The sequence below is a fragment of the Eucyclogobius newberryi genome, unplaced genomic scaffold (genome assembly GCF_026437365.1).
Source record: "Eucyclogobius newberryi isolate DKJ021-1_F unplaced genomic scaffold, fEucNew1.0.hap1 SCAF_18, whole genome shotgun sequence".
Taxonomy (NCBI): domain Eukaryota; kingdom Metazoa; phylum Chordata; class Actinopteri; order Gobiiformes; family Gobiidae; genus Eucyclogobius; species Eucyclogobius newberryi.
The window spans coordinates 24,857,480-25,001,658 of NW_027315812.1; the positions used below are offsets into that span (position 1 = coordinate 24,857,480).

At 40.8% G+C, this 144,179-nt stretch overlaps 2 protein-coding genes and 1 long non-coding RNA gene across 4 annotated transcripts; all 3 read right to left on the reverse strand.

Annotated features, from left to right (window-relative positions):
* Positions 1–23,197: 23,197 nt before the first annotated feature.
* On the reverse strand, positions 23,198–115,506 carry LOC140364797 (protein disulfide-isomerase TMX3-like). 2 transcript variants are annotated; one of them, XM_072451160.1, is made up of 16 exons: positions 115,410–115,506; positions 115,065–115,122; positions 113,244–113,283; positions 110,316–110,439; positions 99,550–99,595; positions 94,863–94,943; positions 88,329–88,428; positions 88,042–88,119; positions 86,524–86,590; positions 72,598–72,696; positions 66,910–66,967; positions 66,646–66,699; positions 59,242–59,298; positions 42,791–42,920; positions 32,929–32,997; positions 23,198–23,700 (listed from the first exon to the last, which is right to left on the reverse strand). In XM_072451160.1, exons 1-16 carry the CDS (start codon positions 115,501–115,503, stop codon positions 23,383–23,385), a joined length of 1,473 nt encoding a protein of 490 aa, XP_072307261.1. In that variant the 5' UTR covers positions 115,504–115,506; the 3' UTR covers positions 23,198–23,382. The 2 variants fall into 2 exon arrangements, with proteins under 2 accessions (XP_072307261.1, XP_072307260.1); XM_072451159.1 differs by having other exon boundaries at positions 115,065–115,131; positions 115,410–115,499.
* Positions 115,507–119,352: 3,846 nt separating this feature from the next.
* Positions 119,353–134,448, reverse strand: pxdc1b (PX domain containing 1b). Its single transcript, XM_072451156.1, has 5 exons — positions 134,140–134,448; positions 123,895–123,986; positions 123,651–123,768; positions 121,768–121,876; positions 119,353–120,007 (listed from the first exon to the last, which is right to left on the reverse strand). Exons 1-5 carry the CDS (start codon positions 134,393–134,395, stop codon positions 119,884–119,886), a joined length of 699 nt encoding a protein of 232 aa, XP_072307257.1. The 5' UTR covers positions 134,396–134,448; the 3' UTR covers positions 119,353–119,883.
* Positions 122,432–122,951, reverse strand: LOC140364256 (uncharacterized). Its single transcript, XR_011927678.1, has 2 exons — positions 122,916–122,951; positions 122,432–122,577 (listed from the first exon to the last, which is right to left on the reverse strand). It is a non-coding gene; the product is annotated as an uncharacterized lncRNA (long non-coding RNA).
* Positions 134,449–144,179: the final 9,731 nt, after the last annotated feature.

The window sequence follows — 144,179 nt, forward strand, 5'->3', positions numbered from 1 at the left end:
ACAGCCTCAGTTTTCGATCTCGTCCTTGTTAAAATGAATTAATAAATAACATAAGAAGTAGGAATTTTAACTGTAGAACTGGCCCATTAACTCAAACGCATGTTCAAACACAGCTTCTTCCTGTGGACATTACTTTGGACACTCCATACATTTTTCATATCTTCTGGAAAACTTTTGAATGGACTAAAAAGTTATGGATCCTGCCTTTCTATAGTAATCATGTTTTATGAATGAGATTCTTCAGAAGAGCAACTCGCAATGGGCCCCGAGTACCATGCGTCACCTTGTCATTTGAAGTAACACTATTCTTTACCAGCCCCACTGTACATACTTCTAACCTGAATAATTGATCTGACATTCATTTATTCGGAGTGCACCAATGACAAGACAGGATAATAAATGTGCAGCTACGTAGAAGCATGGTCGGCGCTGTATAAATGATACAACTGCTTTAAAGGATTTCAAACTAGTATGAAATATTCAGAGGTTTGGTCACGTACAGCTCCGAAACACTGGAGTAAGTGCAGATTTGTGTGAGCAAGAAGGGAAGTTAAAAACACAGAATGAAAGGGAAAGAATCACAGATAGATTAGTGATTTGTCAGTGTCAAATTTGTTTTAAAGATGATGTTTATTTAAGAAAACGGGATAGGCAAAGGTCAAATGTATGCACGTGAATACATGCGTTTGCACATCCGGGAACTTGTGCAGTGGCAACCGAACCCGCCATTTTGAAAGGGGCACAACAGCACGTCTACTACATACGAAATCAAGGAAATATGAGGCCAAAAAATGTCCTGTTGGGACATTGGTCTGTTGACTGACCAAAAAATGATAGCTTTGTTGTAGTGCCTTAGTTTGCCGTTATCGTCTAACGCATAGGAGTTAAAGCCAATAATATATATATATTTTTTTTAATCGATTCATAGAACCGTAGTTACATCTGTAACCATTTTGATCGCTAAAACTACGCGTCCCACAATGCCGCCGGTGGCCGCCCCTCCCCCACAGGGCTCTGCTGCACTGCTGTGTGAGCTGCCGAGGGAGAAGTGCACTTCAAGCACTTTTGAGCAGAAGTTTAGTGGTGTGTCAGTTCAGGTGTACAGAGAACTACACAGACGTGGAAATGTTAGTTAGTACATTTATACGTTTTTTTTAGATCTTGAGAAGTTTATTATGTTATAAAGTCAAATGTTTATCTCTGTGTAGAACTGTAGATCAACTCTGAAATTACACTTGTTTTTCTAAATACATTTCAGTTTTGTAATTTTTTTGTATTGATCCAGTAATTGCTTCAAAACAGCGTAGGCTATGTACGCTATTTATTTCTTATATTTTTTATAGTTTTATGTTTTACATTATGTTCGGCCCACGACCCAGCCTGAGCATCGAAATTCGGCCCACGGCCCAAATGAGTTTGACGCCCCTGGTCTAAAGAATCAAAGTATTCGTAGCTCATTATGCCGTAGAAAAGGACGCAGTCGTGTTGTTTTTTATATATCATTTGCCCCTTTTAAAATGGCCGCTATGGGGAAGTCCCGGCTGTATGACGTCAAGGCGAACGCATGTATATGAATAGTGAACATTTAAGTTAGAAGCCTGCACATATCATCCAAACTGCATATTTAGGACAAACATTTAGATTCCGGGTGTATCTTTTTCAGTTCATGTACAAGTGCAAAGGTCATATCGTTAGCCTCAGCATCATTTTTGAAGGTTTTCGGTTGTTTATTGGCTGTAAAAACCTTTCCGATTGACCGAGGACAGAGCCAGTGACACCTCCAGATGCAGCAGTGTCTTTTGAATGTTGGACTACGCTCTGAAGCCAATGATGTTGTGTCAGTTAGAGAGCAATCAAATCAAACGCTGTAATTACCTCCGAAGTTAATAGAATGTCCTCTGCAGAGAGCTAACGATCCTGTGACACACTTAATTATGGCGAGTTTGCACGTAATGCCAGTTGGGGCGGCGTGCGTGCGGTTTTACTGACCAGGGAGCACTGCGGGAGGGGCGTGGCTGCTGAAAGAATCTGCAAGGAGGCGACTGGACTCTGAGGCTGCGGTGTAGGGCGGTTTTATGTAGTCAGCGGTGAGCGATATGGCAACAAAATAATAACACAATTTTAATTTCATCGCAATGCATGACCTTCTGTTTTTCTGTTGCCTTTAAGAGGTTAAGTCATCTGTTTACGCATCACTGTGATCTACAAATAACCCGCTCAAAATACAAGCAAGTGTTCTGAAATGTGATTTTATTCTGAAACATTGTCGCCGTAGTTTCCCGTCTTCTATAGTCATAAGTCATGAGGAGTCTGTTCCAACAAACCGGAAACCTCAAAATGTTGCTAAGCTGTAGAAAGATGTCAAAATACTCAATTTACTGCAATTTATGACTAAAGATGTCACGGTGTTAAATTTTAGTGTTATGATTATTGTGAGAAACGACATTAGGATTTAACGATTGCTCAGGATTATTGAGACTGTGACTAAACAGCAGCGAAATCTTGAATTTTCTTTCATTCCCGAGGTCTGTCATGTGACTGATCCTCAAGTTTGTGACAGGCTTTATGAAATTGAAAGAGAAAATAAAGATAAATGTGACAAAAACAGCCAGATAAAATGTGTTTTTTACATTTAGGTCTATTTTTTGTGCTATGTATTGAAGCAAACTACTTAATTTTGCTTCTAAAATGGTCACGATTATTATTTGTTTCTTACAATTACTATTGTGTCCTGAAGAATCATTATTATCGATTAACCTAATCCACTTGACTTATATAGCACATTATATAAACTGTTGAAGTTTCCACAATGCTGCACACAAAACATTGAATACACTTGCTCTACCAGTGCTAATAACTATAATGATTAAAAAATAATAATAATGAAAAATAAATAAAACACAATACAATAAAATAAAATGATACATAGATACAAAAAAAATTAAAAGTAAATAAATAATCTAAGTCAAATAGTGGCTGAAACAACAAGTAGAATACAACTTAATGATAAATAATAATAAATAATAAATACAACAATAAAAATATATATTCATCACTTATAGACCCTGCCTATTAGGTTTCTTTTAACACCCAACAATTACCACTAAATACCACTATAATTGTTCACCTTTCTTAATAAGAGTCATTTGTGAGACGCCAACCTTCTGTAAATAATCCGGTCAGAGAAGTCCGTAGGCGTTCGCTGTAACTTCCTGTTGACTCCTCCAGAACCCCCTTTGGCCTAACTGTCCGTGATCCGCCCGAGGGGACAGCTAAACGGAAGCTAGCACCCCGCGCAGCATCATTAGCCAAAGTGCAGACGTATGCTAACGGCGGCTAACGTGCTCCGGTGATGTGCAGGAGCAGCAGTCCGCGGGGGGAAACGCTTACAGGGCACTTCGCGGTGACAGGACGAGTACGGGCCGTGCACTTGTTATTCCGCTCATCATTTGGAAGGCTATAAATAACAGTTTGTCACCAGCCGACGCGCGCACCGGAGGAGCCCTAATCGCCTCCAATTTTTATAACTGACAATAAAAAACAGATGTCAGGCTATTGTGTCACTCTGCTGGGCATGTAAGACAGGAAGCAAAAGTGTCTGCTAAAAATGGCAAAGCTAATAATACCGTATCTATGTCAGAGGGTAGTTTTGATCGTTATCATACAGTTAAATGGAAGAAAAGGTTTAAATGTTGTCATCTCTACACTGTTTTGAGAAATCCCTGTTAATTTCTAAAACAGTTGGAAACCTTGTCTACCATGGACTACTTCTGGACAAATGAGGGATTACAATAGACATACTTTTCCATATAGTGTAATTGTGTTGCCCAGTGGTAAACTTGAGTACAACATGGTAATAAAACATTACTCTTTCTTTACACACACAAACTAGACACATGATTACAAAATGTAATTGTTTATTTACTTTGAATAAATAATAGATTTCTAAATTGTTTTTAAATACAAATAAAAGATTGTTTATAAAAAATCATAAATATAAAAACAAACGTTTAGAGTTTACATGATTTGACTGGCGGTTTGTGCAGTTAGCCTCGCTCGCCTTTATTGTGTCTACAACATACATTTTTGGTTGTCATTTGCGTATTCACTCTTATAGTCGATTGTGATTGGCTGCTGGTACTTAAGGGGTGAAACTCCTGCTAAACTATTTATTTTTGATGGAGCGCGGGAGGCTCGCATTTTCTCAGAGCAAACAACATTAAAAAGAGTCACGGACTCAATAAAACTGAGCGGGGGAGAAATTTTTGGGCCATTTATTTTTTTATATTTCTGCCTAATAGTGTTTTATATTTGTTTCGGGGAAACTTTTATATTTATTGGCCAAATGATTATCATTACTGATTAAACAAGGCCTTAATACATTTTTTGGCTAAACTTAATACTTCTCTGGGTCTCATTATTTCTGAATATGTCATATATGTGTTAGAACTCATTATATTAGGAACTTATTAAGTGCACCTTCATGTATCACCTGTAACTACACCCAAGCACCCAACATTCCCCCTGAAGGAACAGAGTTGTTGTACGGGTGCTACATTTGTAAAAAAAAAGAGACTATAAATCAATAAATTATATTGCCTAACAATTTATTCATTTAGTTTTTTCAACATTTTTAAAATATTTTCAAAATGATAAAACACAAAACATAGAACCCGACCAGAGAGCAAAGGACAAGATAAAAAGAACTTAAAGGCGCAATGGATGATTTTTCGGCGACTTGAGATCTCAGGCGGAAGTGCGCATGCCACTCCCCGTGCGGACTGATACAACACACACGTGCGTTTGTTTATTAGCGCGACGGATCGCATCGCATCTCTCATCTTCCGTAGATTTCCGTCTTCTGCGTCAGCTCGAACTGTCTTTCTCCGTCTTCATTTTGTCCCATACACTGAGGGAACTATATTATGATAGATCAATGCGCTTGGACACATGGAAATGTGCTGCTCATGGGGACGAGCCTCGCGCGGCTGCAGGTGAACGGTAGGTGCATTTTATGATTGATACGTGGCAGGACTAATCGGCAGTCCACGCCACGAGGAAATAAGACTCAGATTTGGGCCAAAAAAATTGTCCATTCAACCTTTAAGTAGCACAAACAGTTCCAAATTGTGTCCAAATGTGATTTTCTTTTCCATTTTTCGTATGTTTATTATAATGTCCGTCTAGTCCTTGTGTATATGGGCAGTTTGTGTCATCCATTTTTGTGTGACGGCCTTTTCCCTGCTTCCAAAAGTACGCTCTAAAGATATCCATTTATTGTGTCCAGACAATGGAGCTCAACAGTGACCGTCCACTTCAAGGTCCTGGAAGTAAATTTACCATTCATATTCCTATTGACACAAACAAAGAAACAAACATTTCTCTTAATATGTCCCCATTTCACTTTACACTGCCCTGTCCAATAAAACCTTTACCCAAATAAATGCTATAATCAGCTATCTGGTAACCAATGTTCACAAGAGCAAAACATTTATTTAAAAATTGTTTATATACAAAAGTTATTAAAACATTTCACCAAATTGTACATTTTAAATATGTTTTTGGATTGAAAACAAATGCATTAGGGACATTAATTACCACATGGTTGATTAGCATCCGTTGTGCGTCTCTTATAGCCTGAACCTGGAGGATTACTTCTTGTTTTTGTGGTTGAGGTTCAGGTGGATTGGCAAAACTTACGTAAACACAGGGAAATAACGCCAAATATCAGTTCACTAGCAGGTACCACGCCCCAACAATGGAGTATGAAAGAATGTTTATTGATAAATAACGATGATGGGGCGACAATGGGGCGACGATGTAGCGACGATGGAGCGACGATGGAGCAACGATGGAGCTACGATGGAGCGACGATGGAGCGACGATGGAGCGACGATGGAGCGACGATGTAGCGACGATGGAGCGACGATGGAGCGACGATGGAGCGACAATCGAGCTCTGATCGAGCTACGATCGAGCACCAAGAGTTGGCTGGGTAGAGACTCAGGATGGGGGCTCTGTCTCTGCTCCGTCTCTGCTCTCTGTCCCGAGAGAGCAGAGACGACAAGATATGCTGTGAATAGGCCTTATAAATAAGGCTTCTGGGTAATTAGAGGTGTGGTTAGAGAGTGGGGCGTGTTTACTGGTGGAGTAGAGGTTGAGGCGTGGTCCCGCTCCTGAACCCACGTTGGCGATTAACATCTCCAACTCCACTTATCGGCCCCAAAAACAAAACAGATATATATCGATATAGTCTTTTAAGTGTCTATAATAAGCACCATCTCATAGGAAAATGTACACGGCAGTGTAATTCTGCTTCATTATGCATAGTTACTGTACCTTTGCGTTTGATCAGACTTGTTTTTGATGTAAAAATGCATAGATGTCGTGTACATAAACGACGCGTGCCGTTCTTGTACAGTTCTGTAATATTTGATCTGCCATTACGCTCCTCTGCACCAGCATGTCCGTTTGATGCTCCGGAGCCAAAGCAACTTCTAAGAGCTTTGAAAGGCGGCACATGTCTGTCTATCCACTCATTTTACACAGCCCGGCATATCTGATCTTACTTCTGCATGAAAGTTTTAAGAGTTAGCGAGAGAGAAAAAAATACACCAGAAGCAAATGTCATCTTCAAATGACGAGATGACAAGCGGCGATTAAACTCACTTGAACCGCCCGACGTGCCGACAAACAAAGCAGATGATGAGAGGAACAATGCAAGAGACAAGGACAGACGGAGGGAGCCAGGAGCTTAAAAGCCGGGGTAGTTTGTGCAATTTAAAAAAGAAAGAAAAGAAAACAGCAATTTGTGCAAACCAATAGCTAAGATAGTTTTGTTATCTTTTAAAGACACATTTGAGCAGCGTTTGCCGGAGCCTTGTTGACAAAATTGTGACAAAATGTGATAGAACAGACTTGCACACTTTACTGTATCCTTGACATTTTCCGTGGCTCGACAACATTTTGGCCTTTCTCCAAATGCAATCAGTCCTAGAGTCTTAAAGCTTTTCTACCTGCAATAGAAATGGATTTATCGGATCTTTCTTGATTTATTTGAAAATCAAACCTCAAAGGAACTTTACCAGATGGACCCTCTGAATATAGAGTTCAATGTGAGACATATGGAGAGCCAGGCAACTACTGTGTCCTGTGTATAGTGTATATCATTCATGTTTTGCTGTCTGACTCTTCGTAATTCTAAGACATTTTGAAATATGCCTCTAAATAGTAGAAAGGGTTTCAAAGGTAGTCACCTGGGACCAGTATTTCAAACATAATCCGCCACGTGGATTAGATTTACCCCAAATTTCATCAGAAAAGGGGCATTTCAAACAGGATTTGATCCACAAGATTCCAATTCAGATTTGTAAATCAAATCCTGTCTTTGTTCGTTATTTTTGGCTCATTTTGGACAGAGGATTGGAGGTGTTTTTGGAGCAGGGATATGGATGTCGAGTTTATTCTAGAAGAATGTTGGTCCAACTCAAAAGACCCAGGAAAAAGACTCAACTTGAACTCAGTCTCAACTCAGCTTCAAACTTTTATTCCAGTTGCAGCAGCAGCAGCATCAGCAGCAGCAGCTGCAGCAGCAGCAGCAGCAGCAGCAGCTGCAGCAGCAGCAGCAGCAACAGCAGCAGCAGCAGCAGCAGCAGCAGCAGCAGCAGCAGCAGCAGCAGCAGCAGCAGCAGCAGCAGCAGCAACAGCAGCAGCAGCAGCAGCAGCAGCAGCAGCAGCAGCAGCAGCAGCAGCAGCAACAGCAGCAGCAGCAGCAGCAGCAGCAGCAGCAGCAGCAGCTGCAGCAGCAGCAACAGCAGCAGCAGCAGCAGCAGCAGCAGCAGCAGCAGCAGCATCAGCAGCAGCAACAACAGCAGCAGCAGCAGCAGCAGGTCACAAACCTTTAAACAAATGCAAAAACAAGGCACTTTATTTCTGTTACCGTTTTAAAATTGTATACAGAAATATAGTATTTGAAATATGTTTTAATAATATTTAATGTTTTTAATTTCCAAAATAGGAATGTACTAACTAATATTGCTGACTTTTAACATTTTATTTAGTTTTTAATTAAATAAATACATTATTTTAAGTAGTTTTATAATTTGGTCTAAATGATCTAAATGGCTTTTAGGTTAAATAACTCTTCCTTTAGGGAGTGTCTACAGAGCCGCGGCGCGCGGCCGAAACTGCCATCTTATTTTGTGCCGCGGCTCCTGAAACTGCTGCGCTATTTGACCGCGCCGTTTTAGACCGCGCCGGGTTAAGGTTAGGGTCAGGGTTAGAGTTAGGGTCAGGGTTAAGGTTAAGGTCAGGGTCAGGGTTAGAGTTAGGGTCAGGGTTAAGGTTAAGGTCAGGGTTAAGGTTAAGGTCAGGGTCAGGGTTAGAGTTAGGGTCAGGGTTAAGGTTAAGATTAAGGTCAGGGTCAGGGTTAGAGTTAGGGTCAGGGTTAAGGTTAGGGTCAGGGTTAAGGTTAAGGTCAGGGTTAGAGTTAGGGTCAGGGTTAAGGTTAGGGTCATAGGGTCAATAATGATTCGGTTTAACAAGTTTACTAAAACCTAAGATGAGGCCAAAATGACTTCAGTGTCCTGCAGCTAGAAACTGTAACTGCCTCAAACCAAATGAAATGCACTGTCTAGGGCTCTAATGTTGTTTTGAGCAGGTTTAAATGAAAAGAAAACTACTCTCCGGTTCATCTTTGTGTTTTCCTGTGTATTTATGGGTGTGGTCTGTGCTCTGCACACCTGTTTACCTGAGCCACATTAGTCCTGCAGCTTCATCTGCAGAGAGCGCCATCTGCTGGCTAGAATGGAGATAGCTGGACTAGGAATTAACTAAAGCTAAATAGGAGAGTGGGAGAGAAGAGTGAGAAGAAAGACATGAGAAGTAGGGCTGGACAAAACTAATCTATGGTAAACCCATGTTATGCAAAGAATAATTAATCTATTAATTAATGAATTAATGAATTAGTCATAATAAGATTGAAACTTACTTTTTGGTGCTTCACTGGTGGTGACTACACCCCCTCTGTCCTCTCTCCTCCTCTAACGCTACAACTGTCCTATTAAATAAACCCTTTGACGAAAACAGAAAATTACTTTTGGAAAAACTTATTGTTACCTACTACCTACTACCTAAACCTTTTGGAGCGCTGGACAAATGAGGATCCCGCTGAAGCTTGTGATGTACTCATGGGTTTCAGTCATGTACCTTTGTCACCATGTTGAAGACGTGCTCACATGCTGTTATACAGCACATAACATTGAAAAGGAAATGATTGCCACTTGAAAAAGACGTTATGAGCTTTGATCCTTATCTACAGCGACGAGTCACATAAAACCCAGCCACAAAAAACGTTTGCAACATTTTCATCTGCTCTTCCTCGTCCACGAGCCTCTGCACCAGACGAGCCCTCAAAGCTCTCAGGAGCACAGACTTTGGGTCTGATCCTAAAATATAACACCTTGGAAATTAGGCTGGTTAAAACTGTCAGTAAGTAGGCTAATGTTTATTAGCATAGCCACGCAATAATCTGTAAACTAGCATTAGCCAGCTGCTAACTACCTGAAATAGCTCAGTCTGGAGTGAAGTCCACTGGTCCCTCCTGACCACAGTCACACATTTCTGACCACAAACAGTGTCTTTGAGGATGTGACTGGAGAGAAATCTGTTGTTTTGAGACACATATTATTCCTCATATGTAAATGTTTGTTATGGATATTAAAGATGCTCTTGAGTGCGTGTTTAGAGCGTAAAATAATGTATGTACTGAAAGCACACAAGTATATGTGACCGGCCGTATGAAACCCAGTTACATGTCTACCCGGAGACATTTTGAGTTATTCACAGATTCTGAAAGTGTGAATTCAAAGCTTTCCAATGATGTCTCACTCATGTAGATCTGATAATATTTGAGTAAGTTGTGGTCATTTGAATGTATATAACTCTCAAAACCTTTCACTGAGAAAACGGCTTCAAAAGTTTCTCACCGGAGTGAGCCCAGAGTCACAGGGGGCGGGGCTCATTTGCATCTCATTGAGATAAGCCCTCCCCCCTGTCACACTGACACCACCTTCCCCCTACAGCTGTCACTCAAGACTCAAGAGGAGTGTTGTTATTGATGGTAACTGGACTTGAATCAGAATTAGAAGTTACTATATTAAAATGGAAATACTTGGATTACAAATGGCCCTGAATAGAATCAAAGAATCAGAATGAGAATAGGGTTCATTGCATTTGTCGAGAAACATAATTCACAGGTGATTCACCAACAATGGTGCACTGAATGATTCAACACAAACAACAAAAATATAAGATAAAATAGCCTTTAATGTTACAACGCAGTAGATACAGGGGGAAAGGACAGTAACTTATAGGAAGTTTAAAAAAACACTCTTAATAGAAGAACTCTTATAAACCGATGCCAGGGCCAGGTATACGAACTGCAACGGGTCCATGGCTTTGAATATATGAGATATGAGATAATAGACATGATATGTACACCACCAGAGTCCAATTACATCAGAGATCACATCCTCATCCTCTTCTTCGTCTGTGCACTCTTCTGTGCTGTGACTCTCGGCTCTTGGCATCAAAGCTGTAAACAAATAACAGGACATTTAAGAAATGGCTAACTATTTCACATAAAACACTCATTAACTAGTTTGTTTTTTAACACAATGTGAGAGTTTCAATATAAATACCTGAAGTGCTGATAACTCTTGATCTTTGGAAGCCGTCTGAAGAAGGGACTCAGATGCTTCTGCCAGTTGAAGTTCTTGACAAACACTTTGCCATCCGCCGTTCCAACAAGCTGTGGGATACTGAGGTGAGACTCAGGAGAGCTGTTTTCCACTACCTGATGACAAGGGCGACTATGTAAAAAAATTAGAACAGAAGAAACATATCTTAAGCAGAGAGCAGCACTGAAGTTTTGCCAGGCTAATGTTTACACATTACAGTAGTCAAATAATATAAACTAACCTCAGCGATGTCTTCCAAAGCGTCAACCCTGGTCTTCATGTATGCTCGCTTGATAATCTGATGATCTGTGCGTGGCCTGCAGCTTCTGATGTGTGGGAGAAGCTGTTTCCACAGTGATCTGAAGCTTGATGTACAAACTGCAGGCTCACCTGAAAAACAGATGTTGCTTATGGTTAATTATACTCTAATCATTAAAACACGAAAATCACCAAAATAATGTTTTACACTTACCACGCTCCTTAGCAGACTTCACGTAGAGACAGGTCATGTCAGTCAGGGTGTCTTTGCCAATTCTGAAAAGGGGAAAAAAAGGATTAGGGTTAACAGTAATATGGGAATAACACGCTTCACAGATAACAGTTCACATTGTGACGTTAACGGTGTGTTTAAGATGAAAAACGCAGAGATATTGAGACATCTGCCCTCGGCTAGCGATGCTAGCTAGCTCACTTGAGATAACACGGCTCGTAAAAGCAAAACACTTGCAGAACAGCACACCAAAACATAAACATACACTCGAGTTTAAAACCGGCGCACATTAAAGTGATTAAAAACGGGTGTTTTAGTCGCAAAGCTTACCTGGTTCAGCCGTCCTGTTGTCTCTCCCAACACCGTGCACAGAGAGACACACAGGAAGCTGATAATGGCCAGGCAAGCGCGTGATTGGTTCGAGTGACGCAGTGCGTGCGTGACGTGCGACGTACGTAAGCCACGTGACCAGAAGTGGTATCGGGAGTTGTAGTTTTTTTCTCTTCCCTCGCCGAAAAATAACCCGATAACATAGCAAAGTTTAGTTTACAACTTAGCTCCGAATAGCTGCGTTTAGCTCCGGGCTGTGGGGCTAACAGCCGGTTTAGCACCATAAAACACACACAAAGCACGACCCACACAACCCACGGGCCAACCCACGCCGAAAAATAACCCGATAACATAGCAAAGTTTAGCTTACAACTTAGCTCCGAATAGCTGCGTTTAGCTCCGGGCTGTGGGGCTAACAGCCGGTTTAGTCACGAAAACTAACAAAGCAGCATAAAACACACACAAAGCACGACCCACACAACCCACGGGCCAACCCACGCCGAAAAATAACCCAATAACATAGTGATAACAGCAAGTAATCACATTAAGCCCGTATTGCAGAGTGCACTGAAGCAACATGTTAGCTTAGCATTAGCTCCACCGGAGCAGACAAGTAAGATTCTAAAGTGCTCACGAGACTGCCTTAAAACACAGCGTTAAAGCAATAATTTAGTAGTAAAGTAAAAGTGTACCTGAGTAAACAGTTCCGTTGCAATGTAGTCCAGGAAATGTAAGCTCTGAAGACTGTGCTCTGCAGACGGTCTGGAGGAATGAGAGGAAAACACGGAGCACGCAGCTGGCCATGCGGATCACAGCTGATTGGTGGAAAATGTAAACAATACGTTGGCTAGAAAAAGGTGACGCCCCCCAGGAGAGCAGGAAAAAGACCTGAAAACTCCACATTTTTAACAGCTTAATGTATACGTTTAAGACAACCAATAGTGTTATCTGAAGCACACAGGGGCTTATTCATAACTTCAACTAGCACATTCTGCAAAAAAATGAAAATCACAAATTTGGGGAAAAAAAAGTAAAATGCTGTTTTTCTCAGTTTCACCGAGGCCGACATGGTCCGACAATTCTCGTGGCGAGTCACATATGTCTGGAATTATGTTAACATTCCATCTACTGGCATCAAAGGGAATTACAACAGGGAGATAATAACCTAGCTTCTGTGAGCAGGGACATTTGTGACAAAGTGATTTCTGAGGCTAAGAGGAGAGGACTTTGTAACAAGATTCATCAAACAAGTGGAAATGAAGCTAAATACAACTCCAGGTATGTTTTCCATGAAGAAACAATGATATGGTTGAATCATCTTATTTTGCGAGCCAAATGTCACCTTCAGGAGTTTGTGGAAAGTTTTGACAGCTCAAGGCAACAGCTCTGAGCTTTACCCAGAGGCACCGCACCTGCCGTTCCTCCTGGATGTGCCGTGTCAGTCATTTGTAATAAAACCACATTAACTAAGACGAGCTGTCGTCCCAGCCTCATGACAAGACATTTGTATCAAACTTGTTTCTAGGGCTGGCCAATATGACAACAAAATGGCTTGAAATTGCTTCTTTTTTTTAAACTGTGCAGCTAACTCACTCCATGCTTTCCTCTCTCTGCTGTGCTCCATACAAATCCATATAATCCTAATAAAATAACTACTCTAATAAAAATTTAAAAAGACTCCATTAACCGATTAATCGACTTCAATTCAATATAACGAAATTCCAACTTAGTTTATTTTTTGTTTTTTGACAAGCTGATGACCCACACATTAGTTAGTTAAGAAGTTTATTTCTTTGAAACAGGGACAGTGCACAATATAACACACATTAACCTTATCACGAGAGACTTTTTGTATAGTCAAGACACTGTCAAATGTCTTTGTATGAAGTGTAAAATGTTTCAACTTTTTGCGCAATGAAAACGTTAAATAGTCACATTTAACGCCACACTATGAAACAAAGCAGTAACACCTTCATGGAGACAAGCGGGTGGCATAATCTCCACCCAAAAAGTTATAATATGCACTATAATCACCACATTTGCTCATATTTCCCAAGGATGGGCAGTCGCCCTCTATATGTGCAGATGACAGGAGTGAGCTGGTTTCCATGGTGAACCGACAAATCATCCCTTTTTCCATTTTTTCCCCCCGAGTGACGCACTGTGAACTCTCTTGAAATCCCGGCGGCGTTTCCGTTCCCTCCACCTTGACGCTGATGCAGCCCGGAGTCGTTCTCAGCATCCGGCGGGACATGAGGCAAACACATGAGTGAAACTGGTGGTGTAATTAGCCCCGCGTGACGGAAAGGGTTAAACAAAGAGCGATGGACGGAGAGACGCGACAGAGAGAGACACGTTTGCTTTATTTACCACATGATCAGACTCATTGGGCGAGTGAGCGAGGAGGTAATTGAGCGATGAATGACTTTTTGGATCGCTACCACTCATAGATGTAATCATGTTATCTTCTCCCTTTGTGCAGCTTTGGACCTAAAATGGCACCCAGAGGGAAAAAAACAGGCAACAACAACGTCCTCGTGCCTCGTCAAACGGCTGCGGTTGATGACAGGAAGTGCTTTTCGACAAAAGGGCGATGCATCGGTTCAAATATCGTTATATGGACAATTTAGCCGATGTTTGGTACTGATATTTTTCTGAATTGGTTTCATTCCCTGTTTGTCCTCAGTGCATTTGATTTGTCTCTTTGAACGAGCTAAAAATGGAAATAGATAAGATAAGATAAGCCTTTATTTGTCCACACAATGGGGACATTTTGGTGTTGCACGCAAGTAGATACAGAAGAAGCTTTAAAAAAACACTCTTAATAGAAAAAGAGTGTTATAAACAAAAGAACTCTTATAAACAAAAGAACTCTTAAAGACAGAACCTCTCATGTTTTTAATACGGAATAGAAAGAAAAAATAAAAATAAAATAACCTATAGCAAAAATAATATAGTGGCAAAAGTAAACACTCTCATTTACAACAGTTATATGCGCATGAATATGACATTATTGCGTATGACAGTATTGCACATTGCACATGGTTAAGTCAGTATTGCACATTGCACATGGTTAAGTCAGTATTGCACATGGTTAAGTCAGTATTGCACATGTTAAGTCAGTATTGCACATGTTAAGTCAGTATTGCACATTGCACATGGTTAAGTCAGTATTGCACATGGTTAAGTCAGTATTGCACATTGCACATGGTTAAGTCAGTATTGCACATGGTTAAGTCAGTATTGCACATTGCACATGGTTAAGTCAGTATTGCACATGGTTAAGTATTGCACATGGTTAAGTCAGTATTGCACATGTTAAGTATTGCACATGGTTAAGTCAGTATTGCACATGTTAAGTATTGCACATGGTTAAGTCAGTATTGCACATGTTAAGTATTGCACATGGTTAAGTCAGTATTGCACATGTTAAGTATTGCACATGGTTAAGTCAGTATTGCACATGTTAAGTATTGCACATGGTTAAGTCAGTATTGCACATTAGTGTTGATGATCAGCCCACTTTATTTGCCACCACAGCAAAATATCAGATTTAGTAGTATTTGTCCGCATTTGCTCTGTGTGTATTTTTTCAACATTTTAAAGTCCCAGTATGTCACATTTTGACCAGAAATAGCCAAATATAAATGCAGGCGTTTTTACATACACGTCCTGGAGGAGCCTGAATCTCGATGGAAGTATTTGGAAGTATTTGGAAGTATTTGGAAGTATGCAGGTGCAGGTGACTTTCCACCACCATAAAGTCACTCGCTGTATTAGTGTTTTACAACTAAATGGTGTTTTGGAATGACCTTGTTTGAGGCTCAGAGCGTAAAACTGCACAAGGAGCAGTTCCATTACATCTGTCAAGGCTCCACTCACCGACATCCAGAGAAACACTCTGACCCCACAGCTATTAGCAACTCCAACCAAGCTTAAACCAAAATACAATCTAAGTAATTCAAACATTCAATTAAATCTGATTTCTTGTTGAAAATTTGATACATTTTAAGTATGGATATTTTAGCATTGGAATATATCAATATTTGGGATCGATGGGCCTATCATTACCATCTTGTCTGCTTTGTTAGGAGTTACATTCGACCTTCACCTCGCTCTCTCACTCATATAAAAAATTAAAGTTAAATAATCTATGACTTTATGTTCATACCAAACGCAGCATCAATACAATTCCAGCTCCAGTTTGAATCAGAATGAGTCTGGTTAACATAAGACTTTAAATAGGTCTTGTATATTTCAAAAAGCACATACTTTTTCTCCCTCTTGAGAGCTCCAAAATAACAGCGCTAATCCAGCAGTGCTCCTCTGTGTTTCTAAAGTTTTATTTTTGTATTTTCAATCCGCTGTCACTTCTGAATCGCTCGGCTCCAAAGCACCAAAAGGGAAATAAATGAGTTTTACTTCAACTAATACAATCACGCTCTGATGTGGAGATGTGATTATGCAGCTATAATTGAGTAGACACCTTTACCTCGCATTACTCTGATGGAACAGGGATTTATGCGCGATAATTGGATACAGACTTTGCAGCAGATGTTTCGATGTACGCCAGGTGCATTGTTCTGCCGCGCTACGGATCAACAGAAGTCATACAAAGAGGGGGGGAAAAGTAGATCTTTATTATCAATCTTTCCAACCTGACAATCTTGATTCAGAGCTGAAAGGAGAACGTTTTTAGGCAGAGAATGATATGCGAGTGCAGAACTGCGAAAAGGTGAGGAGAGAGCCTGAAATTGGAAGAAACTACATATGGTAACAGCAAAGTCCAATGAATACATCAAAAACAGCCTTTGTTGAAGCAGAACTTTAAAACTTTTGCATACTTTACATTGACTATTTCTGAGTCCATGTAGTGAATACATATATCCTCTGTAAGTGTGTATAAGTAACAAATCTGACGTTGTACAATGACGTTGTTGCTGCAAAAGATTAATCCAATCGAAAGTTTGAAAACTTTCATTTCATGTGCATATAACTGATGTAAATAAGAGTGTTTACTTACCATCAGTATTAGTATTAGTATTATTTAGTCTTATGCTAGCTATTTTAATTTACTTTATTTTATTTTTATCTTTATTTTTTTATTTTTTTCCCCCCATTCCCTATTAAGATATGAGAGGAGTTTTGTTTATACGAGTTTTTTGTTTTGTTTATAAGAGTTATTCTATTAAAAGAGTGCTTTTTTTAAACTTCCTATAAGTTATCTGTCCTTTTCTCTGTATCTACTGCGTTGTAACAAAAACAAATTCCCCATGTGTGGACAATGAAGGATTATCTTATCTTATAATTTCCTCCACAAACAACAAAATGTCCTGTAAAATTCTGCATTAAAAAAAAAGCCACCTTTCATTTAAATCTGTACAAACACGCTCTGAAACACATACAAGTCTTTCAAAGGTTTGTCAGTTCATAGGCCCATTTCAGTCTTTTCGCCAATTTGCGTTTGAATCTTTGCACATATCAACTGTAATCGCAGACAAATTCTGGTCAGAAAAAACTGCAATCTGTTATTTTTCCCAGATCGTGCAACACTAACTGACGTCTCACAGAAAGCTGCGAGCCAAACTGAGATTAAACAAGATAAAGATTGGATTTTATTGTCACAACTTCTCCACGAGACCACATTGTCCTAACAGTACACTGACTGAATCAAATACATTAATAGATGAATAAGTAGTTTTAGGAATATTCACATTAGCCAAAACACACACCCTTTAAAAAAAAAAAATGTTTAGACCTGAATTAAAAAAATTTCAACATATTCTGTCCGGTTTATTGTTATCATTATAATCTCATGCACGATACAACAAAAGCTGTGACATTAGTCAATCAAAATGGCAAAATAGAATAAACCATCAATGATTTTATCAATAATACACTTTATTTGTAAGTATACACTAACTCTTTAAGCCTTCAGTCATGTAATTTCAACATTTATGTGGTTGATGTGTACAAAATATATAATAATTTGACTAAAATAATCGTTATTTGTGGCTTTAATTTCAGGCTACATTACATTCAGGAAAAAATATTGTACTTAAAAAAATAAATAAATCCCCAATTGCCACAACTACTCAAATCAAAACTAATATTAAAGTTTTATTGCAACACAAACAACCTCAATAAATGTAGGAATTACCACAATAAAGTAGATCTAGTTGGTAGTAATTCTAGTGAGTTTGTGTACTGAGGTCTCCTGAGGTGACTTGTAGTTCTCCAAAGTATTCAAGGTTATTTTGATTTGGATTCTTTTATCTCATCTTTTCAAAGTGACATTGCCTCGAGACTAAGCCATTTCTACGCTTTCTTTCCTCTTCTCAAACTTCCTTTTGTACGCCTTTGTTACCTCAAACACAAAGGAGAACTATTAAAAGAAATGCCCAGTATTCAATCATCTGACGGCCTTTGCCTTTTAAATATTTTACTGACCACATCATTAGACACGAAAGTACAAGGTCAAAGGTGCTTTGAGTATCTTAAATCGAAGGCATTATGAGGAGTTGAAATATCGTACGAATGTGTTCTTACTGCTGAGCGAGGCGTAAGAAGAGCGGCCGAAGGTGAATCAAGTGACTTTGAACATAGTTGTTGGTGCCAGATGAGCCTGAATTGGTCTGATAATTTTAGAAAGTGCTGATGTTCACATATTTCCGGTCGGCACACTCTACAGCTCAGAGGAGGCCCTAAAAAGAGGACAGTTCCGCAGTGGTGAGCAACAAAAAGTGATTGGTATTTGAGGGGAAAAAGAAGATTCAGTTCGAACTGTTTGATTGGTTTCTGTCTCAATAGGCCCTTTTCACAAAGCAGACCGGCTAGTTCTGGTTGATTTAAAAATGCGGAGCTCCACTTCCTGCTACATTCATTCCTCATGGGGAACTAGCACTAGCAGAGTTTTGTTAAAATAAATACATAATGAATGAGCACAAAACGGCCCTGCGACGAGTTGGCCACTGTCCAGGATGTTCCCCGCCTAAGGCCCGAAGTCACTGGGATAGGCTCCAGTCACCCGCGACCCCGAAAGAGAACAAGCGGTAGAAAATGGATGGATGGATGGATGGGCACAAAACGGAGAGCGAGTTACAGATGGATAATCACAGGCAGCATGTGAAGACCTTTACGTACCATCACTACCTCGTAAATACTTCATCTGGGGACAATCTATATGTTTTAAGTGATTTTGTCTCTAAGCTAATGCTGACATACAATAAATGTAATCAATAATGTTCATGACTGCGTGACTTTCATGGATGGGCAAGCAGACGTCATCGACAAATTCATTATACGTAGCACTCTATGTTGTTAAATGTATTTCTAACTAACGTCTAATCATTAGAAACGTGAACACAGCCTTGGCTACTTGATGCTAAAAAAAAAAAAAATCGTTTTTAAGACTGTTTGTCAAAACTTGGCGCTGCTGTTAGTTAGGTGCAACCTGCAAACACCCCAGATTACCACCAGGCCCGGGTCTAGACCAAACTTACCGAGGGTGCATCTGCGTTTCAAAGGGTGCAAAGACGATACTCTCGCACTGATTCCAACACAGGTTTATTCAGCGTGGTTTGAGCACAGATCCATGAGGCTGTGTGGTCCTCACCGCGCATTGATAATGTTCAAATAACACCACAAACTGAGCTAACAAAAACACTCCATTTTGCATTCTATGTACTTTGTTTTATATTTAGTTATTAGTTTAGTTCTTGTATGTTAGCCTTTAGCTTTGAGGCAAAAACACTTTGATTAATAAACACGCATATTTACACTGGTGAAATATTTACATTATGTAAGTCTTAACTGCCAGTGTTATCATGTGTAACTCACTCTCTGCTGTCAGATCATGTTTATTTTATTTGAGCAAGAATGGAATGAGAAGTGAAGATCTGCACTTTTATGGCAACCGGAACAAGCCGGAACTATTGTGAAAAGGGAGGAATGGGAAAAGGAGTCAAGAAAAAGTATTGATGCTTTAAAAAACAGGACTAAAATGGACATTTTTGGAACAGATTTCGATTGATCTTGAACTTCATAATCTCTATTATAAGACTTTATAGTGTATGGTCTTATACTGTTAAATTACATTCTATTGTATAAATATATATATATATATATATATATATATATATATATATATATATATATATATATAATCATGTGGAAATATATATATATACATCATGTGGAATGAAAATGTGTATCATACTGTATGTATTGAGTATTGAGCCTTTTCCATAGTATCAAAATAGAGTTTGAAATATGAATAGCTAAACCAAGCAGTTATTAATGCATTTTCATTAGTCTTTCAGTTGTAATTTCAAAACACATGTAAATACATCCTCAATGAAAGGGCCTTGAAAACTAAGAATTCAATCATTGTATGCTAAATAACATATTTTCTAGGTTTGGTTGTGATCATATATCCATCAATGGCGCAACATTTTCTAAGGGACTGAATGTCATTTCTAACACCTGCGATGAAGCCTGTGTGATTGAACTCGCTTTTATATCTATGAATGGTGGATTAAGTGTCACAGCAACAGCAGACGTTAGCATTGCTCGATCGTGGGATTGAACCGGCAAATGTTCTTACCACTGAACCACTGCCACTGTTCGTAAGCCACATTAGCATCATTAAACGCACATACATGTAGAGCACAACATACTTTAATGTAGTAAAATAAAACATATATAATGTGCAAGCAGCACTCACGGTGAGAACGAGGCCAATGTGGACTGTCTGCATCTGATTATAAAGTGTTTTATTCTCAGCGAACAGGAACTGCAACATTAGCATGCTACTTTTTGTTAGCTTTACCTGGGATGGAAAAACTCTCTGGGCACTGCAAGTTTTGAAAAGCATTTATAAACTCATCACGGTGAATAATTAGGATGCTTGGAAATGCATTAGGCAAGTGAGCGATATATGTGGACTGTAGTAAAGAGTTTAAGACCGTAAAAAGCGCCTGTGACAGATTGAACCACCAATTTTACTAACTCGCGTCTGTTCGAATGCGGAAGGGTCTGGAACCCGAGTCAAAGCCGATGAAGTCGTCGGTCATTCATTTACCTGTCCAATCCCAGGCGGAGGTTTTAACGAGTCACACTGAGATACGGAAGTAGAGCTCTTCACCCCCGTTCCAAAACATTCAAGATGGCGGACCCGGCTCGAGTGTTTACTTCTGCTCTCGCTTCGGTTTGAACAATCAGGAAAGTCCGCTCTACTCGCCGTGATGACCGTGCGTTAGATGCGGTTATATGAAGGGCGTCATCGCGATTCAGGAGACATTTTCTGCGTTTGGGGACGGATAACGCGGAACACGCCTTGTTGACATGCACTACGTAATATCCGGTTAAGCGTGTCGCCGTTTTTTGCGTCACTTCTGGGTTTATGTGATTGGTTCTGTCTCTAGACTCCGCCCTAGAAATTGAAACGCAGCGGTCGAGCCCCAGACCCACACACAGTTTTGATAAGTAGTTTGCCAAAACGTGTTGGGAATGGCTGGTCAGGCAAATGAAACGCAATTTATTTTGATCTTACACATTTTTAATCATAAAAATATATGAAAACACTTGAATTATTTTATTTTTCATAGTGTAAATTGTGCCAAACTTTTGGATTGAAGACTCTTGAGACTCCCGAGTGCGATGTCATCAATATGCTTCAAAACCTTCCTCTACTTTATCTTTATTGTTCCACGTTTATTCACAAACTGCTACTTGACTTGTTTCATTATATTGACAACAGGTATTATCCCACAACAAAGTCAAAAATCAAAAAAAACTTTCATACGCACTATAAAATGTTCACTATATTCTTTATTCTGTGTCCGTCCTCTACTGGTTTCCATGGAGATGTTATCGCTGCGCCTGAACAAGCGGGCGACGGCGCAAACAACCCGTTATCGACCAAAAGCAACAGGTAGAGCAATAACAACTCCACGAAGACGAGCAGAAAAGTTACATTCAACACAATGCAATCCGAGCTGCTGTATCTAATAATGTGGCCGGCGCACGTCCCGCTAACCGCTTATCACGTGCTACAAGACGGCACCGGTCAATCCCGACGGAAGCTGAACTTTATTCCGCTGAAAGATTGGATTATGTTAAGCAGTTTTACATGAGGTCTAAAAAAAAAAAAAAGAAGAAGAAACGGCTCCGCGTGCCCTGGGATGTCAAAAGCAAGTATTGAATTCAATATAGCGGCAGAGATGGGAGCAAAGATTGAAATATGGGCCCAGACGGAGCCGCTCTATCTCGGGCACGCAGCGTTTAATAGACGTGCGAGTTACTGGTGCATGTTATGGCTGTCTGCGGGACACGTCCGCTCGGGCTTCACTCGGGATTGTTAGCAGGTTGGAGCGGGAAAAAAGGGGAGAGATCATTGTGCGGTATCTGACAAGAGAAAAACGAATTACATTTATAGTTTGCGTTGGATACATGAGGAAAAGGTTGGAGGGGAAAGAAGAAAAAGAAAAAGCATTTTATGAGGTGTAGAGTAAGAAGAAGAAAAAGAACGCTTGCTTTTTAAGTTATGTCAGATTCTTCTTCATGGGCACATTCTTCACATGATATGACCTATGCTGGCTGAACAGTTCAATAAAAAGGCGTAAGCTTTGAGTATTGTAAACAAAAATATGAGTAAGATATGACAAAATATATAAGAGCGGTTAAAGGAGAAGTAAGCGAGTCGTTTTAACCCATACGTTTTAGTCAGTTGTGTCGTTTTTGATTACTTTTCATTTTAATCATGAGATGCTATAAGAGATCGACCGATATTTACACTTTGTTGGCACATTGACCATCGGCCTCGAATCTCCAGCACAGGTCGATATGTGGGTTGGGCTTAACTGCTTTGAAGACAATGCTCCATTATTGGTTGCTAGTAACAGTTTTGTGGATTTTGTGGTTTAAAAATCATTTCTATTAATGTAATTTTTCTTTATCATACTTTCTGTAGAGCAGTTCTTATAGACAGTTTGTAGTAATTTAAAAACACATTTTAGCTCATCGCCCATCGGCACTTCTGGGCTCAAAAATATCGGTATCGACCATGAACATATCGGTTGATCTCTAGTTTCCATGTGCAATCACCAAATTAAATGTGGACTGTAAAACATTTGCGGATAACTAGCACACATTTCATTTTGAAGTTTAGCTAGCCGCTTTCAGTCGCTAGTTAGCTTTAGCGAGACGTTTGCCGAGTGCTCGTCTCCATAGAGATGTTATTGCTTTGCCTGTAACGTTCCACAATATGGCGTTCATCTTTTATAATATCTCCATGGAGGTAACAAAAAAAAACTAGCTTTAATTTAACAAATGCAAGATGTACAATGCCATTCTGTGGAATATTTCCGCCAAAGCAATGACATCTCCATGGAGACGAGGACGTGGCGGCTCTACAAGAAAAGTTACAAACTACAAAAAGAACTGGTTGAATAAAACTAAACAGAAACTTTAACCAAACATGACTTACTTCCCCTTTAAAGCAAAAAACCATCAGTGGATCAAGGATTTACGGAGTGCTCAGACATTATAAAAAAGAAAAGCGTCGTTAGATGTTGGAATAAATAAACTAGTAGCTTTTGGTCTCTCTTCTGCTCTTGATGCTTTTTCTTACAGAAGGCCGTTTCGTATGATGTCTCCAGCGTTCGCCTGCCCTTTCACACCGACACTGCCAACTCGGAACACGACCCGGTGGGAAACGAGCGCTGGCTGGACAGTGCGTGACATGAAAACCAAAGAAAATCCACCACATCTTTCAGCCTTCATATCGGCGCGTTACATTAGACCTACGACATCCTCCCGCTGTTAATCAGTTTTCTTCTCCTGAGGGTTTTTATCGTCCATTTCCTCCTGTTCGGGGTCGTTGTCGTCTTGCCCTTCTTCCTCCTCCTCCTCCTCCAGGCCCTCGAGCTGGTGTGGATGCTCCGCCCCTTCCCCCTCCTCCTCTTCCTCCTCCTCTTCCTCCTCCTCGTCGGTGAACCCCTCTCTCTTCAGGGGGTCCATGTCCTCGGAGGCGGCGTCGTTGATTTCGGCCGTGCAGATGCCGTAGCACATGAGGCTGATGACTCCGAGGGGCAGGCCGAACAGGAAGCAGCCCAACAGGGGGGAGCTGCGGAACACCGACTGGGGACAAGAGCAGAAAGGCGGGACTTTAATTATGTGCAAAAATATATTCAAATACTAGAGCTGGGTTTAAATAATCGATTTTCGCATATTAATGACCGATTATCAATTTGCACGTCCAAAGATCGATTATTTTTTTTTTTAAATTAAAATTATTTTCTACATTTCCCTCAGTGAACTTCAATCGACCTTCAAGAAAGATAATTCAGGACTCCTGGATGATCTTTCTTGAAGGTAGATTGACCCTTAACCTTTTCATCAGTCTTCCATCAGTAACTACCAATACTTGTAAGATTTGCTGTTTAATATTGATATAATACTAGTTTTAATATGTTGCTTCTCTACACAGTCATGAAGTGAAGGAAACGGTTCAAATAATTTTTTTCATTTTTAATAACATTAACCCCTGGATCGAATCGAAATCGGAGCGAATCGGATGGAATCTGAGAAATCTGAAAAAAAAAAAAAAAAAAAAAAAAGATTTTGAAACGTAAAAATTGGAATGGAATCGATTCTTGAAATTTGAATCGAAACCCAGCTCTATCAAATACATCACGACTACTTATTTATTTGTTCCATTTTTCCTTTTATTACATGAAAAAACAAAAAAAAAAGCTGATTGTTTTTGTCATATTGGCCATAAAACAAGCTTGATACAAATTAATGTCTACAACAGCTCGTCTTAGTTAATGTGCTTTTATTACAAATGACTGACAGCGCACCAGGAGGAACGGCAGGTGCGGTGCCTCTGGGTAAAGCTCAGAGCTGTTGCATTGAGCTGTCAAAACTTTCCACAAACTCCTGAAGGTGACATTTGGCTCGCAAAATAAGATGATTCAGGCCTAGTCGTGTTGTAGAGCAAGAAAAAGTCCAGAGGTTTAGGTGTGAGAGAAATGCAGTGGAATTCTAAAGGTTCAATTTAGTATTTTAAGATGTTCAAATCTATGGCAAAAATAATCTCTAAAGATACTGGAGGAAGTGTAAATAATACCGAATAGTTTTAAAATGGAATTAATTAATCTTCCACAGAAGTTTTATGAGAGCATAAAGTAAATGTATTATGATTATTTAGTGTTGGAATTTGCATTACACATAAATTGACGAGGCAAGACAAGATTTTGATCATTTTTTTCATGTAATGTTTTTGCTGTCATAGTAGCACTGCTTTTTTGAACTACAGCTTCTCAACAGGAGTAACTCAGCAAAGGTCAAACCAAATTTAAACACAGAGGAAATAAAATAATTCTCCTTCTGTGTGCACAGTCTTGTAAAAGAAGACTATATCAATGTGCCTCATGAAAAAGTATATTTTTAACTGTGGCACTGAAAATTGGTCAGACACTGTATCTGGCTTTTCACTCAGTATCAAAATAGAATATTTGTGTGGTGACAACACAACTTCCAAAGCAGAATCCCAGTGACAGCACCAAGTACACAAGTACACACAAAGAGCAAGTTTATAGTCAGGGGAGGTTGAATCAAAATACAATATCTATAATAGTCACGCAAATCGTGACCACATTTTCTAAATTATAACCAGGCTTGATGGATAGAATCTAGAATATTTACATTTGTTTGTTTGTTAGATTTTTCCATTTTATTTTCTTGCCGTAACATCAAACAGAGAGATAAGTTGCGCCTCAAAAGTCATGTCAAAGTCGCTTGGATGAGAAACGAAACGTCCCCGTCGACTGTGTAACCTGTTATTTCATTACCAGCAATGACATCAGCTCTCAAACGAAGTACATTACTGTCAAAGCGGATTAGAGGTCATGCAGTATTTATATTTGAACCAAGTACATACAGTCTACAAAAGTATTCAACTGACAAAATGATCTGTGCAAAAAGTAGAAATCCTGTAGTGACTTCTGAGATGTGGGTGTGAATTGTGAGTTTAATTTGCATTTTTACTGTGTTTACCGGGTTCGACCCCACGACGGCACGTGTGCTGTCCACTGGACCACGAGCGGCACAGAAACGCTATTTTCAGTTATACAAAAAGATTAAATATTGGCATGTTCATTTTAAATTAATTAGTTCTTTTGCGGTTTATGAATTAGAAATGGTTCCAAACATCAGCACGCGCTTTTTGGTCTTTCGGCTGTTGATGTAATAAATTAATCCAACTAGTTCTTAATGTCTGACTAATAAAGTACAATTTATCTTTAAAAAAGGTGATTTACGTCAGTGTTTTTCAACCTTATTTGGGGGTCATGGACTCTACAAAATGGTTAAACATTCAATTAAAAAACATGGATATTACATTTTTTCAGAGCACACCTAGTATCTGCTCGTATCCTTGGAGATATGAATGCTTTGCCTACAATATTCCACAAGCTCAGATCTGTGGTGGGGCCGCTCCTAGTAAAAATATATTGAGTAAATGCAAGACAAACAGTATTAATGTAATTAACGTTCCAGGCAAAGCAACATCTCCGTGGAGACAAGCAGTTGGAAGAGTTCTAGTGCAGCTTTAAACAACATGCAGAACAAAGGTACATCAGCATATTCACTCAATCACATTTAAAATTGTGTTGAAGAGAAAAAGGTGCTTTCCCGTGGAGCGTATTCATCATACTTCATGTGGGCGATGTGCAAGTGAATGTGGAAGTGTGTTTTTCACTGTGCAGTAGGTTAATAGTGCTGTCGACTGTACAGCTCCCACAATATCCATGTAATTCATATCCGCGTACTGTGAGGTCATCTCCCTGTAGTATATGAATGTTATATATGCATCTTCACAATAATAATGTAATTACTTCATTGCTACGAGACAATAACAGCTAAGTTAAGTTGAATGGAATTTGCAGATGTAGAGATGTCAAAATGTTTAATAGAATATGATCAAGGGCAGCTAAAAATGTATGTAATACTAAATTCTGTTGGTTACCTCTGCCACTGAAAAACAATGGAAGTCTTACATTGAGGTTACAATAACAGAGCGCAGCAGTACATTCTCCAACTGTAAAGTCTGGTTTAATCTCCCGTGTCACAATGGTGAATGAATATGGAAGTGATATTGAGTGTAAATGGGATCATTATGACAAATTGCCATTTATTCAAATAGACTTCTCATGGTTATAGCCCTTTCTTTGGCCCATTCTGGCTAATTTGTTCTGAATACGTTGTAATAATGACCCTTCAGTTTCAACGTTTGCCATTTGATGAATTGAGATTGGTTCATCTATATGCATGCACAGTAGACTGACTTTGGCCTAGAATAAAAAGTTGCCGTTGGATTTATATGGTTAACAATTACAGGGATTACAGCAAATTAAGGTAGTAAATAACTATTATTCTGCCAGGACTTCTTCTTGGATAATTTCATAGTTGTTTGGATCGCGAAAGGGTCGAAAAGAGCAGAGAGTTTCACAAACTTTCACCATGATGAAGTAATCCCCATTGAGTACAAAAACATGAATTTAACATGCATCCACTGTTATTGGATCTTATCTTAGCCATAAAACCTCTTCTCTCAGCAATTTTTTTTATTTATTTCCTTGGATTTAATTAATTAACTTTAGACTTACTGTACTTTTCGGGCTATAAAGCTCCAGAATAAAAGCCGCTACAACAAAATTTACAAGAAAGAAACAAGAAAATGTCCCTATAAGGGCCGCACCTGTCAATAAGCCACAGGTGCCCACATTGTAACAAGAGATATTTACATGTGTTGCACCGGTTGTCTTTTGAACCGGGGGTCTCGCGGCGCAGCAGGTATAATTAAACAATAAAAAAAACATACTTCTGTATAATTGGCTCATGTGATGCAGGGGTCAGATCTCGCCAAGGGTCTCATTTCCATGAGGCAGGTTCTAAACTGCAGACCGCTGTATATCACATGTCCACGCTCCACGTTTGTCTCTGCGTTTCGCCACGTCTAGATTCACTTCCTCATTAGACTCATTTCTCTGTGAATATGAGTCTAATTGTAATATATCACACATTGTTTTAAAGCTTAAAATACAGTGTCCACTGTCCACTGACATCTTCTGCAGTGTGTCAAATGCTTGCGCTTCCTGCTAGAGTGCCCCCTTTAGGGGCCGTTAACCAGTCAAAATCTTCAAATTAATTGCACCATTTTATGGGCAACAGGGTTCAAAGCGTGGGAAAAAAGTAGCGGCTTAAAGTGCGAAAAGTCCGGTATTACCCACCCCTTGCTTCTACCATCACAATTAGATGCTTATTTTTGGATACAGAATTCTAAAATGCTTCTCTCTTGCAGCTTGGCACACATGTTCGCATACAAATTGATTTTCTGCTTTTGTTTGCAATGAGCTGCCGTGTAAAAAAAAACCTTGCTTCTCTTTTGTTGTGCTCCAACCAAAAGTATAGGTCTTTCTCTGTACTTTTGCTCTTTGATTCTCACCCCCACACAAGTTGTAACCACAACTGAAGTTACAGAAATACTATTTTATTCCTTGTTTATTTCCTGAGGCTCTATATGCTGCCAGTGTCCAACCTCTCCTCACATTTATCCGCTTGCTGATGACTCAAAAATGTCTCGCTGAATAGCCCTCTGAGGCCCAATAGAATCTGCACATAGTAAATGGGAGCCTCTCTGCAGTCGCCCCAGGAGGATTGTGGGAGATAGAGTGTACGCGGTCAACAAGTTCTTCTGGACGTGATCTTGGCAGCGCTGATTAAAAGTCGAAGGGAAATGCGAATTCAGGACAGGCGCGGCACAATTAACATTTCGGTGTGAGTGAAATGAGTCTCTAGCTGTGGTTTTTGGTTTTCTAAACAATGTGAGGAGCTCGGAAGAAAATATGTTTGAGTGTGTAGAGGAGGTTGGTTATATAGTCTCCACCGCAGCAGCTGAACTATACATTTTCCACATTCACCCTTTTAACATTATTCATCTCTATGGCTAACACCCTAACACCTCAGACATTTGTCTGCTGCTCCTCTGGTGGAAATGTCCTCATCCTAAAATGTATAACTCCAAAACACACTCAATAAAAGTTCTAGTCAATTTAGTAATTTCTCTGTTTCTCAACAGACCATAAGGTGCCAAGTAACCCATTCTAGGCTCTCTACAGGAAAGATATCATGTGAAGTGGGGAGAGTGCAGAGACATTCTGCAAATGGTTAAGCCTCAAAATGCCTCAAACCACAACACCTAGTGTGCAGCCTGTGTGCCTGCAGAGCCCTCTGCTATACAGGACTTTCAGCAGTCCCTTTATCAAGGGACTCATGGTCTGTTTTTATGCTTTTAAACTGGTCGTTTTACATGTCACTCAAATGCACCGACTGTGACTTTATGACTCGTATTAGACAAAAGGAACAGGAACTAAATGTTAAATGGAGAACAGTTCATTTTCATATTTCCACACCATATGTGTAGGCCTAATTAATAAACAACTAAATGAATAAGGTATGGTACAAAATAGTAATTTAATTGCGTTAATGGCAATTGACTTAGTTAGTGTTAGTTAGTGTGTGAGTTAGTGAGGGTCTGTTTTTTTTTTTTTTAAATTATGTAGGATTTTTTAAATTCCCGGCCCCAATTAAAACCTTTGTTTGTTTTGGTGCTTTAAACTGCCATTACGCACAATAAAAGGTGAACTTGTATTTTGTTGTATTAGTAAATGTGCAATACTACAGTCAGTATACAATACAAAAATGCACAGTAGGTCTCAAAGTTTTGAAATTTCTCCAGAACAAAAAAAGTGCTGTGAAGCACCCAAGAAATGGATCACTGCAAGTGTCAGCAGTAGAACACAGAATAGCACCGTCACACAGCCTGCAGTCATTGCCACTGGAAGAATGATGGTAATAGCGGGGGCCCAGTGAGAGTGGATGAGGTAGAGACTGTGTGCTATGCTAACACAGCTAACTATGAGTCATTGGTCCTGATGTGGCGCTCTCTCATTGCATCTGTCCTGTATCCAGACTGTGAGGAGGAGATACTCAAATATTGGACCAGAAATCTTGTACAGCATAAATCCTTACATCAGTGGTTCTCAAACATTTTACACAAATAAGAAAACATTTAGCCTTCTGAGGACCATCACATCTTGGTCTAGAACAGGTCTAAAGTAAGACTATGTGGATACAATGGACATTAGAACTGAAGGGGAGACCGCATCACCAGAAGGAGATCATGTACCATTCTGGTTTAAATAGATTGAGTTTAATATATTTAAATGGTATCTAATGTTTACGGTCTTAAAAAGGTGAAAAACCACAAAATTATTTTTAACAGTTTGCAGCGGTCCAAAGCGGTCACTTGCCTAATGCCTCCTGAGAATCCCAATAATCACAGTGATGAGTTTATGAGTAGGAGTTTGACAACTTTCAGAGGCTAGACAACAGCCTACTTTTGACTCTTGGAGAATAAAACTTTTGTAATAGATGCAGACAGCACACAGCGGCCTCATATTGACCATGAGAGCTGCTTTTACAATATATCTGTACTTGGACAAGACAGTCACTCACTTTCCTTCTACATGGATTTTGAACCTCCCCACCCCAGTATACAAACTGTTCACACCTCATAATTAGCATATTTTGATTATTATTTGATGCCAGCAAACAGGATTATTTTTTTTTTTTTTTTACAAAGTCTGTATTGTGTTCCAACTAACACTTTGACCAAGCCATTCTAGCAATCACTGCAAAACTGTTCACATCCATTCAAATAATAGCAACAAAGGGATGTGGGCGGGGATGGGGCTAAGTAAAAACGTGAATTTTCAGAGCACTCGAGCCTCAGTTGCAGGATGATAGAGGACTACTAAAATATCAAAATACAACTTTGAGTAAAGGAATGATGAGGAAACACCATTGTAACAAGGCTAAAAGTTAATTTTAATTGATTTTGCATAATAAGTGCCCTTTAACCTGTTACCATCCACCTATTTCGCCCTGTGCACAATGGTTGGACATACCCAAATGGCATTGCTTATTAAAAGAGGATCTTACAGCCCACATGCAAGTGTGATGCATCATTAGAAAGCTTAGGCCTTCTAGTTTCTGCAGATGTGCACATGAATACTGTCAGGGCTTCAGAACTTGCACTACAGAGGCCCAAACATAAACAAAACATCCTTTTTTTAGTCTCGCCTGAATATTGTCAATTTGTAATGGTCCTGAGCATGACATACTTCATTGTGTGCATATGCTGTTCACTGTACATGATGTTTATCCTGTTGACAACAACTGTGTAAAGTTTCAGATCTCTGGGAACAGGCATTTTGGTGCTGTTGACCTTTTTGTATCAAAAAGTATATTCGGAACAAGTGATCCAAATATGTGCCAACTGTGCCAAACTGTTTTATTACAATTTTAGCTCCTCTATGATCATAAAACATACATTTTGATGTTTGTCTAAAAACAATGAATGTGAAAATGTGTAAATGAGTTTACCCATGAATTTCCCATATAGAGGTTAAAAAAATATATATATATATATATATTTTTGTATTGATATAATACATATATCTAACAAAATGCGCGTCCAAAAGGCTAATAAAATCAGAAAACGTTTTGTGTAAAATCTAGTCGCAAAATGCAGAAATATCTAGGCTCTAACAGCCTTACGCACGAGAACAGGGAGAATTCTGTGTGAATAAGGCCTGCCTACCATTCGAAAGCTATTCTTATTGGCTAGAATAATATGTCAATCAAAGTCTCCTACGTGACTGTTAGCAGTAGCTAAGGGCTAAAAAACAAAGATGGATGCGCGCTTCGGAAGCGGCACACAGAGAACAAACCCGGTGACAAAAAAATTGGTGGATGGTCTCATTCTGTAGATAACAGTCTGAGGAAGAGATCGATGCCAAACAACATCTTATAAGTCAAACAGGTCATTTGTTATGGACGGAGAAATGCGCCGGACGAGCGCATTCTCTGACTATCGTCAACGAAGAAAACTTTGTTTACTTGACAATATTTCGAAATCGGAAAACTTCAGGAAAAATACAAGTGGATATTGTTTTTCAATGATTCCTTCCGGACAGACCGAGTACAAGGATGTACAGAATTAAAGCCGTTTCGTCCGTCATAAACAGCAAACAGGTAGGACATGCGTTTGTAAAAGTTGAGACTTTCTCACAAACTATTGGCAATTGCTTATTGGGGCATATTTTTCAATCTAAATCAATGACATGTTCGTTTTGTTGAGAAAATAAGCTTTAAAATGATGTATAACTTGCTGGTATTGACCACGGAAATAAAAGTGATGATGTAAGAGAACTTTTGTAATTTGGAAAATGCTCGCCGGCGGACAGGTTTTAATATTAAAAAAATCTTGCTGGACGTATTTCTTTTTAAAAACTAAACTAGTTTTAGTAACTAAAAGTCACACCTCCCACTCCGAACCAACTCTAAAATTGTCCTTACAACTTCCCCACACGCCTATAAAGGACAGTGTAAATACATTGTTGAAGATTACTGCACTTGGTGCCAACAGAGGAGCACTGCAACAGCTGTATTTACATTCTTATCACTCTCAGGAAAATAAATGTGACTTCTCCCACAAGACGCAACGACTACATAGGCTAAACATGGCAGGGGTGACAGTGAACGCTTGACTCGTCCCTCTTCCCAGCTACACTTTAACTGCCGGCACTGCAAATTCCGAGCCCGGTCTTGTCCTCTCAATGTTGTTTTAGTCCCAAAGGAGGAAAAGTGCAGGGTGCTGGTGTATTTGTTCTACAGAGCGGGAGAAGCAGGTTGGAAATACAGCTTACTTTGGGCTAAACAGAAAAATGGTGAAGGTCAGGTTTGAGCTGAATGTTCATGTGTATTTATCCACAGGTTCTTGACAAATTCAGGCTGTTTTTTGTTTAAATGAAAGCCCTTTAAACACTTTTCAATTTCAAGGAGACATAGCATGCTCTTTTTTTGGAATTTTGTATTAAACCAAGATGCCTGGATTGTCATTATACATTTTGTTCAATGTAAACTGTGCAATATTGATCTAAAATGGATTAGTAATAGAAAAGAGGCCTATAGACTGCCTTTGTGGTGTTTTTATTGTTGAAAAATGGCTATCGGGCCATTTTGAACCCTACATAATAACTTGGAGTCTACTTTTCTTTTCAAATAACCACACTAAACTACAGGGATTGAGCGAGGATAGGGGGTAGGTGAATACTTGAATTTTCTGAAGGCTTACTCAAACATTAGTAAGGTAATGATGAGGAAACGATTAAAAACATGGTTAATAACACGTAATGATGGTAAGTATGCAAGTTGTATAACGTTTTTCATAAGACTCACCATAATAGTGGATCGGGCGTCGAAGCCGATGCGTTTGATTCGCTGAATGAACCCATCGCCCCCATAAGCCTGTGAGGATAAGAAAAGGTAGTTTAATTCAAATGTCAGTGTTGAGGTTTTACATGCGTTGATAAAGGTGGAAGTTTTGTATCGAGCAACAGGTGGAAAATGTCAATCAATAAATCCCAACAACAAATAATGCCTTTTCGACATGACCATTTATTCATTCATTGGAAGGAAATGTGTGTAGCAAGCAGCTGCCCCAGGGTGACGAAAACATGGCTGTCTAACTGAGTCAACGACCTCTTTGACCACCATTGATAACAAATTCATGCTTACAGTCACACAGGCAAGATGGGCCCAATGGTTTGCCCGAGGTCATGGGACCAATTGCTTTTGAAGACCCCCACATCGAGGCTAAAGACCAAAGGCGACAGGGCATTTGCAGTTGTAGGGCTGAAACTCATCCTCTGAATATTACATCTGCCTCCTCTATTCAGAGTTTTAAATCACAACTAAAAACTCATCTCCTCAAACTTGGTCGAGCTGGGCATTTCTTACTTTTTACGTTTACTGTGTGTGTTTTTTATTGTGTGATCGCACCTTTGAAAATTCTGGGCAGCAGAAACGGTATCAAAAAAGTGCTACATAAATAAACACCCAATGAAATGGCCAGTGCTGGATTTTAATAGTCAACCTTCAGATTATAGGTCAGTCATTATTTTATCAAAACAGTCAAATATTACATTTTCCTACAGAAAGTTTCTACAAGATTTTATTAAGAAAAGTGTGCTGTTTTTAGACTTTAGGCTGAGTGCTGCGTCAAATCAGAGCAGTCTGTATGAAGTGCTGAAGAACCGTGATGAAGACCCAGCGCTGCCCAACCTCAAATCAGGCACTGTGTCTGGTAATGACATCCAGACAAAGGTTTTCAGCTCACACCGTCAACTATATATTTTGGTGTGGAGTTTATAATTTCATATTGTTTAATATAATGAATGCCTTAGGAAACTTTGAGTTAAGTTAAAGAGCATAATTGTTCCGTTAGTACCTAGTCTAGTTAAATGAAAACATTTAGGTTAAAATAAATCAAATAATCAACTTTTAAAAAAGAACTCTTAAATTGTTACATTATTAAACCTCTTTGTGCCCTTGTGATGGTTAAATATTTATCTTCGGGGCATTTGAAATGTCTGCTTCTGCCCCCTGCTGTCTCTGGGCAGAAAACGGGCCTTTCATCATTTGCAGACATCGACCTAAAGGCCACTCTTCTGGGAAACTCTGCTTCTTTTTTATATTCAGCAACATTAAAATGTTTTGTACGTTATCATACTGCCTTAAAAGAAACAAAAAAAAGAGGATAAACACTTTTGGGTCAGTTCTCTGACAGTGTACTTTCACAAGGGAGCTGTAGGGGGAGCTCTATCGATAGTTACTTAGTTCTGCTTTAAAAACATTACTTTTCTAAATTGTTTTAAGAATATAATATTTAATTAAAATCAATTGAAAGTAAATATAAATTAAAAATTTAAATTTAATAGCTAAAAAAGTATTGGAGTTTAAAGTGCCCTGTGTTAAAATGAAATGAAATTTGATTTGAATGAGTAATTGGTTATTAGTTAACTATAAAGAAAACGGCTATTTGCATCGTTAAAATGAATTGTAATATTTTTTTTTGTATTGAATATATATTTGTTTTTAACCTGCTCAACCGTCTTAAAAAGTTGAACTGAAACTGCGTTGTCTAAGAAGAAGCATCAAGGATAACATAACAATGAGTCGATGAAGTCTACGGCACACTTGGACAACAGTTCACGGCTTGATGTATCTTCTGTCATACGAAGTAAACAGATTCTTATTATATTGGTGTCTGCACTGCCACATAAACCACATTAACCAAAGCAATAGGCGACCGGTAATCCTTCGAATAAAGACGAATCGCCGCCTGTGGTTTAGTGCGAAACATTCTAAGCTTGTATATTGAGACATTTTAATTAACAACCTGCGCAGTAGTATTAGTGCTAATCCGCCTCTGCTCTATTTGATCAAAATGTGTATCACCCGATTTGAGTGAGATATTTAACATGCACAGCCGGCAGAGAAATGTGCATTTTTACAATCTTATTTTACACACCGAGAGTCGTTTCTTTACAAGTGCATCAAACTGAACCCGGCGAGCAAACAGCCCTAAGTTGATGCCAAAGTTGCGTGCACAGATTCTTGGGTAATTGGAAGTCATAAAAACGGGGTGCAGCGATCCAGCGCTTGCCCACAGCGTCAGACAAGGTTAATGAGTGTGATGTAACCGCTATTTACACAAGCTGCTTTAGTTTAGATAGTAGATATGCAAGGCTCCATGGCACAGGAAAACAACTCAATCCAAACACGATCAGACACAAGGAACACACGGCAACAATGCTCTGATGTATTATGATTGTCTTTTCATTTCAACATTTTTGTCATATTAGACTTTAATTGCTCTAAATTTAGCAGCGTGTTTTGTGTAAATGTAATTAGAAAGTCAAAAGCCTTTTAATATGGTAAAATGTAAGATTTGCATATGCATTATCTATCGTAATGAACACATTCTGCATTATTTGTATTGTTAATAGCACCTTCACATCTCTGGTTTTAGAAATGAAACACATCCACATCAGTCAGAAGATTCCCATAAGGGAGATAACAAATGCTGGCTTGCCCCCAACATTCTAATGCAGGCACGCAGTTGTAATGAACTCGATTTGACGGAAGATATCCTCAGAACAAGTCGGTCAATGATTGATGGAGTTAAAAAGAGTGCAGAAGATCTCAGAGTTCTGCTTAAAATGTCACAAATCTGGGAAATTTGAAGCGTTTTCTAAGGCTCAGAGGGAGAGGGGTTGACAGGGTTCACAGGGTTAACGGATCAAAAATGTCCTTTAACTTCATTAGGTATTTTTATTTAAGGGAGCACTATGTAACCTTTCTGAAGATGCTATGACTTTGCCTGAAATGTTCCAAAGTATGGCATAAAAGTTATCTCGCCACAAATCTGACTGTAATGTGGCCTGCTCGTCATCAATGACAAAGAAAAGATAAACGTTCCAGGTAGAACTGTTTTATTTCAGGTTTATCTTACTTGGGGTTAATGTGTCAAGTAACTTATTTTTAAAGATATGTTGCTAAAGAAAAAAATATGCTATTGTGACAGGCCTACTTGAAAAATTTAGTTTTGCAAAAGTTCATCCATACTTCATTAAGAATAAAAATGTAATACAATAATTGCATAACAATGATCAAAATAGCACTTTTTCACACACCTCCGTGTTCTTCTAAGCATGTCCTTTTGTTTATGTCTGTGTAATGGTTTTAGCGCGGGGCAGCGTAGCCTTGAAGCGCCTCGGGGCAGGTTTTCCAGCAGCACTTAAAAAGGGGAGGCTGACAGTGTCCAGGCTTTGGCGAGAGCAAAACTGCAGAAACAGATGTTCAGCTGATGTTTATTTGGCCGGGCAAAAATAGTTTGGACATTTCTTGGAAACAGAAGATCTCTGGAGCTTGTTTTGTACATCTGGTCCTCCAAGTACTGAGTCAGAGAGAGGACACTGCATAGAGCTGCTTGATAATAGTGATTGAAATAATAAAATAAAATCTGAATTACTTTGATTATAATGGAAATCACAATTACGTGCAAACAGAGGAAATACAAAATTACAAATAAGTAGATGTATCGAACACAAAGTAGGCTATTGTGAACATATTCTACAAGAGTAAAGAAAGTCCAACAGCGAGCTACTTTTTAACTTCCAGAAATATATGTATTTTACAATTGTATTTGCATTGAATGCACTTCACAGTAATAGTTAAAAAAAAACTTATTTAAGAATGACCCTATTTTGGTTATTTTTCATCTCATTAAATAAAGAGTAACCTAGCTTTATTTCCAATGCCAATCCTGTAAACCAGTTTAGGCTGATCCAGTGGAATTTATATAAAAGTATGCTTAATTTAGCCAGTTAAATAAAATGACCCGCGTAAAATAGGTCTACACATTACAAAGGAAAAGAGACTGGGGAGGGAAAGATCCAGGTTTACAGTGGCATTGTTTGAGCAGTGCGACTTTATGAAAACATGGAAGACTACCAAGAAGGAAGGGAAGAAACTAAACTGATTTAGGAAAAAAAGCCTAAGGAGAGTTCGAAAAGCAACTGGCAGCAACATGTAACCATTAAAACCATAAGTGGACTGAATGAAATCAGTGATGAGGTTAGAAAAAGGATTTGGACATGGCTGACATGTGTTACACGGAGAGTAAAAGCGTATTAGGATGGGCACCTGAGGGAAAACGAGCAAGAGGGAGACACAAAACAACATGGAGAACGGTCAGCACAATATATAATTTTTTTTTTTTATAATTATGGTATTGGAGCATGTCATTTCAAAGTTGCATGATAATTTGTCATTATTCTATGTATTAATCATGCGTTTGTTGCATGGGCTTGTTTTGACTTTTGACCAATCAGATGTGCCCTTAACATGCACCGCAGAAGCAGTCGCCACATTATACACAACACCAGAGGAAACACACTTGTGGAAGCAGCAGTCACATACACACAACACCAGAGGAAACACACTTGTGGAAGCAGCAGTCACATACACACAACACCAGAGGAAACACACTTGTGGAAGCAGCAGTCACATACACACAACACCAGAGGAAACACACTTGTGGAAGCAGCAGTCACATACACACAACACCAGAGGAAACACACTTGTGGAAGCAGCAGTCACACACACACAACACCAGAGGAAACACACTTGTGGAAGCAGCAGTCACACACACACAACACCAGAGGAAACACACTTGTGGAAGCAGCAGTCACACACACACAACACCAGAGGAAACACACTTGTGGAAGCAGCAGTCACACACACACAACACCAGAGGAAACACACTTGTGGAAGCAGCAGTCACACACACACAACACTAGAGGAAACACACTTGTGGAAGCAGCAGTCACACACACACAACACCAGAGGAAACACTTGTGGAAGCAGCAGTCACATACACACAACACCAGAGGAAACACACTTGTGGAAGCAGCAGTCACATACACACAACACCAGAGGAAACACACTTGTGGAAGCAGCAGTCACACACACACAACACCAGAGGAAACACACTTGTGGAAGCAGCAGTCACATACACACAACACCAGAGGAAACACACTTGTGGAAGCAGCAGTCACATACACACAACACCAGAGGAAACACTTGTGGAAGCAGCAGTCACATACACACAACACCAGAGGAAACACACTTGTGGAAGCAGCAGTCACATACACACAACACCAGAGGAAACACACTTGTGGAAGCAGCAGTCACACACACACAACACCAGAGGAAACACACTTGTGGAAGCAGCAGTCACACACACACAACACCAGAGGAAACACACTTGTGGAAGCAGCAGTCACACACACACAACACCAGAGGAAACACACTTGTGGAAGCAGCAGTCACACACACACAACACCAGAGGAAACACTTGTGGAAGCAGCAGTCACATACACACAACACCAGAGGAAACACACTTGTGGAAGCAGCAGTCACATACACACAACACCAGAGGAAACACACTTGTGGAAGCAGCAGTCACACACACACAACACCAGAGGAAACACACTTGTGGAAGCAGCAGTCACACACACACAACACCAGAGGAAACACACTTGTGGAAGCAGCAGTCACACACACACAACACCAGAGGAAACACACTTGTGGAAGCAGCAGTCACATACACACAACACCAGAGGAAACACACTTGTGGAAGCAGCAGTCACATACACACAACACCAGAGGAAACACACTTGTGGAAGCAGCAGTCACATACACACAACACCAGAGGAAACACACTTGTGGAAGCAGCAGTCACACACACACAACACCAGAGGAAACACACTTGTGGAAGCAGCAGTCACACACACACAACACCAGAGGAAACACACTTGTGGAAGCAGCAGTCACACACACACAACACCAGAGGAAACACACTTGTGGAAGCAGCAGTCACATACACACAACACCAGAGGAAACACACTTGTGGAAGCAGCAGTCACATACACACAACACCAGAGGAAACACACTTGTGGAAGCAGCAGTCACACACACACAACACCAGAGGAAACACACTTGTGGAAGCAGCAGTCACACACACACAACACCAGAGGAAACACACTTGTGGAAGCAGCAGTCACATACACACAACACCAGAGGAAACACACTTGTGGAAGCAGCAGTCACACACACACACAACACCAGAGGAAACACACTTGTGGAAGCAGCAGTCACACACACACAACACCAGAGGAAACACACTTGTGGAAGCAGCAGTCACACACACACAACACCAGAGGAAACACACTTGTGGAAGCAGCAGTCACACACACACAACACCAGAGGAAACACACTTGTGGAAGCAGCAGTCACATACACACAACACCAGAGGAAACACACTTGTGGAAGCAGCAGTCACACACACACAACACCAGAGGAAACACACTTGTGGAAGCAGCAGTCACACACACACAACACCAGAGGAAACACACTTGTGGAAGCAGCAGTCACACACACACAACACCAGAGGAAACACACTTGTGGAAGCAGCAGTCACATACACACAACACCAGAGGAAACACACTTGTGGAAGCAGCAGTCACACACACACAACACCAGAGGAAACACACTTGTGGAAGCAGCAGTCACATACACACAACACCAGAGGAAACACACTTGTGGAAGCAGCAGTCACATACACACAACACCAGAGGAAACACACTTGTGGAAGCAGCAGTCACACACACACAACACCAGAGGAAACACACTTGTGGAAGCAGCAGTCACATACACACAACACCAGAGGAAACACACTTGTGGAAGCAGCAGTCACACACACACAACACCAGAGGAAACACACTTGTGGAAGCAGCAGTCACATACACACAACACCAGAGGAAACACACTTGTGGAAGCAGCAGTCACATACACACAACACCAGAGGAAACACACTTGTGGAAGCAGCAGTCACATACACACAACACCAGAGGAAACACACTTGTGGAAGCAGCAGTCACATACACACAACACCAGAGGAAACACACTTGTGGAAGCAGCAGTCACATACACACAACACCAGAGGAAACAATTCTTGAAGTGCGAGGCAGAGACTTTCTAATATCAGCCCTACAGTAAACACAGGATGGCACAAGTGGGCGGCAAAAGCAGCAGTCGCCCACCCAAAAGACTGGAACACAAGTGTGATGGTCTTTAAGGTCAAGGTAAAATTGGTCTATTGTAATTATTATTTACAATAGTATAAAATGTTTTATACTCCTCAGTACACAGTACAGCAGATTGAGAGCTGAGACAGACATTAGGTGTTTTAGCCCCGTTTCTAATTACAATGTTTTTGTCACCATTTTACTCATGTCTAGCTGCAGAGTACAGGACTGGGACAAAAGCTGGCAAATAGCATGAAGAAACCTTTATTAATATGCAGAAGAAATAAAAGTATAGTGTTTTTTTTCAGGAGTATAGGGTCGCTCGTTGTAAAATTATATACAACGTCTGAGGCGGCAAAACATACTGTTTTGCTGTAGTGTCCTTGGGCAGGACCAGGGGTCGGCTACCCGCGGCTCCGGAGCTGCATGCGGCTCTTTAGCGCCCCCCTAGTGGCTCCCTGGAGCTTTATCAAAGATGTATAAAAATGGAACTAGATGGGGGGATATATTATTATAATATATTTGATATATTATAATAATATATGACGCAAACATGACGCAAACATTCTTAACGTTTTCCAATGCCGTAAAAAATTTTTTATAATAAAACATTAAACAAAGATTTGAGCCGGCGACACTCATTTCAGTGCGACGCACGTGGGCGGAGCAGTGCCGGGCAGGTGACTGTAAACAAACCGTAACGGAAGAAATTATGAGAACAGAGGATAGCCCGAAGAATGGACCGAATCATTTGCTTTCATTGCCAATGCGGAAGGATAGTCTGCATGTTTGCTTTGACATGAGAAGTTGTCAAAGTTGTCAAGTCATTTGGAAAGACATTTCCAGAATGACATGAAGGATTCTCCGCAAAGACAGTGAAGGAAAGGGAAAATGGAAGGCAACATCACCAATCAGCAAACCAAGGAGGTTAATTCGGTGTCTGTGATGAGTCGTGTGATGTGATCAATATCCAACAGGCATATTCAGGTATGTGAACTTTGATGTGCCGACTTTGAATAAATGATCAAATATATATATATGTGTTCAATTCCACTGTTGCCCAGATACAGGGGGGGAAGAGAGGAGGATTGTTATTGAGGTTTGAAGAGGACTGTGTTTATTTTTTTGGAATCCTCAAAATAAAAATCAGATTTCTTAATTATATTTCTACATTTTCATCAATGCAACATAATATGAAACATTAACATTGTATTGGAAGTTAACCTTAATGCACCAAATATTATATAGCAGAGTAGTCATGTGGTGTCACTCTCTAGGGGGCGCTGCAGGGAAACTAAACATTTCATCAGGAATGCTCATTATGTATTTGTAGCCTTGTCATTTTGATAGTCGGCTAATATAGATAGTATACACTTACAGCCTGTGTTCCCTTCATATAAGGCTTATAGAAGGCTTTTAAATTGTTTGCGGCTCCAGACAGATTTGTGTTGTTGTTTTTTTGGTCCGATTTGGCTCTTTGAACATTAAAGGTTGCCGACCCCTGGGCACGACACTTCACAAACATTGCCTAGTATGCATCTGGTGTGTGCGTGGATGGTTGGAGGCGACACAGATTGGCAGCCTTGAGTTCGTCGATGTGAATGTTAAGGATTTCCTTGTATTCAGTTCAGACAAAAATATACGACCCAACTTCGGTGGACTAGATTTACATGTTAAGAGCTATAGAATTTCCACAGAACATAAAGCACATTGTGAATAAAACCTTTTCCTTTCCATATCCACGCACAATGCAATATGTGCTCTTGTGGTAATCAATGTCTGAGAACGGTGACAGAATTATTGGAGATAATCCAAGAACGGGCAGCGATATGAAATCTAAACATACAAAAGGAGATTAGAGGAAAAACTCTGGCAGCGACATTATCAGGGACATGTTAACAGTCCAAGCCATCGTGTCTGATTAATGGAGAGTACTAGTGTGATTTCAATGGGAGACGAGCGTAGTGAAGCAACGAGCGTACCAGGGAAGCCAAGGAAACCTTTTAGTTTATTGCAGCAGTGGGGCAGGGCCACCTTCATGTCTTAATAAGTCCACACCCCGGACTTAAGACCAGAACATGTCCGAAAAAAGTCCAGAACAAGTCCAACGCCTCCAACAGACTAAACGTTTCAAGAAAATACGACTGGAAAAATTATCCAAAAGGTGATTTAAAAAAAAAAAAATTAATACCTGAAAAAAATACAAAAATACACTTCAACATTAAAAGATTTTTGTTTTTAACTAAAAAATATAAAATATATATAATCATTTTGGCTCCGTTTACATCTTTATTGCTCAAAAATACTATGAATAACATGCACTTTTACAGCGTGCGGGTCGCCTCTCCACAGATTTGACCTGTAACTTGGCTTTGTCACCTGCTTGTCTCCATGAAGATGACAAAATCAATGCCATACTGTAGATAACAATAACGGAAAAGCGATAACATCTCCATGGAGACAAGCAGGTGGCGAACACTCCAGTAAAGTGACATAGTGCACCTTTAAATACATGCAAGACGGTCAAAAGTCAATGAAGAAAAAAAAAAAAGTAATGTAAAAGACGCTAAAACGTATATTCTTTTGTAGTTAAAATAATCTCAAACCTGTGCGGAACCGTTGAGAACCTCGCTGATGAACTGGACCAGCTGCTCCAAGGTCTGAACGGGCTCTTCGGGCAGAAAGTACTGTTCGTTGGACGTGTTGAGGATGATGACCGAGGGCACCGCCACCTCTCTGCGCCAAAACAAGAGACGAAAAAAAAACACAAGGCTTTGAATTTTTACCACTTTCAGTTCCCATCGCCATCATTAGAACACCGCAAATTGCAATTTCTCCAGGAACAAACTGTAACACCGAAAATGCAAGAGGGGAAAAAAATAAATTGCCTTTTTCCCCCCATGGGTAGTCATTCAAAGAGGTTTTTTTGTTGTTGTACTGGAAAAGATATGATATAAGCTTGGCCTATTTCAGAAGTGGCTTTTCCTCGATCTTTTATGCAAACTGCGTCCAGCTCGGAGGCGGTATGGGGCAGCACTGGTCACACTTAGGGACTTTTACAAATGAAAGCTGACAGCGGAATCGCATCGAGTATTAGGAGACAAAAGAGAAACAAAAGAAAAATAAGGCAGAAATGTCCCAGCGGTTCGTGTATGACAACGCTAAGCCAGGAAGCAAAGACAAATACTTGGATATTTAGTCTCTGCGTCTTTAATTCAATTTGCTTTCTGGCTTAGAAGTACGACAGGCTTACCAAACGAGGGCAAATTACGAGTGTTTGGACAACGTGAGAGAAAAATGCCATCAGCAGTGTTGTATATAAGATACTCGGTACTTATTTGAACAAGTATCGATCAATGTTAGAAAAAAGAAGCAGCAGAAATAGTAGTTTGAAATGTTAGTATCTCTATGAAATCTTTTATTCCCACTAATCATTTAAATCGAAACACTAGATAAATTGATGACAAAATGATCATTAGTTGCAGCCCTGGACAAAGGATTCATGTTGGAAATATGAAATTCGAACGTTTGTGTTTTTTGCATCAATCGCAAATATAATTTGGTTTTCTAATTTTTGCGTTCCATCCTAACCTACCAGACTCATATTACAGCACTAATAATGCTAGCCCTGGCAATACTGAAATGGAAAGGCACCAGTTGTTGCAGAGAGGAATTTTAGCCAATCACAGCAGCCAATTGACACACTATCAATTTTGTCGAAGTTTATAATTGTACTTTTCTTTTTCGAATCTTACAACAGATGTGACACAAGTAGAAGTATGCAATTATATTATACAATTATTTCCTAAAAAAGAACCAACAAAAACATTTATAACATCTCTAGATGGTGGCAAAATGGCAGAGTGGTTAACTCCTCAAGCAGGCCAAATCTTGTGTATGAACATTTGGTGTGGAATTTGCATGATCAAACCGTGTCCTCTGGATGTGTTGATTTACCTAATTAAGCAAAAACAAGCACGATAAGACAATCCTCCAGCTAGGTACTTGTAAAACTAATCATAAAAGCAGTGTTTTGATTACAGCGACTACAGTTGGGAACTAGTTGTGCAGCTAATGGGCTAATAGCACGTTTAGTGCACGTGACTGCTGTTTCCATAGTACCTTTGGTAAATATTCATATACAGGTATTCCATATTTATCATAGTTTCACAATAGTACTACTACAATAGTGTAAATATTAATACTTCAGTAAAAGTACACCATTATAAATGCACTTGAAGTAAAAAGTAAAAAGAATATACAGTTGGACGGGGCTATAATTTTCATCCACTGAATGTTGTGCTTGTAATGAATAAATTGCAATTAATTGGACAGAAATCAAGTGGTAAAATTATATTTGTGAGGGATAGGAAACTCAGATTTGTTTCTACATTTAGCTTGTTAACGCCTAATGAAGTGTTCTTCTCGCATATATTTCTTCCCACAGGTCGTTTGTGGGTCTGTGAATCCACTGGGAATCCAAAGTTTAGAAGTGAAATGAAAAAAGCGAATTGCACACAAGCAGGCTCCGGCAAACTGACAAAAACTGAGCCCAATACAAAAGGTAACAAGCAAGTTTTTATAATGTAAAGGAGCAGAAAGTATGAATACATAAGTTAAACAGTAAGGAGTAGCAGTAAAAAGTCGCCCGAAATAGTAATCAAGTAAAGTACAGAAGTGAACCCTCGTTTATCGCGGGTAGAAACCTTTATTTTTTTACAGTTATTATACAATGAAATACTCCATAAAACATTGAAGCTCACACGCGCCGCTCTCACCGGCCTCGCAAACTTCAATTTGGCAAGCGGTTTTACGTACGTGTACATATTAATCCATAACGTTATTGACACACAGGTAGAGAAGACGCAGAATGCAGAACACAATGCATGATGAAAATCCGCGAAGCAGCGAGACCGCGAAAAGTGAACCGCGTTATAGTGAGGGATCACTGTACACGAAAGATCTACCGTATTTTCCGGACTATAAGTCGCACCGGTCAAAAAATGCATAAAAGAGAAGAAAAAAACATGTATAAGTTGCACTGGAGTATGAAATAAGGTTGCATGTGTGAAAATAACAAATTATATCACATATAAGTCATTCCAAAGTATAAGTATATGTATAAGTATAAATATAAGCATAAGTTGAACCCTAGCCAAAACTATGAAAAAAGGTATGACATATAGTTAAATACGGTACTTAAGTACAGTGACCGAGTACAACTACTTTGTTACTTGCCACCTCTGCAAAAGTACAGGAAGTAGCTCTGAGACCTAATATGGTGTCATTGCACGATTTGAAACACAAGTCAAATTAGGCACATCTTTAATTAAACTCCTTAAAACGTGTTTACGCTGTGTTCTGTCTGCTGTAGGCTCAAGTAGTCAAGTAGTAGTGGCGACCTCACGTACCTGAGGTCGCCACAACAACATTGAAGGTTAGGTCCAGTTGGCGTAGTATGTATGAACAATACAAAACATTTCACTTTTGAATCATCCAAAGTCCTTCAAATCTAATCTAGAAAATGGAAGCTGAGACCCGTGAATACTTCCAACTTGTGTGATTGTGGACTATATAGCTGTTACTTCATTCCCAGATGCTCTTGTGGTTTGAGGGCCACCAAGACAGACAAAAACATGGCCATCTCCAGAGGACACAGTTTACAGGGTTTGACTTGGATGTGGCTAACCGCTGTAGCATCCCACAGGCTAACATACGCTGACAGGGCTTAAGTTCCAAAACAGCGGACAGAGAACAAAAGTTAGAGGGTGGAGTTCAAAGACCACTCATGGTTATGGTTGATGAACACCACATGGAGCAAAACATGGCTCACCACAGTTACACGCACAGTTACAGGTCTTACTTTAACTCTGAGTCATGTAATATCGTAAAGTGGAAATGGGAGAAAAATAGAAAGTACTCATGAATTAGTTCAGATGTGCTCATTGGGCACAGAAGTATCAGTCAATCCAATTACAAAACTTTTTTTAACATTGACTTGCAGTGGCTTAACTGCGACATGTGTAAAATCAACTTTAATGAGCTTTTAGCCGTGTTATAATGGCATTTCCTCATTAGTTTCCTCACATTTGTATTCGTGATGGATTCCTGCACTTTATTGTCCCGTCACCTACAACTTATCCCCACCCACATCCCTGTACTCAATTGTGATTATTTGAACAATTCTGGTTGATATATTTAGGGTTATACAGGGCTTTAAAATGTTTAATTTTTCAAAGCCACAAATCAGGAAGTCAATGGATCCATGTCTATCATGGAGTTTTAGATCAATAGTTATCTAAAAGGAATACAATGAAAAATCACACAAAAGGCCAGAGAAAAGAGCATAATGTGTGCTTTTCATAGGGCCGTTATTGTTTTCCCTCGAATGGTCACAGTGCGTCATTAAAGTTCATTGAGCTTCATTTATTCAATTACATTTTGTTAATGCTATATAAATAACAGCCAGGTCTCTTCTCTACAGTTCTTACCTGTAACTTGCCGTGATGGCGTCCCCAGCTCCATGGAGATATCATTCTAGCTGATTTGACATGAAATGCTCAACTAAAACGTCCTCAATTCAAACTGAAGCCGTTTTTGGGCTCTTTGTGAAGCTGACACTTTGTAGTTTTGGCTATGTCAAATCCAATCAATTACTTTTTATTGGTTAATATAAATGAAGTTGCTGTTTTGATTGATGACCTGACAGACTGAGCATTTGTTGGTTCTTGACAACTCTCATTCAAAACTGCAGCCAATATCACCACACATTTGATTTAGGGGCTTGATAAAGTAAAAATCTCCAGATAGAATGCTCATAAAAGGCGTAAGGATTATTTGTGAGTCTGGAGTCAAAAGATTCATCCCAGAGAGGTTGATTTGACTGAAAAAATGTGGATTTAATATTTTTTATATTTAAGATGCTTAGGCGCTTGATAGTTCTATTTTATCATCAGATGGAGGACAAAAGCGTTAAAAAATAAATTAAAAAAATAGTTCCTGTAATATCTTCCTATGCACACATTATCTGGGAGCTACAAAGGCATGTAGCATATGCAAAACTGAACTGCATACGCTCAAATATTTAAAAGAATCAGTTTACACCAGAGACTTCAGAACTGCCTTAGCAACGCTCTCACCGTGTAAATAATAATAATCTGTTTTAAGGCTAGGCAAAATAATATGTCTGTTTGCCGTAACACAACCGACCCGCTACGAAACTAGCCGACTGGAAAAAAAATATCAGCATTTTGTTGAAAAAACATCAAAATCTTTTATTTTTCAATTATTTCGCCGACTCACCGACCGGACTTTCCTAAACCGCCATGTCGAATATTTTTATCACGCAACACATTCATTTTCAGTCCTCCACATGCGTCTGCAATAAAACAGAGCGCGCAGGAGCCGAGATATTGCATTTTACAAGTTGGTTTGCCTCTGTCGGCGCCACTGAAGTCTCCATAGGACATGTGTTTCTCTGTCAGGGTGTGAAATTTGACTTCCACAAATGCATTCTGGGAGGGAAACACGCCCAGCAGCGTCATCACAACAAACATGGCGGTGCCCGTGTCCCCCGCATGTTCCCCCCGCTCGCCTTCGCTACCCAAATAAAGGATAGCGGCGTACAAAAGGTCGATTGAAATATCTTAAAATCGTGAGATTTAGTCTCCCGATCGGGTTGATAGAGACGTTTTCCGTCATTGACTGTTGAAGCCTGACCCCTGGTGGTCACTCCGACTCAAAAAATGGCAAAATTTTGATCTTTTTTTTTTTGCCTTCAAAGTAAAAAAAAAAGAATTTGCCTACTGACCGAGCCACTTAAAAAATGTTGACTCGGGTTACAGCAAACAGACAATTTATTTGGGGTAGCCTAATAAGATGACTTATTTTAAAAGGCCATCTGAAGTTTGACCCAAAGTTTCCCTAAAAGGCCTGAAGATGCTCAACTGACACTGAAAAAGTAGAACTTCAACCTAATTTTAGCGCAATTATGCCCGTTATATGCGATTCTTGATTATTATAGTGGTTTATTATAGTGGTGGAAATGTGTTATTGGCATTCTATAGGAATATTTTTTGTGTGGTTTGTTGCTTTAAATGGGACGTTAATGTTACCAAGTTGATATAATGTGTAGTTTTCAAAATGTAAATAAAGAAATGTAAAGAAAATGTTAGTTCTTGTGTACTTCTGGTTATGAGTGACCTTCTGCAAGGACACTCTAAACTAAACCAATACATACAGAATTCATTTTTGGACCTAAAGTCAGACATGGCCACCCTAAAAGATTTCCAACCAAATTGAAGTTGCAGAAAACTCCTGCGTGGACTACCTTTCACACCCAAATAATCCAGAGGAATTACAAAACTCTCTACAATACGGTGCAAGGTCATGAAAAAAAGCCATTGCTCTTCCGCACACTTTGCTACAGTTGGGGCCCAGATAGGCTCTGCAGAGGCACACATCGCCGGGCCTGCCACCTTTCATCTTCACCTTGTTACTCCTGCAGCTAACAAATCACCACCAAGCAGGGCAGTATCCATCACTGTCCCAGCCCACCAGCGAGGCTCCGATCGGGGGTAGAGTCATCACAGGCTGCCCACCGCTGAGATCAGCAATTGCAACCGACGCAGTCATTACCATTGTGAGGCCCGGCTGACAAGTGGGCCACTCCAACAGATGGCAGCATATTCACCCCAGCGTGCAGCTATGGAAGGGTTTGATGCTTTTACTAAATGCTTTACAGGGCACTTGAAAGAGCATGACTCAGTTTGAGGGTAACGCTACATGTTAAATAGAAAAGCATACATTGGTTTTCTCCAGTCATGATACATTGCAAAACCTAAATGTGATATTTTCTTGCACGGTAATGACACTCTTTAGTTAATTCTCAACAAAGTATGGGCAATATGCTAAATGTTTTCTTTTTTTCTTACAGCCTAGTTGTGTTGCCACAATACTAGCATTTCAAACTGTTTTGATACTAAAGGAATAGGCTCAATACTAGAATTATGTGAACAAACTTTACATGGATCAGATCATGATTTAATACGATATCGCCCAGTTCTCTCCAAACCTGTAGCGAGGACCTCTAAGAACCAATGAGGCATTGGAGGAGCTACTTTTTTTTTTTTTGGACATTACAGACCGGGAGGTTTTCAGAGCAGCCACAGATCATTTGGATGAGTAGACAAACTCTGACATACATTCGATTCTGTGACTTTGATCACACATCAAAGTAACCTGGTTCACAACAAAACTGCGGCAGTTAAAACAGCAGAAGGAGGCAGCGCTACAAAAGGTGCGAAGAATGGATTTTACAGGGAGGTGTCGAGAAAGATCACAGTACAATACACGTCTGAAGCAGCAGTTCTCTGACAACAACCCGCCGTGTGAAGTGGGATCTGTCTTCTCACCAACTACAAGCCTAAAGCCCCTCACGCTGCAGACGCCCTAAAACTGGCCGAGGAGCCCCACTGTGGACACCTCTGCTGCCATTTTTAACAGCTCCCATTTTTAACACCTCCCTGGAGTCATGCCGTGTCCCTGCCTGCTTCAAATTGTACATCATCGTGCCTGTCCCCAAGAAGCCCTGGATCACTGGACTGAATGACTAAAGACCTGTGGCGCTGATGTCTGTAGTCACAAAGTCATTTGAGCGCCTGGTCCTCCTCCACTTCAAGTCCTTCACCTCCCCCCTGCTGGACTCACCAGGAACCTATGCCAGGATCCTGGTTGTGGACTTCAGCTCTGCATTCTACACCACCCTCCCTGCTCTGCTCCAGGATAAACTCTCCCAGCTCAACCTGCCTGACTCCTCCTGCAGGTGGATTACTGACTTCCTGATTGATCGGAGGCAGTGCGTGCGGCTGGGGAAGAATATCTCAGACACTATCAGCACAGGATCTCCTCAAGGCTGTATACTTTCTCCTCTGCTCTTCTCCCTGTAACTGCTGCATCTCCAGCAACGACTCCGTAAAACTGATCAAGTTTGCGGACGAGTCGGTCTACAGGTGGGAGGTGGAGTTTTCGCCCAGAAGACAGTGGAGATGATCGTGGACTTAAGGAAAGTCACAGCCTCCCCTCACCATCACAGACTCCCCCATCTCCACTGTGGCCTCCCTCCGCTTTCTCGGCACCACCATCACCCAGGACTTCAAGTGGGAGCCAACCATCAGCTCCCTCACCGGGAAGGCCCAGCAGAGGATGTACTTCCTGCGGCAGCTGATGATGGTGCAGTTCTACACGACCATCATCGAGTCCATCCTCAACTCCATCACCGTGTGGTACGCTGGAGCCACAACCAGGGACAAACAGAGACTACAGCGCATTGTGCGCTCTGCTGAGAAGGTGATCGGCTGCGGAGTTCCATCTCTGCAGGACTTGTACATCTCCAGGACTCTGGGACGAGCAGGTCAGGTCACAGCCGACCCTTCTCACCCTGGACACGGACTATTTGAGCCCCTGGCCCCTGGTCCATCCGGACCAGAACCTCCTGCCACACGAACAGTTTCTATCCCTCTGCCGTTGGACTCCTGAACATTTCTTAACACCGGCCACTTAACAATACTAAACCAATACTATTCACGCACTGTTCTACTTATTTTTTTACTTATTAGTAAATTATTAAATTATACTTGACTCTGTAGAAGCTGCTATTAGTCTTATTTTATTATCAATTATTTTATGTTGTATGGGAAGAGGCCCCGTGGAAGACCCAGGACACATTGGAGGGACTACGTCTCTTGGCTGGCCTGGGAACGCCTCGAGATCCCCCCGGAGGAGTTGGATGAAGTGTTTGAGAAGGAAGTCTGGGAGTCCCTGCTTAGACTGCTGCTCCCGTGACCCAGCCCCGGATAAGCGGAAGATGATGGATGGTTTTATGTTGCACCTTAACGCTGAAACAAGTTCCTCTGTTTGTGAACTGTGTTCAATGTCAATGGCGATGAACCTTTTCTGATTCTTATTTGATTCTCAAAGAACCTAGTGATGAGTATGATGAATTAAAGGTGACATTCTGGAAACATAAGATGAAAACATCATAATGCAATATTGGCATTGTATCGCAGCTGCCTCAGGTGAATACTGCCATTGTTTCCTCGGGCAAGAGCCTTACCCCAGTATCTGCGCGCACTGGTGTGTGAATGTCGTGAGTGGTCCCTTGATGTAAAGTGCCTTGAAGTTAGAAAAGCGTTATATAAATGCAACCATATGCCATTTATTTTTACCATTATTACAATATCCTACATGTTGTGATTAAGAATTGTATGAAAAACTCGAGTCATACAAGTTAAATGTGCTTACATACAAGCATAACTTGAACAATAATCCTCTTGATTTGCCTTGCAGACTCAGGAAATATTCAAAACTTTGTTTACAACAGATGTTATTTTCTGAAATAAATCCACAGAGGAACAGAAATCTGCAGCTGAATTTTAAGTAAGAACACTGGGTCCATGCCAACTGCTGCCACAGCAGACAAAATAAATCTCCTCCACCGATAATTAGAGATGCAGGGTGGCACAATATAATGGAGTGAGAACAAACAAGACAATTAAGGTTAAGGTACACTTTTTATCTCTTTATAGGGAAATGTGTCCTCTACATTTGACCCATCATTTGCTGCAGGGCATCTCCTCAGGAGCTGTGGCCCCACAGTACACCCCCCGGGGACCCATGTCCAGATCTTGAACTAGTCTTAGTCAGGACTTCAGCTGGGGGATTTGACCTATTATGCATGTTTTGAGTTAATGGAGGAAACCAGACGAAACCCACCCAGACACGAGGAGAAACATGTACCCAGAATGCCGCCTGGGAGTCAAATATATGACCGTATTGCTGTAAGACGAGCGTGCTAGCCACTCTGAGTTAAAACTGCTGAATGTTGATAAATAATAATAAATGGGTTAATGGACTTGTTTCGAGCTTTGTCCGCTGCTGCAGGCCTCACTTCCTCGTGGTAGTTTTTATTTTGTATGACCCCCGAGTCTGGATTTCCGAGGACTTGAACGCCGAACATGCAGAATGCGCAAACATGGAAGAATCAATCAAAGCGCAACAATAAGCTGTTGATGAGGGTAAAACATGGCATGCTTTAAAGCTCTTAAAAGTAGATATTTCTTTACTATACAGCTCACAACCTGAGTAAATAGTAGTTCTAAACCTAATCCCACCATTAGCACTGGCAGACCTATACATGTACTTAGCCTGTGTGGCAGTGACCTTCCTCCTGATGTTGCAGGATTACAAGTCATTACTTCACTTACACACAACTTCACAAGACTTAGCGGCCAGTATAGGACACCCCCCATGAACAGGTTTACCCATAATCCCATCCGTTTGAAAGTGTGCATGTATGTACTATTCATGAGCTCGCCATGGCCTTACTCTAGACAGAACCCAGCCCGTAATAGCAGTGACGACGGAGTTGCGGGATAAAAAGCCATCAGATTTATGACCGCGTCCGTCCGGAGGGAGTGGATTAGTGGACATTGACAAGCTAGGATTTTCTCAAAGGAGGGCAATTAATCTAGCAGTGCTGTGGCCAAATGTGGTTGGGTAAAGCCTGCAAAATACATCATAGAGTCGTGGAAGTAAATTAGGGAAGGCTAATCGTTCCCATGTAGAACTGAAATACGAAAGGGGAAAAAGAACAGCCCGTTTTGTTTCAATGTATAAAATCTCTCCGCTGCTGTACACTTTTAATTACACAGGATATGGGACGCCATGCCTGCAGTAATCTCCCTGGTTTAAACAATAACAGCAATGAAAATAACATCCTGCAGGCAGTCAATCATGCAGATAACAGTGTCCAAACAAAAACATGTTTCAGCGGAACGGGGCAGTTATTATGGGGAAAAAGAGGCAATTTCACTTAGCATTGGTGAAGCTGAACATAATTTCACCTTTTATAGGTGAAACAATCAATTCCGGATTAGGACGATTAAGATAATATTGGTGTTTATGTGTACCGAAAATACATAATTATAATACTAGTTTTGAGTAACTATTCTGGTTATTGTTTCATTTGATGGTTTTCAGCATAGAGTTACTTTTCTAAAATCAGAGGAATACATTGTGATGTTTGTTCATGAACTTTAGGCTTCGAACTGAAAAATAGTTAACGCTGCTCTTTTAGTGAGTGCGGGTGCCATTTTTCCTGAGAGAGAGAGAGAGAGAGAAAAAAAAAAAAGCAGTTCTAATTTGTTGTTTTGATATGCCAAGCTTTTCAGTAAAATAATGCAACTCGATGAGAAAGTATTTCAAGTATTCAGAATACAATGCACAATATTCTGTAACTAGTAAAATATATTTTCAAAGCATTCTTCCCAACACTGGCTAATATTTTTGTATTCTCTACCAACATCAACAAACATTTCCCTCATGTCATGCCGAGTAATGTAATACGATTTCACTGTGATTATTGGGATGATACCATTTCATCAAGACAAGACAAGAGATTGGGTTTTTAAATAAACAAATTTTGCCTTCACAATGAAGTTGCAAAATATTTGAAGTCAAATTTTTGCTTTTATTGTAGCTGTTGTAGTGGAATTGCAGCTTCCAAAGAGCTGTAATTCAGCAAAAGTTAACATGGAGAAAAACAAGATAATTTTTCTAACGTGTGCACAATCTTTGAATAAAGTTTTATTTGTACTAAATTTACTGAAAATAACACATATTGCCGAATTTCAGTTGACACTTAAAACTCCTGTATTTTTTTTAGATACATGAGGCAGATTAAAGTTTATATTAATGTGGCTGCATATGTGACTCGCCACGGCAATTGTCGGACCATGTCGGCCTCGGTGAAACTGAGAAAAACAGCATTTTACTTTTTTCCCCCCAAATTTGTGATTTTCGTTTTTTTGCAGAATGTGCTAGTTGAAGTTATGAATAAGCCCCTGTGTGCTTCAGATAACACTATTGGTTGTCTTAAACGTATACATTAAGCTGTTAAAAATGTGGAGTTTTGGGGTCTTTTCCTGCTCTCCTGGGGGGCGTCACCTTTTTCTAGCCAACGTATTGTTTACATTTTCCACCAATCAGCTGTGATCCGCATGGCCAGCTGCGTGCTCTGCGTGCTCCGTGTTTTCCTCTCATTACTCCAGACCGTCTGCAGAGCACAGTCTTCAGAGCTTACATTTCCTGGACTACATTGCAACGGAACTGTTTACTCAGGTACACTTTTACTTTACTACTAAATTATTGCTTTAACGCTGTGTTTTAAGGCGGTCTCGTGATCACTTTAGAATCTTACTTGTCTGCTCCGGTGGAGCTAATGCTAAGCTAACATGTTGCTTCAGTGCACTCTGCAATACGGGCTTAATGTGATTACTTGCTGTTATCACTATGTTATTGGGTTATTTTTCGGCGTGGGTTGTGTGGGTCGTGCTTTGTGTGTGTTTTATGGTGGACTAAACCGGCTGTTAGCCCCACAGCCCGGAGCTAAACGCAGCTATTCGGAGCTAAGTTGTAAGCTAAACTTTGCTATGTTATCCGGTTATTTTTCGGCGAGGGAAGAGAAAAAAACTACAACTCCCGATACCACTTCTGGTCACGTGGCTTACGTACGTCGCACGTCACGCACGCACTGCGTCACTCGAACCAATCACACGCTTGCCTGGCCATTATCAGCTTCCTGTGTGTCTCTCTGTGCACGGTGTTGGGAGAGACAACAGGACGGCTGAACCAGGTAAGCTTTGCGACTAAAACACCCGCTTTTAATCACTTTAATGTGCGCCGGTTTTAAACTCGAGTGTATGTTTATGTTTTGGTGTGCTGTTCTGCAAGTGTTTTGCTTTTACGAGCCGTGTTATCTCAAGTGAGCTAGCTAGCATTGCTAGCCGAGGGCAGATGTCTCAATATCTCTGCGTTTTGCATCTTAAATACACTGTTAACGTCACAATGTGAACTGTTATCTGTGAAGCGTGTTATTCCCATATTACTGTTAACCCTAATCCTTTTTTTCCCCTTTTCAGAATTGGCAAAGACACCCTGACTGACATGACCTGTCTCTACGTGAAGTCTGCTAAGGAGCGTGGTAAGTGTAAAACATTATTTTGGTGATTTTCATGTTTTAATGATTAGAGTATAATTAACCATAAGCAACATCTGTTTTTCAGGTGAGCCTGCAGTTTGTACATCAAGCTTCATATCACTGTGGAAACAGCTCCTCCCACACATCAGAAGCTGCAGGCCACGCACAGATCTCTACAACAGAATCTAATGTGCTGTCTTTGGACCCTCACCGCCAGCAAGCAAAGACATCAGGATGCATTACAGCTTTGACTTTGCACAGCAGGTACTAATAATAGTGCAAATGCAGAATAGCAATTATAGAGACATATACGTCTTAATCAAATGTCATATGTATTAATCTAATCTCCTTTTCTCTCTCTGTCTACTACCCTCTGCAGACGGGGCCAAGCTTCACTACACAATGGACATCCACTTCCTCATTGCTGGCCACACCAAATTCTCCCCTGATTGCGGCTTTGGACTTATCAGGCGAGCATACATGAAGACCAGGGTTGACGCTTTGGAAGACATCGCTGAGGTTAGTTTATATTATTTGACTACTGTAATGTGTAAACATTAGCCTGGCAAAACTTCAGTGCTGCTCTCTGCTTAAGATATGTTTCTTCTGTTCTCATTTTTTTACAGTGTCGCCCTTGTCATCAGGTAGTGGAAAACAGCTCTCCTGAGTCTCACCTCAGTATCCCACAGCTTGTTGGAACGGCGGATGGCAAAGTGTTTGTCAAGAACTTCAACTGGCAGAAGCATCTGAGTCCCTTCTTCAGACGGCTTCCAAAGATCAAGAGTTATCAGCACTTCAGGTATTTATATTGAAACTCTCACATTGTGTTAAAAAACAAAATAGTTAATGAGTGTTTTATGTGAAATAGTTAGCCATTTCTTAAATGTCCTGTTATTTGTTTACAGCTTTGATGCCAAGAGCCGAGAGTCACAGCACAGAAGAGTGCACAGACGAAGAAGAGGATGAGGATGTGATCTCTGATGTAATTGGACTCTGGTGGTGTACATATCATATCTATTATCTCATATCTCATATATTCAAAGCCATGGACCCGTTGCAGTTCGTATACCTGGCCCTGGCATCTGTTTATAAGAGTTATTCTATTAAGAGTGTTTTTTAAACTTCCTATAAGTTACTGTCCTTTCCCCCTGTATCTACTGCGTTGTAACATTAAAGGCTATTTTATCTTATCTTTTTGTTGTTTGTGTTGAATCATTCAGTGCACCATTGTTGGTGAATCACCTGTGAATTATGTTTCTCGACAAATGCAATGAACCCTATTCTCATTCTGATTCTTTGATTCTATTCAGGGCCATTTGTAATCCAAGTATTTCCATTTTAATATAGTAACTTCTAATTCTGATTCAAGTCCAGTTACCATCAATAACAACACTCCACTTGAGTCTTGAGTGACAGCTGTAGGGGGAGGTGGTGTCAGTTTGACAGGGGGGAGGGCTTATCTCAATGAGATGCAAATGAGCCCCGCCCCCTGTGACTCTGGGCTCACTCCGGTGAGAAACTTTGGAAGCCGTTTTCTCAGTGAAAGGTTTTGAGAGTTGTATACATTCAAATGACCACAACTTACTCAAATATTATCAGATCTACATGAGTGAGACATCATTGGAAAGCTTTGAATTCACACTTTCAGAATCTGTGAATAACTCAAAATGTCTCCGGGTAGACATGTAACTGGATTAGCCACGGTCAGTCACATATTTATTAATATAGTTAATGATTGAGTTTGCCATTTGTAAATTCTGGCTATTCATTGTAATATACTGTATAATTATTATACAACTTTCCAGTGGCTGTAAACAGAAGGCATTTTAAAGGCTGGCATTAGATGGAACGTTGGCTGAAATGAATACCAGTACATGGACTTGTAGTTGTAGAAATGTAGTTCTGTGGTCTAAAATCTGCTTAACATTTGTATTCTATTTTGCTGCCACATCTGCCACATTAAAGTTAATAAGTCAGAATTTTTCGTGTATCAGGAATAGGCTGTGTGTGCTGCTTTTCTACACACAGCCTGGAATAAATGTGCAACTTTTTCAATAACATGCTGTGACTTTTATGGATGGACAAGCAGACTCTGGGTGTTCATCAGTATTTAATGGATAATATTTGCACACAAAAGAGGGAAAAAAAACCTAACAAGCAAAAGTGAATATCGAACCATGGTCTCGCGCGTCAAGGCCAATCGCCAATCCTACTGAGCTAAACACCCACACCTGTACCAACTGCTGAATGGAGTAGTCTCACTTCACCGATCAATTTAACACACAAATTAGAGCTCAATGTTGTTAAATGAATGCCTGTATTTCTAACTAACGTCTAATTACGTCAAAATCTGCTGTTCCTTCGCGTCCCTCTGCACATGCTCCGTTAGGACAAAACCTGCAAACATCCAAGATTCCCACACAGCCTCTGAACACCGTCACAAATGAAAAGGGGCGGGAGAAGAAGAACTAAGCTTCCCGCAGTACTGCTCAGTGACCTGCAGATGACACCAAAAGACACTGACTTCAGCCAAGCTTCAGGAGCAGAAGTGAGAGGTAACACTGGCTTATTTTGATTTCTGAACAATTTAAATATAGTTGTGACACAAGGTCATTTTTAAATTGTATGGGTAAATCACTGCTCGCCTTGATTGCCCTGACTGTACGTCACTGGTATATTTGTAGTTCGTGGTCCCAAACTCAAAGAACTTTAGAGGGATCAGCTCCTTCTTAATTGCAGGTCCAAAACTGTGCACCTTTGAAATTATGTTATGTTATGTTATGTTATGTTTTGTAGTGTACAGTGTGTTTGTCTTTGTATTTTGGTGATCTGTGTCCCTTTTACTGCCGTATTTAATAATTATAGTGATGTGTTTTTTAAAGGGGACACATAATGCAAAATATTTAATTTAACCATGTTATAACAGTTTTCCTCACCATTAGTTTACTCAAAGTTGTATTCAGATTGATACCTGTTTGAGTTTAACCTGCATCGTCCTGCAACTGAGGCTTGAGTGCTCACCTACCCCCTATCCACGCCCCTGTACATAGTCTTAATTTTTTTAAACAATTATAACGGAGTGATATAAAAATGCAACTTAAAGCACAATAGAAATAAAGTTGGAATGGATATTGGCACCAGATCCAATTTCATGTATTTGCACATAATGTTTGGGCTTCTGTGGGACGTTTTTGTGCTGATTAGGTTTTTTCCTTTTTGAACGTGGAGCAGAGCTGAAAAAACTAATTTCTCAAAGTTTGATAAAAAGGAGCTTTTCAGTTTGATACAGTAAAGCAATTTAACGCTTCCTTCTATGAGAGAGAGCTCACTCACATATTCTTGCACCTGTAAACCTGATTGTTCATGAATATAAATTAGGTTATATATTATTCAGATACAGCCAACATCATCTATAAAACAAATCTATACAATGTGAAGACCAATTTCTATGCATTTTCTTCCCTCAGTCTCGTCATTCTTGTGCTGAACTAAACCATAATTCAGATCTTGCTGGAAACGAGATTTTGGGAGGCGTTTGCGCTGCCAGTTGGCTCCGTCTCACTCACGACACAGCGTCTAATTAGAAGAGTGGGATGTCAGCGTCGTGGCCCTCTTGGATCACAGCGTAGCCGACAGTTGGCCTTAGCCCCGGCGCAAAGCTAACGCGGCTCTACTGCGCGTCATCATTAAAGCTGCTTTCTGACAAGCTATTAAGACACGCGGGTGGTATATAGATCTACCGGTAATCCACCCGTGCCATGTATCTGCATTTAACTGTATCTGAGCCGATTTACATGAGTCTTTTATTGGAGCTGGAAGGGGGTTAAACTGGCCAGAAGTGCTAGAAATAAAAATTAGAGTTTGGTGTAATTGACTTCTTCTTGGAGAGCTCGGGGAATGGCAGGAGCGAGGATGAACAGTGAGATAAGACGATGTCAGACAGGGAGAGGGAGAAAAGGGACATTTAAGGGACATGTGTGCACTTTTAGGAGGACGGTGTAGAAAATATGACGGACTTACCCCATGATGAGGCTGTTGATGTAGTCGTTTCCATCCATGTGGCCAAACTGGAAGTCTCTGCAAGAAGAAAAACAAAAGTTAGGGTAAAGAGTAGTTAAAAATCTTGATAGGTTATATATTGTTACAGGGGGAAAAAACACCTAAAATTATAATATTGAAATGCAAGAAGAGCTGCAACAAATAAACTGCTGATTTCAAACACTAAAGTTAGTATCCGTTCAACCCTCTACAAAAAAATACAAAAATATCCACACTAGTGCAAAGAAATGGTACACACGATAAATACTGACCCTCAAAGTCAATATAGTAAATATTGTAACAGTCCTACCAATGAGTTTACTTTGATCTTTAAATGTCCTCCAGCATTCCAAAAGTGGTTTTCCTTGAGACAAAATGGCAGAACTGGGAAATTTCTGGTTGGAGGGCAATTCCTTACAAACTATTCTGACTGTTCAAATCAACAGGTTTCATTTGATAATGCTCCCCCCAAACCAAGCATTCATCAAAACTGACAAGAAGAGCGTTTAAAGATAAAAAGTACGACAATAAATAAATGTTTTAATATGCATGGAGACAGATTTGTTTTTTATCATAGACTTTAACCATGTTATCACATTGTTCCCTCATCAAAAACATATCTGGAGTTGCATTTAGTTTTATTTCACACATATTTCATTAATCCTGTATATAAGATCTTGCTCTGAGCCTCACAAAACACTTGGTTTCAAGTTTACCGAATTTGTGATGACAAATGTAGAAATCTGGAGGTCTTCCACGCCGTTTTAACTTCATAAATCATCACCAAACTCTTTTAATACAATATTCATACAAATGTGTGCTTGTATTAGCATCTTGGGGCAAGCTAGCTTTCATTTGTGCTGCCAGTAGATGGAGTGTTAACACCAAATCTTGATGAGGAACACCTGACATGTTATGCATGCTTTTCAGTGGACACATTCATTTAAGTTCTAAAACATGAGGTTGGTAAACAAGGTACCCAATGATTAATATGTAACAATACTGCTCTACAACCCAGCAAATTATATTTACACATTTTTAAGAACATTCTTTATAACCTGACAAGCAATAACTTCAATTCCTCGAGCATGTGGATGCCAAAAAAAAAAAAAAAAGCAAAAAAAGACATTCACTCTTGCATCAACTCCACTTCCTCATCTTTTCCTGGCGAGGGAAAGACTGGTGTGATTTATCTAAACGATAAGTCGGGAGGAGGAATTCAATTTGTATCTTATTGTGCCATTCCATGTCTGAGATGAGGCTGGGGAAAAAACTGCTCCCACAAGTCGCAAGTCACTTCTGCTGAATGACTGATTATTGCACGCACATTATACATCATAGCTACATGCGGCGCGCTCGTCTCAGGAGCCCTGAACAATACTGCTGATATCAAGCATCATACAAATAACCAATATAAAATGAAAATGTGCCATGAAAAAAATCTAAATATGGTGATAATGCTGCAGACAATGGTGTAGGAATAAGGTGTAGAATAAAAAACAAATAGAAAAAGATTTGAAAGCAGTTTTAACTTATGCAAATAGGACATTTCTCCAAGCTAGATTGACACATGACTAACCAATTTTATATTGTGTGGCGTCCATTGTCCATCGATGTCCAAGTGAAATCAGGCAGTTTCAATTGTAAAACATGAAACAATAAAGGAGAGCGCATTATTCGTACTACCATATTTTTCCCCACACAAAGAACTCTATATTAAATATTTTAGAATCATTGTTTGTCGGGCTCATAGCGTTTTTTTCTACTTTCATTTCCATCTTCTGGCATGATTAACAGTTTCTCCGCCTGGATACATCAATATACTATAAGTCTACGGAAAAAAGACTTCTTTACAAAAACATTACAATAAAGTATTCATCACGCAGGAGCGCTTGTACACACTAGACAAGTCGCAAAATAATACAGTGGAGTTGTAGACCAAATCCAACAAAAATCAATATATTTATCAATACACAATTTGCCGTCAAGAATTCCTGCCTAAGGATAAAATAACATGGCATTTTGTTTTTTAAACTAGGGCTGGGAATTAATAAATTAAAAAAATTCAATGACTCATGTTCAAAAACAGAATTAATCAGTTATTTTCTTAATTATGATGCACCAAGTTGTAAATTTAGGCATTCCATGCTTTAATACTGAATGAGAAATTAACACTTAAACAGGCCTTCAATGAAAAAGCTGTTAATAATGGTCAGTTTTTCCATTCAGCTCGACCGGCCTATGAATATTTGATACCATTGCCTACTTGATTAATTTAGTAGGTTATGTTTTAGACAAAAGAAAGAAAATGGTCATAAAAATAAGCGGCACATTTGCATCTATATGAACCAATTTTGTCTGTTAGCAGCAACAGTAAGTGGGACGTGTAGATTTTTATGTAACATTCAGGAAAGGTCAGAAAAAGAAAGGAGAAATTTGGTGGACACAACCCACTCAGGCTCCGAGTGGAAGTGCGGCGCTTGGCTGTGAAGTCTGAAAGGGCATCTGATAAATGATTGCAATACCACTGAAAGGAGACATACTTCATTCTGACCTTTCACTGTTTAGAACTTTAACCGTTTCTGTGAACAATTTGATAATGAACAGGTAGAACGCACCATGGAAAATATCATGTTTAAAATGAGCAAACAAAATGGATGATCATTAACCATTGAGCCGCTGTTGCACCTATAACCACCTATAACCTTGTTCCGATACCCGTCTGATACCTCAGTGTGTGGATAAAAATCACTGAGACCTGTAAAAAAGATGTTCATCCTCAGAGCGCAAGGTTAATTTTGTAAAATAAACTCAGAGTGCTGCTGCTGTCAGTTAATTTGACCAAAGTTCTGCTTCCACTCCAAATGCTAAATGGCATTAAGGCGGTAACACAGATCTCTTTTCTGTCATTATTTCTATTTTTAGTAGTTACTGTAGTCTTCAGAACCTCTAAAGTCAGTTTTCAAGCTGCACAAGTGTTAGCAGTAGCATTCGCCACAAGGTAACGTGGCGGACGTGAAGTCATGGGTGGGTAATCACAGACCGCACGTTATGGTAGGGTTGGGCAATACGGGGATAAATAATAACTGAATAATTATCTTATCATTTTGACAATGACAGTGTTTCTTTAGTTATATCAACTTATCGTGATTCAGTAATTTTCCATTGAATGAGTAAACCCACCCTTTCTCACCCATTCCTCCTATTGGTCAGCCTCAGTAAGACTCCAAATGAGTGACAGTTGGATTTAACCAATTGCAATGAATTGTGAACTTTCTGAAGCAGCAGATAATTTGCTCTTCAAGGCAATATAAATTTACCAATATGATTTTATTTTTATCATATACTCGACCCCTACTTTATACTGTGTTTTTTAAGATTGCTTTTCGCGTTTCAGTGCTAATGCTAACCTAAATTGAAACTCAAATAAGAAATAAAATCATTGATGAATATACAAATAAGGACAAGCCAATTGTTTTTGTGTACAAAATGATTCAGACTGGCGGTATTTGAAATTGGATAAATAAATGTATTTAAGGATTTTGGACTCAAATCAAGTACCAATTGGGACAAGTACCAAAAGAGCCAGTTGGTTAGAGTACTCCGTGGTATTGGAACAACTCCTTCTTAAAACATTTATGACTCTTTCTAACCTACAACAAAAATAATTCATTGGAATATTTACTGGCCCGATATTTGCATTTTCCCACCCTGAACACTTTTTCACCTTTTTTCAACGTATTAGCACTACCGTTGTAATGGCACTTCCGGTCCAGTGGGAATTCCGTTGGTTTAGATGGAGAATGAGGGAAAAGTCTTGCCGAATAAAATATGCTATAAAGTAGATTGATTTGTGTAAAATGTCCAATGTTCATGTGACCAACAAGTCAACAATGCACTGGGCGGCCCGAAAACGGCTTTTTAGTCTGTGTAGAACTTATTTTCTCTCTATGTTCACTAATACAACCAGAAGAAGGATTACGTCATATAGCAGCGCTCAGACGGGCTTCCGGAACAAGGTAGAGAGCAAAAATGTAAATCAAAATCAGCCTAAACGATCACCAGAGCTCATCAGCTATCGGTTTTCTCTGAATTCTCTTTCATGAACAAAACCATGATGAGCCATAATGTTTATTTCAGTTAATTATTTAAATAAGACGAGTTAAACGCTTTATTTGGATTATTAAACTTTATTCTTAGTCAAAGTTGTGATTATTAGGATATTATTGTTAATTGTAATCACTTCAGTCGTTATTTCTGTCACAATATATGACAAAGTGTGACAAAGTGTGATCACTACAATCCTATTTAGTGCTAGGCCGGGATCAAGCGAAACCATTTTCTACTTTATGCTCTCAAAGCTCTGCCTGCAAACTGACTCAAGTGGCCCGAATCCACCGTCACCCAGCAACTGTCACTTCCAGGCTCTCATATGTATTTTAATCCCCCTCTGCGCTGGCTAATCTCGCAGAGTGCATTTTGCATTCGCCGACACTCTCCCCTGCACGGCCAAACCCAGCTAAATATCATGACATTTATTACCTCTTTGAACGGGCATGCTCTTATTCCAATTCAGACATCAATCAACGTTAGAGTGCTGCACCCCCCTCCCACCAGCCGGGGGCGATAGGGGCGCCTGCCGTGTAATTACGCGTGGAGTCTAGGTGCGTTGCGAGGGCTCTGATCTCAGTGGGGATCTCGGGCTCGCCAGTCTTCAAAAAAAAAAAAAAAACACAACTAGCTAGCGTAGCGTGTCGGATGGCTGTCTAATTGAAGATAGGGATCTGTGTAATTCCCTTTAGCGCTAATAGGAATGCCTGGAGAGAGGAGGGGGCTTTGATCACTGCGCTGGCGTACACCTTTATTCAAAAGCGTCGGGGGGGAGGCGGTAATAGGGAACATTTTCAGAAACTTAAGCGGAACAAAACAGGATCGAATTTAGTTTTTTGTTGTAATGATGTGTTCAAAGAGGAAGCTTGCAAGAGCGGAGCAAGTTCATCTTCACCCGAGGAGACATGTTTGTTAGAGTGCACATATGATACATTATTGTTTGTATTGTTATTAGCCTTTAAACATGCAATAGAGTACCTTTGCTTTGGCGTTTCATGTTTTAGAACGTGAAAAATGAGTCTACAACAAGCACACATTACTTTTTATCTGTAAATCCCTCTGCAACAGGTAGATTTGACGGAGGGAACATACAAACCTAGATTGCCATGGCATACTAATGCAGGCATACGGTTGTGATGAACACTATTTTGACGGCAGAAGTCATTAGAACGAGGCAATATTTATGGAATTTAAATCATTGCAGAAAATCTCTGAGCTCTACCTATGACATCAAATTTGGGGTGTTTTTGTCAGAGCGGAGAGGACTTACTAAACAGGATTAGCATTAGGGGCAGTAATGTAACACTTGGATACCAACTGGCATAAAACACCAAAGAAGAAGAAGAAGAGCAGACTTGCATGGATGAAAACAATTACAACTCCAGGTACGGTATGTTTTGATGACGGAACATGGTTAAAAGCTCCAAAAAGTACATTTAGCATAATATGTGTCTCAAAGCTGAAGTAAAAGTACAGAGGGGATGCAACAATATCGGGGGTGGACATACTTAACTTACAGTGCAGTGAACGTGAGACAATATATTTATGTTTCACCAAAATCTCTCTGCAATATAAAATTGTATCTATAGTTATAAAATAGTTTTTGACCTTGAACTCTGAACTTGTTTGTGGAAGTTCATGTATTGTTGTTTATGACCTGCAGCAGTATTGATTGACCTCTCAATCAAAGTTTTGCAGCTGGAGTTTTAAACAAAGCTGTGTAACAATAGCACCATGGAAACTAAATGCCTCTCCTCCCATCACGGCTCCAGCTCAAGATTGGTTGATTGGCGAGCTTTTTGTGTGCTTTTTGTTGCCTGAAGCAGAAACAGAATTCATATGCAATCTTAAGGTTGAATGGATGATTTTTTTGGCCCAAATCCGAGTCTTATTTCCTCATGGCGTGGACTGCCAATTAGTCCTGCCACGTATCAATCATAAAACGCACCTACCGCTCAACTGCAGCCTCGTGCGGCTCGTCCCAACGTTTCCGCATGTCTAAGCGCATTGATCTATGATAATATAGTTCCCTCAGTGTACGGAATAAAATGAAGACAGAGAAAGACAGTTCGAGCTGACTCAGAAGACGGAAACCTATGGGAGACGAGCTGCGACGCGATCCGTTGCGCTAATAAACAAACGCACGTGTGTGTTGTATCAGTCCACACGGGGGAGTGGAATGTGCACTTCCGCCTGCGTTCTCAAATCGCAGAAAAATCGTCCATTGCGCCTTTAAGCCAGGTGTCCATTATAAGAAACGGGTCATACTGTACATATCACTGTGACACAGGGACAACTATTGCACGACTAAAGACGAGCTGCAATTTATATCGAGCAGTGTCAGTCACCTGCGACCCCGAAAGGGAACAAGCGGTAGAAAATGGATGGATAGATGGAGTGTCTGATATTTATACATTATCACGATTTATTAATCTACGACAACTGTGAACGGAACCAGTCTCACACGTTTGTATTTCACCTACCAACTTTCTGAGCGCAAAACCCTTGTTAGCACGTAGCGCCAACCTCAGCTAATTTGACCATTTTAAATTTCTTACGTCTTATAGTGTGACATCCACAAATCTTTAGGATGAAATAAAAAACATGTGCAGTGGACACCGGACTTTAGAATACTCAGGACTAACATTTACCCAATACATTTTAAAAACACACAAACCTAACCTAAACTTAACAAATACAAATCAAGTAAAAACTCAATTCGAATAAGAAATTAAAAAGAAAGCTAAACTAAACTGAACCATGTGAAAACTATATGTGGGTTTGAGTCACGTGACCATTTCCTGTTATGGACTTGCTTTGGCAACAGTCCTCATTTTTTAGTATACATTTCAACTAAATATTGTAACTTTTGAGTCACAGCCATGAACAGGATTCCAATGCAAAAAAAACAAATACAAAAGCAGTTTATTTTTTGTTTTTAATAACTAGGTCCCCTCAGAGCGTCGTTTTTAAATCTGCAACTCATCCGCGCTCGTTACGGCTCACCCAGCGCACGGCGGAAACAGAACATTATGCATTAATACGAGCTGCCGAGCCGGGGCTTTGACTGACAGCAGAAAAGAACACCTATATTTGGAAGCTGACATTTTGCATAATTACCTTTGCACTGAACCTTGGTGAGAAAAAACAAAACAAATTAAAACCAAGACGTGCCCCTGACAAAGGCTGCGTGGTGAATACTATTTCTCCCTTGTGAGCGCCCTGCAACCAATGTTCAAAATTCGGGTTCGACCTCTACATCCGTGCATGCTTTACCTGTTAAAATCTTCTCTGTACTCCTTCGCCACCCTCTGGATCCAGCCCTTTAATCTGAAAGCAAATAAGAAGCGATTGAAATGCCACATAAGATGGCAGCGTGACCTTATTTTTAGCCCACGCATGCAATTTGTGGCTAGCGTGGAACAATAACTGGCACTTTGTATCTTTATTTGAGAGCAGTTAAATGCGCCTGTTGCGGTGGCGTGGGGATTACAGGCCGCTGGGGTTTTTGTAGCGTTTTAATTTCAGGCTTCTCTGTACCTGCCACTCTCCTCCGTGGGGTCCTTCTCGTTGATGACTGCGATGGCCACCAGTTTGCCTGAAGGAGACAGACGGGTGGCAAATTACAAAATGACACAGAACACATGAAATGGTGCGTGAGAGGCACGTGTGAAAGGACAGAACATTAAAGAAATAATTACACACAATTAAAGGTGCACTGTCTCTGGTGGGGGGTCCGACACCTGCGTATCTCCAAAGATATTAAAGTTAAGGTGTACTTTATTAATTCCTCATGAGGGAAATTGATTCTCTGCATTCGACCCATCCTTCAATGCCAGATGGCTGTCAGGTACAGCGATCTTTGACTTATACGATCACTATATAAAAAAATAAATAAAAAAACACTGTTGCTAAAAGTAAAGTTTCAAGCCGCTTCTTGGACCACCACCAACACGTTCTCACACACACTTCATTCAAGCCTCTCAAACTTTATAAAACAGAGATTAATGATGAAATTAAAATATACACAATCGTAAATACCCCCCTTAAAATGCAACCAATCTTCATATTGAACTCCCTGGTTTCATTTCAATCTTCAACTAGACATATGAAAGGTCATTAAATCTATGTCAAGAGTTGCATTTTGGTCTAGGTTAGAGTGCCAGCCTGCCCTCCAGTGGTCAGTAGTGGTCACTGATGGGATTATAGCAACAGCCAGGCCTTGGGGGAAAAAAATAATTAAAAGCATGTTTGTTTTTTTTTAGGTCAGGGATGTCTTTTACCCTTACTGTGAGTGTAAGCATCTCCACAAACTCGTACTTGGCTACCTGCTTGACTCCATGGAAATGTTCCTTGGGCTATATTAGTTATTAACTTGACTTGTAGAACTCAGTTCAGTGCACTACACAATCTGGAAAGGCTCTCACTGAAAGAGATCCATACGATCAAACAAATATTCAATGCCAATTGGTTGTAGCGTCACAACAACAGAACAAGCTGAGAAATCTAAGTTTTGTTGCACAAAGTGACTATGTGCACATTTTTAAAAAACAAATTGGGCAGTTTAGGGTGCTGCCCTGTGATTGGTCCAGTCTACGCACCTCAAGTGGTTCTGGCACGATCACAATCGAATGCAATAGCAAGAGCCCAACTAGATGGATTCTCAAAATGTGTGAAAATTGAGAGATTTCATGCAGCTGGCCAGGTTGCCACATGTTGCACAGTATGGTTTTCATTTTCCATTTCCATGGAATCCTGCAGGAGACATTCCACCTCAGTTACAGGGCTGCTTTAAGTTACAGAATTTCCACTGCAAGCAAGTCTTATGTTAAAAAAAATAAAGTACTAACCCCGTTTGGACTTACACATGTTCTGAAATACGATGTAGCAGTTTTTCCAATGGTAACGCTCCTGGATGTGTTAAAAATGTGAGCATTTAATCAGAGTGTAATTTTGTCATGAACTTCTAAAATATCATTATTCATTTAATTTTCCCCGCACATACTCCCGATTTTGGTTGCTGTGGTAACATTGCTGATAATTCCTCTAGCTCTAATGATGCTCCTTTATTACAAGTGGCTAAAGCAGACTTCGTTAAATATGACTGGCAAAAAGCTCATTAGGAGATGCCCAGCTCTTTCCTGTGGAATGAGCTTCACCCTTTGTGCTTTTAGGCTCAGAGCGGACGACCCCGAGGTTAAAGCTGCAGCATAACACCGCCCTGAGCTGGGTTTCTGTTACAGCACAGGTCAACTGCTTAACATTCGTATATACAGTGCCAACTATGAGTCTGATTCTACGAAAAACATTCAAATAGTGCAGCTAATGAGCGATAGAGACAAAAAAGAATATCTAAATTACCCCGTTGACAGTATTCAGATGATATCATGAAACAAGCAAAAACGTAGACCACGACAACACATTCTGAAGGATGATATATTGCTACAGAAAATATCACGATCAATTATGATACTGAAATGACTGAAATGACTCTATGACACAACAACCATAAAGCTGGATAATCCTAGTAATCCTATCGTGACAGGCCAACCATTTGAAGTACCGGTATCTGTTAAACTGTGTTGAATATCACTTTGTATTTAACTCTTACATTACGACAGCAAAATCCAGGAATCTAGGACTTTATGGGGCTGTTCTGTGACAAGCATGACTGTTCTTTCATGCTTGTCCTGTTCTTGACACTACAGGATTGAGCAATTTGGTAAAAAAAAAATCCAACGGCATTTTTCTGACAAACACCGAGATTAGGACTCAGTTCAAAGATCACATTTTAGAAACATTCACGCTTGAGAGGAGGCTGAATTCTGACCTGCTAAACTATTACAAGAACCCCATGTGTTTTCGACCGTGTTTGCAAAGGTCTAAACTACAGGGTTAGCAGATTTTTGACAGTATTAAACAGAATATCATCCCTCAGACCGGTTTGCCTTCGAGTGCTTTGCTGAATGCATTTCCGTGCTTGGGGCCTGGTTCTGGGTCCATGGGCAGAGGTCTGCTACGACACCTTAATAAATAAAATCATACCTCAATTATACTTTTTACATCCTAAGGCCACGCACACAAAAATAAATAGTGATTCCAGGTTCGTGGAGCTGTGGGACATGGCTAATGCTAGAGTAAACAGAAAACTACTTCCAGTTTGTAGTCAGCTTTTTCTGCATTTTTTCCACTTCTTTGCACTTCGATGCTGCGGTTTCACATTTCTTTATGTAATGCATTAGGTTTGGTAGATGTTAGGTGCATTATGCACAGGAAATATAATGTTTCTGTTCAGGAAACAGCTGTTGCTTACAAGCACTAGCTTTATACGTTGAACCGAATTCCTTAGTAAAATAAACTATCATCACTGGAAATACAGCGGTTTATCACAAGATCAAGTTACGGTTTGAGGTGAAAGTACCATTTTCTGTTTTTGCCGTCTTGTCTTCACTTCACCAAACGTGAAGCAGCTACAACCGAGCGGGGTCCGATTTGGATCGATTAAACAGGTGGGTAGGATTCACTTAAGTCAGTGGAAGCACATTCGACCTGTATTGATTCGCTCCTTAGCAAAACAGCGGAAACATGTTTGTAGCGATCAATTAAACTACAATTTAGATTTGATTGTGCCTAATCTTGAAGCCCTAGTTTGCACTGAGGGTTCATCCAACTAAAACAATCACAAGTCACAACAATAAATATAGCCAGTCTGTAAAGAAATTAAAGGTGCCATAGATTTTGAGTCACACATGTTTTCACACATAATTCTATGAGCTAAAGCTGTGGCAGAATACCGCCAACCCACACCCACACAGAGCGATTGTGAAATATGATTCAGATGCATTTTGAACTGAAAATCATAGACCATAACTCCATCATCAGAATTGTAAAACACTATGGTTAGTCAATACATTAATCCCATAGCTCACATCTCATAAGATTGTAGTATTTACAGTAAAGTAAGGCTGGAACTGTGAGTGTCAATACGACATTCAAAAGGGACAAAATCCCTGATTTAATAAGGAAAGCACAAGGCATCATTTCAGTGCCATTAAGCTGACGATTAACACAGGACAATATTTAGTTTGGGCACATGCAATACTAAGGTATGCTATAATTAGATAAGTGCTTATATTGCATGCCAATCCACAAGTTCTGAACTATAACATCAGATCACGTTACATTTTGTTCAAGGGAAACCATGACATTGATTTAAAACAAAATGGCTGACCTGACATTTGAAGGTACTTTTTTCTCATCTCACAGCATTAATTTAGTTCCATTAAGGCGACAGTTCATGTTACAAGTTTAGTTACAAGTACAGAACGCACAGCGGGAGCTTTGGAACATAATAGTGTAATGTTCCAGTATTAAATATATAGCTCATTTAAATAGAAGCGCTCCACACGGCTAAAGTGTGTGCTTTTAATTACAACCGGTATGGGGTAGATTGAAGAGTTGGCGTTGAATAGTGGGGAGGTAAATGTTAAACGTTTAGACAGAGGGTCAAGCAGAATAAAAGCAAGTATGTCAACTTTTATAGCTTTATTTGAAAGTAAACTGAAGCTTCTATTGACACTGAATTGAATTGACTATTATTATAGAGTAGCTGCTGGTTTCAAAAATAGATAATGTGGCAACATGCATTCATCAAAATTACAAAAGAGGCATATTTGAAGTCAAGTGATGTATATATGCACTGAACCAGTTAAAAATATACAATACTGTGTATTAGAAATGCATTTGTAATCAATATTGACTGGCTAAAACTTTTAGCTTTTTAAAAGCTATAAGTAATGACCACCTAAGAGAAAATAAATACAAGAAAAAGTCAAGAAATCATGTTTGATAATATCATAAATTACCTTCAAAAGACCAGGACAAATTTTTGTTTCTTCAATTTTTACTTATTTTTTTTTAACTGCAAGTTACCAAAAGTATTTTTTTCCCTCCAGAATTGCACAGATAAAACAATGTTCATAGGGACTTGGCAATGTCCCAGCATCCCGTGTTCTTAGACAAATGTCCCACAAAAAAAAAACTAACAAAAAAAGTATAAACCTGGAGGAGTTCCAGAGTGAAGGAAAGATCTGACTGCCTCAGATGGACAGACGGAGCGAGATAGACAGTGGAGCTGGAGCCACTCAGGAGGAGAACCAGGTGTTTTGGTTGTTGTTCAAGTACTGATGCCTTCCACATGATGTCATCAACATGAGCTAACTGGAGGCACTGCTCTGTCTGAAGTTAGACATTAATCTCAGCTTTGTTTTAACACAATCTGTCCATAAAGATCTGACTTAGTTAGAACTGCAGCGGATTTGTGATGTCCTTTTCAAATCACATTAAGTCACGAGCAGTTAGCATTAGCCAAATTGTTTTTAAGTTCAGTCAACTATATTGTTTGGTTGAACTCAAAACGCCATAACAGGATTATGAACGCTTGGATCGGTCCCAGGCTCCTGAAAATGTGTCATTAAAATCGATGTGGTATTTCTTACAGTTCAAACGTTGTAAATGAGCACATTTTATTTATTTCCATCCATCCATCCATCCATTTTCTACCGCTTGTTCCCTTTCGGGGTCGCGGGTAACACAGAGAGATCATGTGATGTTGGGAATCGAACCCATGATCTCCTTGGGAGGCAAGAGCACTAACCGCCTTTGCCACGAGCACATTTTATTTCCTCCATCAAAATATATTAGAAGCAGTATTTTGTGACAAAATGAAATTGTAGCTCACTTTCCGCTTTTAAGTATCTTAGCTATCGAAAACCCAGAAAAAAAAAAGATGGAAATGCTGCTAGGATTGACTGAGCGTCGGCGGTCCACTCTGCATGTGTTTGGGGAAAAAAAACAATCGAATAGAGATTTTCAAGTGTTGCGGCTGTGATTAGATTTATTCATGTTTCAAAAATCAAGAATCACTTCAGAATGCGCAAGTTAAACACATCCAGCATTACTATTTGAGGAAAAAATATGAAAAGTTAAACTAATTGGGCCTTTTGTTGTTGCAGATGACGTTCTAGAACCTTAATAATTGTGATTCTGATTTGATTGTTTTTAATCAACCGGCTACATTAATTCATTCGTATTAGAAAAAAGCCAGCCGCACCATAACCTACACAAGGACACACCACAATGCAGCAAACCTAACAGAGGCGTATGGGGACAGTATATCCCGTGTATGTCCGGGCAGATTGGACAGTGAAGAATGCCGGCACGGCCCACCTGTTTCTCCCAGCTCGTACAGCGTGAAGCCATCGATTTGGAGGTACCCTTGGAAGCGCTCCTTGTTCACCCACGATGACAAACTGCTGTCCGTGTACTCTGCGGAAGACACAAAGACACAGGAGAAGCTTTGAGAAGAAAGAAAAAGCTGCTCCGACATTCACAGTACAGTTGGGATTAAAAAGAGCAGGAGGAGAGAGAATTGTCAGAGGAGCGTTATCCAAGAATAGATGCACGAGTCGCCTACAACGGAACATGTGTGGGTCTAAAGCAGGTCTCATTGTGAAAGCTGGAGAAGGTGTTGTATTTACTGTATCTATGTGGTGGCTGGTCACTATTTAAAGTGTGTAACTGTCACAATATTGCGTTTATAAGGGAGAGTGATGTGGAAAAAATTAAAATTGTAAACAATATTCTTTGGATTCTCCAGATAAATGCTCAAACATGCTTGTAAATGTCAACTGGACAAAAGTACTGTATAAAAGTAAAATCACAATTTGGTGTGGTTTGCGGGGGGTATTGTTTAGCGTGTTCATAATGACATCCTGTGTAAAGGTTTGGAGTTCAAGCCCCAGCTTTAGGCAAACAAAAATATACACAAAGAAAATACTGACTAGAAACAATTGCTTAAAATTGACCTTTGTTGACAAAAGATGTACAAAATTATTTGTCTCAAAATCTGTGTGAAATACTTTTTGCTCATTACATGTTTAAATAGGTACTACTTCCACCACTGCTTAAAAGTACATCTTATTTCTCCTTGATTGGAATATTTAAATGTTTCTATTCATTCCTTTGTTATCCACAAAAAACTCACTCACTAATGTTGCATAACTTCAAAATAACACTTTTCATATACCCGCCTTGGATACTCCAATCGCTTTGCATTGAATTATTCATTCGTTCCCCTCGCTGCGGTGGTAAACTACCCCAAGGCAGTTGTGACTTCAAAAGTAGACAAACACAAGAATGAAAAATGGGTAAAATCCTCCAGCTAAAGTAGTCCTGACCAAGTCTGAAGATCTGTCGATGGAGAGACACTAGATTTAGTGCATATAAACATTAAACATGCAGAAGGACAAAACAAGCACTACAAACAGAGCAGGTCAGGCATCTTACAGTACAATAAAATGCACCTTAACCATAGACTGACGGTCCCGCGTTCGCACACTTTCACACAAAGAAGGGGTGAAGTGTAGGGCTGCACAATCGCTAAAATATTGATGCAATATTGATACTGGTTGGAGTTGGTGATTGAACCATAGACCTCAGGGGGAATTAGTGGGGAAGCTCTCAAACCACTGAGAGACTGAAAGACTGAGAGAGACCCTTTTGTCATAGTTTGTCTAAGCACAAGCAATGCAAAAATAGGTCTCAGTTATTTACTTTGAAATTTGTCAAGAGAAAAAACACTTCAAGGAGAAAGAAAATATGAACAAAAGTAAAGACGTCTTCAGCTTGTCTGATCTAACAATACAAAATGAGAAACTGTGACGCTTTCTCAAACACGGACAAAAAGTGATTGCTCGATCATGTTTTGTAGTCGTTCCGATGTAACAACCGTCACTGCAAGTTGTAATTCTGCATATATACTAAATACATTTCCACACGGCAGACGTTCCCTTTCGCAGAATGCTTGTATTTTAGTTCAGCGTGTAGTATACAGCGAGTGTGGCGAGCGCATATAGAAGTATCTCCCACAACTGCACTTCAAACAAATCGCCCACCAGCCATTAAGTGAGACGTGGTGAAAACTGCACCGTGGAGCGGGAGATCACAGCGAGAACAATGAAATCTATTAAACGCCTCAGACTGACCAATATTAAACACAGCTGTTTTGATTCCCACTGTTTTTTTGGAGGCGTAAAAAGAAAACTATTTGTGCTGGTAAATGATTCTCTAGTCCACACGTATTACGCAAAGGCATTCGACTAATAGCTTTTGGTTGACATTTATATATTTGGTGAGAATGCATAATTAAGATAAGATAAGATAAGATAATCCTTTATTGTCCCACATGGGGAAATTAGCAGCTGAACAAATAATATCACAGACAAAGAAGATAATTATCTAATATCCTATGTTTGGAGGTCAAAATGTATTGTATCATGCTCCGTGTTAAGTTGTTGCCTGTATGATGGTGGTTTTTGATTGATTCTGAGAAAGTAATCCTGCCCTTGGGTTGTATACATATTTGTACAGTGCATACACCTACATTGTACTCATTCTTATCATTCGCCTAAATTGTCAACTTCTACTATGTTAAGGGCCATGCTCTTTAGTACCTTTAGTTTTGCATTTACATTTTTATATCAAACAAAACTACACTTGGATTGCTGCTGTTTAACTACCTTTGTTTTGGCAAGGGAATTACACACAGTTGGGTCTCGAAACACAGTTGTACTGATCGTGATTAGACGGGAGAAATTCACAGAACGAGTCTGGAGATGATGAATGGACTTAAAAAACAGCAGAGTGGATTCTAAAAGCCACAGATCGAGAAAACGTCAGTAATCGAGGTGATTCAGAACAAAATGTTTTTGACGCTCGGAGGGGAGAGGACTTTAAAACCAGGATTCAATAAACTAGTGTGGATGAAGCTATATGCTACTCCAGGTATGTTTTTGATGTTAGAACATAGTTAAAAGCTCAGAAAAGTCAATTTTTGGTACCTACCTACATGCCAATTTATACAACTAAGGCGAGAGTTTTTTAATAAGTTTCGCGAGCCCGCCGACGTCAAAAACGGAGATTCTAAAAATAAAAACAATTAAAATATTTTTCCGGTTATCGCGGATTTCCCGACGTTTTTTTGGCCAATACCTCATAAAAATAAAAATGTATTCTGCACCAGCATCTCCGACCTCCAACCATTTCTGCACTACCCAGAGTTCGTCAGAACGTCAGAGCTTTAAACTCTCGCAACTCACAGCTTCCTAGATCCATGAGATCGACCGGTAGCTTAACATGAAGGATGCGGGGTGGGCGTGGCTTTGGCTCGCGCTCCCCATTCATTGAACTCGTGTTCGAACGAGGAAATGAAGAATACGCGTCTTGACCGATTATATCAGAATCATTTTGTCGTTGCCATTTAAGTAGCACATGTCCTCCTCATGTGGACATGTCCAGCTCATCTGGAGTCATACGTTCTCTTCTGATCACATTGTAAGGACGCTACTTGTCCCGATGATCTGAGCTGTGTGTCATGACTCTAGCGTGGGAAAAATTTACTGCGCCATCCGCCATTGGATCAAATCACTGTGGCCAAATTTAAGCTGCTCAATAAGACATTTTCATTGCACTCTGTGTTCCTGTCAAGACTCAATAAAGTTTATCAAACCGACATGTTTGGTCACGGGATGATTCATTTTCTGAGAAGCTGTCAGTCTGGGTTAGTTTATGACATTGAAGGTATTTTTGTAAATAAGTTATTTTCAATGTCTTGCATTGACAACTATAATGATGTAGATAATGTAGAGACGTGGGAGTAGGGCCTATATTCTAAGAATCCAAGAAAATTATTTAGAATAAAATTGTATTTTTAAATTCAACTCCGACTTTTGGATGGTAGAAATGTGATTTGATAATGGGAAAATAACATTTTATTTTATTCTGTCCTTCCCTTTTAAAAATGCCAAGGAAAATCCGTGAAACAACAAATTAAAAAACTCTCGCCTAAATAATTACTATCCATCTTAAGTCGTAACAAGATATTTAAAATGACTGAACACCACAATATGGGAGGATTAAGAGGTTGCTTATAATAAATGTCAAGTGCAGTACTCATAACGACACATTAACGAGCTTGGATGACCTTTGTGCTCCTGTTACGAGTAATTACAAGAGCAGAGATGACTTGTACATGGTCCTTAAGCTCCGGGCCCCTACAGAGTACGAGAGTACAGAGACGCTCTGCATTACACCCAACATGACAGCCTCAAACCTCAACATGCTTTTAAACCTAATGCTTGTACTGCTATTAAAATGGTAATGACCCAAGAGCGAGCGCTTTTCACACATCCAGGAGTAGTGTAGTACTGCCTGCTGCTGAGCCAGACTTTGAGACGTGCTGTCCAAGTAAAAAGAAAAGAAAAAAAATCCCAAGATACCATTACAGACTTATTTGCTTCTATGTTTGTGTTGTTACATTATTAATTGCACATTTTAATGTTGCATTTGGGTGATGACCAATCCAATTTAGATTATTGTAACAGCAGTACCAAGTTTCCAATATCTAAACTATACTGTACTCATTGATACATTAGTGTACTGATCATATAGAATCAAAAAACCTCCAACAACATAAGGGCTAAAACTTGTACTGTTTATAGCCAGGGGTGTAGTCGGTGTAATGTGGTCGACTCCGGCGTCGACTGAACAACTAAAGGACGACTTGTTTGGAGGGTTAATTAGCTGATTCGGGTCATAGCAATCGTCAAATTGAAATTGAGAACGAGATTCTGTCATTTCACTTTATCAGTGATTAGGTTGGGTCTTTTTTTTAAATGGAGATCTGAAGCCAATCCTCGATCAGTAAAAGAAGAGTGGGGCAGATTATCGAAGATATGAAACATTAGAATAGCAAATGTATAGCGTATAATATGTCAACGTCAAAGTTTCTAAAGCACAGTACAATAAAATACATTAGCAACAGATAAAATACAATCAATTAAGACTGGCTCCCTGTGGCTCAGAAAATAGACTTTAAAGCAGCTCTGCTTGTGTACAAGTCTCTCCATGACCTAGCATCAAAGTACATCTGTGACATGTTAGTGCCATATGAACCATCTCGGACTCTGAGGACCTCAGGGACCGGCCTCCTGCTGGTGCCAGAGTCAGGACTAAACATGGACCGGCCTCCTGCTGGTGCCAGAGTCAGGACTAAACATGGACCGGCCTCCTGCTGGTGCCAGAGTCAGGACTAAACATGGACCGGCCTCCTGCTGGTGCCAGAGTCAGGACTAAACATGGACCGGCCTCCTGCTGGTGCCAGAGTCAGGACTAAACATGGACCGGCCTCCTGCTGGTGCCAGAGTCAGGACTAAACATGGACCGGCCTCCTGCTGGTGCCAGAGTCAGGACTAAACATGGAGCGGCCTCCTGCTGGTGCCCAGAGTCAGGACTAAACATGGACCGGCCTCCTGCTGGTGCCCAGAGTCAGGACTAAACATGGACCGGCCTCCTGCTGGTGCCAGAGTCAGGACTAAACATGGACCGGCCTCCTGCTGGTGCCCAGAGTCAGGACTAAACATGGACCGGCCTCCTGCTGGTGCCAGAGTCAGGACTAAACATGGACCGGCCTCCTGCTGGTGCCAGAGTCAGGACTAAACATGGACCGGCCTCCTGCTGGTGCCAGAGTCAGGACTAAACATGGACCGGCCCCCTGCTGGTGCCAGAGTCAGGACTAAACATGGACCGGCCTCCTGCTGGTGCCAGAGTCAGGACTAAACATGGACAGGCCTCCTGCTGGTGCCAGAGTCAGGACTAAACATGGACCGGCCTCCTGCTGGTGCCAGAGTCAGGACTAAACATGGACCAGCCTCCTGGTGGTGCCATGAGCAACATTATAAATTGGATTGTGTGTAGAACTGAAGCCAGAGCAGTGATGCCAGGACTGGAGTCATGTGTTGGGGACGTAATAGAAAGAGGCTGCAAAGAGCTGGATCAAAATGGAAATCAGGAAATACTGTAATATTTCTGTATTTGTTATTTTTTACAGTCATCTCGTCAGACATTTGATTCTTTAACATCAAGTAATACATTTGAAACCTGTTTTAAACACATTTCTGCAGAAAAGACTAACTATAGAGATCCCCTGTGCCCAAGAACTATAGGTGGAAATTTCTATAAATAAAAACAAATGGCAATCGTGAAAAGTACCTATAATGTCTATGATTCCATGATGATGATGACCAAAATACAAAAGTACATTTGGAAAACTCATCCAGGTGCACTGATGCTTCATGAGTTCAATGAGGGAAATGCTAAAATAAAGACTCACATGCACGTAGGAGTCTTAAATACAGGGGGAGCAGATTCTATAATAAGACCTCACGGCAACACAGGGATACTCTCTGCAGAGGACATTACATAACATAAATAAATCGAGTTTTTGCACTCTGCTAATTGAGACAATATTCTAATTATGGGTTTGATTTGATTAATGATTTAACCCTGAAGCCAAACAAGAACTAAGCATGCTTGGTAAGTTTCAATCTGTATTCCTCAGGTATGTTAAAAGAGACATTCCCGTCTTCTTCATAGAGCGTGCACAGCTGGCAGAATCTACCCTGGACCTCATACGGCGACGCAGCACCCAGACCAACCTCCTCTCACACAACCCCCTTCACCTTCACTCTAACTCGAGCTGTTCTCTTGGCGGGTGTCGGGCGGGCGTCCTTGCCTTCTCCTGGCTGCCCTACGGGAACCTGTCAGCGCAGGCTTTGCCCAGCAGGAGGCGCTCTGAAAGCTGAGGGCCCCGAACGCAAATCGACACCGAGATAGCAGGTGGGATGAAGAGTGATGCGGTGTCGGAGAGGTGTGAGCGAGGGGGTGGAGGGGGGAGGAGGAGAGAGGCAGGAGCGATGAAGGTTAATGACACCAGAGACCAACCATGCAAATGCCATGGAAACTAGGGAGCACCAGGGGAGGGAGACATGACAGAGAGGACTTCAAAGACCCACTCAGGGCTCTGGGAACAGGAGTGACTCAAGACTCATGAATGAAGACAGCTTTTGTACTATACTAAAGGAAACTAGAACTATAGCCGTTCTAAAATATAATACCTAAAGTCATGTCATCATGTAGCTTTTCTGGTGCAGGGTCCACTGTACAAAAAATAGCTAGCAAAAAATGTAACAATAAAAAAATAATGATAATAATGCATTTGATTTCCAGTATATTCTTCTGGACAACACGCTTTACATTGCATTATTCATTCACTCAACACCTGGTGACTATAACCTACTTCTGGAGCCACAGCTGCCCTGGGGAAGACACCAAAGGACACCACAACGTCTCACTGTGGCACCGGGTTTACACAGCGGTCTCCCATCTCAGTACTAACCAGGTCCAGTACTAACCAGGTCCAAACCTGCTTAGCGTTCAGATCTGATGAGATCAGGCCTTGACAAGCAGGTATGGCCATGTGTATTCTCACTGTGAGGGGAACTGACTTCCACAAATCACCTGCTGGTTTCACCTGCTTGTCTCCATCTTCATGGATACTTTTAATGCAGGCAAAGTAATTACCTCTACCTGGAGACTTGCAGGTGGCGGACCCTCTGAGGCAAACCGTTGGGGGAGTAGTATTCCCCCAGTTCACCCAAAGGACCCTTCGTCAGATCTTTTCTATAGCTGTAGAGTAAGTATATTGCACATGATGTAACCTGAACTTTGTAGCAGAAGGGAAAAAGTGCTAACCACTTTGGGCAATGACATCATACTCTTCTGTTAAACGCTGCCTGTCCAGAAAAAGTCAAAGAAAACTAAGCACACAAAACATCTTAGCATAGGTACAATCCTATTGGATAACAGCTACATGGGTGATGCAACACAACTGATGCAGCAAGTGTGAAAAACAAATCTCGTGATCATGGAAAAGATGTGTTTGAGAAGGATTAAATCATTGGCATCAAGCAGAGAAAACAGAAACTAATGTACTACAGATCTGAACCCCAGTGAGAGTGTTTGGGAAGAGCTGGAGAAGGCTTTGTGCAGTGGTCACTCTCTCCATCATCAACACAAGATCAACTGGTGAGAAATAATGCAACACTGGATGGAAATACAAAAGCTCATTGAAAATAATGCCACAGTTAAGCCAAGAACTTTTGGACACAGATGCTTTCTTTAAAATAAAATGTCAAATTATTAGATTATAAAATTAAGACTTTTGAAGACTTTTTAAATAAGACCTTCTGTATCTTCAAATTAGTAATACTATTCTAATGTCTATTTGATAATCACCAAGTAGAAAATCTAACCAAACAATACTTTTCTGTTGCCATTCTGTTCACCCCAACTAACTTTTCAAAGCTTTTTCATAGAAGTTTGATCAGTCACTGACATCATCAAAAAAAGCCTCCACAAGTGCGTACCCCTCATGCATCGCAGTAACACAATGTCATTAGTGAGTCGCCACCTTTTCTCTCTGTGTGCTCTCACCTTGTCATCACATTCAGAGCCTGTTAATCAGTCTGTCTCTTTAGTGCCTCATCCATCCATATTCAAAACAACTGAGCCTGGCAGCGACACGCACCAGGCTTCAGTTGTGATAAGGTTAAACTTCAACTGCCTCAAACAAGAGGGGCAACTCGCAAATGATATCTCGTTTTTAAAATCAGAACAAAACAAAAATCTTTATTGTTCTTCCAAGTGTTAGCCTGAAAGATTTAGCCAATAAATTATGTATGAGCTGCAGTGGTTGCAGTATATTTTAACAATAGACTTCAAATAGGAATCCTGCTGTTTTGATGTGCAATCAAAGCTCAGCTGAAATATCTCGACTATTGTGCAACAAAGCGTCAGGGCTTGTTTGGATGGTCCGGCAAGGCGGTCGCAGCAGGATATCAACAATGCTGTGGACTAGCAAACAAACGGGCGCTAAATTGCAACGGCGTCATTTGAATTTCAAATGCAAGTGAGTCAAGAGAAAGCAACACCAACACAAATGTTCGTTTTGTGGTTGAACAAAAAGTGTGCAGAGTTTTCATTTGATGCAAACTTGGTCGACACAGTAAATGACTCTTAGGAGTTCCTGATGCCGACTTCATTTGGTATATTGGTATTGGGATGAATATATATGATATGATGAATGAGTTTAACACTAATCGAATAACAGTTTATGTAGAAAAGATTGATTATTGATGACATCACACTCAGAATTTTATCTTTACTTAAGTTAGTTACGTTACTTTAGTTTAATTGCCATTTGCAAACCACATTGGGAAAAAAACATAACTGTACTGTAACTGTAAACTGTAACATGTAACACATAAACTGAAATAAAAAAAACTGCTAAAAAGATTATGTTGCTTAAAAAAGTATGGTTAAAGTGCAGATCAAAATTCAAAGTACAATGTTCAAGCTTGTGGGAAGAGCAATATCTTTCAACTGAAAGAAGAAGCTGGAACATGGAGGCCAGAGCGGTCGTGAATGCTTCGAGGGGCTTGGTTTAAAAATCTACATTCATTAAGAGACACAAGAACAGAAAAAACAAAACTAAAAACCAGTATTTAAAAAACGTTTCTCTTTGGCTGTAATTTTACCAAACGACACAGTGATACAGCCAACAAAAAGGCCTTCAATGGTAGAGCATCACATTTCTCCAAAGATAGTATCGGCATATTTAACGAGAAGATTACCATCATAACAAGTACAGTGATAAGTAAAACGCGTGAAAAGCATTGGCCTTAAAGTGCGAGTTTCGGGCCAGTGTACAAAATGATTGTATAGACCAAGTGTGATGTCAGGAAGTCAAATTATAAACCTCAGTAAAGTGAATCGTCAAAAAAGTTGCTTTAAATTCACCGGACCCTGCTTCTGAGGAGTTTAGACGCATTTCAAATGGTTCAAATTTTATCAAAACATAATGATTTAAACAATTATTCACAATTATTGAGACAAAACAGCAGTGCAATTCTTTTATTCTTGTGCTCTAACATGTTACTGTTCCTCAAGTTTGTGACCAACTTTACACAATTTAACATTCTGAAAGACGGAATAAAGTTAAATGTGGCAAAAACAGCCAGATAAAATAAAGTTATTTATTTAGGTCTAATTTTGTGCTACATATTGACCATAAGTAAATGTTATTTCTAAAATTGTCACAATTACTATTTTGTTAGTTTTTGGTTCTTACAATTATATTGTGGCCTGAATAATCATAATGATGGATTAACCTGATAATCTTGACATCCCAAGCACATATGGTGAACCGGTAATGAAGTCGTGGCCAAACCCGTGTCACAAAATGCATTTATTTAAGTTTCAAGTTTCATGCATTCTACCAGTTACTCTCCCAGTCCACCATGCAGCGTGAGAGGGACGAAAGTGCGCACACAATAGAACCGCCACGTCAAGTCAACAAAAATAAAAAAAACTAAACTACCTTAACGGGCCTCACAGGGCCATAAACCTGTGCTGCAGATATAAATGCCAGCCCTGGAGCTTTTGTGTGATAAACATTTAAAAGGCAGAGTGTCATGCAAAGCGAGTGTCAAAAGATACCATGGGTGCAGAGATTATTCCGGCAGTTGCTAGCGTCGCGGCGGGGACACCAGATGCTAACGACGGCATGTGGAGGCGCGTGCGACTGACAGACGGCTCGCTCTAATGTCGCTGTGGTCGATCTGTGTCACTGGAGTAAGGGACTAATGAGCAGCGAACAATTTGACTTTTACAACGTACCTCAAGGGTTCACATAGTAAAATGGATGGCTTTTAAATGGGGTTTGTGAGCAAATTTTGTCCCAGAATGACTCATGTGAAGAGAGTTTAGCACAAACTACATGTAAGATTTAAAAAAAAAAACGGTTTAATTGTGATTTCTAATGACAAAATGTTTTTACATTGAGTTTGTTAACCCTGTAGCCAACCCTGTAGTACTGCTATTAACATGTTTCGATGCATTGGATTCTGGTATTAATTTAGGAAGCATTGCACATTAAAAATGTATTAAAATGATTCATGAAAATAATCAAGATTTTCCGGAAATGTGTGTAACACCAAAGGACAAGGAACATTTTTGTTACTGTATTCACTTTTTGTTGTAGATTTTTCTATGGACGGTTCTGTATCCGTCTGTCTGAAGAAGAGTTTTGTTCGTCATGCCAGGAGTGGGACTCCATATGATGTCATGAAGGGTTTTTGACCATAACATCCAAACTTATCCCCACCAGTAATAAAAAAATGTGTTAATTTGTTAAAAAAAAAGTAACATAATTGAACTTATTCAGTGATATAATGCAAAATTCAATGTTAAACAGTGTGGGTGAATGACAATTAACTGTTCAAAACTGCAGAACTGATAAGCTCCGCCTCTTCATAGTGGCATTTCACTGTGACAAGCAGCAGATTTTGTGTTTAAGTGACTAAGTAACATTTTAGGCAATCTGGTCATCTATTTCACTTTTACTAATCCTGTTTTAAACTCTCGACTCATATGACAGGCACAGAATGAATCTGGCATATGAGAGTGTCTTTTGTCCTCGCCGTTTCACCTTCCACAAGTCCTTCAAAGCCTTAATGGTGCGTCTCCATGGCAATCCAAGACATCCTGTGAATGAGGGTCTTGGAGGAGTCGGAAGAGTCCACAATTTCTTTTGTAAAAGTCCAGTGCAAAGTGTCCCTCCTGATGCAGCGAGCCACCCTCCGGTAACGTGCGGGTGGAGCAAGCGGAGCTGAACCTGGAGACTTTGACGAAGATTAATTTTGTTCAGAGGGCAAGACACCGGGGCCCCAACCTGCCCAACAGCCACCACTGGGGCCCTTTCATCTTGGCGCTGTGCCTGGATGCTCGACAGGTCTGCTTTCAGTTGCTGAGTGGAGGTGTCGCCAAACAGGAACTCCTCGAGGAACGTGGTGAACTTATGGTGATGAGATAACAGCTAATGTGCTTCACTCAGGCAGCAGCAGCTCAACATGGCAGACACTCAAACATTTTAAAATAAACAGTGATTTGGCAGGTGCTTCCTGGCTCAACCATACACACACACTTTAGAACTTGTGGCAGGGGTGTCTTGCCCAAAGACATAACATTTCCGTGTGCTTCATTCATCAAGTGTAACCCAGGATGACCCCTTTGTTCTTATGAGTGTCGACTAAAGCAGGCATCTTTTCTACCATGTTCCAAGGTCTTTCTTTTATACAAAGACCTGTAAAAAATAACTTCTGTATAAGAAAAATTGCTAAAGAAAACATAATTACTGAAGAAAATAATGTGCCACTGTGTTCAAAATGAAATGTCAATACACCAACTTTAATAACTTTCCTTTGAAAGAGAGCAACCAATAAAAACAGACATAACTCATACTCTCTTGTCAATTTGCCCAAAAATATTTTTAGACATCCACAACCCTGTTTTACTACTAACTCATAAGGGAGCAGTGAAGTCACATTTTGTCATTCGTTAAAGCTGGGGTACCTCATTTTAACAGTGAAAGGAGGAGTATTTTAATCCGCTCCTAGCTCCAACAAACCCTTTGAATACATTAGCATTCAAATGTAACAATTTTCTGGCTACTGGGAGAACTTTTTTCAGCTTTTTCAGACCAAAAAGTGAAGCCGGGTGAACCACCATTGCACATACCCGACGCCATTCAGTTTGTAACAGAAAAATGTTTTCTAATTAACAGAAAACTGATAAGACTGATATGTGTCACTTCTACTTACACAATACACGCAGCAAACAGAATCTACATTGATGAGTAAACAAGTTGGGTGCTTCAGCTTTAAGTAAATGTTGAGCTCAAACCAAATATCTGCCTGTGCGGGATATTTAAGGCTGATAACTGATATGAAGTCTGGGCAGGACATCAGGGACTGGAAGAGTGAAACAACAAGTAAAAGTCCCACAGTGCTCAACCTTTCTATCCAGATCATCCGGTGGAACATGGTGACCTCATGCTTAATCATTCTAACTAAAAAAGCTGTTTGCAGTGAGCCTTCCCATGTCAAACACAATTCTCCATCCTCCACTTCAGCTTTGATTTTTCCTTGGCCCGTCTTGTGTACACATCAGTGGCCTGGCTCTGGTCTAAACTGTGGTCAGCCTCTCCCACGCGTCCCCGTCTGTCCGGCCTACCCCTGCTGCAACCTACACCCAAACTACATCCCTGGCCTCGCCGCACACAACAGTGGGCTGTTCCCGGGGCTGGTTTTACGACAGGGCTGGGAGAGCCATAACTCAGCGTGGTGGCGGATGAAAGGACAAGAAACAAAGTCGGAGAGAACAACGAGCGAGCATGGCGGCCCGGCGCGGAGAGAGAAATACTGCTGCACTGTCATCTGAGGCTCGGAAAATAAACCTTTAGGCGGCGGGCGTAATTAAAGACCCCCGCGGTGCATGGAAACCAGTAATCATGGAAAGCAAAAGACAGCTAAGATGGGAGATGTACATTGCCAAACAGACAATCAGTATGGCATGACAAAGTAGAGAGAATACGAATGTGGTGGATGCGTGTAGCCGACTGCAGCGCATTGTCTGAAACCAGTAACTAGCAAAGGTCATATTCTGCACCATTCTCGATTTTTATGCGGTTTGTTTGGAACTTGTATGGTATTTAGTCACAATTGTTTTGGCTACAAGGGCATTACAGTTTCTTTTCTGGCTATTCAATGCAACCAAACCTGTCCCCAATCATAATTCAAACACTGTGAATGAATCTTGAGCTTTAAAATGAGGTCTGGAGTGACTTGATTCATATGTTGAACTTGTTTAAATTGTGTTCATGTCCACAATACATGACTGACTTGGAAAACGGGTCCAATTGCACTATGAGTGCCGATATAAGATACTAGTATAGGTTTATCCCTTCCTCACGTTACATAATAAACATGTGGTTCAAGTCAATCGTGTAATGTTTTGTGGCAATTAGCAAAAATATAATAGTGAACATTGGTTTGAACATAGGCTTCTGAGGCCTAAAGCAAAGAGAAATCCCATCAATATGAAGAATCAACCGTCCAATTTCTTTATTTTGATCAATGAAGGTCCCATCAATTTTTCGACAGATTGCAGCAGCAGCGATGTCATTTTAAGATGAAAGACGAACAACAGAGACTAGCAACCACTCTAAACATGAACCATCATGCATGGGGGCAGGGCTAAGATAAAACTGCCATGCACAGAGTTGTCTTTTACGCTCCAAAATAAACCTCAGGCTTAATTAACGACGCCCTGCTGTGGATGAAACGCGGCTCAACTCACCATCGTATGTAAAATAACCTCCATCTTTGAAGACCACGACAGCAGGAAGCTCCGGCAGAGTTACATCCTGGAATCACAAGAGAATCGTTCATGCCAAAGTTGAAAAATTGTGTTTTTTTCCCCTCTGCACCTGGAGAATATAGGGCGAGTTATGTTGGCAGCGGATTGTGCGGCAATTTGCGAAGCTGGCTCTTTTCTGCAGGGACGGCACGCGAGCGCAGAGCTGGGATAATCATGCTACTAGGACACAATTATTACAGAGGTCTGGAGAGCCAACAAACATTTCCACTTGACGCATTACTGACCCACGCTGCTGCAATAGAAAGTTACAAGACATTTAGGAGTTTCTTTGTTTAGACTGTAATGGTATATTTAAATTTAATTTCAGACACATGGATTTTTATAATATCCTATATTTATCTTGTTGTGGCTGGTAACCAATATCAATAGTTCAAAATACATGGCAAGGCCCACATATTGAAGTAAAGTAGGACTAACCAACTAAAATATGATTTATTGTACTTTTTATGATGATTGTGTAAACATGCTGCCACTTAGAGCATCATTACTCTTCCATTTTCATTAGAAATAGAAAAACATTCCAAGTAAAACAAACCTAGATATATGAAAACATTCCTCAATATCACAGACAGCAATATTGGTACAGATATGTCTTTTTGCAGGTGACATCAACAGGTCAAGCTGAGGTTAAGGTAAGGTAAACTTTTCTTGGAGGGGAATTTGTCCTCTGCATGAGACACACTGGGGCCGCCTGTCAGGAGCAGAGCCCGGGGACGCATCTCCAACTAGGCCTGGAGCTAGACTAGGTCCTATTATTCATGTTGATGGGGAAACTGGAGCCCGGAGGAAACCCACCCAGACACGGGGACAAACATGCAAACTCCTGACAGAAAAGCTGCCTGGGATTTGAACCCGCAACGTTCTTGATGTGAGGAAACTAGCAATAATCGCAGCTCAGATAAACCTCATAGGCTACGATCCTCTGGGGAGAAATAATACAATTTAAACCTGTCAGGATTTATATTAGAGCTCCATCTATCAGCAACAGAGGAAATTACCATGAGGAAATAAACCTAGCATGCCGAACAAAGTTGTAATGATCGTGATTTGACAACAAAAATTATCTGAACAAGTCTGAAGATGATTTACAGACTTAATAATAATACAGAAGACAAATCTGGGAAACTAGGATCAGTGTTTTTTGAGGCTCAAAAGGGAGAGGACAAAACAGGATTCATCAAACAAACGTGAATGAAACCAAATACAAGTCCAGGGATATTTTTAACGAGGGAACAATATAATAACTAATAATATAATATAACAACAATGTCAAAAGTCAAATTTGCATAATGTGTCCTTTGAGGAATAAGCCAGAATTGAAACGTTTATGGTAACCTAGATATTGTGGTAAGTAGCGTTTTGTGAACCACCCCGTATTGTAATAATATGGTAATTAACGAACAACAATCACGTTTGTACAGCAAATTAAACCGTTACCTCTGGCAGGACCTCCTCTGAAGCGGAGAAGAAATAGGTGTAGACGATGAGCTCGGAGGCCACGTCGTTGTACTTCTCCTGCAACGGCACATCATGTTTCAGTTTACACACACAGCCACTCAATAAGTGACATTTTAAGGCCGACTCACTGCGAGGTGCAGCCCTGAACATTGTTAAAAAAAGAGAGCAGCGGAGCACTTAGCCGACCGCCCGATCAATATGCGGTTTATAGCGGCGTGCAGGTCTCTAAAAGAGGATCCTTTATTGACAGGTGATGGTGTACGTACTCGGAGCGGCGAGTCACCTCCCACGTAGACGAAGAGCACAGTGTGGCGTTTCAGCATGTGAGAGAACATCTGCTTACTGGGCAGCGCTCGCACCGCCGGCCTGGAGAGGACAAGAACAGTTTGATGTTACAGACATGGAGGACAAGGGCAGTCTTTTTCTATGCGGACGTAAAAGGTTGTCGGCCTTGTACGTACAGAAGCAGAAATGGAACAGGAAATAGAAAGGTTTTGTTTGTTCATTTTACACATTTTTTTACACGTTTACATTTGTCTGATACGAATGATGCCTCCATTAATACATTAAAAGGGAAATTAACACATTTATGTTGAACAGACAAGCAGGACTAAAGCAGGACGAAAGCAGGACAAAAGCAGGTCTAAAGCAGGTCTAAAGCAGGTCTAAAGCAGGTCTAAAGCAGGACTAAAGCAGGACTAAAGCAGGACGAAAGCAGGACAAAAGCAGGTCTAAAGCAGGTCTAAAGCAGGTCTAAAGCAGGTCTAAAGCAGGACTAAAGCAGGACTAAAGCAGGACGAAAGCAGGACGAAAGCAGGACGAAAGCAGGACAAAAGCAGGTCTAAAGCAGGTCTAAAGCAGGACTAAAGCAGGACTAAAGCAGGACGAAAGCAGGACGAAAGCAGGACAAAAGCAGGTCTAAAGCAGGTCTAAAGCAGGACTAAAGCAGGTCTAAAGCAGGACTAAAGCAGGACTAAAGCAGGACGAAAGCAGGACAAAAGCAGGTCTAAAGCAGGACGAAAGCAGGACAAAAGCAGGTCTAAAGCAGGACTAAAGCAGGACTAAAGCAGGACGAAAGCAGGACAAAAGCAGGTCTAAAGCAGGACTAAAGCAGGACTAAAGCAGGACTAAAGCAGGTCTAAAGCAGGACTAAAGCAGGTCTAAAGCAGGACTAAAGGAGGACTAAAGGAGGACTAAAGCAGGTCTAAAGCAGGTCTAAAGCAGGACTAAAGCAGGACTAAAGAAGGTCTAAAGCAGGACTAAAACAGGACAAAAGCAGGTCTAAAGCAGGTCTAAAGCAGGTCTAAAGCAGGTCTAAAGCAGGACTAAAGCAGGACTAAAGCAGGACGAAAGCAGGACAAAAGCAGGTCTAAAGCAGGTCTAAAGCAGGTCTAAAGCAGGACTAAAGCAGGACTAAAGCAGGACTAAAGCAGGTCTAAAGCAGGACTAAAGCAGGTCTAAAGCAGGACTAAAGCAGGTCTAAAGCAGGACTAAAGGAGGACTAAAGGAGGACTAAAGCAGGTCTAAAGCAGGACTAAAGCAGGACTAAAGAAGGTCTAAAGCAGGACTAAAACAGGACTAAAGCAGGACTAAAGCAGGTCTAAAGCAGGACTAAAGCAGGTCTAAAGCAGGACTAAAGCTGGACTAAAGCAGGACTAAAGCAGGACTAAAGCAGGACTAAAGCAGGTCTAAAGCAGGACTAAAGCAGGACTAAAGCAGGACTAAAGCAGGACTAAAGCAGGACTAAAGCTGGACTAAAGCAGGACTAAAGCTGGACTAAAGCTGGACTAAAGCGGGACTAAAGCGGGACTAAAGCAGGTCTAAAGCAGGACTAAAGCAGGTCTAAAGCAGGACTAAAGCAGGACTAAAGCTGGACTAAAGCTGGACTAAAGCAGGACTAAAGCAGGACTAAAGCAGGTCTAAAGCAGGACTAAAGCAGGACTAAAGCAGGACTAAAGCAGGACTAAAGCAGGACTAAAGCAGGACTAAAGCTGGACTAAAGCTGGACTAAAGCGGGACTAAAGCGGGACTAAAGCAGGACTAAAGCAGGTCTGAAACAGGATTAAAGCAAGACTAAAGCAGGACTAAAGGAGGACTAAAGGAGGTCTAAAGCAGGTCTAAAGCAGGTCTAAAGCAGGTATAAAGCTGGACTAAAGCTGGACTAAAGCGGGTCTAAAGCAGGACTAAAGCAGGTCTAAAGCAGGACTAAAGGAGGACTAAAGCAGGTCTAAAGCAGGTCTAAAGCAGGTATAAAGCTGGACTAAAGCTGGACTAAAGCGGGTCTAAAGCAGGACTAAAGCAGGTCTAAAGCAGGACTAAAGCTGGACTAAAGGAGGACTAAAGCAGGACTAAAGCAGGACTAAAGCAGGACTAAACCTGGACTAAACCTGGACTAAAGCGGGACTAAAGCGGGTCTAAAGCAGGACCAAAGCAGGTCTGAAACAGGATTAAAGCAAGACTAAAGCAGGACTAAAGGAGGACTAAAGGAGGTCTAAAGGAGGTCTAAAGCAGGTCTAAAGCAGGACTAAAGCAGGTATAAAGCTGGACTAAAGCTGGACTAAAGCGGGTCTAAAGCAGGACTAAAGCAGGACTAAACCTGGACTAAAGCTGGACTAAAGCGGGACTAAAGCGGGACTAAAGCGGGACTAAAGCGGGACTAAAGCGGGTCTAAAGCAGGACTAAAGCAGGTCTGAAACAGGATTAAAGCAAGACTAAAGCAGGACTAAAGGAGGACTAAAGGAGGTCTAAAGCAGGTCTAAAGCAGGTCTAAAGCAGGACTAAAGCAGGTATAAAGCTGGACTAAAGCTGGACTAAAGCGGGTCTAAAGCAGGACTAAAGCAGGTCTAAAGCAGGACTAAAGGAGAACTAAAGCAGGTCTAAAGCAGGACTAAAGCTGGACTAAAGCGGGTCTAAAGCAGGACTAAAGCAGGTCTAAAGCTGGACTAAAGCTGGACTAAAGCGGGTCTAAAGCAGGACTAAAGCAGGTCTAAAGCTGGACTAAAGCTGGACTAAAGCGGGTCTAAAGCAGGACTAAAGCAGGTCTAAAGCTGGACTAAAGGAGGACTAAAGCAGGACTAAAGGAGGACTAAAGGAGGTCTAAAGCAGGTCTAAAGCAGGTCTAAAGCAGGACTAAAGCAGGTATAACAGGTTTTGTTTGTTCATTTTACACATTTTTTTACACGTTTACATTTGTCTGATACGAATGATGCCTCCATTAATACATTAAAAGGGAAATTAACACATTTCTGTTGAACAGACAAGCAGGACTAAAGCAGGACGAAAGCAGGACAAAAGCAGGTCTAAAGCAGGTCTAAAGCAGGTCTAAAGCAGGTCTAAAGCAGGTCTAAAGCAGGACTAAAGCAGGACTAAAGCAGGACGAAAGCAGGACAAAAGCAGGTCTAAAGCAGGACTAAAGCAGGACTAAAGCAGGACTGAAGCAGGTATAAAGCTGGACTAAAGCTGGGCTAAAGCGGGTCTAAAGCAGGTATAAAGTTGGACTAAAGCTGGACTAAAGCGGGTCTAAAGCAGGTCTAAAGCAGGTCTAAAGCAGGACTAAAGCTGGACTAAAGCAGGTCTAAAGCAGGACTAAAGCAGGTCTAAAGCAGGACTAAAGGAGGACTAAAGCAGGTCTAAAGCAGGACTAAAGCAGGACTAAAGAAGGTCTAAAGCAGGACTAAAACAGGACTAAAGCAGGACTAAAGCAGGTCTAAAGCAGGACTAAAGCAGGTCTAAAGCAGGACTAAAGCAGGTCTAAAGCAGGACTAAAGCAGGTCTAAAGCAGGTCTAAAGCAGGTCTAAAGCAGGACTAAAGCTGGACTAAAGCAGGACTAAAGCAGGACTAAAGCAGGACTAAAGCAGGTCTAAAGCAGGTCTAAAGCAGGACTAAAGCAGGTCTAAAGCAGGACTAAAGCTGGACTAAAGCAGGACTAAAGCTGGACTAAAGCTGGACTAAAGCGGGACTAAAGCGGGACTAAAGCAGGACTAAAGCAGGACTAAAGCAGGACTAAAGCAGGTCTGAAACAGGATTAAAGCAAGACTAAAGCAGGACTAAAGGAGGACTAAAGGAGGTCTAAAGCAGGTCTAAAGCAGGTATAAAGCTGGACTAAAGCTGGACTAAAGCGGGTCTAAAGCAGGACTAAAGCAGGTCTAAAGCAGGACTAAAGGAGGACTAAAGCAGGTCTAAAGCAGGACTAAAGCAGGTCTAAAGCAGGACTAAAGCAGGACTAAAGCTGGACTAAAGGAGGACTAAAGCAGGACTAAAGCAGGACTAAAGCAGGACTAAAGCAGGTCTAAAGCAGGACTAAACCTGGACTAAAGCGGGACTAAAGCGGGTCTAAAGCAGGACTAAAGCAGGACCAAAGCAGGTCTGAAACAGGATTAAAGCAAGACTAAAGCAGGACTAAAGGAGGACTAAAGGAGGACTAAAGGAGGTCTAAAGGAGGTCTAAAGCAGGACTAAAGCAGGTATAAAGCTGGACTAAAGCTGGACTAAAGCGGGTCTAAAGCAGGAATAAAGCAGGACTAAACCTGGACTAAAGCTGGACTAAAGCGGGACTAAAGCGGGACTAAAGCGGGTCTAAAGCAGGACTAAAGCAGGACTAAAGCAGGTCTGAAACAGGATTAAAGCAAGACTAAAGCAGGACTAAAGGAGGACTAAAGGAGGTCTAAAGCAGGTCTAAAGCAGGTCTAAAGCAGGACTAAAGCAGGTATAAAGCTGGACTAAAGCTGGACTAAAGCGGGTCTAAAGCAGGACTAAAGCAGGTCTAAAGCAGGACTAAAGGAGGACTAAAGGAGGACTAAAGCAGGTATAAAGCAGGACTAAAGCAGGTATAAAGCAGGACTAAAGCAGGTATAAAGCAGGACTAAAGCAGGTCTAAAGCAGGTCTAAAGCAGGACTAAAGCAGGTCTAAAGCAGGTCTAAAGCAGGACTAAAGCTGGACTAAAGCTGGACTAAAGCTGGACTAAAGCTGGACTAAAGCAGGACTAAAGCAGGACTAAAGCAGGTCTAAAGCAGGTCTAAAGGAGGACTAAAGCAGGACTAAAGCAGGTCTAAAGCAGGTCTAAAGCAGGTCTAAAGCAGATCTAAAGCAGGTCTAAAGCAGGTCTAAAGCAGGTCTAAAGCAGGTCTAAAGCAGGTCTAAAGCAGGACTAAAGCAGGTCTAAAGCAGGTCTAAAGCAGGTCTAAAGCTGGACTAAAGCGGGTCTAAAGCAGGACTAAAGCAGGTCTAAAGCAGGACTAAAGGAGGACTAAAGGAGGACTAAAGCAGGACTAAAGCAGGTCTAAAGCAGGACTAAAGAAGGACTAAAGCAGGTATAAAGCAGGACTAAAGCAGGACTAAAGCAGGTACAAAGCAGGTCTAAAGCAGGACTAAAGCAGGTATAAAGCAGGACTAAAGCAGGACTAAAGCTGGACTAAAGCAGGTCTAAAGTAGGACTAAAGCAGGACTAAAGCAGGTCTAAAGGAGGACTAAAGCAGGACTAAAGCAGAACTAAAGCAGGACTAAAGCTGGACTAAAGCAGGTCTAAAGGAGGACTAAAGCAGGACTAAAGCTGGACTAAAGCTGGACTAAAGCAGGACGAAAGCAGGTCTAAAGCAGGACTAAAGCAGGTCTAAAGCAGGACTAAAGCAGGTCTAAAGCAGGACTAAAGCTGGACTAAAGCAGGACTAAAGCTGGACTAAAGCTGGACTAAAGCAGGACGAAAGCAGGTCTAAAGCAGGACTAAAGCAGGTCTAAAGCAGGACTAAAGCAGGTCTAAAGCAGGACTAAAGCTGGACTAAAGCTGGACTAAAGCTGGACTAAAGCAGGACTAAAGCAGGACTAAAGCAGGTCTAAAGCAGGACTAAAGCAGGTCTAAAGCAGGACTAAAGCAGGACTAAAGCTGGACTAAAGTGGGACTAAAGCGGGACTAAAGCAGGACTAAAGCGGGACTAAAGCAGGTCTGAAACAGGATTAAAGCAAGATTAAAGCAGGACTAAAGTAGGTCTAAAGCTGGACTAAAGCAGGTGTGTGTGCGTGTGTCAGACAGAGAGTACATTTACAAAAATCAGACCACTAAAATAATCAGATAATAAGAGAAATCTGATCATCAAAAACACTTGGTGACACGTGTTCAAGTAACTTCTGTTTTTGGCAGACAATAAGCAGTTCATTTTAAAACAACTTTTTCTATCTTTAACAGTTTAGTTTCTTTCATTTTTTTTCCTTTGCCACATTAACTTCCAAAAGCCCAAATCCCTGCCAACACCTGCACAGGTGTGAACTGCTGACATTACATCTCAATAAACCGAGAACTCTAATTAAAATCAGATTGTTGGTGTGCGTGTAAACACAGCCACTAAGTTCTTTTTGCAATCCGAGCAACGATGAGATAACATAGTGAAAATACACACATTTTAGTTCTTATAATAAACACATCTCTTTTAAATCATTTACAGCCAGCCTATAACCCCAGAATAACCATTTCTACATCATCTGCCCAATCTTCATTTGTGTGTTCATACTGCCCTCTAAAGGCAGCTGCGCGTGCTACACCTCAGACCCTTGCCAAGCGTTTGATCAAGCCTTCTGTCACGGATCCGAGCGAGATTTCCCTGAAGGAGGCGGCTCTGTCAGGCGGCTGGATACAGTGGCTTATACGGGAGGCGCAGAGGCACAAATCCATGGGGCCCGAGGACAAATGTGGTCGACGTTGATAAGCGCGTTTGGACGGCTTTATTAGCGCCACAAAAGTCAGGTTTCTCAAGGAGGCATCTGTGGGTGTGAGCGGAGGAAACGCCGGGTTTAAAAAGGAGAGACTCACCCCGACACTCTGTTGGCGAACTCCACGATGTCGTCTTTTGTCCGGGGTCCCTTGTAATTATAGGCAAGGTCGCCTTTTAACCTGGAAACAGGAATCAGAAGCTAGAATAAAATGACACTGTAGAAGTCCCTTCAGCATGAGGCAATAACAGTGTGTTAAACGATGTCATGTGCTTCTTAAAAATTGTTCTTAAAAATGATTAAAATTACCCAACAAATCGATTTTAAACTAAAACTAGTATCAAAACTAGATGCTGGTCTAGCCACAAATATCAATTATCATCTGGGAGTATGGAAACAATTTGAAATCAAATCTCAATAGGCTTTTCTGTATGAATAAAAGTTTAATAATGATAACAAAATAATCTGAATATCACTAATATCTTTACAATGGTCTTGATCAACAGTAGTTTTCTTAACATTACCATACGGCCTCATTTTGTGTAGAACATTACATGAAATTCTACCGTATCCAAAAGTTTTTCTATTATCATTGTGGTAAAGAAAATTGTATCAAGCTTGTTGTTTAGAATCGGAATTCATTGGGAATTAATTTAAAACACAAAAGTTACTGCTTGAAATTTGGAATCCATCACATTTTGTTTTGAACTCCAAATAGTGTTGGCACAATACTAAAATGTAACTTTAATTTTTATACCAAGGGAAAGGCTCGATACCAATTTTGATGGCACAGTGATAATAATAATTATTCATACATCTTACACTAGTTCTGATGCACATTAGAGAACCTTCCATAATAGTTTTACAATCGTTTTGATCCATTTACTTTTCTATACAAGCATAGATTTTTTTGTTTTTTACTCCAAAAGTGGCAAAACAAACAACTTGCAACTAGCAGCATCACCGGCTTTTAACTAGTGGATAATGCAAGTAAACATTTTAGAGGCAAAGGACAATTAAAAAACACACATGCTCATTTTGTGCTAGTATGGTATATTTACTGATATAGTGAATAATATGATTAATTAATATGACACTACTGCAGAAAGTTCTAATGCCATTCACATCATGTACCCACAACTTATAAACAATAAACTTTCAGCTAACCTTTAAGCACTTCTTTTCCCTGTCCGAAAGTAGATCAATATTGTGATTATGCAACCAAAATATATAACTGAATAAATATCTCCGGGCAAACCAGGAGCTGATTTTTCACCACTGCTCTCCAAATGACTTTCTGATTACACAACTAATCCATGCGGCTACGCTTCCGCCGAGACAAAGGTCAGTTAAATTATCAACTTTGGGGAGGGAAATGGGAGCCTCTAATTGAGTTCCAGACAGGAGTGAGTGCGCAACTTTTTTTCCGAACGCTCCAAATTGCTAAGGTTGCGTCAGTCCGTGGGGTTAAATGAACTCTGGAGGATGAGTCTGAATGGAGCGGTGTCGCCGGGGGAAGGAGGTTTCATCAGCCGAGCCCTGCCATCGTCCTGTCCTACGCTTTTTTAATGAGGTTGATGAGACACGAAAGGAGATCTGTCATGTCGGAGAGAGGAGGAACAGCAAGGGCAGAAGTGTGGAGAAACAGAGACTATAATGACTATTACGTCAATAACGAGTAGTTTTTGCGGAATCATATTAAAGGAGACAGAGTATGCTTTTTTTCCCCCAGGTATTTATTATTGAACTATAACATAAGTAGGTCCTCATTTAAAATTGTGTTCATTGTAAACCATATTATTGATCGAAATTGGCTTAGTAATACGAACAGAACCATCGACTTCCTTTTAAAAAACGCAGAACTGATAAACCCCGCCTCTTCATAGTGGCGTTTCACTGTAACAAGCAGCAGATTGTCATTTACATGTTTTTATTTCTGAAAAGTGGCTAGGTAACCTTTTACTACTAGTATGTGTCATGAAGTCTTAATTTACAGCAGGTTGCGAAATAGACGGGGGCCCGTAGGCCCTTAAATCGCCGGCGGGCCCGGGGTTTGAATTAGGAGGGGGCCCGCCGTGCCCCTGTATCAAAATTCCTGGAAAAAAATCTATATTTAACTACTAATTTGGCCATATTTGGGGCATTTTCATCGCTTAAGTTTCATTTTGACAGACATGCCACTTCGCAGTATTCTCGCTTATCATTGGCCGAGCGGTGTCCGTGATCTAATTTCGATGAAAGCGGGCATCTGATTGGCCGCTGCGTTTGTGTCGCGTTCAGGTGTACTCGGAAATGTCCAGTCTAATTTTGCACCATAAGTGAAATCTAGGTTGGCGGGCGTCGATCTCTACTCAGTCCGCAAATCAGTCTTTTTAAAGTTCTTTGCAACAAAAACTGTAGTTTTGCACATTAGGGACAATGTCAATGTGGAAGTATCTCGAAGGGGGAAAACCCCCACCACCAGAAAAACAAAAAAGTGACTGATGAACAAAAAATAAAAAATAAAATTGATTAGGCTACCCCAAATAAATTGTCTGTTTGCTGTAACCCGAGTCAACATTTTTCATCTGGCTCGGTCGTTAGGCAAATTCTTATTTTTTTTCACTTTGAAGGCAAAAAAAAAGATCCAAATTTTGTCCTACCCGCGTTCTGTTTTGTTACAGATGCACGTGGAGGACTGAAAATGATGATGCGCATGTGTTACGCGGTGCGTTATCAGTCCTTTGAGATGAAAGTCAAGTTAACAAGCGTGATAAAAATATTTGACACGGTGGCTCAGGACAGACCGGTGGGTGAGTCAGCGAAATAATTGAAAAATAAAAGATTGACGTTTTTTCAGCAAAATGCTGATATTTATTTTTCAGTCGGCTAGTTTCATAGCGGGTCGGTCGGGTTACGGCAAACAGACATATTATTTTGCTCAGTCTTATGAGAAGAATGATAGGGACAGGCAGTATATGGAGTTGTGGGACACACCTTTGCCCTGCATCAGTCTGACAGGAGCAGGATTATTGTACTGCACCGTGTGTTTGGACTATCCTCAAAAGGGATACAAGGCACAGGTATTTATTTGATAATTTATCTGTTGGTATTTAACAGAACTCTTACAAGCTACTATTTTAACAATACTGATACTTGATTTGTTCCCTGACAAGAAGTTTATGATTCAGAATATTTCATGATCTCTGGTTTATAGGAATTCAGTATTTGTGCTCTTCCTTCATATCAAATAAAAGTACTTTAAATTGTTTTACATGCTAATAACCAGGTTTAAAACAACAAATTTATCTTGTTCTTACGACGCCGCGATGCTGCGCGCGCTTGTGGGCCCCTGAAATTGCTGGGAGCTCCTCTTTTTTTTAGATAGGGGGCTCCACTGGCCCCTAACTTTGAAAATCTATTTCTCAGCCTGTCCAGGGATGGGGGCGGGGATAGGGGGTAGGTGAAAACAGGAATTTTCTGAAAAGTTGATGCTGACATTACAGGATTAAACCCAAACATACAGGATTCATTCAAATAAAACTTTGAGCAAACTAATAATGAGGAAACACAAAGTTGGTTTCGCATAATATTTAATAAGATCATTTTCGTGTTTCTCGATCAGCATTCAAATAGAACTTTAAAAATTCAGATAAAAGAAATGTAATCTTTTTAACACTTTAGCACATTTTCTTATGGAAAATATATTAAGCTTGTCCAAAGATCAAAAAACAAAACCCAGATACTAATCAACACTAAGTATCAATACTGGTTTAAAAAAAAAAAAAAAAAAAAAAAAATTGACCTTTCTAGAATAGTTTGACAATGGTCATGATCAATGGCATAACAAGCATACGTGATTATTTTAAAGAAGCTACTATGTTTTATGCTGAAAATGCACACATTGTGGTATCAAATTTGGTATATGGAATTGTGGCTGATCGACAAATAGAATGAATTGTAATTGTATTTTGGATAATCGGAATCGTTAACTTCACTTAAATTGTTATCAGAAAATCTCAATATACAATGTAGTTTTAATAAATGTTTGATTAAAAACAAAAATTAAAATTGCTGACCTTAAACTCTCTAAATAATAGCTAGTTGCAGCCAAAGACAACACTATAGCGTCCTCAAAACTTTTATCATTTTCTTGTTGCACCAAAACATTACATTTATGCCATTTAAAGCTCCAAACACCTTTTTTCCATAAAGATTCAAAGATTTAACATGCTTTTTGTCGGTTTTACAAATCATACACCGTACGGTTGAAAACATCTGGGTAAAACGAACAGTTGTCTGGAGGTGAAAATCTAATTTACATAGGTGTGAACAACAGCTAATTCCCAAGTCTGTCATATCCAGGGACTTCCAATGCACCAGTGTCAAGGGAACACGACAATAATAACTCAATTAAAATGTTACAAGGAGAATATGACACGCTAATGTCAATAAAAAATATACAGTGCACACAGCTGAAACAACGAAAAAGACCAATGCAACAATCTCTCATATTATTCTGTTTTAGTTGTATTATAAAAGTTGCTTAAACGTTTTGGAGGTGACTTGGAGCAATTTGATCTTTGAAAACTCAATAAAACTCTTCCACTGTGTAGTGCAGGTTTTCAGCTAGTTTAACTTGACAAATATTGAGCCGTCTTGTTTGCCTTGGGACGTGTGCTGCGCCCGACCTCGTATTGATTTCTCTGCGGCTTTGCGTGGCCGACCGGGGGGTTATTTTGGAGAGAAAAGGGAATTGTTTGGACGGTTTTGAAATCACGCAGAAGGAATAATACGGTGGTACTTACAGTTTTATTGTGGGGTAACCGCGGACACCGAACTCTGAGGCCATTCCTGCAACACAACATGAGGAAAAATACAGTATTGATTATATTAATGCTTTCCAAATTATTCACAAAAAATACTGCATACTGTAAAAAGATTTTAAAAAATAACTAAGAATTAACCATTAAATTAGGGCTGTCACTAATGATCATTTTAATAATTGACTAGTCAAACGATTATTATTTTTATTGTACATTGAGACTTTTAAAATTAGACCTATTGTGCTTTTGTCGGCTATATACCATCATGGTTATATTTGACATTTAAAATTCATTTTAATATATTCATAATAATAATACACATAATAATAGTAATAATAATAATTTTCTTTGCCTTTTTTAAAATAAAAAAAAACAGAAAAGGGTTAGAAAATCAGAAAGAAACACATTATGTATAATTGAAAATAAGAATTTAAGAGGGTGCGGCGTCCAAAGAAAAAGAAAGTTATGGCATACAGTCCAAAATAAAAGTACAATTTTGTCAAGTTCCTTTAAAATTTGTCAATTTTCTATTATCAACACTATTAAAAAAAACACCTTCTTCTACAAATTCTGCCTTTTGTGAACAATTTTAGAATTATCTTGAGCTTTATCAGAACTAGTATAAAACCACAATGTTTAATAAAGAAGGTGATATAATTTTGTGTTGAAAATGTCAGTCTATTGCCTAAAACTTTGACCTAAAACAGGGGTGTCAAACATACGGCCCAAACGTTTTAATCCGGCCCGCCAAACATTTCTAATTCATAATTAAAAAAAAAAAAAAAACAACAACTATAGATTCATAGAACCATGGTTACATCTGTAACTTTCGTTTTTATCGCTAAAACTACACGTCCCACAATGCCGCTGGTGGTGGCGGCCCCTCCCCCGCGCGGCTCTGCACTGCTGTGTGTACTGACGAGGGAGAAGTAATGATGCTCATTTGCGCACTTTACAGCACTTACGCACCTCAGAGCAGAGGTCTGAGCGAGGAAAGAGACGTGTTTTGGGAAACACGTGGAAGAAATAAAGGAGACGGTTTTGTGTTAGAGCTGTGCTAAAAGTGGAGCTAACAAGAAAACAAACTTCTGTGATGATGCTCAGTGAGGAAAACATCCAAACCTCTACAAACCTGGACAAATAGGAAGCCGCAGGTAAAAACACAGGTCAGAGTCTGAACATGACTGTGTCCACACTAATCTGACTGTGAACACAAACACAATGACCTCATTTGAGTCACAACATGAATCATTTGTCAATAAGACCAGGTTAAACTATGAAAATAGCGAGCTCATATTGAGTTTGAGCAGAAACACGTCTGTGATACCGTCTTTGAACAGTCTCCACAACTATTACTAGGCTGTAAAAAAGCTATGTATTTATTATATTTTTTATTGTTTCATTTTGTACATAATATTTGGCCCACGATTCGACAAAAGAGTTTGGTTTGATGGAACACTGTGGCTCATGCACTGAGAGGGGTAACTTAACCTTCTTACTTAAACGCTCCCACGTTTGGTTGTATTTTGTGGCGTGTCAGTCCAGGTGAACAGATAACTACACAAACGTGGAAATGTTAGTTAGTGCATTTAAAAGGTTTTTTAGATCTTGAGAAATTTAGTTTGTTGTAAAGTCAAATACAATATTTTTCAGTTCCAAATACCTATGAATAAATGTTTATCTCTGTAGATAAACTGTGATCTGAAGTTGTAAGAAGAAGATCTCCTATAAATAAATAAAAACTCCCATAGACAAATAAATAAATACCATTGCATGTGATCCCGACAGTAATTGCACATGAATATGTGTCACGACAGCACATAGATTGCACATGAATTCCAACAGCAATTGCACATATGACAGAATTGCACATCAGTATTAGGTTAGGTCAGTATTGCGACGGGATAACGTAACGATCTCCGGGTAAGACGACTGTTCTCTGCAGTTTCATGAGTTCCTCCTTTGTGTAAACGCGGTACGGCGCCGGCCGGGGGGCGGGGCCGGAGCCGGGGGCGGGGCCGGAGCCGGGGGCGGGGCCGGAGCCGGGGGACTCAGAGCCAAAACACATCGCAACGACACGACGAAAACACTCAATCCAGCCGAATAAAGTCAAAATAAATTAATTTAAAGCGATTCCAGTGCGTGTCCCGATCGTTCGTGAAGTTCCTCTTTCATATAAACGTGTATATAAACGTGTACCGACGACACGCCGTACTTTAGCGCGGCCGGAGGGCGCGGGGGGGGGGCTGGTGGGCTCACTCGGAGCTAGATCACGTCACAACAACACAACGAACGCAACGAAAAACGCTCAAATCCAGCCGAAAAAAGTCCAAAACAGTTGAATTAAAAAACTATTCCAGCGCGTGTCCCTATCGTACAGTAAAATAGAAAAAATATACTAACTATATTTACAAAATATAGGAGATAAAGCACAATAAGTGTGAGAAAGAAGAGAGAGCGTTTACACCGGGCTGCCAGCTGTACCAGCGCCTTATGACGTAAAAAAAATCTTTACGGTCTCCGTGTAACACGCCCTCAAAAAAGGCTTAATTTTCAGTGTTTAAGGACAAGTCACGCCTATTGGAATTGATCTGCGGAGCTCATATTTCACTCACTAATGCATTTTATGATCTGATTGGAAATAAATACCCATGTAACAAATTTACTCTATAGCGCCCCCTACCCATTGTGTAAAAAACTCAACATTTTCTGATTTGTTTGAAACTTATGGTTTATATTCTCCTCGAGACGCCATGACAATTGGCCAGCAGAGGCGCAATGAATGCCTTCACTTCCTCTTCCGCTTTTATTAGCGGCGGAGGGCTATTGGAACTGAACGTCTGGGTGGAAGGGACATTCTTGTGTCTGGTGCTGAGGGAGGCACGGTCGGAGGAGTTGTCGTGGGTGTCCCTGCGGCGACGTCTGTGGATGAGGTTGGGGAGAATTTGACTGGAGCTGCGGTGGTGGACGCTGGGCGGTTGAGGGTGGCCCGGTCTGGGGTGAGATGTGGCAGCTTGTCGGTAGTGGTGGCACTTGGGGTGAAGTGCCTGCCTAGTGGGGTGTTCATTGGGTTTGTGTGCCATGGCGTTGGGCCATGTGTTCCGCCGCCCCTGCGTTGCTTTGGGTGCCGGCGCTTTGGGCGTGTTGCGGCGGTCTGTGGGGGGAGGCGGGGATGTGGTGGATGTGCGGGAGATCACGAGTGTGGGGGGTGTGGCGTGGGAGCAGAGCTGAGGTGCTGTGGCTGTGGGGAGGAGCATGGCTCTGCCTGCGGGGGATGCAGGTTTAGCAGGGGAGCTGCTGAGGTGCATGAAATGGAGGTCTCTCGGGGTGTATCCTATGCAGATGCAGTCAGGAAGGTTTCAAGTGGCGAGTTTGGGGTGAGTGCGGAGAGAGGGGCCGGCGCTGCTCCCGGCCGGGGCGAGGTGAGAGGGGCCGGCGTGGCTGCCGGGAGGTGTGGGGGTTTCGGGAGTGGGGGTCCCGAGTGTGCAGGTTCCGGAATTGATGAGGGTGCCCTGGTTGTGGATGGAGAGGATTTTGTGCTCTTTGTGGTGGATGTTGTGAGCTGTGCTGCTCAGACTCGGGGCAGAGCTGAAAGGATCGGGATCATTGCTGGGGCTGCGGGGAGATTCCTTGGAGCGGAGGAGCTTGGTTGGGCAGATGTGGAAAACAGGCTAAAGGCGCTAAATGGGAGTCGGAGTGATGGGGGGTCTGCTTTTGGGGAGTCAGAGTGATCAGAGTGACGAGATGGGGGTGGTCTCCTGTCCTCGCCCAGTCTCGTAGACGCACGGCTACCAAGCAGCGACATCAGTGGAAATATTAAAGCCTATAGAATGAAGCCTAAAGAATAAAGCTGTACGGTGGAAGCACCGAACGTCAAAGAAGGAGAGGAAGATGAAGAAGAGTCTCCCTGGAATAAAGCCGGTTGTTGTTGTTGTTTTATGGCGGTTGGCATCCGAGTGTTGCATTACCGCCAGACTTTATTCCTCAGACGTTTCGTAGTCCTCAGACTCTGTCGTAGTCCGTAAAAGTACTCCTCCCATTGCTTTGGTATTACAAAGCCCATGAGGTCATGATATGTCTTTGTGACTAGAATAGTTGTTGTGTCAGAGACCAACCGGCTTTATTCCAGGGAGACTCTTCTTCATCTTCCTCGCCCTCTTTGACGTTCGGTGCTTTGGAAGTACAAAGCCCATGAGGTCATGGGACGTCTTTGTTGTTTTACAAAGCCCATGAGGTCATGGGACGTCTTTGTCGTTTTATCCTTTAGAAGTCCTTCTTCCATCACTTTGGTGTTTCTAGGCCCATGAAGTCAAAGCGCGTTAGGACATCCTCTTGCTCCTCATCCTCGGCTCAGTCTCCAACACCCCCCACCTCTATACACGTTTACCCAGCCCTGTGCTACATAAGTAAGCAACCACAGCCTGACACAAACCCTGTGACTGAATCGCCAGAACGTTCCGCAGATTGAACTCCCGCCCATTATTCCGAAACCACAAGGCCAACCCGGCCCTTTCTCTATCATAAGCCTCACAGCAAATCAGCACATGCTCGACAGTCTCTGGCACCCGACAGTGACCACACAGACCGGTCGGGTGTTTGCCTATCCTACTCAGTGACCAATTGAGTCCAGTATGGCCAATCCTCATGCGGGCGAAGGCCCTTTCCTCCCACGCGTTCCTGCCCATAGACCCGCAAGGACCCACACTACCCTGTACGTGATAAGAGATGCCGTCCAGTAACACAGTGGCTCCAAAATTCCTGCCAAAGGCCGACCACATGACTCTTGATAACGGGCTTGATTTCAGATTTGCTTAACTCAACCGCCACATCAATTGATGGCCGCCTAAGGGAACGTTTAGCCAGTGCATCAGCCATTTCGTTACCATCCACCCCCACATGCGCAGGGACCCAAAAGAAGGAAACCCTCACATCCTTCCTGGACAGCATCAGACAGAAGATGCCATTCAACACATCCTGTCTGCTATCCGATTTCCCAGATTTAATGCTTTGCAATGCAGAAAGGCTGTCAGAGGCCACCACAATGCCGCAACACTGCAAAGCAGATTCCGCCCATTCCAATGCCAACCGTATCGCTATGAGTTCCGACGTGAAAACAGAAAGGCGATCTGTCAACCTCTTCTTGACCGCCAGCCCCAGGTCAGGCACAAAATAAGCGGCGCCAGTACGCCCACTCTCAGGATCCCTAGACCCGTCGGTATAAATAAACACATCACCTGAGTGCTTATCGATGAGCGCTTAAACGGCAAACTGCGGTGCCCTCCCAGCGACTCCTCTAAGCTTGCCATGCAAGCTAACATCAACAGGAGCCGGGACAAACTTCCACGGAGCTATAGCAGACAAAGCCACCGACGGGCTCACACGCAGATCACCAACCCCCGCAAGCCGCGCCTTCGCATTTCCTACCTGGCTAAAAACCATACCGCCAGCCTCACTCTGCCCCCCATCAACCCTGAGAAAGTCCCTCACCGGGTGAGAGCTCGTATGGCCTTGCACATTCACCCAGTAAGCCAACAGAAGTTCTAGCCTCCGGAGCCGTAACGGCAATTCCCCCAACTCAACCTGCAGCGCCGAGACAGGGGAGGTCCTAAAAGCCCTACAGCAGATGCGCAAGGCCTGGGCTTGCTCCACATCAAGCTTCTTTAAGTTAGTCTCAGCCGCAGACATGTAGGCTATACAGCCATAATCAATAGCCGCCCTCATGACGGCCCGATAAATACCCAGGAGCGACCTTCTGCTGGCCCCCCAGTCCTGGCCGGATAGACAACGAAGCAAGTTATTCACCCTTTTGCATTTACCACTGACCTCATCAATGTGCTGACGCCAACTAAGCCTCTCGTCAAAGGTGACCCCCAAGAACCTCACCTCCCTGACCTGTTCGAGCACCTGCCCATGCAGTCGAAGGGAGACGTCCCTATGCCCATTGAAGAAACAGATCACTTGAGACTTCCGTACGGACAGTTTAAACCCCCACTTCAGGGTCCACTGCTCCACCTGCTGTATTGCCCTTTGCAGTTTCGCCTCGTAAAACCGGAGATTCCTCCCTCTCACCCATAGAGCGCCATCGTCAGCATAAAGGCTCCTCCCAACAGACCCATCCACGTCGTCAAAGATGTCCTTAATCATAACATTGAACAAGATAGGGCTACACACACTCCCCTGCGGGTTCCCATTCTCCACCCCATAGACCCCAGAGTAAGCAGCGCCCACTCTGGTTTGGATACGCCGGCCAGACAGAAAGCTCCGGACCCAGTTAAACAGTTTACCCTTCACACCACACTTCCGCAGCTTAATGAGGAGCCCATCCTTCCAAACCATATCGTACGCCTTCTCCACATCGAAGAGCACCGCAATAACCTTTTCTTTCTGAGCCCTGGCCAGCTGGATATCAGATTCCAAACACAACACGGAATCCATGGTGTTCCTGCCCCTACGGAAACCACTCTGGTGCGCGGGAAGCAAACCCTGACTCTCCAAGAAGTAATCCAACCGCTCGGTAACCATGCGCTCCATCGTTTTCCCGAGCTGCGACGTCAAGGCAATCGGCCTATAACTTGAAGGGTCAGACGCTGGCCTACCCGGCTTCAGAACCGGCACCACCGTAGACTGTTTCCACGCAGATGGAACACAACCTGAATCCCAAACACGGTTGAAAAGACCCAGGACTAGCCCAAGCGTGTCATCAGTCAAATGAGAGAGCATGTCATAGCACACCTCATCTTTACCCGGGGCTGTCTGTTTCGCCTTAGAAAGTGCTCTCCTTAGCTCAAACAAACTAAACGGAAGGTCAAGGTCATCTTGAGTCGAAGGCTGGTGCCCAATCAGCTCAGAATTCTGGGCCAGAGTACTCTCCCTGTAGTGCCTTTCCGCAGGTGAGAGATTGTCAGAGCTGTGCACCGACACAAAGGTGCTGGCCAACAGTTCAGCTTTGTCAACGTCGCTGACTGCTTCAACACCATTCAGTATTAGGACCGGGGTCCCATGACGGCGCTCAACCCCATGCATCCGCTTAATCATCCCTCAAACATCCCCGAGACGCGTTTCTCTCCCAATTTTGGAACAATACCGCCTCCAATAGGCACTCTTGGCCGTTCTTACAGTTTTCCGCACAACAGCGCGGGCCCTCTTGTAGTTAATGAGGGCACCCTCAGTGTGAGCAACCCTTAGCCGGCGAAACGCCGCATTTCTCGCCCTAACAGCATGACCACATGCTTCATTCCACCACGGCACCCGCTTCCTATGTCCACTACCACCACTCTTAGGAATCGTGCCTACCGCTGACTGCGTGATGAGCGAGACAATTGCACTATTGAGATCATCCACCTGAGTCAATCCTCCTTCCTGCAGAACCCTAGAACCATCATCAGCTTTCCTCAGGAAAGCCCCCCAGTTCGCCCTTGCCAACTGCCACCTCTGGGTCCTCGTCCCCCTGACCACACAGCTCCCAAAGCCAATCTCGGTGCGGACTAGATAGTAATCGCTACCAAAAGAAAGATTACCAAGAACCTCCCAACTACAAACACCAGCTAACTCCTTGGACACAAGCGTAAGATCTATTGCACTTTCCGTACCGGTCCCCATATCATAGCGGGTCCCACTCCCATCATTCAGACAAACCAACTCCCTTTGATTGATAAAACCCTCTACCACCTGCCCATACCTATCGGTACCACTACCGCCCCACAAAGCGCTATGCGCATTAAAATCCCCACACCACACGGCCTTCCCCCGAACATCCTTACCGACACTATGTAAGGACTCTAACGTTAACTCACCACACGGATTATAAAGGTTAACCACAGTAACAGCTTCACCACCCAGCCAGAACCTCACCGCCAGAGCCTCCGGCGCTTTACTCACACTGACAACAACGTAATTTAGGTCATCTCGGACAAACACAGCCACACCTCCGCCTCTACCCTGCTCCCTATCATTCCTAACACACACATACCCTTGTATCCCAAAACCCCACCTAGGTCGTAACCAAGACTCCTGCACGCACATAACGTGAGGCTTGTTCAACAAGGTAGAGACAAAATGCTTAAATTCCTGGCCATTAGCACAAAGACTACGCGCATTCCATTGCAAGACAACCACCGCCATTATGAGCCCCCGGAACCTGACGGCGCATCGGGAGCCCCCCCCACTCCTACTGCCAGAATGGGGCAGGGTGCCTTCCCGCAGCGCATCCTCTATCTCCGTCCACTCGGGACCCCCAGCTCCAAAGTACTTCCCTGCAGCCTTAGCGATGATCTTAGTCTTTTCAGATCTCTTCTTGGTTTGACCAGTACAGTTAATCACTTCCACCATAAAGAGGAAGAAATCTTTCCTCTTCACAACCAGTACATCCTCCGCACCCACAGGGCCTCTGCCCGTGGAAGCCACACTCACAGGCATCCCAGTGGGGACCTCCCCCTGGCCGCGGGCAACGCTGCCCCCTCCCCTGTCGCCTAGGACACCAGCAGCACTGGCAGCCCCCACTGCATCCACCTTCACCTGACTACCAGACACCTTCTTGACCGCATCCGCGTAGGATATGCCTTGAGAGGCTCTAACTTTTTGCACCTCAGCAGCCCTCTTGCTGAACACGCATCCCCCGTAGGCAGAGCTATGCTCTCCCCCACAGTTACAGCACTTGAGTTTTGCTCCGTCGTCACACTTCCCATACTCGTGGTCTCCTGCACATTTACGGTTGGTCTCTGAAACAACAACAACTATTCTAGTCACAAAGACATATCATGACCTCATGGGCTTTGTAACACCAAAGCAATGGAAGGTGTACTTTTACGGACTACGACAGAGTCTGAGGAAAGTCTGGCGGTAATGCAACAATTGGATGCCAACCGCCATAAAACAACAACAACAACAACAACTACGAAAAGTCTGAGGAATAAAGTCTGGCGGTAATGCAACACTCGGATGCCAACCGCCATAAAACAACAACAACAACAACAACAACAACAACAACTACGAAAAGTCTGAGGAATAAAGTCTGGCGGTAATGCAACACTCGGATGCCAACCGCCATTAAACAACAACAACAACAACAACAATTTTGATGGAACATTTCCTCTCGTGCCGTGGTCTTAGCATTAGCGGTAGCATCAGCATTAGCGGCGGGTCTCTGTTGCTAGGTGACGGGGGTATAGGGATGAGGGGGTTTAAAGAATAAAGTCTAAAGAATAAAGTCTAAAGAATAAAGTCTAAAAGAATAAAGTCTAAAGAATAAAGTCTAAAGAATAAAGTCTAAAGAATAAAGTTTAAAGAATAAAGTCTAAAGAATAAAGTCTAAAGAATAAAGTCTAAAGAATAAAGTCTAAGAGAATGCAGTATCGGGGCAATCGCGATCAAAAGTGGAAGGAGTACTTTTACGGACTACGACAGAGTCTGAGGACTACGAAACGTCTGAGGATTAAAGTCTGGTGGTAATGCAACACTCGGATGCCAACCGCCATAAAACAACAACAACAACAACAACAACAACAACAACAACAAAAGGCGGTCGGCGCGGGTGGCGAGAGCCATCATCGCCGCTCCGCAGCTTTAATTTTTATTGTTTTAGGTTTTACATTATGTTCGGCCCGTGACCCAGCCTGAGCGTCGAAAATCGGCCCGCGGCCCAAAATGAGTTTGACACACCTGACCTAAAAGGAGCATTTTTTTAATTATCATTGTGTTATCAAACTCAGAAATCAAGTATATTCCTTAACATCTTAAATTTAGCTTAATATTTTTATTTGTGACAACGCTTGTCACTGTTTAAAAAAATAAAATTGAGAATAAGATTACTCAAACATGCTTGTATAAATACAACTCTGACTGCTTTAATGAGAAGGGAAAATAATAATGGTTAAAAGCTCCTGACAGTTCATTTTGCATAAAGCAGTCTCCTTTGAATACATTTTAACCAAATAAAATGTGGGAAATATGGCGACCGAAGTCTTCTAGATAGACAATATTTATGAATAAAATTTATTTTGGATGAAAATTAGACATTGTTATTTCTTTTTATACATTTTGATTTAATCATGCCACCGTCTTTGTTATAAAATGTCTTCTTCGTATGTGTTTTAGAGTCTGTATAGTCCTGGTAACTATTAATCAACAACAACTATCAAGATACAAGATAATTAGATAAAATGAGTATGCATATTATTTTAATATTATTAAACACACAAGTGATACGTAATAAAAGTTTCCTCAGTCTCGTGACGTTCAACTATCAGCACTAGCACACCAAAGGCCAGAGGAAACACAGAGTTTGGTCAATATTGAGTCAGAGTTGTCTCATGGATCCATAAAAGCATAAACGTGAATGAACAGTAGTCAGTGAGGACAGTCTAAATGCAGTTATAATCCATCAAATCTTCATTTCATAATTCATGTTTAACCCCAACCATTTGTTTACCAAAAAACATAGAACAAGTCAAAGAAAAATGACTGGTTTGCCCATCATTTCTGCCTCTTTTATCTTCCATGACGTATGAAAACAGTGGAGACAATAAAACAACTGGCCTCATTAGTGATAATTGGACAAATATAGCTTCTCTGTTTCAAATGGATCACCTGCTGTCTCACATTATCACTGCTAACGACTTAACGGCTTGTCGTGTTGTCACAACAACAGAGTCATTTAGGCTCAGAGTCTAGAGTGTAACTGTGCATAAGCACTAGGGGACAGCAGCGGTCCTCTGGGACAGTAGCTGTCCTCTGGGACTCCACACACTCACCAGAGAACGCAGTGGCATCCATCTTCCCCACACGGACCGGGGAGCCAGAGGTCTTCAGCTCGACCCCCACGTCGTGCCAAATGGGCTCCAGCTTCTTACAGTAGCCGCACCATGGGGCGTAGAACTGTTGACAAGCAAAGAAAGATGTCCAAAATTAGAAGAAAAACTAAAACAAAGCAGTAAACAATATGGTACATAAATCCAGATTTTTTTCAGTGCGGACATTGATGCCAGACTGGTACAGAGTGAATGTGTCAATCTGAGCTTAACTTTGGAAGATCATCATGTTATGAGCCACACTACCACAATATCCGTACTGTGATGGGACAGGAACAGAGCTTTGTGGGCAATTAGGAAGGGTTTGCTCAAGGAAAACAACTATGTTCTTAAAGTTAAAGGGGACATATCACGCAACATGAACTTAAGAGCTTTAGCCATTATTAGAATCGTTTTCCCCATTTCATTTGCCCACTGGAAGTTATAAAGAGCAGTGGTTCTCAAACAGTGAGCATGTAACAATACAAATAATGCATCATATTTATACTTTAATTTAGAGTTGTTTTATCTATACGTTTGTTCATCTTTGGCTACGTTCTTGGTTAGAAATACTGCAGTGTCTTGAGTTCGAATCCTGACTCCTCCCCCTCCCTCATCCCCATTTCACACTCTCCGCTCCTGTCTAATAAAGCCTACAGGCCAAAAAATATTGAAAAAAAAGTAATTATGTCGTCCAGTTATCGACTTGCAAGACCCTAATTTAGATTCTGAACAGTCCAGTTATAGACCTGTGTAACCCACGTACTTTTATTGCAAATAGGAAAAAAAACTACAACTCCCAATACTTCTTGTCACGTGGTTTACGTATGTTGCGCGTCACGCACGCACTGCGTCACTTTAGCCAATCACACGCTTGCCGGTTCAATATCAGCTTCCTGTGTGCCTCTCCGGGCACGGTGTCGGGAGAAGCGACAGGACGGCTGAACCAGGTACGCTTTGCAACAAACATCCGCTTTTTAATCATCTTAAATGTCGCCGGTTTTAAACTCGTGTATGTTAATAGACGCTTTATCAACCGCCGCTGATGCTGGACTCGTAGCGCGCAGGAAAACGTGGAATTTGGTGAGTCTGTCTGAGTTGTCTGTCTGTGTCTTCTTGTTGTGATGCATTATTGCTTTGATTATTGATATATATATATTCATTGCCGTGCCAACAGATTATTTATCTAAACAGGTATTTATTCAAGTGTTTATTTAAATGTATTTGTACAACTGAATGTAATAAGTATTTACTGCATTAATTTAAAGAGATGAACCAAAGAACCTAGAAGCTAGCTAAATGTTGAGTATTACACTGATGGACCTGTTTATTGATCGCAGGCCAGGTGTGCCCAATGGGGTACCAGAACGAAGGATTAACTTGATGGCGAGCTGAGACCAGCCTGGACCCAGAACCAGAACTGAACACTGAACATTACAAAACTACAAACTTTCCAACATGAGCCACCTGCGGTATGGTAGGGGCTGATTCAGCCGTCCACTCCCACCCGAAAGACACCACACACCTTGCGAACTCTCCCCTCAGTCACAGCGCTATATTTTTGGACAATACAACAACTCGGTTGCTTCTTTTATGGACATTTGTACTATTTTCATTGAGGTATGAGTGTGTGTGCTTTCTACCGTGGATGTCTTGCACTGAACATTATTGAAACTTGGATTGTTATCGATACCACCATAAATTGTAATACGCTTCAGTATATCATTGGAAATCTGCAGATTGTATATATTGTAAATATTGGTATGTTGGTCACTGTAAATATATAAGGCACAGCCGCACTTTGATTCGCTGTTTTTTGTATTATTACTTACATGCACCTCCCTGAGTCGAACCTTCTGATCCAGCCCAGTGGCATATTCTCACATATGCTACACCTGGTTTAGAGCTGGTGGTACTTGGAAAGCGCTGATGTGTTTTTAGGTGGAACTTGGCGTGAAAAGTTTGAGAACCGTCAGTATGTAGTGATTCATGAGTAATCTTTATGCATTCATGCTCCAAAATTATCCGTTTTCACCGACCCCCCTGACACGCCTACTGCTCTGTATGTACCCCTGCTTTTGCATGGTCCATCTGCGAGGTCTTTTGTAAGTAAGGGGACTTTTATCAAGTTGTTTTAGATTGATTTAGTGATTTAAAATGTACACTATAACTACATAGCAAACAAAAGCATAATGCGTCTTCTTTATAGTTTGAACCAGCTATGGCACATACTGCGACAACCAGCATGCAACCAAAAATGCTTTCGACCCTTTTCTTAGAAGTGTCACAAGTTGGTGTCAAACCCGTTTCCTCTGCCTGTACGTTCTATATTTGTATGACAATGAACCACACCATTCTAGTCATCTTCTGCTCATGTGCCATGTAGGGCTGCAGTTAAAACAAAAACGCATAGGAAAAGACCTTTTATAACGAAAACCTGAAATTTGGCACATTTTGATTTGATAATGCTCCTCTTTTCATCAATTATTCGTAAACATTCTCTATCTAGACACCTTCAGTCACAATATTTCAGCCTTTATTTGGTTGATAATGTATGTGAACTCGATGTAGAACAGAAATCATGATTTTACAAGTCAACTAATCGAAAATAATCTCTGACTAGTCAACCTTTAAATAAAATCTTTCGTCTCTTTCCGTCTTCTGTACAAACTTACCAGCTTTGCTATTGCCTAAACATTAATCCAAATAATTTAAAAAAGCAACAATAAAATGAGAAAGTCAATTATTTCTTTCTGCAAAATCACAAATCAAATGTTGGTGGTTTTGTGGGGCACCTAAAGAAAGGACCCAACAGCACCCAAACCCCCCACACACGCAGCAGCACCCACACTGGACAAGAGCCCCAAGAAGAAATGAAAAGGACGGACTTACATCGACCAGCCAGATGTCATTCACTCTGGAATCTTTGAACCTGTACAAAAACACACAAAAGAAGAAGTTTACATAAGTTAACTTCATAGAAACTGCCATTTTGAACAGAAACATCGCTGAAATATGAACTGATAAACTAATACAAAGATCATCTGGATTCGTTAACATGTTTGAAATAGTTAGCTTAGCGGGTTTTATGGGATATTTCACTGCAGAGGTCATTATAGATCCATTCTCTGAAGCGAGTTCAACGACTGACCGCAACTAATTGACTATTTTTGTCATTTTTGTAAACTAATTTTGTAATGGAATAATCGTTATCTGGACGTATTCATACACTCCAAAACATGCCATGTGCTGAGAAGAGTTATCATAGGTCAGACAAGGCACAGGAAATATTGATTTTGATTGATTTTGATAAAAAAAATGTGTTATCTGTAAATATATACCGTATAAGGACATCTCAAGCAACATCACTTTAGCTGGGTCGGGGTCAAATTTAGTAAATCTCTAGAATGTCAGTGAAAAAACTATAATCAGTCGACTATTTTTACAATTTTGTTCGACTAGGACATCGGCTGTTTAACTGACTAAACGTCTAAATAGAGCTGGGCAATATGTTAACATTTAGATACTATCGTGAATGTTGTTTATAAAATATGCAAAATGTGAATATTGTGATATTCCTGCACTTTTGATTTGACGGACATTTCACATTTGTCTGATAATCAAACCCAAACAAACACATTCGAAGACAGTTCAGTTTTAACCTATTTCTGTTGGATTGACATATAATCACCGGACTATTGTTATCAAAATACTCAATACTGTGAGTAGTGTGTGTTGTCAGCATCGCCCACTCTAAAGGTCATCTCCACGGAGACAAGCAGGTGGCAGATCCTCTACCAGTAAAGTTACAAAGAGTACAAAGTTACATACCTTTGATATATTATTCATATTAATTCATTTATTTTTAGTTGTTGTAAAAAGCACATCTACACCAGAGACATTTTCAATAATCAACTGACATCAGAGATAAATACTAATGATTTTGATTGTATATTTTATATATATATATATATATATATATATAGCATGGAGCAGGAGGAGCATGGAGCAGGAGCATGGAGCATGAGGAGCATGGAGCAGGAGCATGGAGCATGAGGAGCATGGAGCATGAGGAGCATGGAGCATGAGGAGCATGGAGCATGAGGAGCATGGAGCATGAGGAGCAGGAGCATGAAGTATGGAGCATGGAGGAGGAGCATGGAGCAGGAGCATGAAGTATGGAGCATGGAGCATGAGGAGCATGGAGCAGGAGCATGGAGCATGAGGAGCATGGAGCATGAGGAGCATGGAGCAGGAGCATGGAGCATGAGGAGCATGGAGCATGAGGAGCAGGAGCATGAAGTATGGAGCATGGAGGAGGAGCATGGAGCAGGAGCATGAAGTATGGAGCATGGAGGAGGAGCAGGAGCAGGGAGCATGAGTATGGAGCATGGAGGAGGAGCAGGAGCAGGGAGCATGAGTATGGAGCATGGAGGAGGAGCAGGAGCAGGGAGCATGAGTATGGAGCAGGAGCATGGAGAATAGACCATGGAGCAGGAGCATGGAGAATAGACCAAGGAGCAGGAGCATGGAGAATAGACCATGGAGCAGGAGCATGGAGAATAGACCATGGAGCAGGAGCATGGAGAATAGACCATGGAGCAGGAGCATGGAGAATAGACCATGGAGCAGGAGCATGGAGAATAGACCATGGAGCAGGAGCATGGAGAATAGACCATGGAACAGGAGCATGGAGGTGGAGGCATCACTTACGAGTCATCCAGATCCTCCACAAACGCGAGCACAGCTGGACTCAGGAACACTGCCACAACTGCCACAACTGCCACAGCTGCCACAGCTGCACCGAGCAAAGAACACAACGGGATTTTGATTACACAGCAAACGACCTCAACAACAGCCTCATGTTACAATCCAAGAAGAAGAAGAAGAAGAAGAGCTTCTTTATGACAGCAGCAGCAGCATCCCAGGCTAAGCTAACTGCAAGTCTATTTTCTGCATTATTACAATAACAACAGATGGTTTGAGTGGATAACTGAGCGCTATGCTAATGGTATAAGCAGAGTATATAATTGCACGGATGATAAAAAGTGAAAGTACCTGCAGAAACGAGGGAGGCTTTCACTTGAGCCATCATCGCGAAGAGTGAGCGCAGCAAGCAGGAAGTACAGCGGTTACAGCCCGCAGTGCGCATGCGCCACTCTTCAACCCTTTAGGAAGAAAACACAAGTTTGTGTTTAGAACATTTAGTTCTCAGACTTATTCTTTTATATGGAATTACTTTAGGGAATGCATTCGACAATTTGTTGGTTAATGTTATCACCTAAATGATAGCACTTTACATCTATAAATTCAAATATTAAAAATCACACAAATAAATTGAACGTTACCAATTCATTGAACCTGATCCTGAAATGTAGGCCACTGTTCCCCCCCTTTCTGTTATCTTTTTTTAATTTGAATTAATTTATTATTGTTTTTGACAAATGTAAAATGTACAATTTACATGGTATAATACATTCATACTTTAATAAGTATGTTATTGTTATTGTTTTACATACTAACAAGCAGAATATATATATATATATATATATATATATATATATATATATATATATATATATATATATGTTGTTGTTGTTGTTTTTAGAGGAGTAGAATTAAATAATTAGTTTTAAAAAAAAATACATAATATGCTTCTTTTGTGTATTTAGCATTGAACTATTGCATATATATATACCTTTATTTTACATTTTGTCATCACTGTAATAGATAAAGCACAATATTGTTATTAATAAATGTCTAATAATAGTGGCGTATCCATTGATTTCCTGGGCAAAACCAAAGAGTATTTCTTATTTAGAAATAATGAACATACATGTAAGATCATGATTAGATATATGATTTTGAATTTAAAATGCAACACAACTTATGTATTATAACATTGTACATTGTACATACACATAGTTACTCATTGTGATTATGAATTTCATTCATTATCACTAAACTTACCACAGCGGGGCGCTCTAACACAATTTTTAAACAATAGCATTGGTTGTCTAACTTGATTTATTTTCTTCAGTAATGTTAGTGTATGACAAATAAAACTCAATTGTGCCAAGTTTGTTTTTTATGAAAATATTAGCATTGTTTCACATCACACGTTGCATTCAATACTGTCTGTAGGCCTATATTTTATACCAATTACATACGGTTATGAATATAGATATACAAAAGTACATTGTCACAAGATAAAAAGTATTTAAAGATCATTTTCTACACAAATTGTTGTTAAAAACTTGTTACATTACACCACAAAGTGTTGAAATTAATAATTTTGAAATATTACAGACTTTCAACAGCACGACTCAACAATTTGAGTTTGGGTCAGTTTTGATTGCCAGATAGGGCCGGTTTTAAGCTTCAAATGCGTGTTTTTATATTGTTTTTATACATAACAAAACCAAAACACAATACAAATCACATTCTTGAAGCACAAACACAACATGGTTCCATTTGGCATATAATCTCTTTAAAGGAGACATTATTATTATTATACAAATCACAACATAATGAGCTTTTAACCTTGGTACAACCATGTTCCCTCATCATTACCTTTCTAATAATTGTATTTCAATTGATTCATGCATGTTTCAATAATACTGTGCTCAGAAAATTCCAGTTTTCATGTACCCTCTAGCCCCGCCCACATCCCTCCACTTTGTCAGAATTATTTGAAAAATGAACACACAAAGTGACACATGTAGAGTTATAAAATGTCACATAGCCACTTTTAAAACATGTATATGACAATCTGCTGCTTGTTACAATGACACGTCACTACGAAGGCTTGTCAGTTCTGCAGTTTTGAACAGAAAGTCAATGAACCTGTTTCTATGACTGAATTACAGATTTAGATTCATTTTGTTGTTTGCAAAGCCCAAAATGTAAAACGATGATCTACTTATGTTATAGTTCAAGACTAAGTACCTAGAAAAAACAATACTATGTCTCCTTTAAGACTTGTAATGTGAATGAACATTTATTATCTCTTCTGTGTGTACAACTTAATAACCATTACAGCTTGAAAACGCTCTTGTCGTTTGTTGTGTTGTTGTAAAAGTGTCTTGGCACTGGTGAGAATCCTCTGTCCTCTGTGGTGGAGTGAGTGTGGATGGTGAACAGACCCACGCAGAGGCCTGGTCCTTTCAAGCCCCCCAGCTCCAGCAGCTCAAAGCCTTTGTTTTCACATGCAGGGTCGGAGCAGTGGTGGGCGCACAGCGAGGACACATTACAAACTGTACCCTGCATGTGACTGCCACACTCTGGGCTTCAGTGGTTACTATTATTGTACTGTGTGACGTTACCATGGATTTCATTCAGCACAAACATAACAACAAACAAGCTAAATAGATACTTAGTGGTGTAACAGTGTCGTTCATCTTTCTAAATACAACTTTAATAGCTAAAGCTGAAGTTATTATTTCTTATACATTTATAAAGGATCTGCCAAGTTTTTCGGAGATGTTGATAATTATTTGAGATTGAAGACAAAATTCCAATTATTAAAGGTGAACTATGTAACTTTTTAGAGACAGGTCCATCACCTGCGTGTCTCCATGGAGATGAAATTGTTTTGCTTTGGAATGTTTAATTGCTGGTGTTTTTGTGGCAAAAAATACCTTGAAAAACATTACTCTTACTGTAAGAGGGGTGGCCTCTCCACAGATCTGACCTTATGCATTGAGATGGATAGGTTTAATGCTATAATGTGCAACATTCCAGATATAGTAATACAATCTCTGAGAAAAGCAGTGCTCGGACTCTCCACTAGAAAAGTTACATAGTGCACCATTAAAGTTATAACATAAGTTATTATCATAAGTTATTATAACAAAAATAAAAAGGTTGCCATTCTAAGATGTTATGAAGCTTTAAAAAATAGGGAAGTTATCGATACAACCTCAATATGTGAATCATATTAGACAATGGGACAAAATACATAAAATATATAAATAGATGCTACAACTGGGTGTTATTAGTGGTACAAACTACAGATTATCTAATGTTTTCCTAGAATGACAATGACCTTACTCAGCTCTGAGCGGTCAAACATGACCTTAGCTGACCCTTTGACAAAGCCCTCTTTCACTGAATCAGCAGAATATGAATCCACACACTGTTCAGTCATCTGTACAAGTACTGCTTACTAACGCTATAATACATAACTAATACTTAAAAGGCAGAACAGAGAAATATGTTTTACAGTTAAAAAAAACGTACAAAAGAGAATAAGGAGCACTGTACAAAATGTATTAACTTAAAAACTGAAGTCGCAATACTTAAAGATGGCGTTAAACGTCTCCATGGAAACAAGTATGTGACGCCTTCAGGCCAAGTTATGTCTGTGGACAGGAGACCCCGCAGGTTTGTCAAGGTATTATATTCTTTTGCCCGTAGGTTTTATCAGACAGGAAGAGCCGAGTGAAATGGGGATGATAGAGAAGGGAGGACATGCGGTAAACTGTCGTTGTCGGGATTCAAACTCACAACACTAAGGCCGCGTGCAGTGACTTAACCACTCAACCACCGGGCAGCACTTGTCAAAGTATTTTAGCAATAAAAACTCCTGTAAATGAATACATTTATTAATTTGTTCCACACTGCGGATCATTCCTGGCAAAGCAATACCATTTCCATGGAGACAAGCAAGTGGCAGACGGACCCCCTACCAGAAAAGTGAAATAGTACACTGCACCTTTAAAATACTATTGAAAACAGGGGCATGTCCAGACCTTTTCTCTGGGGGGGGCTAAGGGTGGCCCAAAGGAGGCACCAAGACAAGTCTTTAAGGCAAGAATTTCGAGAATTTAACACTTATTTAACATATAATTCCTATTCTTTTGTGAATAAATAATTTAAAATAAAAATAAAATAATAATAAAAGACTTGTAGTATATTCTATTTTGTTAGAATTTGGTGCAATATAATCAGTAAAATTAAACAAAAAAACTTTTTCTTTCCCCCAATATACTGTCTCAACCCTAGAAACGCCCTTGATCAAAAGTGAGACTCTTGATAAAAAGTACAAAATATTATCAGATTTTTTAGGGAAAAGGTTGCATCAAAAAACCTGGAAATGACCAACCAAGCTGGTGAAAAACAACACTATAATTACAAAAGTGGCACAACTGTTTCACAGTTAAAGTTACCATGACATTGTAAGAATATAATTTTGTGCAAATGTTACGTGCATATTTTAATACTGCAAAAATGTTCAAAGCAGAGATGGATCAACTCATGCCTCGTGATTAGTTCATTCAGAGTCGTTATTTAAAAAAAGTGGGTCATCATTGTTTTTAGAGTGGTACATCCCATTGGCAATATCATTTTTAGAAACAAACTGTGGAATAAATGTTGTTGTTTGTAGCTTGTTTCATCTACTGATCAAACAGAAGGCCCTGTGCGGCGAGTTCAGACAGATTTGTGCATAGCTGGCTTCCTTTTAATGCAGACTTGTCTTAATAATAGCCACAGATGTCCTTCCCCTTGTCTGTCCGCAGTCCCTGGTTCCTCATTCCAGGATGTCCGTCTCAAAGGGGACCAGGTGGTAGTAGGAGAGGTTTGTCACGTATGCCTCGGGTTCCTCGTCGCACAGTTCTGTTTCCAACGGCAGGAACTCAGTGCTGTCCTCAAACCTGGAAAAGAAAAGAGTTAAACAGAAAGTATCTGAAAATAAAATAATATGTTGAAAATTGGGGAAGAGATAGCATCGTTTTCTAATATTGTGTAATACTTTATTTGGTGCAGAAACCTGAATTGATCTGTATGAATGTTTTTTTGTAAACCTTTTGGCAACACGATCATCTAATGCAGGGGTGGGCAAACTGCGGCCCGCGGGCCACATGTGGCCCGTTTGTCTTTATTATCCGGCCCTCCAAACATGCCAAGTCATTTTTATTTTTTTTTAAATGCACTCAGGCGTCTGTCTGCACTTGTATCCTTTATGAATATGACGTGAAATGAATTAAATAATAGATTTAATAGCCTATATTTGACAGAAAAGTTATATTTTATTTGATATAAAAATGTTTAGATTTTTTTTCCCACACCAATAATCGCGGGCCGGCCCTCCGCTACTTGCCTGGATTCGAATATGGCCCTCGGAGGAAAATAATTGCCCACCCCTGATCTAATGTAATGCAATTAAATCTTTTTTTTTTTTTTTTTAAGTACTAAATTAAATTGTATATCAGAAGATGATACATGGATGAAAGTGTTGGATTTGATGCAGTCACTCAGATTGTGTTTGTTTGGGGACAAGGGTCAGGGGCCTTTTTTGAGCAAACCTGTGTTTCAAGAGATAAGAAGTGACTTGAGCTCGACCGGTTTTAAAATGTGGAAGGAAAGAATGATGTGCAATGATGTTGTGGAGAGTGAATTGTTACTGTTTTGTGTTACTGTTTTAAAAACAAATAAAAAAAGAATGAAAATATGAATTGTATTGTTTTAAAGATGTACTGTAAATAATACATTAAAATGTGTCCGCCATATGTACGTTGTCAAAGTGCACTACGTAACCTTTCTGGTGGGGGGGTCACTAAAGTTATTGTTTTGTCTGGAATGTTCCACAATAATGAAAGAAACTATACATTTGCATTTAATCAATTACGGGTATACAGTGCATAACAAGCATTCTTATTGTCGCTGGCATCCTCTTTCCACAGATCTGACCTGTAACCTTGCATGGCGGTGCTCCATGGAGATGAATATGTTTATTGCTATACAGTTGAACATTCTAGTCGAAATAATAAACTCTCCCTGGAGAAAAACAGTCAGATGCCACAGATGCCCTTTTAATTCCTGTCGAACCAATTCCAAAGTGTATTTGCAGCTGTCGTAAAAATGGGTTAAAAGTGCGGTATGTTTCCCGCGCACACACCCAGGGAAGGAAGAGGGGCACAGACTTCCTGCTGGAAGTGCACGGATGAGAAGGGATGGAATTTAAAACACGCACAGTTCTCCACAGGTTTTAGGTCTACGAGGAAATCCGCTCCATTCAAAACAAATGGGGTTGAAGTGAACCGTCCAAACCAAACAAACACAAAGCATTATGTTTATGTGCATTTAAACAGTTAAACTCCATTGTCTGCAGTAAGTAACATGTGTTTTTATGGTACAATAAGTCATTCCTTCAATGTACGACACACAAAGGGATGGACCAATCTTTACTGTTGTCCAATGGTTTATCAGTAAAGTCCATGAATATATGTGAATGTAAAATAAGTTGTGAAATGTAAAATATATGTTGCATGTTCTGTTCAGTAGAAAAAACGAACGTTAACAGATTTTTGTGATTTGGAAATATTTTAAAAGCAGCTACTTGTCATTTTTGTGTACTTAATAAACAAACAGAACAAAAACAGTTCTAAGCCTGAATACGACAACTAAACCGTACATGTTTTCTGCAGAATCTGTGGATGAGGGCCGCTCTTTCTCCTCTGGACTCTGGTCAAACACTATGGTCTCTGTGTTGGCCAGACAGAACCCGTTGGACCTCATGATTTCTGAAAAACACACATTATCACATGTTCATTTTTTACGCTTTTTTGAACCATTTCAGACAACTTTCTTTGCACAATTCTCAACTTCAAAGGGGAAAAGCACAATTTGGCATCAACAACTAGCCAGCTAACAGCACACCCATACGACATCTGGGTTTGCAAAAGATAAAATTGTTTAGACACAGACACCGCAAACTTGTCTGATTATGACCTTAAGAGCTGCTTTGCAATGCCCAATACTGATTTTATTATTCTTTCTTTATCTCAATTGGAAATGGACTAATTTAACATATATTGGACTATCTTATTTTATTTTTTGTGTTTTTCTTGAATTTAATTATTTAAAAATAGATATAGATAATGATCTGATTTTTTTTTTTTTTTAAACATTTGACATTGCGGTTTAAAATGACACTTTTTTGTATGTGTGTTTTAGAGTCTGTATATTTCAGATGTCAATGTCAAAGTTTATTCATAAAGAACACTAACAACACTTTAAAAGCCCAAAGTTAATAAAACTAATGACTACGCTCAGTTCATGTCAAAAGGCCAAAGAGAAACAAAGATTTAAACTGCTCTAGTGTCTCAGCAGCTCTAACATGCAAAGGCTGTTCCAGAGCCGGGGCCCCGCCACAGAGAACGCTCGGTCCCCTCTGCTTTTCAGCTTTGACCTGGGCACATCCAGGAGGAGCTGAGAGGAGGAGCTGAGAAGAGGAGCTGAGAGGAGGAGCTGAGAGGAGGAGCTGAGAGGATGAGCAGAGAGGATGAGTAGAAAGGATGAGCTGAGAGGATGAGCTGAGAGGATGAGCTGAGAGGATGAGCTGAGAGGAGGAGTTGAGAGGATGAGCTGAGAGGATGAGCTGAGAGGATGAGCTGAGAGGATGAGCAGAAAGGAGGAGCTGAGAGGATGAGCTGAAAGGATGAGCTGAGAGGATGAGCTGAGAGGAGGAGTTGAGAGGAGGAGCTGAGAGAAGGAGCTGAGAGAAGGAGCTGAGAGAAGGAGTTGAGAGGAGGAGCTGAAAGGATGAGCGGAGAGGAGGACCACATGGTACGAGCAGGAACATGGTGGGAGAATAACAATGAGTCAGACCATTTAGACACTTTAAAACCATGAGCAACATTATAAATTGGATTGTGTGTAGAACTGGAGCCAGAGCAGTGATGCCAGGACTGGAGTCATGTGTTGGTGACGTCTTGAACCTGTGAGCAGCAGCAGCAGCAGCAGCAGCAGCAGCAGCAGCAGCAGCAGCAGCAGCAGCAGCAGCAGCAGCAGCAGCAGCAGCAGCTGCAGCAGCTGCAGCAGCAGCAGCAGCAGCAACAGCAGCAGCAACAGCAGCAGCCGCCGCCGCAAGCTGCAAGTGTTTACGAGAAGTCAGACCGAGACCTTAATAAAGAGAGTTGCAGGAATCTAGGCGTGATGTAATGAATGGTTAAGTATGGTTCACTTTAGCCAGTATCCTGCTGGTTTTGACCACAGCACTTGTTTGTCCAGTTTGAGAGATGATCCATTAGCACACCACGATTTCTCACAAATGGGAGGTTAGAAGAAGATAGAGGACCAAGATAACGAATATGATAAGATTACCATTATCAAAATACAACAAAAAATTGAATTATATTTGACAAGTTGCAATTAGTCCACTAACATGAAAATTTGCCGCAAATAGGATTAAGGCTGTAATCTGAAACCCAACAAATTCATTTCATGAGTCAATAATGCAATTTTGATTTCTGCCAAAGTTTTCCACTCCAGTTCCCGGTGTAGTTATTAAAGTACCTGATATCTTGATCGGGCTCTGAAAACAGGGCTGTATTCTGTGCACTTTGTCGTTCCTCAGCACCTGGTCCAGTGGCGAGCGCTCGAAGAACGTCAGCATGACCTCTGACCTGGAATACTGCAAAGGGGAGCCATTTTAACAGCATGACTCGGCTAACGTCACATGCTAACAGTACACATAACAAAACAGGAACTCATGCATGCCAAAAACTGCACTCAATCAAGAAGTACTGGTGGAACTCACTTTGCACGACATGTTGATAGCATTCTTCAGCAGTCTTTCCACCTCGTTCAACTTCTCCTCGATATCGCTCGCCTCTTTGATTTTCACCAGCCCTGAAACATAAACGTCTTCAATTCAATTTGATAAAAAAGTTTGATTTATGCCTTTGCCCTGTGGGCTGCATTCAAGCTTTAGCTGTCTGAATGTTGCAAATGTTAGCTTCAGAAATAACCACACAATTGACCTTCTTTTGTTAATTGCATAATAATTTCTTTAAAGGTCATGTTATTAAAGGTTACTCATGAACACAGGCACTAAATGCAAAAATACTTTAACCTTTGCAGCAATCAGTGAATACGAATAAAAGAGTCCGGAAAAACATAACTTGAATTGGCTACTTTCTACTGCCAACCAAAGTGAAAGTACTTTTCTTCAACTGTAACTTTTAATTGTGGAACGTCACCAGAAATGTAAAAATATGTACTGAGTTGTCAAACATTTACAGTAGAGCAGAATGATGGAGGGCTGTGAGCGTGGCTGGTCTGTCAGCTCAGTGCTACAAACATCACACGCTCTCACAGTGGTTCTGTGGAAGGACTGAGTCAGGCTCAAACAGCTCTGGACACACAAGCATGTATTTATAATGGCTCACAGTGATGATGTCACAGCCACAATGTGAGCTCTGACTCTGCTGTAAAGTCATAACGATTCCGGAGTGTCTGAGTGAGGCGTGAGTCAGGGTTACGTTAGAACCATGAACCACATAAGGTTTAGGAATGTAGTCGGCAAATAACCTAAGAGGGTTTAAAAATGTAAATTTGTCCCGATTGTGGTCGAGTTCTATCGGCTGGTCGAGGGCCCAAACCACCCACATGTGTTTTGTGCATCTGGAGAAAGCTCTAGAGTCTACTCCATGTCCCCCATGTCCCCGTGACCTCCTGTGAGGGTGCTCTTGAGGTATAGAGTCCGGGGCACTCTTCTCATGGCTCTGTATGATGAGAGCAGAGCATGTAAGACTACTTTAGTGACCGGTTCTATATTTTTGAGTTTTTTCAGAATAAATCAGAATAAAGAGTCAGAATAAAGTTTATTGCCATTTGTCAATGAACAGGATTCACGAACTTAGGAACTTGTCCTGGCGGTCCGGTGCAACAAACATCAAACACTGAACAATGAATACAAAAACAAAGGACAACAAATAACTACCGGGTATTAAAAATAGGTAAGTAGAGTTAAAAATAGACATGATATGTACATTAAATAAAATATGTAAAGCACCAGGGGCCGGAAGAGATCCACTTTGAGGGCCACATCTGCTTCTTTTGACCTTTATCTGTCGGTTATCTCGAACCATAAACAACAGCCTGCACTCGGGCCGTTTGAAGCTGAAAACCAGCCAAGGCCAAGGTTCACGGATAGAAAAGTGGAGTAAAAGTGGGGTTTAATTATCTTGGCACCTGAATAAAACAAACACAAATCTAAAGGCAAAGCTGTGCTATAGTTAGAGGCAACGCATGCAAGACACATGCAAGAGGAAGAATGAGATTGCAACGTCAACATGTTTCACAAGAGCTTATGTGACACCGCAGTGGGAACAGCGTGCGCACAGTTTAATGAAGCGTCTCTAATTAGCAGCAGATTCAGCACATACTTGTCACAGAGGAGAGAGTGCATTATGCGTAAGGACCACCTTCACATAGACACGTAAAATTACAGACTAGCATTTAGCCTGGCAACATTTACTAAACAAAACCGTATTTTTCTCAACAATTATGGGGTAGAATTTGTACAATTTATGTGGAAAAAAAAACAGTCTTGACAGTAAAATTGCAGTGGGTGAAATAGCACGTTACGCCCTCTTTTTTTCCTCCACACAAACCAGCAGGCAGCACCAAAGACAAATAAAACACAAGCGAGTTATTTAGGCCGCTGCTCAACTAACACACAACTCCAACTATGTGATGTTATTAAGGTAAAGTTTAGTTTTTTCTTGGTAGTTTCCTCCAAAAGGGTCTATTTCCTGCAACGACTTCCTGGCCTAAACGTTGCGTAACACTTCCCTCTCGACTAATTGCTTCAACAGAGATGATTAACGAAAAATGTTGACTTGTAACTTCTGTTTGGATACTTGAAAAACATATTATTGTGAGGTGTAACTTGGATCATATTCTTGCATGTCTTCATACGCTGATGAAACTGATACAAATACAATTATCTTTGCTGTCATCTACAGTATATTTCACAACATTGCTCTGATAAAAACAAACATGTGACCACTAAATGGCGATAATGCGTTCAGTATTTTTTTTTATATTTTGGGAAGTTCTAAATAATCTCTTAAATGCAGAAGATGTTGTAAATGTATAATATAACTGTGGTTGAATAAATATATATAGATTAATGGCTAATGGCTTTATTTTTGCATTGCATAGTTTTTCATTCTAACTTTAATAATAATTATATATATATATATATATATATATATATATATATATATATATATATATATATATATATATATATATATATATATACACACACAACATTCGGCCATAATTTGGAAATGGACACATTTAAAAGACAAGACCATTATTTTTTATTTAAATATTCCGCAATTTTGTTTTTTAATGTCAAGTTGATGTTTATTTTTTTTGCTCTCGGGTCGGTTTCTGTTGTGATGTATTTTTGTTAGTTTGACTTATACATCTGAAAATTGAAAATATAAATAAATAAATAAACTATGTAAAAACATTGGATCATTAACAATCAAAAACTATTTCCAAATGCAAAAAAAAGCTAAATTATTAAATGTGTCCTGTTCAGGTGAGACCAATTTGATGCCTATTTGCCATTTCATTGGTGAAAGTCTGCCATCTGCTTGTCTCCATAGAGATAGTATAGCTTTGTCTGGAATGTTCCTCAGTGTGGCATTAAACTTATCTATCTTGCATGTATAACCTGTGTGTAATGCTCAAAAATACCTTGAAAAACATGCATTCTTACTGTCAGTGGGGTCACCGCTCTGACCTGTAACCTTGCCTGTTGGCGTATCTGCTTGTCTCCATGGTGATACATAAGTTTAATGCCATGAAGACACATAGTGCACCTTTAAAATCATACTTTTTTTTTTAATTAACATGAATAAGAATTGCACAGAAAGTCTACTCATTTGAAAAACTAAGCAATATTTACACATTTGCATTCAAAACTTAATAACCAATATGTTATTTGTGCATATATTTTTGATATTCTACTCCTTGTGAACCGTAACACCCTGATCTCATATTGGCGAGGGCTTTGTCAGTTCTTGTGGGAGTGGTGAGAGAATGCACATGTACGTCTCTCGTAAGGAATGTAAGCGGTCACTTCCTGTCTGTGTGTCCAGTGCTGAGGTCACATGTGAGGTAAGGGTGCCCCGTTGGGACCAAATATGAGAAGTCCACTCCCTCTACTGCCCCCTCCTCTCATCAGGACATTAGTGTGCAGCTTTCTGTGTTGCCCGGGTGCAGTTTGGAAACAAGAAGACAGAAATATTCACCGTCATTACAATGTTACTGTGACATTTGTGTTGGTGTTGAGAATCTATGAGGCTGGAGTGATAAAAGCTGCCAGGGAAGTTCAAAATGGGGTATGAAAGAAATCTAAGAGCCTTTTTCTAATTTAATATTGTAAATGCCATTGCAATATTCTTTTTAAGATCAAAAGCGGGGAGAAAGTATCCACTGTAAACATGTCGATGTAATACCTCGTTCTACAATATACATTGTAAAAATGACTCAAGTAAAGTACAGATACCTAAAATGTTACTCAGTACTACAGTACTTTTACTTTTGCACTTCGCAAGTTTCTGCCACAACTTGCATTGTGTAGCACTTGGAAAGTATTTATGTTTAGAAAATGTGCTATGAAAATAAAGTGGATTGGCAATTAAAATTTTTCAAAAAAATTGTACATAAAAAAAATTGAGTTTCTGCTTGTATGTGTCTGTTGTTTGACTGTTTGAATGTTAAAACTGTTATTTTTTATTGGCAATGAATAATACATTTTAAAAATGTGATAATAATTTAGGCGCCTGCATGCATATTCTAAATGTTCCCAAGAGCATAAAAATTTCAGAAATGCTAAATGTATAGAAGAATCCCATTCAAAGCATGTTTATAGAGGATTAAACTACAGGGTCAATACAAAATACATACCGTACATGTTTTACACAAATGTATTTTTTGCCGGAGACATTATACAACCTAAATAATAAGCCTCATTAGTGCTCATTAGGACCATTCAAATTGTGATTTTGATTCCATTTCTATCAATCTTTACAACCTAGTCTCTCAAATGTAGTGTACTCAGCAGTCAATAACACTGTCTGCTGTTCTAGTATGTGGGCAGGAAGAGGGCCCGTTCCCATCACCACTAAGCAGTTTCCAAAACATTTGTATGCGCAATGTGGTCAAGAAAAAGGGGAAATACCAGGAGTCTTTACAAGAACAAATGAGCAGATATTTTGCCACTCCAATGCACAACAGAAATGGGAGAAGGTTTTTTAATTGTGATTTAAGATTATAGCTATTTTAGTTCTTGTTTAATCCTGGTTTAGATTTGTTTTTGTTTTACACAGTTTAGACATGGTTCTATCTGGTGTATTTCTAGACATTCTAGTCTCTTCCTGATGAAATACACACCTTGATTTCATACTGTACCTTAAGCACATTTTGCCTGGTTTTAGATTTGGTTTGTGTTGGAACAAGTTTTGTGCTGGTTCAGCCCCTGTTTACTCCTGGTTGATGGTCTGGTTCAGTCCTGGTTTACTTAGACAAAGTTAGCAGAATGAAGTATGTGGTGAAAGTGTACTTCTATGTCATGGTTTATACAGAATAAAGACTAATTATGTCCAGAGATGTACTTGTATTAACATTTGCCTGTACAAAATAAGCAATTTGAAGTGGATGGTAGTTTTGATATTAACAGAATGTTCCATTGTGTCGGCCTACGTCAATGAACAAGTGAAAGTAGGGCATTGCCATGGATACTTACATTAAGGAATATAGAAGCTAACCAGAAAAAATAATGATAACTTGGGTTATATACTGTGGAATATTATAGCCAAAGGAACAACTGAGAGAACAAATAAGAGTACGTTCATAGTCAGAACTTATGTTTTTTTAGGGCAGTAAAAACATCCAACATGAAAATGTGCTTTTAATTTTTTCAGGTTAAAAAGTTATGCATTAGGCTTTAGACGAATTTGTAAATATCATTAGTCCTGTAACTTTACTTGAATGATTACTTTACTGATACATTTGCTATAGGCTATCTCTCTAACATATTACATCACTAAATTGTAAACTTTTAGGGGGCATGATCAATGTATTAAATGTGCCAACCGTAAGCCTAATTTAAAAAAAGGGGGGGAAAAAAAACTGATCCACAGTCCAGTGTGATTTTCAAATTTTGACTATATTTGGTGTAGAGAAAAATGTTGAAAAATCTGTTGAAAATTACAGGAAGTGACATCACACTAGGGACTCATTGATGCACAATAAACAACTTTTTGACATTCTCAACATTAATTAAACTAAATAAATGTGCTCTCATCAATTTTTATTTGCTGAATAAAAATAATCGTGACATTGGATAGTTTTTTTGCCCAGTGCTTGCTGGGTAATTTCCTAGTGTGATGTCATCAATTATAAACGGGAAGTGAAATTATAAGCCTAAACTCATCACTTTTATTTGCTAAATAAAAATAATCGGGACATTGGATGGGTTTTTTGCCCAGTGCTTGCTGGGTAATTTCCTAGTGTGATGTTTTCAATTATAACGGGAAGTGACATTATAAGCCTAAACAAATAAATATAACTTTTAGCAAAATTCATCCATCCATCCATCCATTTTCTACCGCTTGTTCCCTTTTGGGGTCGCGGGTGACTGGAGCCTATCCCAGAACAAATAAAAATATAGCCGCAAGCGGCAATGATCGGCCCTCGCTACGCCGCCGCCACGCCGCAAGAGGAGGGGGCGCTAACGCGCCCCAATTGTCCTTTTATTACGCCTACTGCTGAATCTGTGACGCTGTCACATCTTCTCCCCTTTGTTTTACCATCAAAAAGCAATTTTATTTTGAATTCTTGGCAAAATGTGCGGCTTTGCCGCACAGACACCGTGACTCTTTGAATAAAAATGTGGATACCTTTTGATGGTCCACCCCTGAAGATGAGTCTCACCAAATTTCAGGTTAATAGGGCTAACGCCCTGGGAGGAGTTTGTGAAAGTCTAAAGTGTAAACATGTTCTGGCGATTTCCACATTGGAATAACATGGGAGGTTTTGGTCATCGCTACGGCAACGCCATAACAATTATGACATGGGTCTCACTGACTTTTTTGATGGGGATGCCAAAATTGAGTTGTGTGTCAAATTTCAGATAATTTCGCAAAACTAAACATTCAACCTCCATATAAAATCTGTAGGGGGCGCTGTGGCGCCAAATAAATTTATTTCACTTCAAGTAGGTTTAGGGCAAAGAGTTTAACAACTGATTCTAATTTGACGCAATTCGGACTTTATCTGCACAAACGGCAGAAATTTTACATATGGGAGATTTCTGAAATTCTAGCTACAGTTTGCGGCTTCGCCGCACAGAGACCGTGAGAGGTATCAATGTAATTTGGATAACTTTTGATGTCCCACTCCTCAGTAGCATTTTCACCAAATTTCAGCTTTTTAGGGCCAACGCCCTGGGAGGAGTTCGTAAAAGTACGACGTTTGGAAAAACTCCGAAGTCATGTTTAGCCATTTTTGAAGCAATATGGCCGACATTTGGTTGGGCGGACGGCGTTGCCGTAATAATATTTTTTACTTCTCTTGTCACCATCTACCTCTGCGCCAAATTTCATGATTCTACGATCAGATTTTTTTTGGGTCATTTCCCATCCCTCAATGCATTTTTGGTACATTTGGGGGCGCTGACGCGCCAATTTTTTTATTTTAGAAAAGGGAAATAGCCAGAATGTAGAGAGGCACGATTTTTAGAGGTGTGCAAATTTTTGTGACTTTTCGTCAATGTTCACTGGGTGAAAAATGGGGGGGTTGGTCCCGAGAAGAAGAAGAAAGAATATTAAAGCCGCAAGCGGCATCCAACGGCCCTCTCGGGCCGCCGGCCTTCCGTCTCTGCTCTCTGCATTTTACAGAGATGGCGCTAACGCAATTGTCTAAGAACTAAGACAGTGACACATTGGACATGTACAATGCTGTGCTTAACCAGTGCAAATGAAGACAAATATCGGTCAAATGTGCAGCTCCAGCACACAGAGACCGTGACACTTGGAATAAAAATATGGATAACTTTTGATGCCCCGCTTGTGTAGATGATTCTCCCCAAATATGAACTTGATCGGATAATCGCCCTAGGAGGAGTTTGTTAAAGTGTGAAGTGTAAAAATGTGGTCATTTTAGAGATTTTGCGGTTTCCCCATAGGGATAACATGGGATGTTTCTGTCATCGCTACGGCTACGCTTTACCAAATATGACTTTGGCTCCCATACTTTTATTTTGGGGATGGCAAATGAGAATTGTGTGCAAAATGTCATGTCATTTGGAAAAACTCTTGTTTATAGGCCACTCTGAAGGCCAAATAGTCCAAATTCTGCGAAAAGTTTGCGGCTCAGCTGCACAGAGACCGTAAATGTTATCCATAAAATTTGAATAACTTTTGATGCCCCACTTGTATAGAGGAGGTACACCGATTTTGAGATCGGTGGGCCAAACGCACTAGGAGGAGTTGGTTAAAGTGTGAAGCGTAAATGTGAACATTTCAAGGATTTGGCGTTTTTCCCATTTGTGACAGTATATTTGCAGCTCCACGGCACAGAGACCGTACCACTTAAAATCAAAATATGGATAACTTTTGATGCCCCGTTTGTGTAGATGATTTTCCCCAAATATGAGCTTGATCGGGCAATCGCCCTGGGAGGAGTTCGTTAAAGTGTGAAGCGTAAAAATGTGGTCATTTTAGAGATTTCGCTGTTTTCCCATTTCTGACATATATTTGCGGGTCCGCCACACAGAGACCGTAGCACTTAGAATCAAAATATGGATACGTTTTGATGCCCCGCTTGTGTAGATGATATTCTCCAAATATGAACTTGATCGGACAATCGCCCTAGGAGGAGTTCGTTAAAGTGTGAAGCGTAAAAATGTGGTGATTTGAGCGATTCAACGATTTTCCCATAAGGATAACATGGGATGTTTCTGTCATCGCTACGGTTACGCCGTACAAAATATGACTTTGGCTCTCATACTTTCATGATCAGGATGGCAAATTAGAATTTTGTTCAAAATATCATGTCATTTGGAAAAACTCTATTGCTTATAGGCCACTCTGAAGGCCAAATAGTCAGAATTCTGGGAAACGTTTGCGGCTCCGTCGCACAGAGACCGTAAAAGCTATCCTTAAAATGTGGATAACTTTAGATGCCCCACTTGTCTAGAGGACGTACACCGATTTTGGGGTTGGTGAGCAAAACGCACTAGGAGGAGTTCGTTAAAGTGTGAAACAGAAAAATGTTGATATTCGAGAGATTTAGCGGTATTCCCATAGGGATAACATGGGAAGTTTATGTCATCGCTACGACTACGCCGTAAAAATTAAGGCATTTGTCTGATTGGCTTTTTTGATCGGGACGCCAAAATAGAATTTTGGGTAAAGTTTAGAACATTTTGGTCAAACTAATTTTTGACCTTCAATGTTAATTTAAAGGTCACTCTGTAGGGGGCGCTATCGCGCCCATTTAAATTTTGTCATCATAAACTGGTCCAAACTAGAAAGTTGAACAACTGATTCAAATTTGGTCATAATCGGACTGGTTTTGATCAAATGGGAGCAATTTTTAGACCTGCAATATTCCAAAATAAGTTGTCCAACTTTGCGGCTGCGCCGCACACAGACCGTAAAAGGTATCTCCAAAAATTGGATAACTTTAGATGCCCCACTTGTCCAGAGGACGTACGCCAATTTTGAAGTTGGTGGGCAAAACGCCCTAGGAGGAGTTCGTCAAAGTTTGACGTGAACAAAATGGCTAACACAGCGTGTTTTCATTTTCAAAGGAAGATGGCGGCCATAGGGTAAGTCTGGGGGCGTGGCCACAATGATTTTTTTTCTTTGTCCTCACGAGAGGAATGCGTGTCCCGAATTTCGTAGCTTTACGCCAAAGTTGACCTCGGGGCGTCTCCCATAGGCGCAATGTATTTTGACTTTTGTCGGTGGCGCTGTCGCGCCATTTTTTAACGAAAAAAAAAATGGCCCAGAAAAAATCAAATTTTGGTGAGTTTTTGAGCATGTTCAGGGGGTCAAATTAGAGATCAAAGCGCTGAAGAAGAACAAGAAAAATAATAATAAAAATAATAATATTTTTAGCAAAAACAATATAGCCGTTTCCACTATAACAACAAATTATACATCGTTTGAAAGCTCTAAGCCTTCCCGATGCCGCCATGGGGTGGAATCATCATTACGAGCGCTTACGCGCTCGTCAATCCCTATTCCGTCGGGATGCCCCGCCCACTCCCCATAGACTTCCATTGATTTGAGCAGATACAAGCATGGCCCATGCCTGCGGCATGGATTCTCGCGTACGGGACGATGCCAGGAGTGATTTTGGAGGAATGCAGCGCTTCGCGCTGCTGTTGTCAACAATAACATTGTTGACTATTTCTGTCATAGCAGGAGTAAGTATGCATGATCCATGCCTTCGGCATGGGCTAGTTCACTGTACTTGCCAGGGGCGACGGGGTGATGACGACCGCAATGTAAAGTGCTCGTTTAGTGCAAACTTTTGCACGGGCTTCGCCCGTTTACAACGGTAATGTTCCATTTTCCTACAACTAATTAGCATGCACGGGGCGTGCATGAGTGGAGGAGTGCGTTAGTGAGTGTTTGGAAGTGGGCGAGCGCTTCGCGCTCGATTTCGTGCGCACTACGTGCGCACTTTCGCAGCCGTGCTTCGCACGGCCTTACGAGACTAATAGGCCTCTCGCCAGCTTGTGGCGCTCGGGCCTAATAAAATGTATATATATATATCTTAAGTGCATTTAGTTCTATGAGTGGTCCAACCTGTCAAGAGGCCCCCCAAAACAAGGCCCCCCCAAATCCCATCTTTCAGCACACGCCCCCGGAAGTTTCAGCGTCGCCCCTGCGCAGCCGCTAATAACTTTTAACATTAATTAATTAGCCTCATTAGCCCCTCATTAACCCCCCTCGTCACCCACCGTCAATGAGCGGACACTTGGCCAGCTCGCCCCGGTCCTCTGGAAACGACTCCGCCAGGCGCTTGAGCAGCCGCCCCAGGTCCGAGTAGCTGCGGTGGAGGTAGAGAATGTTCCTGTCCGACCACTCGGTCCGGATCTCGAAGAAGTCCTCCTCCTCGCCCCGGCGGCTGATGACGAGCCGGCGGACCCCGTTCACCCAGCAGTCCCGCACGAACATGTTGACCAGCGACGTGCCCTCGAACACGGCCGAAGCCATTGGTCAGCCCGCGGTCACTCAGTCCAGCTTCCCCGGCATCGTAACCGCACAAAAACACGGTGGTTTAAATGGTCGCGAAGTTAGCTAAAACTGCGGGCTAACTTTGCGACTTTTAAGCTAGTTTGGTGCTAACTTTGTCCATGACACGCGCACTGTCAAACGTGGCATAATTAGGGGGGAAAGCAACGAGTTTTGTTGAAGATAACGCCCTAAAGTATCGATTTTAAGATAACTGCGCCACAATGCAAACTGCACTCGTTCCTTTGCGCAACTTGCATCAATAATATTTGGTCAACTTTTCTTTTTCTCTGTCTGAAGCGAACAGAAGTCCTGTGTCCAGAGACGAGCTTGGGTCTCGGTGTGAGCGACGCAGCTTCCTCCTCCTCCTCCTTGACAACAGGCTATTATCATGCAAAGAATGTAAAGGGCTGCAAAGAAAACAGCATCCTCCATCCTTTAGGACGGGAGTTAGTGACATGTCCAAGCTGTTTTTCCACGCTTTTGCTCTGGAGTGTAGTCCCTATTCCTATAAGGGGACATGCACTTATAAGAGGACATGCACCTTGTCCTATAAGGGGACATGCACCTATAAGAGGACATGCACCTAGTCCTATAAGGGGACATGCACCTATAAGAGGACATGCACCTAGTCCTATAAGGGGACATGCACCTATAAGAGGACATGCACCTAGTCCTATAAGGGGACATGCACCTATAAGGGGACATGCACCTATAAGAGGACATGCACCTAGTCCTATAAGGGGACATGCACCTATAAGAGGACATGCACCTAGTCCTATAAGGGGACATGCACCTATAAGGGGACATGCACCTATAAGAGGACATGCACCTAGTCCTATAAGGGGACATGCACCTATAAGAGGACATGCACCTTGTCCTATAAGGGGACATGCACCTATAAGAGGACATGCACCTAGTCCTATAAGGGGACATGCACCTATAAGGGGATATGGACCTATAAGGGGACATGCACCTATAAGGGGACATGCACCTATTCATATAAGGGGACATGCACCTATAAGGGGACATGCAACTAGTCCTATAAGGGGACATGCACCTATTCATATAAGGGGACATGCACCTAATCCTATAAGGGGACATGCACCTATAAGGGGACATGCACCTAGTCCTATAAGGGGACATGCACCTATAAGAGGACATGCGACTAGTCCTATGAGGGGACATGCAACTAGTCCTATAAGGGGACATGCACCTATTCATATAAGGGGACATGCACCGAGTCCTATAAGGGGATATGCACCTATAAGGGGACATGCACCTATGAGGGGACATGCACCTATAAGGGGACATGCACCTATAAGGGGACATGTACCTATAAGGGGACATGCACCTATAAGGGGACATGCACCTATGAGGGGACATGCATCTATAAGGGGACATGCACCTATGAGGGGACATGCACCTATAAGGGGACATGCACCTATGAGGGGACATGCACCTATAAGGGGACATGCACCTATAAGGGGACATGCGCCTAGTCCTATAAGGGGACATGCACCTATGAGGGGACATGCACCTATAAGGGGACATGCACCTATGAGGGGACATGCACCTATAAGGGGACATGCACCTATAAGGGGACATGCGCCTAGTCCTATAAGGGGACATGCACCTATGAGGGGACATGCACCTATAAGGGGACATGCACCTATGAGGGGACATGCACCTATAAGGGGACATGCACCTATGAGGGGACATGCACCTATGAGGGGACATGCACCTATGAGGGGACATGCACCTATAAGGGGACATGCACCTATGAGGGGACATGCACCTATGAGGGGACATGCACCTATAAGGGGACATGCACCTATGAGGGGACATGCACCTATAAGGGGACATGCACCTATAAGGAGACATGCACCTATGAGGGGACATGCACCTATAAGGAGACATGCACCTATGAGGGGACATGCACCTATGAGGGGACATGCACCTATAAGGGGACATGCACCTATAAGGAGACATGCACCTATGAGGGGACATGCACCTATAAGGAGACATGCACCTATGAGGGGACATGCACCTATGAGGGGACATGCACCTATAAGGAGACATGCACCTATAAGGAGACATGCACCTATGAGGGGACATGCACCTATAAGGAGACATGCACCTATGAGGGGACATGCACCTATAAGGAGACATGCACCTATGAGGGGACATGCACCTATAAGGGGACATGCACCTATGAGGGGACATGCTCTGAAGGATAGAAAAGTGGACCCCAAAAAAACAAGTCCAAAGCTTTGTTATTGACAAGATAATTCTTCAGATTTTGAGTGAATTTGTTCTAATCCATGCATCACATGGACATATTTTATAAGTTAATGAATAGCATGTTTTGTAAGTCGTATTGCATTGTCTTATAAATGTTTTTTTCAAATTTAAACCAACCTAGTGGCTAGTTTATTCAAGCGTAGACAAAATGATGTACATAAAAAATATCTACTACCATCAGGTATTCGTCATTTCTGATCAAATAAATTAATCAAACACATTTAATTTAGCTATAAAAATGATCATTCCTCTCATCACTTTGGACATTCTGTTCTTTTAGTTTATTCCACAGTTTTACCCTCTCAATAAACACACAATTTGCGCTTACTTTCCACCCTCATAACTTTAAAATTCCATCTTTCTTGTAAGTTACTCCTTCCCTTTTGGAAACACTATTATTATTAGTTTTAGTCATAAAACCATTCAAATATATGACATAATGTGCAACGGTAATAGGCCAAGCAGAATGATATTTTCTTTTACCTTCACAAAAACAACAATTATTTTGGATTAATTAGCTTACTCTGGTTCAGTAAAATGATTACCACCAGTTGAGAGGAAGCACGGACCAAAACAAAAGAGCCCTATAATGTTTTAATGAAAAAGGGAAGCTATAAAAGTCCCTTCCAGTAATACAAAGATTCAGCTAATTATTTCTATTGTCCCTTGTGGCACTTACAAAAACATGACAGTAAATAGCATGTTAATTGCAGATAAAACCAGCTGTAAGTGCAGTCATAACACTAGGATTGGGAGTACACTGTAACTACTGTGGTCACAAGTATAAGTGGACATTTTATGACATGGTGCACATTTGTCTGTGAGTGTTCCATTGTAGAAAAGGATTCAAGTGCCGTCATCTGGACTCTATTTTAAACCTTTCAACTTTCATCTGAAAGTCATTCTCAATCTGTGGACCGAGAACTCAGATTTTATGCTCCTCTGAGTTCCTGATAATAGCACAGTTATCCCTTTCTATGGTGTATATTTGTACGTTCATGAAGTTAAACTACATTTATGCAATCAATCAATACTTTTGTGTCTTTTTTAGCCAGGCCCAAGTGCATCGTGAGGGTCCATCGGGAACATTTGGCCGTCACCTCCCAACTCCGGGAGAGCTTCGCCCAGATCCCGGGGGAGACGGGGACATTGAGTCTGAGTGGACCACATTCTCAGTGAGGTCGGTTGTAACTCACACTGGAGAGCCGTAACAGTACAAGCAAAAGCAGGAAAATCAGAGGCCACATATTAGAATATAACATGTGGGTGTTAATGAGACCACTCACCAATGTTCACTAACACACTTTTAATCTTATAGTGCAGTGTATAAAGTAAGAGCAGGTCTAAGAGGCCGAGAGAACGTATCTGTTATTAATGTGATATTAATGTGATCTGATGTTTAGCAAAAAAATGTAAAAAGGTGTAAAAAGCACCAGAGTTTGGGAGATGCTTCTTTATCCTATACAGGTGCTGGGACTGTGTCTGAAACTTTTCCATCTCGAAACACAAAATGTAGCTTGGGTCAAAAAATTACTTTCAGGACTCAAAATCAGCTTTTTGTCAATAACATCTGCATAAACCAGTTTACAGACCGGAAAATCCTGGAGTAACGATGTCAACATTAATGAAGTTGCAGGAAGGGCCAGGCATCTTAAAGAACTCACAGTGTTGTGCCAGTGCAAACAATATTACCACTGGACCTTTTGTCTCATGGTTTTCATATGTTAATAAATCCTGTTTTTAAGTAGTTTTGGTGTTTTTCATATATGCAATTCAATTCAATTCAATTTTCAATTTATTTTTGAAACACCTAAAATCACAGCAGCCGTTGCCTCGAAGGGCGAGACAGATTCAACAATGTTCATAGGGACTTGGCAATGTTCCAGCATCCTGTGTCCTCAGACAAATGTCCCATGTGTCCTTAGACCCTCCTTCTCTGCCACAAAAAACTACCAAACCTCTTTGGGAGAGAGTGAAGGAGAGATCTGACTGCCTAAGACGACAGGCGAACACGCTTAAATTTGCAGATAGACTGGAGCTGGAACTACTGGAGAAGCAGTTCTATGAGGCAGATGAAGAACCATTGGAGAAGAGATCTTTTTCTCAAGTACAAGTCAACAGGAACATTTTAAAATTATGTTACAGAGAATAATTCCTTGTATTTTATTCAAGGGGAATAATATCTAAATTATAAAAGTATTAACAAGTTCTACATTTTCTACTTTTTTTAATAGGAAAGAGAGGCTAATTTTATTTTGACTGGCAAAGAATGGGAAAATATTTCCCAGTGCAGGACCACAAAATTACACTGGATTTCAGAACAAGATGTTAAAAACTGGTTGGCTTAAGGTTTGGTGGCAAATAGAACTGAGCTGAGATTCAAGGTCTGGATTACAAAAGGGGTAAACGTTTTTCACCACCGTGTAAAAGAAAATCGTATGAAAAGCTATAATATGTTGAATAGGAATTTATAGGTATTTAAGTTGATTATAAGTTATACGTTTTTAGAAATTATTATTATGAAAATTGTCAAATTCAAAAGAGTTTGGACTGGATTGGACAGATATGCCACATTAAACATGTAGGACTATTTGGATGGGTTTGTGTGAATTGTATGTTTCCTCTCTGTGTCATGTTAAAAAATGTTTTCAAAAGCCCCTTTAAATCCATCCATCTTCTTCCGCTTATCCGGGGCCGGGTCGCGGGGGCAGCAGTCTAAGCAGGGACTCCCAGACCTCCCTCTCCCCAGACACTTCTTCTCCGGGGGGATCCCGAGGCGTTCCCAGACCAGAGACATATTCCCTCCAGCGTGTCCTCGGTGGGACATGCCCGAAACACCTCCCCAGGGAGGCGCCCAGGAGGCATCCAGAACAGATGCCCGAGCCACCTCAGCTGTCTCCTCTCGACGTGGAGGAGCAGCGGCTCTACTCCGAGCTCCTCACCCTATATCTAAGGGAGCGCCCAGCCACCCGGCGGAGGAAACTCATTTCGACCACTTGTTTCGACCTCATCTTGTCCTTTCCGTCATTACCCAAAGCTCATGACCATAGGTGAGGGCAGGAACGTAGACCGACCGGTAAATCGAGAGCTTTTGAAGTGTATTAAAACTAGGTCCATGCAAAGTTAGGCCTCATTCTGAGACTGGCTTTTAGGAATATGTGTGTTTCTACCAAAATGTCTATTCCACGGAATGTAAGGGGCCCACATCTGATTAACTACCGAATGGGAGATGTCTCCATTGGCTGCGAGGCCTTGAGATGCCTTGTGTACATCTGTGTAAGCGCATGATCTCATTTCTGTAACTTTCCCCTGGTGCTACCCAAATAAGGATACCTTTACATCTTGTTCTCTCATTGGCTAATCCGTTGGTACATGGATAGGGTCATACCTGTCAGATATTGTTTATCGGTCTTTGTGCGTTTTCAGTATATAAAGGCGAGATACGCCCAGAGACGAGGTTCGTCTTCCTGATCACCAGCGGATCAGGAAGCGCATCATTTACCGTAGACCTCGGTGAAGAGTCAGACTAGTATCTAAGTGATGATATACGTGTCCAAAAATGTATTTTGAACTAAAACTGAAAATATAGACGGTTAACGGAAAGAACCTGTCAGAAATAAAACGGCAGAGAGGTGAGATCTAGCCCCCACCTTTGCTCATTTCTGGTTTCTGCTCCGTGTGTGCAGCCTGCAGTTCTGTGTGTCCGTGCGCCGAGCAGAGAGAGAAGGAGAGAAGAGAGGGGAAGAGAGAGAGGAAGACGTGACGTAAAGTCGTTACGGTAGTAGATGTTAACCCTAGCCAGGAGAGAGAGAAAAATAAATGCATTATTGTTCCTAAGGTGGTTGTGTTGAAAAGAGAATAAAAAGTACCTGGGAATAGTTTCTTCATGTTCGAAGAAACGCCGAAGTTTAAGTTGAAAGAAAAAGAAGATAATAAAGTAGTGCCCCGGGGACAGTTTGACCCTCAGAATGGGTCTTTGTGTTTTGAGAAGTAACGTTACTGTTGAAGTTTAAAGGTTAAAGTTTAAAGTGTTAAAAAGTATGAGAGCTCCTGGCGCTAGCCCCCACCTTTTTCGTTTTCCTTTCTGCTGCTGCGTTTTGGTGTGAGAGAGAGAAGAAGAAAGGGAGGGGAGCAAATTACTAAACTGAAGAGAGAAGATTTAGTTTTTAGCGCTGTTACAGTTTGAAGTTGAGATTAAAAAGCATGCAATAAGTTTTACGTTACTCGAGTTTGTTGTTTGTTTGTTGGTTTTTATGTGGGATTTTGTTTTTTTGGTTAGTTATCCTTGAGGCTGGAACTCGAAGGTTATTTTGTCTTTGTGTGTTTCTTTGTTTGCAGAGTAAAATTGTGTTTTTAGGGTGCGGTCTGAGAGAAGACCGGATAGTCTTTCTAAGTTTGAAGAAACGTGAAGTTTAACTTTAAGTAAAAAGAAATTTACTTTAAGTTGAGCAGCGGATGTTGTCTTTGTGTGAGTGCTGGTCCGGAGTGTGGAGTCGTTTTTGTCGGTCATTTTTATATCAATTTCTTCGCTCTGTGGAGTCTGTTAAGAGATGTTTCAAGGGGGACAACTGGACCGCGTTTGAGATTGTTTTTAGAAGTTGGGGGCGGAGTTTAGCTCCTCCTACAGGGTGTGAAGAAAGACAGAGAAAGAGTGAAGGCACGGCGGAAGTGCCCAGACAGAGGACAGGAAGAAAGACTGAGCAGGTTAACGCTATTGGGGGCGGAGCTATTGGCTCCTCCCACATGTGTGTGAGGCAGAGCAGGGTGCGAAGAAGTAGCAGGAAAAGAGAGAGAGAAAAAAGCAGATTGTTAGATACATCGGACTAAGAGGCAATCTCGACCGTTTGTGTTTATCACAGGCTGTACTCGATTTATTATTATAGGATTAATAATAAAAGGGAGGAAGTTGGAGATAAAAAGAGGTTAATTAACGAGAAAATAGAAAGAAATGAATGAATTAATAAATAAATAAATAGATAAGTGAAGGACGAATGATGGTATTACAAAAATAAGATACTTTATTGGATGATTAAGAAAATTATTCATGATGAAAATTATGTTATGATAATTGTTTGAAATAACCTGAATTGGCAAAGGATTAACGTGAACTAATCACTGTTTTCTCTTTGCGACAACATACGAGATCGGAGTGACAGAAGGAGACAGGAAACGGAGTGGAACAGTTTGACGAAACCAAGCAGTCAACTGGAGGAGAAGACCTGAAAAAGGTCAGTTTGTTTCTATTCACAAACTCTTGCATTAAAAAAGACTGTGTAATTACACATTTATAATCACATACTTCTGTTATGCAAAAACTTGGCAATGACTGATTGTTGGGGGTACACATAATTACATAAGATAAGGCGTATCTTTACAATCGAGAACTGTTGCATTGGCGTGGTCCATTGTGAGTTAAGAGGATTGTTTTTATGCTACTTAATCGGATAAAAAATAAGTTGGTCCTATTATATCCTAAGTTGAATAACCAGTGGTACAATATCCTAATTTGAGTCGAATAAGATACATTTTGGAATTGTGTATTGTTAAGTCAGATAGAAAATAACTTTGACCTGATTTACATTGGTCACCAATTTCAGATTGTTGAGGTTGTCCATGCGATAAGACATAGTATTACAATTAAGAATTTTACATTTTTAGTTGGTCCACTGCGTATCCTGAGATTTTGCTGAAATTTAACTTCAATTGAATAAAAATATAGCTTTGATTTTCTCATATCTTAAGGGTAATTGGATAAGGTATAATTTTGAATTTGTTTATTGTTACTCTTTAGTTAGATAAAAATAACTTTGGTTTTTGATAGACATGGATTTATTTTTACTCTTTAGTTATAATTTTGAATTTTGGTTGACATTGGACACCAATTTCTTTCACATCTGCTCAGGTTGGCAAACGGTCTTTGAAGTTGTTACCAATGGACTAAATAGCTTCGGAAGTGTTTGAGAAAACACCACGGTGGGGTAAATTCATTTAATAAAAGAAAGCAAAATAAATCTAAAGAAAGAAAATATAGCATGATGGCGACATCAAGACTAAATACTACAGTGGATTTGGTGCAGATAAACAATCATCTTGTGAAGGACGAAATTAAAATACTACAGGTGTTGATCGAAACATACAAAGCCAACCAAAAGAGAGGAAGAATTGGACGGAAACGCAAAGAGAAGAGAAGAATTGAATTGGAAGTGATGCAACTGTTCGAAAACGAAGTTGTAAAATGGTTCAAAAACAAAGAACGAAGAGATAAAATGAAGATGGAGAGTGAAAAGAACATGCCAATAGTGGACAAAGTGAGGGTAAAGATCACTAGATCATCCTCAAATACGCAGGCAACAGTGAAGATGCCTCCACCTTACGAGAAATTCAAGGATATTGCAAAAGAATATCCACAGCTCCCAGTGATGACTCAAGATGGAAGATACAAAATTGAAGATGAAAATTAACAAGTAATAGAGACTGGTAAAGCTACAACAACTGTAACAATGTATCAAAAACTCAAAAACAAGAAGAAGAAGAAGTCAAGCTCAAAAACCGTGGGACAAAGACTCAGAAAATTGTCCACCAAAAATGACAAAAGTGATGAAGAAGAAGGAGCAGCGAATGGATACGATCCAGCTGTGAAGAGAGTTTTGGCTGCCTCGGAGAAGAAAGGAAAGAAGTCATTAAAGGTGACTTACAAAACACAAAAGGAGAGCAATGACACTGAAACAGAGGAGAGCGATGAAGAGTCAGAAGATGGATCGGATTCAAATGAAGAGACTCAAGATCAGATGATTCTGATTCAACATCCTGGAGAAATGCGGAGAACAGACCGAAAGCATCTATTAAACATCGATTTTCATTCTCAGAGCTTTCGCATTATGAACTGCGTGACAGAACAGTGACAAAGGGAATAAACCAGAAGATGTGCCCAATAATAATAAAAGGACAAAATATGGAATACAAACCATGGCAAAATGTCGATATGTCGGATTTGATGGAAAAGTTGCCCATACTCCAAGATGGTGCACACCCCTGGATAGCTAAACTGGAGGAGATGCTAGTGGGGACACAAGCTGCAATGGGAGATATGAAGAGACTACTAGCAACTATTCTTGGCATGGCAGGGATGCAAGAAGTCTTGACAAAAGCAGGACTGAACCAATATGCGAATACAGCAGTGTACGACGCAGAGCTGTGCGTCGCTCGAAAAGGGACAATATGGAGAGCGATGTGTGAGATGTTTCCAACAAACGTTCATCCAGATAATATTATTCTACAACCGCTCGGACTGGAGGAGAATCCAAGAGCATACGTATCAAAAGCTCATCAAGTGTGGAGAAATGTCACTGGCAACAATCCAGAGTTGAATCAAATGGAGAAATCAATTCTGCGAGCTAAAATTCAAAAAGGCTTGCCGGCACCAGTAAGAAGGAAATTGGAAAAAGTGTTTGGCCTTGGAAGC

Coding starts and splice junctions, on each gene's coding strand:
- LOC140364797 (XM_072451160.1), bottom strand. CDS start 115,503: ATGCGCACTGCGGGCTGTAACCGCTGTACTTCCTGCTTGCTGCGCTCA. Junction 99,596..110,315: donor GGATGCCACTGCGTTCTCTG/GTGAGTGTGTGG, acceptor GTTGTGTTGCAG/GAATGGCCTCAGAGTTCGGT. Junction 86,591..88,041: donor CAGAGGAGGTCCTGCCAGAG/GTAACGGTTTAA, acceptor TTGTGATTCCAG/GATGTAACTCTGCCGGAGCT.
- pxdc1b (XM_072451156.1), bottom strand. CDS start 134,395: ATGGCTTCGGCCGTGTTCGAGGGCACGTCGCTGGTCAACATGTTCGTG. Junction 123,769..123,894: donor CTATCAACATGTCGTGCAAA/GTGAGTTCCACC, acceptor TCCCCTTTGCAG/TATTCCAGGTCAGAGGTCAT. Junction 121,877..123,650: donor GAGCCCGATCAAGATATCAG/GTACTTTAATAA, acceptor TGTGTTTTTCAG/AAATCATGAGGTCCAACGGG.